The sequence below is a fragment of the Lathyrus oleraceus genome, chromosome 4, assembly GCF_024323335.1.
Source record: "Lathyrus oleraceus cultivar Zhongwan6 chromosome 4, CAAS_Psat_ZW6_1.0, whole genome shotgun sequence".
NCBI lineage: Eukaryota > Viridiplantae > Streptophyta > Magnoliopsida > Fabales > Fabaceae > Lathyrus > Lathyrus oleraceus.
Window position 1 is genome coordinate 149081747 of NC_066582.1, and position 144179 is coordinate 149225925.

The 144179-nt window shown below is 36.4% G+C and overlaps 4 protein-coding genes and 1 long non-coding RNA gene across 5 annotated transcripts; 1 reads left to right on the forward strand and 4 right to left on the reverse strand.

The window, feature by feature from the left end:
- Window positions 1-20966: 20966 nt before the first annotated feature.
- Window positions 20967-22362, reverse strand: LOC127074211 (ethylene-responsive transcription factor 6). Its single transcript, XM_051015520.1, has one exon. The coding sequence runs from the start codon at window positions 22014-22016 to the stop codon at window positions 21153-21155; it is 864 nt and encodes a 287-aa protein (XP_050871477.1). The 5' UTR covers window positions 22017-22362; the 3' UTR covers window positions 20967-21152.
- Window positions 22363-47266: 24904 nt separating this feature from the next.
- LOC127136456 (uncharacterized) lies at window positions 47267-49514 on the reverse strand. The gene is made up of 9 exons (XM_051063010.1): window positions 49278-49514; window positions 48927-49184; window positions 48763-48834; window positions 48387-48682; window positions 48112-48294; window positions 47913-48023; window positions 47757-47838; window positions 47572-47667; window positions 47267-47287 (listed from the first exon to the last, which is right to left on the reverse strand). The coding sequence occupies exons 1-9, from the start codon at window positions 49419-49421 to the stop codon at window positions 47267-47269; spliced, it is 1263 nt and encodes a 420-aa protein (XP_050918967.1). The 5' UTR covers window positions 49422-49514.
- Window positions 49515-49530: 16 nt separating this feature from the next.
- On the reverse strand, window positions 49531-50105 carry LOC127074212 (uncharacterized). Its single transcript, XR_007785946.1, has 3 exons — window positions 49897-50105; window positions 49697-49813; window positions 49531-49595 (listed from the first exon to the last, which is right to left on the reverse strand). It is a non-coding gene; the product is annotated as an uncharacterized LOC127074212 (long non-coding RNA).
- A 5250-nt stretch (window positions 50106-55355) lies between these two features.
- Window positions 55356-107114, reverse strand: LOC127136457 (uncharacterized). The gene is made up of 3 exons (XM_051063011.1): window positions 106665-107114; window positions 55470-55624; window positions 55356-55368 (listed from the first exon to the last, which is right to left on the reverse strand). Exons 1-3 carry the CDS (start codon window positions 107112-107114, stop codon window positions 55356-55358), a joined length of 618 nt encoding a protein of 205 aa, XP_050918968.1.
- A 13956-nt stretch (window positions 107115-121070) lies between these two features.
- Window positions 121071-121451, forward strand: LOC127136458 (secreted RxLR effector protein 161-like). Its single transcript, XM_051063012.1, has one exon. The coding sequence runs from the start codon at window positions 121071-121073 to the stop codon at window positions 121449-121451; it is 381 nt and encodes a 126-aa protein (XP_050918969.1).
- Window positions 121452-144179: the final 22728 nt, after the last annotated feature.

Below are 144179 nucleotides of genomic sequence, written 5' to 3' on the forward strand. Positions count from 1 at the left end.
ATATTGGATTGGGTCGACATCATCTTCATATGAATCTTTCGACAGTTGTAATTTGGTCTCAGCTGGAGTCGAAGTTGGGTTGCAATCTTGCATCTCAAATCTCTTGAGTATTTCACCTGCATACCTTCTTTGATGCATCATCAAACCTCTACCACTCTTGTAGAATTCGATGCCAAGGAAATATGAAATGTCACCCAGAACTGACATTTCGAATTCCTGGTTGAGATCACCTTTGAAGTCTTCGATCTCCTTCTTGCAACTACCTGTTATCAACAGGTCATCGACATAGAGGCATAGTATAAGCAATTCACTATTGCTTCTTCTTACATATACTCTATGTTCAGATTTGCACTTCACAAATTCCTTCTCCTTTAGAAAACCATTTATCTTCTTGTTCCAAGCTATTGGAGTTTATTTAAGTCCATACAGGGCTTTATGCAGCCTGTACAACTTTCTTTCTTCGCCATGTTTCACAAACCCAACTGGTTGTGCAACATAAACTTCTTCTTCTAAGGGGCCATTAAGGAATGCATATTTCACATCCATCTGACACATATGCTAGTTGTTCATGTTTTCTAGACCAACAACTAACCTGATTGTTTCAATTCTAGCAACAGGTGCAATAACCTCATCGAAGTCGATTCCTTCTTTCTGAAGAAATCCTTTCACCACAAGTCCCGCCTTGTGTCGAGTCACTTCTCCTCTGGGATTCAACTTCACCTTGTATACCCACTTCACATCGATTGCCTTCTTGTCTTGGGGAAATTCGACAAGTGACCAAGTGTTATTGACTTCAATTGACTTCAGCTCTTCATCCATTGCTTTCATCCATTTCGAATCTTTCAATGCCTCAGTTGCATTGACAAGTTTGACATCTGCGTAGAAAGCATAATGTACCAGTTCACCTTCTTCATTGACCATATCATCTGATGTAATCATACATTCTTTCAACCTTGTAGGCATGCGTCTTGTTCTTTGGGGTCTGCTTGTGCTTGCTTCACCTCTGACTTCTTCATGTCGAACTTCTCTTTCGACTTCACTAGCTGGTTCGTCACAAAATATTCTCACTGAATCTTTCTTGACATTCTCAGTCAAATCCCACTCCTTAAGCTCATCTATGATTATGTCCCTTCTGATCACTACTTGCTTATTCACTGGGTCGAACAACTTGTATCCTCCATATGAATGATATCCTATCAGGATCATCTGACTCAACTTGTCATCAAGTTTTCTTCTCAACTGATCTGGAACATGTCTATGTGATATAGATCCAAACACCCTCAGATGACTCAAGCTAGGCTTGACACCAGACCAACATTCTTCTGGCGTGATTCCTTCTAGCTTCTTCGTCGGACATCTATTCAGGATAGCAGTCGACACAACTTCTCCCCATAATTCTTTGGGTAGATGCTTGCCTTTCAACATACTTCTAACCATATTCATGATGGTTCTATTCTTCCTTTCTGCGACTCCATTCTGATGTGGAGTGTAGGGTGGCACCACCTCATTCACAATCCCTTCTTTCACACATAATACATCAAAATCTTTCGACACATATTCTCCACCATCATCAGTTCTCAAAATCTTGATCTTTCGACCGCTCTGTCTTTCGATCATAGATTTAAACTTGACAAATACCTCGATCATTTCACTTTTCTTCTGGATCAGGTAAGACCATAATTTTCGACTAAAATCTTTTATGAATGTAACAAAGTATTTGTTACCTCCAATCGAATCCACCTGGAGAGGGCCACATATACCAGAGTATATGACTTCAAGAATTTCCTTCGACCTGCTTCCTGCATCCTTACTGAAGATGTTCTTATGCTGCTTCGCCTACACGCATTCTTCACACACTTCATTTGGAATGTCGATTTCTGGAAATCCTGAAACCATATTTCTTCTCTTCAAATATATGATATCTTTGAAATTTAGATGGCCAAATCTATAATTCCATATCCATTCATCTCTGCTGGCTACTGTTGCAAGGCACTTATGCTCCATGACATTAAGCTCAATCTTGAAGGTTCTATTTTGAGACATTGGGGCCTTCAAGATCAACCTTCCATTTGAGTCGAGAACTCTCATCATCTTGTCTTTGATCGATACTTTGTAGTTCTTTTCGACTAACTTCCCTATGCTGAGCGAATTACTCTTCATGCCTGATATGTACAATACATTTGAAATTACTGATGTAACACCCCGATAAAAATAAGATAATTATTTAATTTAAATTAATATTATATTTATTAATTTAATTAAATAATTGGAATTATTGGATTATTATTATTATTATTATTGGAATAATAATTATTGGAAAATATATATATATAAGTTGGAAATAAGAAAAAAGAGTCCCATTTGGTAAAGAAAGGGTTTCACGTGAAAAGCAGAGAAGCGGCTGAAAAGAGAAAAAGGGCAAAGAGACAGAGCAAGAGGAAGAAGGTTGGAGAAGAGAAAAGCTTGAAGCTTAAAGATTCGCCGAATTAACTCAGGTAAGGGGGGTTTATCGTCGTTTAATGGGTATTATGGGATAGCATGTCGTGGGTAGTGATAAACCATTGATTTGACTCTGATTAGAATGATGCATGATGAAATTGTGAACTTTTGGATGAACGAAATTTGGATTATAATTGAAGGGAATTCGTAGGAATTAGATGTAATAATGTTAGAATTTGTGAAATCGAATAGGGGATAATTCGTGTTAGATGATATGAACGATTACTGTGTAAAATTGGACTGTGGGAGGTTGGATCTGAAGAATCTCGTGGTAGAGAAAACCATAGCAGATCTGGAAATCTGGAAATCTGGTTTCTGGTCATACGCGTATGGCACTAGGCAATACGCGTATGAGATGGTCTGGTACGCGTATGGCACTAGGCAATACGCGTATGGATGAGGAAGATGATGTTGTGAACGTGGTTTGGTCTCTGTTGGTACGTGTATGAGGATGTGGTACGCGTAGCATACGCGTATAAGGCAGGCAATACGCGTATGGGATTGGCTGAGAAATGGGCCATACGCGTATGAGACTAGGCAATACGCGTATGGGCAGAATTGTGATTTTTCTGTGCTGTTGTTGTGCAGTTTTTGGTTGTTCAGCTGAGTAATGTAATTTTAGCTGATGTATGATATAGTAGGGATCGTTTCCCGTTGTTTTGAGCAGTGTAGGTATTAGTAGAGTGTGCTAATACTGTGATTATTAATTGGCATGACATGATATGATTATGTGATAAATATGCTGATGATGTGTGAAAATATGCATAATGTTGTGAATGTATATATTATGTATGTAATTGTGGATGGACTGTTTTATGGCTTAGAGTGTGAGCATATGTCCATTGTGGATTGTTGTTGATGTTGCATGCTAGGTGATTTGGCATAGCATAATGTGACCTTTATGGTGGTAGCTAATTCCCATGGTGAGGAATTAGTGATGTTAGTCATTTTGGATTGTTGTTGATGTTTGCATGCTAGGTGATTAGCGTGCATAGCATAGCCCTTGGGGTGGTAGCTAATTCCCATGGTGAGGAATTGGTGATGTGAGTCACTAGGTCTCAAATGAGTGGGACTAGTGAGCTTGGTAGCCGTACCTGGATTTGGTCGGTGAAGTTGAACTATATGTTCACGAATAGTCGGTACCGCATGCATGGAGTCTCATTGCATAATGTATGTATGGCATATAATATGAATGGATGTATTCCAATATTATACGTGAGTTTTGTGGTTGTGTTGAGTATGTGTATGATTATGAGTTGATGTTGTCGTTGCTGAAGTTGTGATATGATTAGGGTGATGAAATGTGTTATTTACTTAACATTACATGATATTTTATAATGCTTATTATATCGATTGAGGAACTCACCCTTACCACTATTTTTCAGGTAACGAGCAGTGATTGAGTAGGAGCTAGTACTTGGAGTCTAGTGTAGTTCCTTAGTGGGTCATGCTCTGGTAGATGTAACATCGGGACGGGATGTTTTTAATTGTTTTATTGTTGGTTGTTGAACCAGTTTACATGTGATGTGTTACATGTTTTGTATGATTGATTTGATCTCTATCCGCTGCGTATTGTGCAATGCTTTATGTTTTGAACTAAATAAAGAGCATGACAGTTATTTTGGTGAATGGTGTGAAGTGTTTGTGTGACACCCTTAATTGCATATCTACTCTGATATATATTTGTTGTTTTAAATTAAATATTTGGGGTATTTTAGAAGGGTGTTACATTAGTGGTATCAGAGCATAGTCGGTCGAGTCGAGTCGTAATTATTCTGTTTCCCCTGTACGGGATAGGTGTTGTATAACCCTATCAGTACTTATTGTTTTATCTTGTTGGGTTCTTAGAATAGAGATGGCTGGAAGAAGTAGAGACGATGCTACGATTGCTGAGGTCACTTGGGCGGTGTTCAGAGAGAGATTTCTGAGGAAGTACCTTCCAGAGGATGTCAAAGGAAGGAGAGAGATAGAGTTCTTAGAATTGAAGCAAGGCAACCGGTCTGTTACTGAGTATGCTGCTAAGTTCACAGAGCTGTCGAAGTATTACACTCCCTATGATGAGGCTACTGGAGAATTTTCAAAATGCGTGAGGTTTGAGAACGGGTTACGTCCCGAGATCAAGCAGGCTATTGGGTATCAGCGGATTAGAGTGTTTTCTAATTTGGTCGACTGTTGCAGAATGTTTGAACAGGATACCAAGGCCAGAGCGGAAAGCTATCAGCAGAGGGTTGATAGGAAAGGCAAGAATCAGAATGACCATGGAAAACCGTATGCAGTTGGCAAAGGTTTTCAGAGACAGAGTGGGATGAAGAGGCCTAGTGGGGGAGACTCTAGTGCCCCTGCTAAGTGTTACAGATGTGGTCAGGCTGGACATCATGTCCATGAGTGTACCAGTGCTGCGAGGAAGTGTTTCAAATGTGGCAAAGGTGGTCACTTGGCTGCAGAGTGCCGGTTGAAGACTGTGACTTGTTTCAACTGTGGAGAGGTGGGTCATATCAGTCCACAGTGTCCTAAGCCGAAGAAAGAGAATCAGTCGGGAGGCAAGGTCTTTGCTTTACCGGGTTCTGAGACTTCTGCAGATGATCGTTTGATCCGAGGTACGTGTTATATTAATGGCTTTCCTCTTGTAGCTATTATTGACACAGGTGCGACTCATTCCTTTATATCTTTGAATTGTGCTGTGAAACTTGAATTAGAGATATCTGAGATGCATGGTAGTATGGTGATTGATACTCCTGCGAAGGGTTCAGTGACTACTACTTCAGTTTGTTTAAATTATCCTTTGAGTATTTTTGGTAGAGACTTTGGGATGGACCTTGTGTGTCTTCCACTAGTGCAGATTGATGTTATCCTGGGTATGAACTGGTTGGTGTTTAACCGAGTCTATATCAACTGTTTTGATAAGACTGTGATCTTCCTGAGATTGAGGAAGAAAAGAGTTTGTTTCTATCAGCAAGGCAGGTGAATGAGGCAGTAGTAGATGGAGCAGAGTTGTTTATGCTGTTAGCGACTTTGGAGGCTAAAGATAAACTGGCGATTTGTGATCTAACCGTGGTGTGTGATTTTCCTGATGTGTTTCCTGAAGAAGCGAATGAATTACCGCCAGAGCGTGAAGTTGAGTTCTCGATTGATTTGGTACCTGGTACTAGGCCGATATCGATGGCTCCGTACCGTATGTTTGCTGTTGAGTTAACTGAATTGAAGAGTCAGTTGGAAGATCTGTTGGATAAGAAATTTATTTGTCCGAGTGTGTCACCGTGGGGTGCACCAGTGTTATTAGTTAAGAAGAAAGAAGGTACTATGAGGTTGTGTGTGGACTACAGGCAACTGAATAAAGTGACGATCAAGAATCGGTATCCTTTGCCGAGGATTGATGATTTAATGGATCAGTTGGTTGGTGCGAGTGTGTTCAGCAAAATAGATTTGAGATCTGGTTATCATCAGATACGTGTGAAAACTGAGGATATTCAGAAGACTGCTTTCAGAACAAGGTATGGACATTATGAGTATTCTGTAATGCCTTTTGGTGTGACTAATGCGCCTGGGGTATTTATGGAGTATATGAATAGGATTTTCCATCCGTACCTAGACAAGTTTGTTCTGGTGTTTATTGACGATATTTTGGTGTATTCGAAATTTGAAGAAGAGCATGCTGAACATTTGAGAGTGGTTTTAAGGATTCTACGAGAAAAGAAGTTATTTGCTAAACTGTCTAAGTGTGAATTTTGGTTAGAAGAGGTTAGTTTTCTTGGTCATGTGATTTCAAGAGGTGGTGTTGCTGTTGATCCTTCTAAAATAGAAGCGGTTTTGAAGCTATTTGAGTGATTGTTGACAGATTGACAAAATCGGCTCATTTCATTCCGATCAGAATGGATTATCCGTTAGAGAGATTAGCTGAGTTGTATATTGAGAAGATTGTAAGTTTGCATGGTATTCCGTCGAGTATTGTTTCGGATAGAGATCCTAGATTTACATCGAAGTTCTGGGAAGGTTTGCAGAGGGCTTTGGGAACTAAGCTGAGATTGAGTTCTGCATATCATCCGCAGACTGATGGTCAGACTGAGAGGACGATTCAGTCACTAGAGGATCTGTTGAGGGCTTGTGTTTTGGAAAAGGGAGGTGCTTGGGATTGTTATTTACCTTTGATTGAGTTTACCTACAACAATAGTTTTCATTCGAGCATTGGTATGGCACCGTTTGAAGCTTTGTATGGTAGGAGATGTCGGACGCCTTTATGTTGGTATGAGTCCGGTGAGAGTGCTGTGGTTGGACCGGAGATTGTTCAACAAACTACGGAAAAGATTAAAATGATTCAGGAGAAGATGAGGATTGCTCAGAGTCGTCAGAAGAGTTATCACGAAAAGAGGAGGAAGGCACTTGAGTTCCAAGAGGGAGATCATGTGTTTCTTCGTGTTACTCCGATAACTGGGGTTGGTCGAGCTTTGAAGTCGAAGAAGTTGACACCTTGATTTATTGGTCCTTATCAGATTTTGGAGAGGATAGGGGAGGTATCCTATCGTATCGCTTTACCGCCGTCACTTGCGAATTTGCATGAGGTTTTTCATGTGTCTCAGTTGAGGAGGTACATTCCTGATCCGTCGCATGTAGTCCAAATAGATGATGTACAGGTGAGAGATAACCTGACTGTTGAAACATCACCTATGAGGATCGAGGATCGAGAGTTGAAGCAGTTGCGGGGTAAAGAGATTGTTTTGGTAAAGGTAGCTTGGGGAGGACCAGCAGGTGGCAATGTGACTTGGGAACTTGAGAGTCAGATGAAGGAGTCTTATCCGGAGTTATTCGCTTGAGGTATGTTTTCGAGGACGAAAACTCTTTTAGTGGGGGAGAGTTGTAACACCCCGATAAAAATAAGATAATTATTTAATTTAAATTAATATTATATTTATTAATTTAATTAAATAATTGGAATTATTGGATTATTATTATTATTATTATTGGAATAATAATTATTGGAAAATATATATATAAGTTGGAAATAAGAAAAAAGAGTCCCATTTGGTAAAGAAAGGGTTTCACGTGAAAAGCAGAGAAGCGGCTGAAAAGAGAAAAAGGGCAAAGAGACAGAGCAAGAGGAAGAAGGTTGGAGAAGAGAAAAGCTTGAAGCTTAAAGATTCGCCGGATTAACTCAGGTAAGGGGGGTTTATCGTCGTTTAATGGGTATTATGGGATATCATGTCGTGGGTAGTGATAAACCATTGATTTGACTCTGATTAGAATGATGCATGATGAAATTGTGAACTTTTGGATGAACGAAATTTGGATTATAATTGAAGGGAATTCGTAGGAATTAGATGTAATAATGTTAGAATTTGTGAAATCGAATAGGGGATAATTCGTGTTAGATGATATGAACGATTACTGTGTAAAATTGGACTGTGGGAGGTTGGATCTGAAGAATCTCGTGGTAGAGAAAACCATAGCAGATCTGGAAATCTGGAAATCTGGTTTCTGGTCATACGCGTATGGCACTAGGCAATACGCGTATGAGATGGTCTGGTACGCGTATGGCACTAGGCAATACGCGTATGGATGAGGAAGATGATGTTTTGAACGTGGTTTGGTCTCTGTTGGTACGTGTATGAGGATGTGGTACGCGTAGCATACGCGTATGAGGCAGGCAATACGCGTATGGGATTGGCTGAGAAATGGGCCATACGCGTATGGGACTAGGCAATACGCGTATGGGCAGAATTGTGATTTTTCTGTGCTGTTGTTGTGCAGTTTTTGGTTGTTCAGCTGAGTAATGTAATTTTAGCTGATGTATGATATAGTAGGGATCGTTTCCCGTTGTTTTGAGCAGTGTAGGTATTAGTAGAGTGTGCTAATACTGTGATTATTAATTGGCATGACATGATATGATTATGTGATAAATATGCTGATGATGTGTGAAAATATGCATAATGTTGTGAATGTATATATTATGTATGTAATTGTGGATGGACTGTTTTATGGCTTAGAGTGTGAGCATATGTCCATTGTGGATTGTTGTTGATGTTGCATGCTAGGTGATTTGGCATAGCATAATGTGGCCTTTATGGTGGTAGCTAATTCCCATGGTGAGGAATTAGTGATGTTAGTCATTTTGGATTGTTGTTGATGTTTGCATGCTAGGTGATTAGCGTGCATAGCATAGCCCTTGGGGTGGTAGCTAATTCCCATGGTGAGGAATTGGTGATGTGAGTCACTAGGTCTCAAATGAGTGGGACTAGTGAGCTTGGTAGCCGTACCTGGATTTGGTCGGTGAAGTTGAACTATATGTTCACGAATAGTCGGTACCGCATGCATGGAGTCTCATTGCATAATGTATGTATGGCATATAATATGAATGGATGTATTCCAATATTATACGTGAGTTTTGTGGTTGTGTTGAGTATGTGTATGATTATGAGTTGATGTTGTCGTTGCTGAAGTTGTGATATGATTAGGGTGATGAAATGTGTTATTTACTTAACATTACATGATATTTTATAATGCTTATTATATCGATTGAGGAACTCACCCTTACCACTATTTTTCAGGTAACGAGCAGTGATTGAGTAGGAGCTAGTACTTGGAGTCTAGTGTAGTTCCTTAGTGGGTCATGCTCTGGTAGATGTAACATCGGGACGGGATGTTTTTAATTGTTTTATTGTTGGTTGTTGAACCAGTTTACATGTGATGTGTTACATGTTTTGTATGATTGATTTGATCTCTATCCGCTGCGTATTGTGCAATGCTTTATGTTTTGAACTAAATAAAGAGCATGACAGTTATTTTGGTGAATGGTGTGAAGTGTTTGTGTGACACCCTTAATTGCATATCTACTCTGATATATATTTGTTGTTTTAAATTAAATATTTGGGGTATTTTAGAAGGGTGTTACAACTAACCTCTTGCCATCTTTCCTCATAATCAGAACATCACTAACACCTCTAGCTGCTAGAGTGTTGTCATTTGCAAATTTCATCATGTTCTTCTTTGAGGGCTTTATGTTGGCAAACTATCTTTCCTTCCAGACATGTGTGATGAGCATCCTGAGTCCAAGTACCACTAGTCCTTGAATCTCTCTTCTTTCTTGTTGTAACCATCAGCAACATCTCTTCTTCTTCTTCTTCGTGTTTCGCCAGTTTTACATAAGTTTCTTGATTCTTCTGCTTTTTTGGAAAATCACTAGAATAGTGACCATACCTTTGACAATTGTAACACTGAATGTGACTATTGTATGGCTTTTGACCACCACCTCTTCCTCTACCTGCAACACCACCTCTTTGGTTGCCTTGGTTCCAGGGTTTTTTCTGATTCGACCAGTTTCCTTCTTGCTGATTTCGACCAGTCGAATTGTTATAACCTCATCTGCCTTTGTTGCAATTCTAGCTTCCTTTGCATTTTCTTTCTTTTGCTGATTGAGCCTGCAAATCCATATCACTCTTCGACTTTCCTACAACTCTTTCAACAATTCTTTGTTCATGAGATTCAAGTGTCCCTTGAAGTTCTTCCTTTGTCAATTTTGACAAATCTTTCGACTCTTCTATGGCTACTACCACGTGGTCAAACTTTGGAGCCAACAACCTCAAGATCTTTCCAACAACAGATCTTGATGTCAACACTTCTCCACATATCTTGATTTGATTCACCAGTTTCGTAACCTTGGTGAATAAATCAGTTATGCTTTAATTGTCTTCCATCTGAAGAAATTCATACGTCCTTTTGTGAGTTTGTAACCTCACCTCTTTCACCTTCTCTGCGCCTCCAAACGATTTCTCTAGAATTTCTCATGCTTCTTTCGTTGACTCTGCATCACTAACATTTTCAAAGTTATCTGCATCAACACATTGATGGATTATAAAAAGAGCTTTATAATCTTTCTTCTTCAATTCTTTATGTGCAGCATTTTCTTGATCCGTCGTGTTTTCTGCAAGCGTTGTTACTCCTTCCATCACAAGATCCCAAAGATCTTGATAACAAAATATAACCTTTATCTTCTTGCACCAATTCTCATAATTGTTGTTCTTGAGAATCAGAAGATTTGCTGGAAAATGCCCGTTTGGATGATTCGTTACCATGGTGATTTTCTTCCCACGAATTGATTAATCGGAGCTCTTGATACCAGATGTTGGAAATCCCCCAAAATCTATGGAGAATTTCAATCAATCTTGATGAACAAGATTGTTATTACCCACACAATAGCAATGAAAAGAGAAGAACAATGGAGAAAGAGTGTAAAGAACGATGAAGGAGAAAAATAATATCGAATCAGGCCATATCACTCTTCGACTTTCCTGCAACTCTTTCAGCCATTCTTTGTTCATGAGATTCAAGCGTCCCTTGAAGTTCTTCCTTTGTCAATTTTGACAAATCTTTCAACTCTTCTATGGCTACTACCACGTGGTCAAACTTTGGAGCCAACAACCTCAAGATCTTTCCAACAACAGATCTTGATGTCAACACTTCTCCATATATCTTGATTTGATTCACCAGTTTCGTAACCTTGGTGAATAAATCAGTTATGCTTTAATTGTCTTCCATCTGAAGAAATTCATACGTCCTTTTGTGAGTTTGTAACCTCACCTCTTTCACCTTCTCTGCGCCTCCAAACGATTTCTGTAGAATTTCTCATGCTTCTTTCGCTAACTCTGCATCACTAACATTTTCAAAGTTATCTACATCAACAAATTGATGGATTATAAAAAGAGTTTTATAATCTTTCTTCTTCAATTCTTTATGTGCATCATTTTCTTGATCCGTCGCATTTTCTGCAAGCGTTGTTACTCCTTCCATCACAAGATCCCAAAGATCTTGATAACAGAACACAACCTTTATCTTCTTGCACCAATTCTCATAATTGTTGTTCTTGAGAATCAGAAGATTTGCTGGAAAATGCCCGTTTGAATGATTTGTTATCATGGTGATTTTCTTCCCACGAATCGATTAATCGGAGCTCTTGATACCAGATGTTGGAAATCCTCCAAAATCTATGGAGAATTTCAATCAATCTTGATGAACAAGATTGTTATTACCCACACAATAGCAATGAAAAGAGAAGAACAATAGAGAAAGAGTGTAAAGAACGATGAAGGAGAAAAATAATTAAATTCTGCAGAGTTTCTCTCTGCCCACAAACTGTGGAGAACTTCTTATTCACTTTGCAACTGCAAAATACTGTGAATTACAAGTGTTATGAATACTCTATTCACGTCATTACAAAAATAAGGGTTACCCCCTCTATTTATAGATTTAGATTAACTTGGATCTCAAGCCAAAACCCAAAATTATAAAAGCCCAAAATTATAAAAGCCCAAAATAGTTAATACTACTAAAATAGGCCTAAGTCGAAATTCTGTGTGAAGCAACATGCTTCTACACTTCGACACACTAAAACAATTCAGCACACTAGGTGGTTCGATACTTTCTTGTTCTGTCGAGCAACCTGCTTCGACACAAGGAATTATAATTCAACACAATGTACCTTAAAAAGCATGTTTGGGGTTCCAGTTTCTATATGTGCCTTCAGAATTTCAAACAAGAGTTTCTTTGCTTAAAAAACCATTGTTTCTTTTCCCTATATATATTTAATAAAAAAATAATGCTCTTCCAAGCCAAAACACTTCCAGAGGCAAGCAATATAAAACTGGTTCCAAATAAAGATTAGAAGAACAGCCTGCAAAGATTGTGAGTGAGTTTAGGTCATGAATGAGGAAGAGTCGCGAATGGAGAGTAATCATCAAACGAGAGGGTTTCGTCATGATAAATGGTGAAGATTATTTCTCATCTTTGGGTTTACATGGTTTCTCAACTTCTAGGGTTACAAAGGGTTTCTCAACAAGATGATTTTGGTGAGTTGTGGCTTTGGACAAACTGAAATGAGAAACAAGCCTGGCGAGGATTTCTAAAAGGTTACTATTATATTATTATAAAATAAATATTGAAATTGTTTATTCAGTAAGAGAGAAAGTGAAATTTATTTGTGAGATGTGAGAGGAAAAGTAAAATTAATTTGTGAAATGTAAGAGATAAATATTAATTGATTTAGAGCCCGAGCGAGATATGAAAGGAAAATTAAAAAAAAAAAAATAGGATAATCATTTTCTAAATGAATAAACATTATAGGTTCTCTATTCTCTATCAGATTTTATTTTATTTCTAATTTTTTTATATAAAATATAAAATTATATATAACCTTAAATTGATTAGAACATAAATACTAACATTAATTTTAGTAAAAATAAATATTTATTTAATAAAATATTTCTTTAATCTTAAAACATGCTTTACTATAGTTTTTTAAAAAGTATTTAAGCTACCATGTCATAAAAAAACAAGTTTTAGTTTTTTATTTAAAAAATATATTAGAGATTGAATATTTTCCTCATTTGAAAACCGTTAATGTGATTATGAGAGTATTTGTGAAAGAAATATTAGTGAGAAATAAAATTCATCTCAAAATCACTTACTAAAATTACTCTTTATCAAATTTATAAAGGAAGTTGTGAGGGAATTTCAGTGACAATATGGTTCCGTCACAAAAGAATTCTCAGTAATGATCCCTCAGTTTAAATTTTATTATATATATACAGTTTTTCCTCACTAAATTCATGGCAATTAGTGAGGGATTTACTTCTCCACAAATTTCTTCACTAAATTGTTCTATTTTAGTAGCTACCTTCCTGTATTTTGAGCACTTTCTTTTTAATTTTTTAGGTGTCAGTTAATTAATTTCAGACACACTTTTTGAACCTCTTGTCTGATAGGAGTGGTTCTCAATTATGTGATACTGATTCGAAATATCAATTATAGAGTTAGTCTCAGTATGCTATAGCATAGTGAAATGCTTAACTACATGTATTTTGGTTTGGCTAGACTATATCATTTTGCCATTATGAAATTATCATGATTCAATTTCATAGGGTTTCTAATTATTGTTACATTTACTAGTTGTTAATTTGGGATTAACACCAAGTCGATAAATTAATTATTATATTATTAGTAAGAATCAAAGACGGTCTAATACATTAAATTTGTATTTTAATTCGATATTTCTTATGAATGGATGAGCTAACCTTAAATAGTTGCAATAAATTAATCGGGACGATAAAGTTGATCACACTGCAGGATAATAAACAACTCAATGAAATCATAAAAATAGTCAAACTATTATGCAAAAAAGGATAGAAGATAAATAAATCTCCTTCATTACCAAAAATTTGAGTTACAATAACAAAAATTATAAAAAATTATAAATTTATCAAGTGAGACCGCTGATAAAACTAAGAGGCTTGACATATATGAGCGTATGTTTTAAATTAATTATCTTTATTGTTTGACAAAGAGAGCTAATTCTTTGTGGTTTGTAACTAATGACCTATTTAGAACTTACTTTAGATAATGGGTGTCGCTCATTTCCCATGTGAAGGTGGGAGGCACCTCCTCGTTTCTAACTCTTAAAATTATGCAGGGTGGTTGTCAGAAAAAACTATCAAAAAACTCGAATTTTCAATATGAGGACATCAAATACTATGATTAAAAGAAACCATGATGTCACACGAATTAAACAAATCCGGAGTTGAAGAAAAGAAGTCGATTGATCTCGTCGGGACAAATAATATGATACAAAATTTGACACCACCTTCCGAATGTTATGAATTGTTTGTGCTTTTAAACATTTTTATATAATTCATTAGGTACAAAGTTCGGACAGAGACTTATTCTCCAACAAAAGTAGGTGTCGAGAACGAAGGAGACCTCCGCTTAGGGCATTTAATCCAAGACCTCCACAGGGGACACACAGTTAAGTTAACATACCTCTGACCTTAGACTAAAGTCCAAGTAAATAAAAACCTCTAAAAAATCGGTCAAGTAAATAAGAACCTCTGGTCAGATTATGTTAGTTTAAACCACTGACTGAATCAAAAGTCCAAGTAAATAAAAAACCTCTGGCAAATCGGTTAAGTAAATAAGAACCTCTGACCAGGTTATGTTAATTGAAACCTCTGATCGAATCAAAAGACCAAGTTAATATACCTTTGGCATCTCAGCTAACTTAACATACCTTTGGCTCGGTCAAGTTAACATACCTCTGACCTTAAACGAAAGTCCAAAAGTTAATATACATCTAGCATACCGTCCAAATTAACATACTTATGACCTTAAGTGATTTGGTTAACTTATCCCCGACCAAACTCCAGGATCCGCTATGTTCCACCCGGGATTGGCTGTTCTCACTAGGGATTTGATATATATTGTACAAATCTTAGCTAAAGATAAGCTAAGATCCGTTTGGGGCTAGCCATTCTATTTGATTTCCAGTCAAACAAATCAATTATTATCAAAGAGATAAATCCCATTAGGGATGCAAAGCAATTCTAAAAAGACTAACATGGTCACAACTAAAACAATCTCATGAGGGCTTGAATATTATTGTTAAAGATCCAGAAACATTACCAAATGCCTCCGTAAAGGGTGACTAATGACAAAATGATTGTGAACCAATGTTCCGATAAGAATGCTACCCGGTTTAATCACACCAAAGATTCTCGGGCATTGGATAATAACTCACATACGTCATGAAAAGAAAGAAGCAAGATATACTCGGAATTTGCCAACCTCTGATTGTCTGAATCTTTCAGGATTTGGTTACTACTAATATTCAAAAACTCACACAGTTATCACAATTCTAAAAACAAGGCCAAGCCTTGGCTTACTTATAACAGGATTCTCTCCTACTTGTCCATGTATAAAGCCTACTGAGTTCTACGATGAAAAATTGGTCGATATCCCATTGAACTCTCCGACTTCTCTATGTCTAAAACCTATCGAGTTCTACGATGACAAATTGGTCGAGATCCCACTGGGACTCTCCAACTTCTCTATGTCTAGAACCTACCGAATTCTACGATGACAACTAGTCGAGACCCCACTAGGGCTCTCTGACTTCTCTATGTCTATAGACGATTTAGAAACCCTATCGAACTAGAGTCATGATGGAGATTGGATTCCCTATAAAACCAAACCAGATGGAAGTATAACCCATTCAAGAAGAAAGAATTCCAGGATTCTTTGTCTGAACATTTCATCCTGTTGGACCTCATGATCGGATGACTTATGTACACCCCGAAATTCTTAAAGTTGAGTATGCTTCCCGGATTTTAATATGGATGAGATGGCTTACCTAGTTGGGATAAACTCATTCCGAGTTCTATAAGGTGCACCTAAAATCATTTTTTGTTACAACACCTATGGGTCAAACAATAATTACTGATTCGTTAAGGTATTAAATCTGTTGGTAAAAGTAACTGATTAGACCATTAAAACCTATTGAAGTCATAATTAACAGGGGAAATATTTAGAGACTGAGGAATAACAAAAAGGGCATTTGATCGATGAATAAAACAAAAAAGAGGAAAACACATGAAAACCTTGGACCACTAACAATGGCGTCCATTGATCTCTTCCTAACATACCTCCTATAGATAGAACGATTGCGATCCCACCTGACCGACTTCAGGAGGATTTATCCAAATAATATTTATCATGAACAATACCTATGTTGGAGCCCCACTAGATAAAGGAAACATTCATGACTGACTAGGCTAACTACCAACACAATGTCATGCCTTTCAGGTGGAAGAATCGTGGCACAACCTATAAATGAATGTTGAATAAAATCTTTCAAGAAGATATTGGGTAAACTCCATAGGTGTGCATGGATGATATGATTGTAAAATCCAGTCAACAAGAGTTCCACACTCAGTACCTCCAATAGGTGTTCAAGACGGTTCAAAAATATATCATGAGACTCAATCTAAAGAAGTGCACATTTGGGGGTAAGAATAGGTAAGTTCTTAGGCTTCTACCTAACTGAGCGAGGAATCAAAGCAAACCCCGAAAAGTGTGAAGCAGTGATCCAAATGAGTGCGCCAACTTTAAAGAAAGAGGTCCAAATATTGAGTGGAATGTTGACCTCTTTGAACAAGTTCATCTCGAAGTCCGCCCAACATGCATGCCTTTCTATAGGTTATTAAGGAAGAAAGAAAACTTTGAGTGAACATCTGAATGCGAATAGGAATTTGATTCCTTAAAGGAAACCTGGCTACACCCCCGGTGCTTACCCGACCACTTCCGAGGGAAATTTACAGAGGAAGCAGTTAGCGTTATCCTTATTAGAGGAAGCAGTTAGTGTTATCCTTATTAGAGAGTATGACTTTAACCAGAGCCATGTATACTTTGTGTCAAAGGTGGTTGTCGAGGAAGAGACGCGGTACTATAAGATTGAGAAAATGGTCATGGCGTTAATGACGAAATCACGAAATCTCATAAGGTAGTTCCTGATACATTCTATTATAGATCGAACAGATTCGTCGCTAAAATGGGTGTTTATCGACCAGACTTGGTTGGACGTCTGACGAAATGGGTTATAGATTTGTTAGAATTCGAAGTATCTTTTTAATTGAGAAAGGCATTGGAGGCTCAACTGTTCGCGTACTTCTTGGTTAAAATTACCCTTGTACCTCCATAGCCAGATCACACATGGGTGATATTCATGGACGGATCATCTAATAGTAGAGGAAGTGGTGTCGACGTAATTCTGGAAAATGACTCTAGATTAGTGGTGGAAGCTTCCTTGAGGTTTGAGTTCTCAACCACCACTAATCAAGCGGAGTACGAAGCAGTAATTATAGGGATAACGCTACCCAACAAAATGGGAGCCGAGCACATCAAGCTACGAACGTACTCCAAATTGGCAGTCTTTTCAAATTGGAGGGGAAGCCCATGCCAAGGATCCGTTACTACAATGGTACCTCCAGCTAGCCTATAAAATTATGGAAAAATTCAAGACGTTCGAAATTGCTCATGTCTCAAGAGAAGAGAATAATCATGTCGGTGTATTATCCTGACTGGCCAGCAGAAGGAGCCTGGGGATCAATCATTCATTCGTCCAAGAAACCAAAAAAGCACTAAGCATCGAACCCCGAGAGAAGGCGGTGGCAACCGTGCACAATATTGTCTCACTCGTCTGGATGACCCCGATTTAAAGGTACATTGAGATGAAAGGCCTTCCATCAGACTCGTTTGTGGTGGGAAAGTTTACCTTTTTGGGAGCCATGATGATTTTGAAGAACAATCTCACACTAACATATTATATGCAATGCAAAAATATGACAGATGAATACCTATTTATAGTGTTCCATTTGATGATTTGAACGTATATTTTTTGCAAGAAATTAATGGAGATTTTGTTGGTTAAAAATCAAGGCAAAATCTTTCCAAAACATGAGTGTTAATATATTTGCTAATGGCTCCAATCGATTAGTGAATCAAATCTCTCATGATTTTGTACGTTCACCATCAATGATGAGATTTGCTTTTCTTGTAAGTCATGTTTAGCTTGGATATGATCTGAAAATGGATGCATCAAGCTTCTCCAATCGATTTTCGCATTGTCAATCGATTGGGATTTTGTTGCTCAGCCTTCTTAGGGGCATCCTTAAGCCTTGTACTGGATTTTAAATTTCTTTTATGCACCCCACCCCCCTTTTTAATTTTATTGCACCTCCTTTCTAAAAACATTTAGAAACTCATATTTTTAGTTATTAAAAATATTTTATCGAGATGAGGAAAGAATAAAACCAATATTTTAAAGAATTAATCGAATATTTCTAATCATTTCAACCTTAAAATAGTGTATTATCTCTCATATCAAAAGGCTTTGATAAAAACTTTTCTTAAAAGTAAACACTAAGCATATTATGGTGTGTCCTTATCTACACATAGTTGGATGCAAGAGTTGGTACAAACAACGAGATGAAGAAGCCCATTATATATGTCCACTCAACTTATCACTAAGGATCATAAACCTTGAGATATTCTCAATGACATTTTCTTTGATCAATGTAATTGATATTTGCCATCATTGTGCATTCTTAGATCATAGAGTTCATATATACTATATACTTAGAATTATACTCTTCGTTCGCACAACTCCATTAATAATCGTTAGAACTTTGAGCTGCAAATCATACCTACAAAATACTAAGGTTTCACCTTTGGTGCCCATAACTTCTTAGGCCCATGTGCATTAGTTCCAAAATATCTAAGGTTGTTGCCTTTAGATCTTTTCAATTCATTAAAACAAAAAGGTGCTAAATGGTCAACTTTTTTTGCAATATGTGCATTTATAAACTAGACGATTCTTGTGATCTACAACGTTACTAGATTTTCCATCTTTTTAAATCCTAACTCATTCTTGTTTATGAAAGATCTTTGACTTAATAGGATCAAGTCAAGTTTTTGTTTTCCTTAGGTAAACTTCCCTAGGGTTTCGTGTAAATTAATTACATATGAGAGTAACTAGCCTCTTTGGATCATGATTTCAATTTCTCTTTTAAGTTGTGACAATCTTCAGTATGATGGCCTCTCAAATGATGATACACGCACCATGCTTTTTCATCCTTTCCTAGCACCACATTGACCCTCTTGGGACGAGTGGGCTCTGGTATTAGCTTGAGATGATACACTTCTTGTAAAATGTCAACACGGTTTATATTGAGAGGAGTAAAGTTCTCGGTGAAGTTATCATATGGCCTCCGAGAAGGTTTTATAACCGACCTTTCCCTTGACCCGTGCTTGTAGTGTTCCTTTCGGGACCCGGATCCTTCATGTCTAGATTGTGTATTTTATTTAGCATCCCAAGACCTTTTCTCCATATTGCTTTCATCCCCCTTGAGATAACATTCTTCTCTGTTCATGACCTCATTCATGCTAGTGGTCGGCTTCTATGCTAATAATTCGTTGAAATGACCAACCTTTAGGCCATTTTGGAAAGCCACGTGAACATCTCTTGATTTGCGTGGGAAACTTTTATGGTCTCTTCGTTGTATCACGCCATATATTCTCTGAGGGATTCCGAGGGTCCCTGACAGACGTTGAACAAGCTAGTGGTAGTCACCTTTCTACGTTTGTTGGCGGAGAAGTGTTGCACCATCTTTTTTGCCAGACCTTGGTAGCCGATAATTAATAGTCTAGGAAGACTCATATACCCACGCAATGCCACATCTTTGAACGTCCCGACCATGAATTTGCATTTCAGGGAGTCGGAAGCCCCGACTATTGCCATTTGAGTGTTAATTGATATTATGTGCTCTTGAGGACCACTTTTGCCATCGAAGGATGACAAAGCTAGTGGTTTGAAGTTTTCTGGGACTTGATTGCCCCCAATTATCTCTGGCAGAGATTGAGGATCAAAGAGCTCTTCCTCCTCTTCCTTAGTATTTTGTGATTGTTGTAGTGTGTGGACACTTTCCTGTAGAGATTCGTTCTGCTGGCGCAGGTTCTCCATAATTGATTGGAGTTGTGCCATGTCTAGTGGAGTTCGAGGCTCACTCCTGCTAGAAGATGACCTGGACATTGTGATGTATGGTTTTGTGAGGCCTTGGAAAGTTTTACCGAGGCCCTACGGTGGACACCAAATGTTCCTGCTAAATACTATTTGGATAAATCTCCGTGAAGCGAGTCAGGAGAGATCACAATCGTCATGTATGTAGGAGGTATCATTTATCTCCTTCCTCGTTGAAAAGTCTTCTTTTTATACTGGTCCACTCATCAATGACCCTTAAAGGAATGTCCATTCATATCCCATGTTAAAGTGACATTTGGTAACGTCCACCATCTTCCCTAAGTAATGTCTCTTCCGTTAATTTTTGTAACTCCCATGCAATCATGGAGATGTTTCGTAACCGTCATTTGTGATTGTTCATGTTACCTCCTGGCACCCTTCCAAAGACCGGATCCAACTTGTTTATCTACCATAATCACTATGTGACCAGTTCCGACTTGCTTATGTCTTGTAACAATGTTCTCCTTGACTGAGATCCGACCTACTTAGGATTTATGCAATCCGACTTGTTTGCCCTTTTGTACTCAGCCTATAAAAATTCGGTCTTTGAAAATTCTGAAATGTACATGAATGAACAGGGGAGAAGGGAGAAGAAGCTAACAGATAAGGATGTGTTCCAGAAAGAGAAGTCAGAGCAGAAATAATATTCATGAAAATGATCAATTACAATATAAGAGGTTTAGAGGGGTTGGCAAAGAAAAAAGAGGGCCAAAAGTTAATTCAAATGCATTAACTGAAATGTATTATTCAAGAAACAAAGTTAGAAAAAATCGATAGAACCGTGTGTTATTTGATTTGGGGTCCAATGGATTTGATTTTGTATTCAAACCATCATAAGGCAGATCAGGAGGTATCTTGGCAATTTGGACCATTAATATTATTTCAGTTTAGAGAAAGCAAATATTGGATCACGCTTATGGCTGGGGAAGGAGAGTGTGGATGAAAGGATAGTTAATTTAGATATTGTTTACGCTCCCGTCAGCTGTGACAGAAATCATCCGATCACTGTCTCATCATGCTTTACGAATTAAGTCAAGATGAGGAAAACAATGATTTCAATGAAGATGAAGAGAATATCTTAACTAAAAAGTAGTAATTAAAATTTAACTAATAATGATCCATACATAATTCAAGTTCAAATTTAATTCAAACTTAGCGTTTTAAAAGAAACTTTTAGTGAATAAATTTAATACTTCGATGAAATATACATTTCTCATCTCTCAAGTGAGGATGCAATAAGAAAAAAAGCCCTGAAATAGAAAATTCACACAGCCACTAGAGGTGAAAAACAAAAGGAAGATAACGGCGATAACGGTGGAACGCTGAACATCCCCTTCACATCAACGTCCCAAAACCCAGTCCAAGTTGACGGCGTTAACGGCATCTCTTTAATACAGTTTACATCAAATTCCTCCGTTTTCTCCTTTTTCACCACTGGTTTCACTTCCACTACATCATCCTCTTCCTCGTCCCGGCAACGCTTTTTGTTCTCGCCGGAGTTTTCCGCCGCCGCCATGGCGTTGACTTCTAGTGGAAAGTTGAGAATCGCTTTAGATCCACGAAGCCTAAAAGCGGCACGATCGTAGGCTTTCGCGGCTTCGATAGCAGTTTCAAAAGTTCCAAGCCACAGCCTCGAGCCGCGTTTGTTCGGGTCGCGGATCTCGGCGGCGAACTTTCCCCACGGTCTCTGTCTAACTCCTCTGTAGTGCTGTTTCTCAGCGACTTCCGGCTTCTGTACAACCGCTTCCGGTTTCGGATCTGGCTTTCTGAATTGGATCCATTCGGTTTTATTCGGGAGAGCGATTTCCAACGACGGTTTTCGCTTCAGTTGAGGAGTCTTCTCCACCGTTGCCTGAGGATGAGATGTTAGCGCTTTAGGGCTCTCAGGCTCAGTTGTTTGAGGTTTGGAGTCGAATTCAAAGATCGGAATCTGTGTCTCTGTTTGAAGAAGATCAGTGAAGTAATGATCCAAAGAGATTGAAGAATCACAAGTGGTTTGGTTTGTTTGAAATTGAAAATCAAAATCAAAGCTCCAAGGTTGTGAAATAGGAGATGGAAGTGGTGAAAATTCACCAAGAAGATGCAGTTTGATACGTTTAAGAGCTGAAACTTCATCTGCGTTAGCCATAAGGGAATTTATTATGTGTTACTTAAATTGAAGTTGTAGTTGGTTTTATTAGAAGAAAAGAAGATAAGATTGATTGTGTTTGTCTAAGTGGAGTGGAAAAAGGGTATATATAGAGAGAAGAAAGTTGAAAAGAGGAGTGAGTGAAGTGAGTGAGACTTTCTAGTTAGGCGCAAGGATGGTAGAAGGAAGCATCCTATTTCGTTTTCTTAGTAATTCTTTTTTTTAAAATTCTTTCTTTGCGATTTGAATAGTATACGCTAGGGAAGACCTTTGTAAATTTGTGCATCAACTTGTCCATGTGACTATGTCTAATGATTCAACTTGTTAATATTAAACCATTCTTGGCTGTTTTCTTGTCATTTCTCTTGTCGTTACTTAAATGGCGGTCCTTTTGATTTATCCAATGTGAGAAATATATTTCAATTCTCTATGAGAAATATAGGACATCATTCTACTTTCTTCTCTCTTTATTTTTTTAAAGATTGATTCAAATATCTTGTTTTTTTCTTCATATTATCAGCATAATCGTTTTTATCAGAAATTATTAGTACACTAAATATGTCTTTTATATATATATATATATATATATATATATATATATATATATATATATATATATATATATATATATATATTTATATATATCACTTTTTATTATTATTATTATTATTATTATTTGCCTCAATTATAGATAGCAGACAACCCATTAAGTGATTTAATTAGAGTGACTATTATGTTATTATTGTTTTATCCCTAGTTAAAAAAAATTAGGAACTTATCAAGTGCTCTTTAATAAGTGTTATTATTAAATACTCCCTCCGGTCTCATATGTAAGCAAAAAAAAAAAAAGGCTCACCCTTTAAGAAAGTGGCTATATATTCATTTAAGTAATGGAAAATATACATTTTTTCCATATTTATCCTTATTTATTAATTTAGAAATAAATTAATATTTTTATTATAACCATTTAATGGTTAGTCAATTTTTATTAATACCATTTAATGGTTAGTCATTTAGTGGTTATATATTCCACTTACTCTTACTAAAATTTCCTGTAGAAATTTGTCTCGCCTAAAAACAACACTTCTTAGTCCATTTTTAAAGATGGAAACTCATTAGCTAAATGATGTGGGTTTGTCATTTTTAGAGTATAAAAAAAAAGGAAGAACAAGACTCATGGAGTTTTGTACAAGATGATACTGCACCATTTATAATAGGATATGACTTTTCAAAAGCCAATGATAACAAATGCAACGTTTCAGAATAAATGTTCTTTTGGAAGTGTAAAAAGTGGAGTTATTATAGGAATAAACATGAATATTGAAAAACTAAATTTGAGGGTAAAATTGGAATGGTATATTTAATTGTAACCATTGTAATTAATTTTTGCTTATATTTGAGACTCCAATTTTTTTTTTTTTTGCTTACATATGAGACCGGAGGGAGTACATTTTACGTGGAGGTCTATAACCCCGTATATAAATACTAACTTTTATATTTAATGTAACTTTAAAACCTCATATGTAAATACTAATTTTTATATTTAATGGAGGTTTAAAATCCCCAACGTAAATATTAACTTTTATATTTAATGAAGGTTTAAAACTCCATATACAAATATTAACTTTTATATTTAATGGAGGTCCAAAATATCTTATGCATATACTAACTTTTATTCTTAATAGAGATTCAAAATCCGATCTATAAATAATAACTTTCATACTTAATGGATGACTAAGATCCCAATCTTTAATATTGCTTCACTAAAAAAATTATAATTATTTGATGTCATTTAAATTACTAATGTGTTTTATCATATGTATTCATTCACCATATATGTTATCTTATAATAGAATCACCGATAAGGAGGAAGAATCAATCAATAGGGAGAGAGCCAACCGAAATCATATATAATTCAATCATGATCTGCATGCACACAAAAGTGGGAGACAACTCGAGAACAATTTAGTGATTTAACATAAGAATTTTTTTCTTCTTCAATAAACTTATCCTTATAAAATCAAAACAAACACATACCCAAAATTTTGGGAACTCAATAGCGGAAGCAACAATTAGTTCAAGGAGGATCGTATCAAGCTTTGATACCATGTTGAATTTGTGATTATGTGTAAAAGATAAGAGAAAAATACTATTGACTTTATACTTAAGACTCAATACTAATCCCTATTCATAGGATACATAAACTCAATCATATATTAAGAAAAAATCTTGATAATAATAACTATAATTAAATCTGATACTAAGAAATAATCTAAGATACTCTAAATTAATATAAATGATATTATAAAATATTAACTTAAATAGTCTCTTTGTCCCTATACGTTAACATGTTTTTGAATTTGGTCTTTGTATCTTCTTTTTTGTCTGAGTCTCTATACCTCACTTTTCTGTTGGCGTTAGTACCTGAGGTTAAATTTCTGTTAAAAAAAGGTGACTGGGTAAACGGCACACACGTGGAAATGTTTTATAATTTTATGGGGATAATACGTGGAAAACCAAGTGGAGGGGAATTAAAAAGGAGGACTAAATCCAAAAAAAACACAATTTTGCATATCTTCTTCTTCTCTTCAAATCTTCGTCGCTTCTTCCTCTCTTGTCACTCCGTTCAAACCTTCAAACCTAGTGCAGATTCAACCATGATAACATCATTTGCAGGTAATTTCTCTGTGTCTGAAATCCCAGTTTGTGGTTGTAATAATGCAATGAGGATGTTCATTTTAAATTCAACTAAAAACCCTAAAAGAATATTCTGGAAGTGTTCTAATTCGGGATTAAGTTGCTCGCTTTTCATATGGGATGATGAAGTTGAACGTAGCACATCAACGAAACACAAAAACTCAATCAGATGCAATTGCTCAGAGTTTGTTCGGGAGTTGGGGTGCATCATTAAAGATCTTGAAGCTATGAAAAAGGAGAAGACGAAATTTAAGTTGGAAAACGAAAGGAAGAAGACCAAAATATTTAAGCTTTTGTTGACTCTTTCATGGTGTTTGTTCTTTGCTTACCATAAATGGTAGTGATTGTCATGTTCATGGTGTCTGTAATTTATTTTTGGTTTTAGTCCCTAGAAGAAGGGTAGTTGTTAAATTTCGTCCCTGTAAGGATTAGTTATTGAATGAATCAGAACGTTTAAATTTTTTAATTTTTGTCCCTATATGTTTGTAGCTTTTTGTATTATATCCTTGTTTTTTAATGTTATGTTTCTATGTCATCACTGTATTTCATGCGTTTACTTAATATTGTATAACATAAAGACATATAAAGTTGTCTCAAAATAGAACAATGACACACCATACATAAACACAAAGAAGTCTCAGAATTACATAAAGCCAAAAGGTAAATAATTTTGTCTCAAGTACAACAAGGACACACTATAAATAAACCATAATGATGTTATATGTCTCAAAATTACATAAAGCCAAAGGGCAAAGACTTTAGTCTCAAAATACAATAAAGGTGCAAGACACCAACAAGAAACATAAGTTGTGATTGATTACTTCCTTCTCCTTTCAGGTTTTTGCATCTTAGGACCCTTGTCCTGTCACTTCTCCTCAACTCCAATTTTATTGCAACTTTTGGTATATATGTCTTCTTTTTCTGTAAAATATAAAATATTATAGGTGCAAGACATAAACAGAATAATTCCAAATCATTGTGAAATGGTATATTAAACTCAACTGGTTTAAGAACTCTTGGGGTGGTATAAGCAGGTGCAGCAAGTACATCATCAATTGTTGGAAAAGGTGCACTCAAAATATAGTCAGGTACATCAACAGTTTGTGAAGATGTAACAGGCTCACCTTAAGCTGATGTAACTAGTGCACTATGACTTTGTGCAGATGCAACTGGTCCATTAACAACAAGATTTGGTTGAGTTTGAGTTGCCTCAAATGCTGCTGCAAGATTTGCAGCAAGCATTTCAAACTCAGGGTCAAAATCAATTTGAGTTTCATTTGGTTGTGGTTGTTCCTGTGTTGCAGTTTCAGCTTCAGTAGGTTGAGTTTGTTCTTGTGTTGTAGTTTGAGTTGGTCATTGTCTTTTTGTTATTTTCTTTCACTTTCTTTGGACAAACAAGTCAGAACATTAGTAACATATCAATTACATTAATAACATATCAATTACATTAATAACATATCAATTATAGAGAGTTCAATACCTTTCTTTTTTGAGCTTCAAGGTCAACTAATTGACTTGTACAACTTCTTGCATTATGGCCATGTACACCATATCTTGTGTAACAATAAGTTGTTTGTGTTCTTACCTTATTAGGTTCCTCATCAGGTTCCCTCCTTCTCAACTTCTTTGGTCGTCCAAGTCCTCTTTTATATGATGGAGGCAAAATCTCTTCCATGTCAACCTCCGACCATATGTCTTGTCCATTAATATGACTTACATTATAACCATAGCATTTCCCATACATATCTTTGGAATAACAGTCATCAACAAAATCTTTGGGGGATTGGTTCCTAAAACCTAATGCAATGACAGCATGTCTACAAGGAATGCTCACTAGTTCCCAAAAGTTACATGTGTATGTTTTCTTTGACGTATCCACAATGAAACTATTCCTGGTATGGGTATGTTCAACTTTCCATATTGTGTCACCAGAATAATTAGGGATCAAATTCCCTGCATGTTCCACTTCCTTATCCAACCTAAGTCTAGGTCTAGGCATTATCCTGTGATTCCATCTATCAACCCTTTCTCTTAAGTTGGCATTTCTATTCATGAGATAGTTTCTTATCCATTCACACATAGTTAATATTGGTTTATCTCTTTCCACTAATAAAGTGATATTAAATGTATCAGATACATTATTCATAAGAACATCACATCCAGGATAAAAATAAAATGCATACCTACACCATGCTTTGGTAGGTATGCCTAACAGCCACTCCCACGGTTTCACATTGAGCTCCTTCAATTCTTTCATCTTATCATCCCAGACTTGGATATATGTGGCTTTTGCAGCAGCCATCATTAGGCCTTTGATCTGTGTCCCTCCACCAAACTTCTTATTGAAATTGGCATATAAATGCCTAAGACAAAGTCTGTGTTCTACCCTCTCAAACAATTCTTCAAAGACAGGGATCAAACCCTGCAAAATTAGGGATGAAAACCAAAAAAAATTAACATAGTTAAGTATGAAAACCAAAACATATTATATAATTAGGGACAAGATCCAAAAAACATTACAGTTATGAAAGTACCTTTTGTTGGTCAGAGATGAAAACCCACCTCTTTTCTTGACCAATGTCATCCAAAAGCAAGGTAAGAAACCACCTTCATGACTCCTTTGTTTCAGTTTCACATACACCAAAAGCTATGGGATAGTGTTGGTAATTTGGATCTCTACCAACTGCAATAAGAAGAGTCCCTTCAAACTTAGTCTTAAGATGACATCCATCAACTCCAATGAATGGCCTACAAGATGTTGTGATGCCTTTCTTAAGCCCATCTAAGCAAAAATAAAAGCTTCTAAACCTTGGTTGTATTGTTAGTCCAACCCTTGTCAGATTAATTTTACAAGTGTTCCCAGAATTGACTCTCATTAACTCTGTAGAGTATCTCCACAGAAGGTTGTATTATTTTACTGCATCACCTTCAATAAGAGCTTTGGCAATTTCTTTGGCCTTCCATGCCCTGCTCATCCAACAGAGAAGTTACTCCTAAACTTAGAGACTATATCTCGAATCTTAACACCATCTGAAGATGCCATCCTAGTCACCACCATTTTTGTAACCCACTTAGAAGTGGCAGAACTATTATTCAATACCCTACCACACATGTGTGTTCCAATCCATTTCTTCATTCTATACGTGTGCTTATTCCCAACTTTACTTACAAATGCTAAAAACCCACATTTACCCTTGCAAGTTACCCTTACTCTAACTTTGTCATTTTTCACATACTTTATTTATCTCCCATTTAATATCGACCATTCAGTTATTGCTTCTTTAAATTCTTCAAGTGATACAAACTCCAATCCCACTTTGAATTTGTAATTCTTGTCTAAATCATGCATCTTAAACCTTGGATATTTTGGTTCCTTCTCCCCATCAGAAGCATCAGGGTCACTACTATCAGGCTCATCACTAGCATAGTTGATGATCATCTCATTATCCACACCACTACATGACCCCAAATTATCAACACCACTTGGTACCTTCTTTGGAGTATGCTTGTGCTTCCTTGCTGCAACTTTTATCCTACCTCGTTTGCCATTTTCTTCAACTTGATTTTCAATAAATTCAAAGCAATTGTCCAACCCAAGATCCCTCTCATCCTCACTATTATCAAATGATAAACCATCAATTTCAAAGTCAATATCCTTCATGTCCTCAACCTGTTCAACACCACCAACATTAGCTTCTTCAACCTGTTCAACATCACCAACATTAACTTCTTTAACATGTTCAACACCACCAACATTGTCTTCTTTAACTTGTTCAACACCACCAACATCGTCTTCTTTAACCTATTCCACACCACCAACTTTTTCTTCTTGAAAATCATCTACATCAGCTTCTTCAGCATTGTCGTTACCTTTATGTTCAACATATATGTGAACTGCACATTTCATTACCATGTCATATTGATATACCTTATCATCATAACTATCACTAACCATTATACTATACTTATCAGCATCGATGTTATACCACCATAGCCAATACTCTGAATGCTCAAGCTCAGTTAACTCTTTCATGATACCTGTTGCTTCAAATCAGTGCCACCTATTTGGATATATTTCTACATCATGCTCATTTCCCCCCTGTGAAATACACTAAATAATGCCTATCGAATCTACCCCCGTAATGAAAAATCAAATTGAACTCCATAACATGCAAGTTTCAAGAAGACACAATGAATAGAGCTGACTCACCGATAGAAGGAAGAAAAAAGATATTATATATGAGATTGAGTTCCATAGATGCGATTGTGTGTTACTAGGTCATGAAATTTGCATTTCATTGTCTTCGTTGCTTCGTCTCCTCCCTCCCACAACATGAGTTTCTTTTCTTTTCAACAAATAAAACCCTAATTTACAAGGACTAAAATAAAAAGATATTTTCTGAACAACATTGCATTTTTGGTGGTAAATAAAAGAATATCCACGTATGAAATTTGTTGAATATAAAACAGATATAAAACAATTCCACGTGTATGTCGTTTGCCAAGTCACCTTTTTTTTAACAGAAATCAAACCTCATGGACTAATGCAAAAAAAAAAAAGATATAGGGACTCAGACAAAAAAAAAGATACAGGGACCAAATTCAAAAATACGCTAACTTATAGGGACAAAGAGACTATTTAAGCCTAAAATATTTTATAAATTCTAACACTTATAAATAGTATACTAGTCTCTCATTATTCTATAATGCAAATCCTAATTATGGTGAGAGAGGTTATTTGCTACTCTATAACACTTGTAATCTTATTCCCAAGAGAAAGTAAAGAATAGTCGTTTATAACCAATTTCATTGTGTTCTTCTTGCTTCCCTCTTTTCTACCCTTGTGGGTTTCTTGTCCATCAAGGAACCGATTATACTTTGTTATTTTGACATCATTTTTCATCACAAATTGATGTGATGAGCATGGAGAAGATGCCATCAACAAAATATGAGATTGAAAAGTTCACCAGAGTGAACGATTTCAGTCTGTGGCGCTTGAAAATAACAAATCCCTACTGGTTCAGCAGGGTTATTTAGAAGCGTTGAAGGGAGCCAGAGTCATGGACGCTGCATTAACAAACAAAGAAAAAATGACTATGGTAGAGAAAGCCCACAAATTCATCTTATTGAGCCTTGGTAATCAGGTTCTTCGTCATGTTTCGAAGGAGACGAGGGCGTCGGGGTTATGGGTGAAACTCGAAAGTTTGTACATGACCAAATCGTTGGTCAATCGCCTCTACTTGAAGCAAGATTTGTATTCATTCAAGATGAGTGAAGATAATGTTCTGGATGAGCAGTTGGATATATTCAACAATCTAATTCTTGATCTTGAAAATATCGATGTCAAGATTGAGGATGAAGATCAAGCGTTGTTGTTGTTGTTGTTGTGTACTTTGCCCATATCACATGCTCACTTCAAAGAAACTCTCTTGTATGGAAGAGAGTCTCTGAACTTTGAAGAATTTCAATCAGCCTTGTATTCTAAGAATTTGAACAAACGAAAAGAGCACAAGCCATCTTCAACTAGTGAAGGCCTGTCGATTAAGGCGAAATTCATACAGAGAGATGGCGAGTTCGATAAGAAGAAGGGTAAAAGTCAGTAGAAGTCTTATAGTGGTAATGCATGTGGTATTCGATTTTATCACTATAAGAAGGAGGGTCATACTAGAAAAGTGTGTCATGAACGCCTGAAAGATCATGGAGGTAAGGATAATGGAAACACATCCATTGTTCAAGATGATTTCAACTCATCTGATGTTCTTGTGGTTTCAAGCGGCGACTCAAGTAAAGAGTGAATTAGGGATTCAGGTTGCACTTGGAACATTAATCCAAACAAATAGTTGTTCTTGGAGCTATGTGATCAAGATGGTGGATATGTATTGTTTGGAAACAATAAAGCTTGCAAGATTGCAAGTGTTGGATCTATAAGATTCAAGCTCCATGACGAGTCAATAAGGTTGTTGACTGAAGTCAAGTATGTACCTGATTTGAAGAGAAATTTGATTTCTCTTGGTGAATTCGATAAGAAAGGATATATTTTCCAAGGAGAGAAAAGTATTCTAAAAGTCACGAAGGGATCGAAGGAAGCCTTAAGAGGCGTGAAGAAACAATACTTGTATACCCTTGAGGCTGAAGTTGTCAGTGGTTGTGTAAATGTTGCATCCACGAAACCTTTGTCGAAGACAGAAATTTGGCATATGAGTTTGGGCCATGTCAGTGAAAGGGGTCTGGTCGAATTGGAGAAACAAACTCTACTTGGTGGAGACAAAGTCGAAAAGCTAAAGTTTTGTGAACCCTGAGTACTTGGAAAATCTTGCAGAGTGATGTTCAATAAAGGCAAACAAAGAGCACATGGATCCCTTGATTATATTCATGTTTCTCTTTGGGGGCCTGCAAGGTGCCCATCACATTCAGAAGCAAGGTATTTTCTATCCATAGTTTATGATTATTCCAGAAAGTTATGGGTATTCATCCTGAAGACTAAGGATGAAACTTTTGAGAAATTCAAAAGTTGGAAGACTCTGGTCAAAAATCAGACTGGCAGAAAGGTCAAGAGGTTGAGAACCGACAATGACCTTGAATTTTGCAAATATGTGTTTGACATTTTTTGTGTAGTCTCTAGTATTACAAGGCACATAACTACTGTAGGTACTCCCCAACAAAATGGTTTGACTTAATGGTTTAATCGAACCATTTTGGAAAGAGTTAGATGTATGTTGACTAGTGATGGGTTAAATAAGGTGTTTTTGGCAGAGGCTTTTGTGATAGCAACATATCTGATAAACAAATGTCCTTTGACTGTGTTAGATATGAAGACACCTGAAGAAGTTTGGTCGGGACATCCATCAAATCTCGACAAACTTATAGTATTTGGCTGCATAGCCTATGCTCACATTAGGCAAGACAAGGTCGAACTTATACCTCTAAGATGCATGTTCGTGGGATGCCATGAAGAAGTTAAATCTTATTGGTTATGGTTCCTAGAGCCAGGTCACATGAGGTGTATCACCAATCGAGATGTAGTTTTCAATGAAGTTGAGATGGCTTTCAAGAAAATTGATGATGTTGGTCGAAATGCATAGATATTTGAAGAAGAGATAAAACAGGAAAAGATTCCTATTGAGGTGGAGCATGTCAATGCTGAATTGCGTATCCCAGATCAAGTCAAATAAGAAGCACAAGATACTGAAGATACTGAGGAAGTTTAGGAAACTGTCGATGACTACCTGTTGGTAAGAGATAGGCCGAGAAGAGTCATTAAGCCAGCTCAAAGACTTAGGTATGTAGATCTCATAACTTATGTCTTAATCTCTGCAAGTGAGGTTCTAGACGAAGAACCTAGAGACTATAAGGAAGTTATGAGAATTCGAAATAAGACTGAATGGATAAAGGTCATGGATAATGATATGAAGTCTCTTCATGATAACCATACTTGGGAGATGATGAAGAAACCTGCTGGAGCCATATTATTCAGCTGTAAGTGGATTTTCATAGTTAAGGAAGGAACCAAAGGAGTGATGTTAAAGAGATACAAGGCAAGATTGGTTGCAAGGGGTTTCACTCTGAAAGAAGGTGTTGAATTCAATGATGTGTTCTCTCATATTGTGAAGCATAGGTCCATTCGAATATTACTTGCCATGGTGGCATATTTTGACCTAAAATTAGAACCAATGGATGTGAATACTACTTTCTTGTATGAAGATCTAGATGAAACAATCCTGATGAGGCAACCTGAAGGGTATGCAGAAAAGGGAAAGGAAGATTATATGTGCAAGATGAATAGATCTTTATATGGACTTAAACAATCTCCTCGACAGTAGAATAGGAGATTCGACAAGTTCATGACACACATAGGTTTCATTAGAAGTCAGTTCGACCACTATGTTTACTTCAGATTTCGACCTGAAAATTCATTTGTTATTTTATTGCTTTATGTGGATGATATTCTTATACCAAGCAACAATATCGAGGATGTAATGAAGGTCAAGGTTGAACTCAATAAGGAGTTCGATATGAAGGATCTGGGAGATGCATCCAAAACTCTTGGGATTGACATTCAGAGAGATAGAAAGTAGTCAAGATTATGCTTATCTTAAGAGACATACTTGAAGAAGATTCTCGACAAGTTTGGTATGTCAAATTCAAAGTTTGTTTTAACACTGACTAATCCCCAGTACAAGCTGAGTACGACTCAAAGTCCTAGTACTAGAGTCTAAAGAGTCTATATGAATAACATTTCATATACTAGTATAGTAGGGTCTCTGATGTATGTTATGGTTTGTACGAGGCTAGACATAGCGTACGAAGTGAGCCTTGTAAGCATATATATGGTCGATCCTGGGAAGGCACACTGGCAAACACTAAAGTGGATTCTTAGGTACATCAATGAGTCTCTTAGCAGAGTCCCGATTTATGGTGGAGCCTATAATGATGATAGTAAAGTTGAAATTGAAGGATTTTTCGACTATGATTATGCAGGTTGTATGGATTTCAGAAAATCTATTTCTAGATACGTGTTCACTATGTTTGGCATAACAATTAGTTGGAAAGGAACACTTAAGCAGGTTGTTTCCATATCAACCACTGAAACAGAATATATCGCCCTCATAAAAGATGTGAAAGAATCATTTTAGCTTGAAGGTTTTGCTAAGGAACTGAAACTTCAAGGTCGAGTTATCACTGTTAAATGTGATAGTCAAAATGTTATACAATTGTTGAAGAATTCAGTCTATCATGAGCGAACCAAGAACATCGATGTGAGGCTGCATTTTGTCAGAAGGGTAATCGAGCATGGAGAAGTCAAAGTATTAAAGGTTTTGACATATCACAATGTTGCTGATATGATCACCAAAATATTACCAAGTTGTAAGCTTTCCCATTATATGTAGTTGATAAAGCTTAATAAAGAAAGCTAGTATGTTCCCTTGATGTTATGGAGTTTGTTCCAAGATGGAGATTTTTGAGATATTGGATCAAACTCTAGTATGGTCGAAGGGTAGATTATGGGTTCGACAATTCGATAGGACCTTAGAATGTCGTCGAAGTCTGTTCACATGTTGTAGTCAAAATATGCTAAGATTGTTAGCATGTCAAATTGGGTTTGTTTGTTATACCCAATTGTTTAAGTTAACTTGTTATCTAAGTTAGCTTATGTAATGGGTCCATGTGTAAAAACCCATTAGCTTAGTGTGTTAGTTTTCTTATAAATAACATACTAGTTTCTAATCATTGTATAACGCAAATCCTAATTATGGTGAGAGGGGTTATTTGCTACTCTGTAACACTTGTAATCTTTTTCCCAAGAGAAAGTAAAGAATAGCAGTTTATAACCAACTTCATTGTGTTCTTCTTGCTTCCCTCTTTTCTACCCTTGTGGATTTCCTGTTGATCAAGGAACCGATTATACTTTGGTATTCCGACATCATTTTTCACAACATTCATGTTATCAAATGGAACAAAGTTTGTCATTAATAATGCTTTATACTCTCCAAAATTAAAGAGAAATTTGTTGAGTTTTAATGACATATATCGTCAAGGATATAATACCGAAATTGCAACGGAAGGTAACATGAAATACATCAATATTACTACTCATGTTTTAGGAAAGAAGAAAACTTTTGAAGAAATACCAAAACTACCCTCTAGACTACATTATACATATATACATGAAATTAAATGTAATTTAGTAATATCCTAAAACTATGACTTTATGGCATGACTGTTTAGGCCACCCTAGTTCAACAATGATGCATTAAATAGTTTAAAGCACTCATGGTCATCCATTGAAAGGTTTAAAACCTTTAAGATAGACCATGTGAAGCTTGTTCTCTTGGAAAATTAATAACAAAATATTCACCAGGAAAGACTCAGACATAATCACTTACATTTCTTGAAAGAATTTAAAGCGATATATATGGATCTATCCATTCACCGTCAGGACCGTTCCAGAATTTTATGTTATTATTTATGCATTTTGTAGATTGTCATATGTATGTTTACTGTCAAGTTGTGATATGGAATTTGCAAAATTTCTTGAACAAATAATTAAACTAAGGGCTTAATTCCCTGATTATACTATAAAGAAAATTAGACTTGACAATTTCGGTGAATTTACATATGAATCATTTAATAATTATTGCATGTCAATTGGAATTATTGTAGAACATCTTGTTCCTCATGTGCATACACAAAATGGTTTAGCTGAGTCATTAATCAAACGTCTTCAATATATTTCTAGACCATTAATAATGAGAACCAAACTACCAGTTAGCATTTGGGGTCATGCAATTTTACATGCTGCAACACTCATACATCTAAGGCCAAGTATTGATCATAAACATATCCCTTATCAACTTGCAATTAGTAAGGAACCAAATATTTCCCATTTAAATATTTTTGGTTGTGCAATATATGTTCCAATAGCTCTACCACAAAGAACAAAGATGGGACCCTAAAGGAGGTTGGGAATATATGTGGGGTATGAATCATCATCTATTATTAGATATCTTGAATCTTTAACAGGTGATGTTTTCCAAGCAAGATTTACTAATTGTCATTTTGAAGAAATAAAACTTCCAACACTGAGGGGAGAAAATAAATAGTTGCAAAATGAGATAACATTGCATGTACTATATTTAATATATTTGGAACCATATATAAATCATGTGAAGAAAATGTAAAGAAAATAGTACACTTACAAAATTTAGCAAATTAACTCCCAGACACATTTACTGATTTGAAGAGAGTGACAAAGTCACATGTACCAGCTATAAATGTCCCAACTCGAATTAGGATTTTGAAACTAAATGATGTAGAAAGTACATCTAAGACACAATTGAAACATGGTAGACCTATGGGATCCAAAGGAAATAATCCTTAAAAAATGAACATAAATGGTGAATACAATTGAAAGTGATCTCAAAAATATACTAGATAATAATAAATCCATGATGGAAAACATGCTCTCGAAGAAGCACAAGATGATGATAATGAGATCATTGATAATGAAACTGAAAACAAGAATGATCTCGAGATTTCAATTAATTATGTTAATACAGGAAATTTGTTGAACTGAAAAGGTATGAATATTGATGAGATATTTTCATTCTCCATTGAAAGGTACTTCCTTATTTATAATGTCAAAGATTGTTGTATGGGTTAAAATAATTCAGGCGCATGTGTTATAATAGGTGTGAGATATTGGATGAAACTCTAGTATGATCGAAGAGTAGCTTCTTGGTTTGACAATTCGACGGGACCTTGGCATGCCGCCGAAGTCTATTCACATGTTGTAGTTAAAGTATGCTAGGATTGTTAGCATGTCGAATTCATCCTGTTTGTTATGCTCAATCGTTTAAGTTAGTTTGTTCTCTAAGTTAGCGTGTGTAATGGGCATGTGTGTAAAATCCCATTAGGTTAGTGTGTTAGTTTTCTTATAAATAACATACTAGTCTCTCATCATTGCATAATGCAAATTCTAATTAGGATGAGAGAGGTTATTTACTACTCTATAACACTTGTAATCTTGTTCCCGAGAGAAAGTAAAGAATAGCAGTTTATAACCAATTTCATTGTGTTCATATTGTTTTCTTCTTTCTCAACCCTTATGGATTTCTTACCGATCAAGAAACCAATTATACTTTGTAATTTTGACATCATTTTCATAATAATAGGCCAAGTGAATATTTTCTTAAAGAATGTTATAAGAATAATCATATTTTCCCTTGTATTTTTACAAGAAAACAATATCTGATTTTGTAGTAATTGTTGTATATATTGATGATTTAAATATCATTGGAACTAATAAAGAAATTAGAGAAATAAGAGTTTAATTAAAGAAAGAATTTGAAATGAAAGGTTAGGGGAAAATCAAGTTCTGCATTGGTTTACAAATTGAGTATACTAAAAATGGTATATTGGTACAATAATAAAATAATACATAAAGGGTATTGAAAAGGTTTAACATGGACGAGGGAACCCTTTTGAGTGCTCCAATAATGTGTAGAATACTTAATATTGAAAGGGATCCATTTATACCTATGGAAGATAATGAAGAGGATCTCGGCCCTGAAATTCCATACCTCAATGTCATTAGGGTACTAATGTACCTTACTAACTATACAAGACTTGATATAGCTTTTATAGTGAGTTTACTAGCAAGATTCAATTCATGTCCTACAAAGAGACATTGTAAAGGAATATACAACATATATTTGGATATCTACGAGGTACATTCGATCTTGGTTTGTTTTATTCTAACAATACAAAACCAGTTTTACTTGGTTATGCAGATGCATGATATTTGTCAGATCCATATAATGCTACATCACAGGATGGATATGTCTTTACATATGGTGACACTACAATATCATGGAGATCTCAAAAGAAAACACTTGTAACAACTTCTTCAAATCATATTGAAGTAATTTCCCTTCATGAAGTAAGCAAAGAGCATAGATGGTTACGATCAGTAACTTGACATATTCAAGGAGTGTTTAGGTTACCAACTGATAATAATTGTAGTGGTAAAAATTTTGAGATTAAACTATCAAATAACTTAACTCACAAATGAAGATTCGTCACCGCAATTTTATTGTTTCCAAAGAAAAAGGGAAAAAGTACGAACAAAACCCGAAGAAGTTTTAAAACAAAACTAATAAAAAGAGAACAAGGATTCGGGGGTTAGTTATGCAAAGGGAAGGTATTAGCATCCTAAACATCCATGGTACTCCATGGGAACCTCTTTGAAAATGTGCCTTTTGGTTTAAAAAATGAGTGTTGTTTGTAAAAGATTGGAGAGATGGGAAAATAAATATTTGTTATGTTTTTGTGTTTGCCAAGACTTTCGGAGTCTCATGCCTACGTACCAACAAAGTGAAATAGAGGATCAAAACCTCGTAGTTTGTGGTAAAAATAACAAAGGGAGTTTGTTTTTATTCATTTTTAAAGGAAAAGGACATTTTGTCATTTTAAGGAGAATACTCAACTAGTCACCCACAAGTATGAGTATTTGGCATCATCATGAGAAGGGCTCCAAGTTGGATAAAGATTAACAAGTATACCACTTGCTCTCACAAATGGAAAAGAATTGTCATCAATACTATAAGGATAAGAGAGTTATATCTAAATAATGGAAATGACTCATGTCTAATACCTTGAGAAAAGTTTTAAAAGGAAAAGTGCACAAAGGCACAAAATGATTTGAATGAGTTATGCATTTTTTTAGTCTTTTGAAATTGGTCTAAACATGCTTAAAATGGATTAACATTTATTTTAAGAAAAAGGTTTTGAAAATCACTTGACAAAAGTCAAGGTTTATTGAGAAAGTGGTTCAGGTTTAAAAACAAGAAGGTTTTGAAAAAGAGAGAAGATTTTGAAAATTCAAAAGAGGGGGGAGAAGAAGAGATTATCCTTAGGGGTGGCAAACGGGCATGCCCATAGTAAAGCTAGGCGTTATTTTCTGGCAGTAGTTATAATCATCATCCTCTTCATTATTTCTTGAAACTTCGTCATCATCAACTTCTGCTAAATCAAACAAAATATAAGTTTCACTAAACTAAAAGTGAAAATTTAAAATAAGCTACAAAGATCTATTATTACCCTGACTACTTAGATTTTCCATATGGCTATCTGGGACATCCATTTCCCTCTTATAGTCTTCCAGCTTTTGTTCCAATTTGGTTATCTTTTTCTGTATTAGACGTTGTTTGTCTTCCAATTCCTCAATGAGGAGGCTAAAAAAATGATAACAAAAATGATAAACAGAAATTAAAAACAAATACAATGTGAGGAAAGATCATAGTAATGTAAGAACTGTAACATTTAGTAATTCCAAAACACCTAGAAAAATCAGTAAAAATGTAGTAATACAATGGCTAAAAATGTAACTATCAACATGAAAAACCTATCAAGAAAAAATGATTAACAGCGTGAGGAATTTGCAAATTCAAGAAAAGGCAATTAACATAAAGATCTTTAAAATCATCATTATCTAACGCAAGAAAACTATAAAAATGCAAGCATGACAAACTTGCAAATTCAAGAAAAAGAAGATCATATAAATAAGCAGTTTCTAAAATAAGAAAACGAGAAAATGCACAAAAACATGCATGATTATGATTATGGTTATCTGCAGCAAGAAAGTTCTGTATAGGATGATGGTTATTTGCAGCAAGAAAGTTATGTATAGGATCATCATTATCTGCAGCAAGAAGGTTCTCAGTATGAGCAACTTCCTCAGGATGGTTCTGGTTCAGGTTCTTTGAGGGAGCTTCATTCAATGTCAGGTTCAGTGCATGATCATGGTTATCTGCAGCAAGATAAAGGTTATGTACGGGAGCATACTGTTGGTCCAAACCGTTGTGTTCATCGTCTTCCTCATGATGTTGGTACCAAATATTGTAATCACCAGCTTCATCGTGATATTGGTACCAACCGTTGTAATCACCAACTTCATCATGATGTTGGTACCAACCGCTACAATCACCGTCATCATCGTCGTCATCATTCTGGCAGTAGTTATAATCATCATCCTCTTCATTATTTCTAGAAACTTCGTCATCATCAACTTCTTCAAAATCAAACAAAATAAAAGTTTAACTAAACTAAAAGTGAAAATTTAAAATAAGCTACAAAGATATATTATTACCCTAACTACTTAGATTTTCCATATGGCTATCTATGACATCCATTTCCCTCTTATAGTCTTCCAGCTTTTATTCCAATTTGGTTATATTTTTCTGTATTAGACGTTGTTTGTCTTCCAATTCCTCAATGAGGAGGCTACAAAAAAATGATAACAAAAATGATAAACAAAAATTAAAAACAAATACAATGTGAGGAAAGAACATAGTAATGTAAGAACAGTAACATTTAGTAATTCCAAAACACCTAGAAAAATCAGTGAAAATGTAGTAATACATTGGCTAAAAATGTAACTATCAACATGACAAACCTATCAAGAAAAAATGATTAACAGCGTGAGGAATTTGCAAATTCAAGAAAAGGCAATTAACATAAAGATCGTTAAAATCATCATTATCTAACGCAAGAAAACTATAAAAATGCAAGCATGACAAACTTGCAAATTCAAGAAAAAGAAGATCATATAAATAAGCAGTTTCTAAAACAAGAAAATGAGAAAATGCACAAAAACCAACATGATTATGATTATGGTTATTTGCAACAAGAAAGTTCTGTATAAGATGATGGTTATTTACAGCAAGAAAGTTCTGTATAGGATCATCGTTATCTACAGCAAGAAGGTTCTCAGTATGAGCAACTTCCTCAGGCTGGTTCTGGTTCAGGTTCTTTGAGGGAGCTTCATTCAATGTCAGGTTCAGTGCATGATCATGGTTATCTGCAGCAAGATAAAGGTTCTGTACGGGAGCATGCTGTTGGTCCAAACCGTTGTGTTCATCGTCTTCCTCATGATATTGGTATCAACTATTGTAATCACCAGCTTCATCGTGATATTGGTACCAACCGTTGTAATCACCAGCTTCATGATGATGTTGGTACCAACCGCTACAATCACCGTCATCATTCTGGCAGTAGTTATAATCATCATCCTCTTCATTATTTCTAGAAACTTCGTCATCATCAACTTCTGCTAAATCAAACAAAATATAAGTTTCACTAAACTAAAAGTGAAAATTTAAAATAAGCTACAAAGATATATTATTACCCTGACTACTTAGATTCTCCATATGGCTATCTATGACATCCATTTCCCTCTTATAGTCTTCCAGCTTTTGTTCCAATTTGGTTATCTTTTTCTGTATTAGATGTTGTTCATCTTCCAATTCCTCAATGAGGAGGCTAAAAAAATGATAACAAAAATGATAAACAGAAATTAAGAACAAATACAATGTGAGGAAAGATCATAGTAATGTAAGAACGGTAACATTTAGTAATTCCAAAACACCTAGAAAAATCAGTGAAAATGTAGTAATACAATGGCTAAAAATGTAACTATCAACATGAAAAACCTATCAAGAAAAAATGATTAACAGCGTGAGGAATTTGCAAATTCAAGAAAAGGAAATTAACATAAAGATCTTTAAAATTATCATTATCTAACGCAAGAAAACTATAAAAAAGCAAGCATGACAAACTTGCAAATTCAAGAAAAAGAAGATCATATAAATAAGCAGTTTCTAAAACAAGAAAACGAGAAAATGCATAAAAACATGCATGATTATGATTATGGTTATCTGCAGCAAGAAAGTTCTGTTTAGGATGATGGTTATTTGCAGCAAGAAAGTTCTGTATAGGATCATCGTTATCTGCAGCAAGAAGGTTCTCAGTATGAGCAACTTCCTCAGGCTGGTTCTGTTTCAGGTTCTTTGAGGGAGCTTCATTCAATGTCAGGTCCATTGCATGATCATGGTTATCTGCAGCAAGATAAAGGTTCTGTACGGGAGCATACTGTTGGTCCAAACCGTTGTGTTCATCGTCTTCCTCGTGATGTTGGTACCAACTATTGTAATCACCAGCTTCATCGTGATATTGGTACCAACCGTTGTAATCACCAGCTTCATCATGTTGTTGGTACCAACCGCTACAATCACCGTCATCATCGTCGTCATCATTCTGGCAGTAGTTATAATCATCATCCTTTTCATTATTTCTTGAAACTTCGTCATCATCAACTTCTGCTAAATCAAACAAAATATAAGTTTAACTAAACTAAAAGTGAAAATTTAAAATAAGCTACAAAGATCTATTATTACCCTGACTACTTAGATTTTCCATATGGCTATCTATGACATCCATTTCCCTCTTATAGTCTTCCAACTTTTGTTCCAATTTGGTTATCTTTTTCTGTATTAGACGTTGTTTGTCTTCCAATTCCTCAATGAGGAGGCTACAAAAAAATGATAACAAAAATGATAAACAGAAATTAAAAACAAATACAATGTGAGGAAAGATCATAGTAATGTAAGAACAGTAACATTTAGTAATTCCAAAACACCTAGAAAAATCAGTGAAAATGTAGTAATACATTGGCTAAAAATGTAACTATCAACATGAAAAACCTATCCAGAAAAAATGATTAACAGCGTGAGGAATTTGCAAATTCAAGAAAAGGAAATTAACATAAAGATCGTTAAAATCATCATTATCTAACGCAAGGAAACTATAATTATGCAAGCATGACAAACTTGCAAATTCAAGAAAAAGATGATCATATAAATAAGCAGTTTCTAAAACAAGAAAATGAGAAAATGCACAATAACATGCATGATTATGATTATGGTTATCTGCAACAAGAAAGTTCTGTATAGGATGATGGTTATTTGCAGCAAGAAAGTTCTGTATAGGATCATTGTTATCTACAGCAAGAAGGTTCTCAGTATGAGCAACTTCCTCAGGCTGGTTCTGGTTCAGGTTCTTTGAGGGAGCTTCATTCAATGTCAGGTTCAGTGCATGATCATGGTTATCTGCAGCAAGATAAAGGTTCTGTACGAGAGCATACTGTTGGTCCAAACCGTTGTGTTCATCGTCTTCCTCATGATGTTGGTATCAACTATTGTAATCACCAACTTCATCGTGATATTGGTACCAACCGTTGTAATCACCAGCTTCATCATGATGTTGGTATCAACCGCTACAATCACTGTCATCATCGTCGTCATCATTCTGGCAGCAGTTATAATCATCATCCTCTTCATTATTTCTTGAAACTTTGTCATCATCAACTTTTGCAAAATCAAACAAAATATAAGTTTCACTAAACTAAAAGTGAAAATTTAAAATAAGCTACAAAGATCTATTATTACCCTGACTACTTAGATTTTCCATATGGCTATCTATGACATCCATTTCCCTCTTATAGTCTTCCAGCTTTTGTTCCAATTTGGTTATCTTTTTCTGTATTAGACGTTGTTTGTCTTCCAATTCCTCAATGAGGAGGCTACACAAAAATGATAAACAGAAATAAAAAAAAATACAATGTGAGGAAAGATTATAGTAAAGTAAGAACTGTAACATTTAGTAATTCCAAAACACCTAGAAAAATCAGTGAAAATGTAGTAGTACAATGGCTAAAAATGTAACTATCAACATGAAAAACCTATCAAGAAAAAATGATTAACAGCGTGAGGAATTTGCAAATTCAAGAAAAGGCAATTAACATAAAGATCGTTAAAATCATCATTATCTAACGCAAGAAAACTATAAAAATGCAAGGATGACAAACTTGCAAATTCAAGAAAAAGAAGATCATATAAATAAGCAGTTTCTAAAACAAGAAATTGAGAAAATGCACAAAAACATGCATGATTATGATTATGGTTATCTGCAGCAAGAAAGTTCTGTATAGGATGATGATTATTTGCAGTAAGAAAGTTCTGTATAGGATCATTGTTATCTACAGCAAGAAGGTTCTCAGTATGAGCAACTTCCTCAGGCTGGTTCTGGTTCAGGTTCTTTGAGGGAGCTTCATTCAATGTCAGGTTCAGTGCATGATCATGGTTATCTGCAGCAAGATAAATATTCTGTATGGGAGCATACTGTTGGTCCAAATCGTTGTGTTCATCGTCTTCCTCATGATGTTGGTATCACCTATTGTAATCACCAACTTCATCGTGATATTGGTACCAACCGTTGTAATCACCAGTTTCATCATGATGTTGGTATCAACCGCTACAATCACTGTCATCATCGTCGTCATCATTCTGGCAGCAGTTATAATCATCATCCTCTTCATTATTTCTTGAAACTTCGTCATCATCAACTTCTGCAAAATCAAACAAAATATTAGTTTCACTAAACTAAAAGTGAAAATTTAAAATAAGCTACAAAGATCTATTATTACCCTGACTATTTAGATTTTCCATATGGCTATCTATGACATCCATTTCCCTCTTATAGTCTTCCAGCTTTTGTTCCAATTTGGTTATCTTTTTCTGTATTAGACGTTGTTTGTCTTCCAATTCCTCAATGAGGAGGCTACACAAAAATGATAAACAGAAATTAAAAACAAATACAATGTGAGGAAAGATCATAGTAAAGTAAGAACGGTAACATTTAGTAATTCCAAAACACCTAGAAAAATCAGTGAAAATGTAGTAATACAATGGCTAAAAATGTAACTATCAACATGAAAAACCTATCAAGAAAAAATGATTAACAGCGTGAGGAATTTGCAAATTCAAGAAAAGGCAATTAACATAAAGATCGTTAAAATCATCATTATCTAACGCAAGAAAACTATAAAAATGCAAGGATGACAAACTTGCAAATTCAAGAAAAAGAAGATCATATAAATAAGCAGTTTCTAAAACAAGCAAACGAGAAAATGCACAAAAACATGCATGATTATGATTATGGTTATTTGCAGCAAGAAAGTTCTGTATAGGATGATGGTTATTTGCAGCAAGAATGTTCTGTATAGGATCATCGTTATCTACAGCAAGAAGGTTCTCAGTATGAGCAACTTCCTCAGGCTGGTTCTGGTTCAGGTTCTTTGAGGGAGCTTCATTCAATGTCAGGTTCAGTGCATGATCATGGTTATCTGCAGCAAGATAAAGGTTATGTACGGGAGCATACTGTTGGTCCAAATTGTTGTGTTCATCATCTTCCTCATGATGTTGGTATCAACTGTTGTAATCACCAACTTCATCGTGATATTGGTACCAACCGTTGTAATCACCAGCTTCATCATGATGTTGGTATCAACTGCTACAATCACTGTCATCATCGTCGTCATCATTCTGGCAGCAGTTATAATCATCATCCTCTTCATTATTTCTTGAAACTTTGTCATCATCAACTTCTGCAAAATCAAACAAAATATAAGTTTCACTAAACTAAAAGTGAAAATTTAAAATAAGCTACAAAGATCTATTATTACCCTGACTACTTAGATTTTCCATATGGCTATCTATGACATCCATTTCCCTCTTATAGTCTTCCAGCTTTTGTTCCAATTTGGTTATCTTTTTCTGTATTAGACGTTGTTTGTCTTCCAATTCGTCCCACAAAAAAACGGGGGCGGGGCGGGGCGGTCATAGTTGAGGATGCAGGCCTAAAACTTAGACCCGCCCCGCAAAAAAGTGAGGGCGGGGCGGGGAAAGCCCGCGGGCACTGCACTCTTTAAGCCTAAAAATGCAAAAATTTATGTAAATACACGTGCCCGCAAAAGCCCGCGAAAAAAATAGGGTGGGGCGGGGCGGACACATTTGAGGGTGAGGGCCTAAATCATTGGCCCGCCCCACACAAAATTGCGGGCGAAACAGGCATGCCCCGTGGGCTAAGCCCGTTTTGCCACCCCTAATTATCCTAGAGCATAAAGTAAAATCTAGGGAGGAAAGATATAACCAATAAAATAGCAAGTTGTATGACATAAGTCAAGTAAGAATTCTCTCATTTGGATTAAGCCTCAAGCAAGCCGGAATAAGCAAATAATAATTCATGTATCAGATGAAACTAGAGTGACGCAACCACAACTTTAAAAGGAAATCCCAAGTCAAAGGTATCAGATGAATTCTAGGGTCTTAAGTCACAAGTCCCAAAGCAAAGGTCAATATCCTAATTCTAAGTCCATAACTCCACAATGATGCCAATGATAGTCACCACAAGTCCATGAATCTGGATAATAAAGTTTCTTTATAGGTTTTTCTTTATTAATGTATTCTTTACAATGATATAAAAGAAAGGTCCAAATGGACAAAGAACAAAAAAACAAATAATATGATATAGAATACTAAATATAAATTATAAAGTAAATGGCATAAAATAAAGGAGCATAAGGTAAATGACTTTGAAATAAAAGTTAATACAAGTAAGGTGTTAGTAAAGGATGTTAGTAATCAAAGATGAAAGATGGTTTGGTCACTTTTTGGAGAACACTCAACTATCCATTCACAAGCATGAAAATATGAACTTATACATCATTTATAAGAAGGGATCCAACTTAGATAAAATTAATAAGTATGCCACTAGCTCTCACAAAATGGAAAATGAGCAAAATTTTCATACAATATCATGAGGAATAGGAGACTTACAATCTCACTTATAAAAATGCCTTTGTTTTCTTTGGGACAAATTGAGCGCTATGTTAAGCAATCGTAATTGGACTTATGTAGAAGTCACAACTATCTGAGGCCGGTCAATAATAATATTTGTATTAATACATGCTAGAGAAATTATATGTAAATCATTCTCCTAAAGAAATGTCACAAAAAAAAGGGTGATCAAGCACAAAGACTAGGATGATGGTGCATTACTTTAATCCACACTTCATGACACTTAGGATAAACTTATGCTTAAATCTAAAGTCCCTAAAAGGATCTATGATCAATTAGGAGGTAGATTTGAAATGATGAAAAGTTCTTCAAGTACCAATCCATACATCGTGAACAAGATGGACACAAGTCATCCAATTGATCAAAGGGAAAAGAAAGAGATGAAGAAGAGAGACACAAGAGAAGTGACACCAAAATTAGATCAAAAGTTTTATCAAGTCATTGTAGCGGGGTATTCGTTACCATTAGATATATTGACTAAATCCAAGGTAAACCATACAAGTCGAGTCGCCACCGCACTTCTATTTATCCAAAGGAATGGTTAGAAAGCGAACAAAAACCTAAAAGTTTTATCGAATTAAAAACTAGTAAAAATGTCAGAGATCTGGGTAAGGGGGTTGGTTATGCAATGGGAAGGTTTTAAGCACCCAAAACATCCTAGGTACCACTACGCCAAAAAAGACCTATGAGAGCGCTTTTTTTGGCCTTTAAAAGCGCTTAAAAGCGCTGCCGTAGGTGGCGCTGCTATAGGTTTTAGCAGCGCTTTTTGTTTACTAAAAAGCGCTGCTAAAGGTTGTCAATAGAGAGCGCTTTTTAGTAAAAAGCGCTGCTAAAGGTGGTATATAGACAACCTTTAAGAGCGCTTTTTACTAAAAAGCGCTCTCTATTGACAACCTTTAGCAGCGCTTTTGAGTAAAAAGCGCTCTTAAAGGTTGTCTATATACCACCTATAGCAGCGCTTTTTACTAAAAAGCGCTCTCTATTGACAACCTATAGCAGCGCTTTTTAGTAAAAAGCGCTCTCTATTGACAACCTATAGCAGCGCTTTTTACTAAAAAGCGCTCTCTATTGACAACCTTTAGCAGCGCTTTTTAGTAAAAAGCGCTCTCTATTGACAACCTTTAGCAGCGCTTTTTACTAAAAAGCGCTGTCTTTTCCTCTAGTAAAATAACAAAACGCTGCCTTCAGTTTAAGCCTACCATTTCAACCTGTAATATTTTTTGGGAATAATCCCATAAACCTGTAAATCAAGCCTCTCTAATTCAAGCATTTGGAGTCATAATTCAAGCATTTGTAATTTTTTAAACCAACACAAGAATGAACACATTTGGAGTCATAATTCAAGCAAACCAACACAAGGATAGATAGGCACTGAACACATTTGGAGTCATAATTCAAGCATTTGTAATTTTTTAAAGCAAACCAACACAAGAATGAACACATTAATCTATCCATGAAATTAAAGATATCACTAAAATTATAAAGAACTATACACAAGTCAAAACTAATATGTTATACGACCTATTTGGAGTCATAACTAATCTGTTAAAAATATAAAGAACTATACACTTGCCAACCAGAAACCATTCTTCATCAAAGTATTCATGTTATTTTGAAACCATTATATACTAATTAATCTTTTCTCAATAAAATATTGACACAATTCCTCCTTGATTTGTTCCAACTGCAGTCTCGTGTAATGAGCACACTTGTATTCATCAAAGTACTACATAACAAAACATAATATGCATGATTTAGTTAAAAGTAATAAATAATATGAAATATTCGATAAATATTAAAACAAATCCTAAGTTATAAATCCATACCGTGATTGGAATCTCTATTTGATTCATATTAATGATTTCCCTCATAAACCTCATTACAAAGTATCCGCAATCGATACCGTTGCGCTGTAGAGGACACTACATAGAAAAATAAATAAGAATGTATAGTTATCTTTTCTTATCAAGTAGCATCACTATTATAAGCAAAATTGTGAAAATTAAAGTACCTGCACTTTTATCCACGTAATGTTGCTGGATTTAGTACGTGGTACTCGAGCTTGTCTTTGAGATCGGAACACTTTTATTGATCTAACAAAATAAAAACATATATTTAGAACAATCTCACATAAATATACACGAATATTTAGAACAGTCTCACTTACGTATCAACTAATTGCTTCATATCCGGATAATTTGTCCATTCACCATCTATCGAATTCAGAAAATATACCACTTCTTTTAAAGGATCAATAGCAAGCAACAACCAGTGACACCTATAAATTAAAACAAAAGTTTATATGGAAATTTTTTACGTAAAAGAAACAATTAAAGATTAGAATAAACTTAGAATTAAAATCTAACCCTGAATTATACGGCCAAAGATACAAGTTGTTTGTACTGCTGGCCATGAATCTCTTGACTAAGTACTCTCTACATGAATCCGGTTCCCTACAAATTAATGCTTTGTTGACCAGGGAGGAAGACACGAAACGGAATCTGTTTGACAATTGATCATTCCCGCGCATGAAATTGTCATACAAGAACCTTCAATAAAAACATAATAAACATTAGACTATTTTTATTGAAATGTGTAAATAAATTGTTCAAGTAATTAAATAATATATAGATCGGATTACCGGATGTATGTGTGTATAACACCGACGCCTAATTCTTGATGCCGAAAAATATGTTCCAGATCTTCTTTTCCGATTGTTTCAGTGCATGAATAACCAAAGATATCTTCCTCCATATCCAGTAAGCGAATAGCACCAGCTGTTGCCATATCTGATGAGTCAACAAGTGTTTCAAGAGATATCTGGTATCGAGGCACAAAAGCACCTTTTTTTGGCAAAGAAGTCACTGGAAGATCCCTTTTGTTTTTCTGTCGACTACCAATTTTCTGGCTCAGTTGTTGTGACCCTTGAGCAAATACCTATAAATCATATAACATAGGTAAATTATAAAATCATGCATTTTTTGATTCGGATCATATAATTAACACTTTCAATATACCTCTTTTTGTGATGCAACAGACTCGTTGTGCCGCAAAATCCCATTATCCTTAGATGCGGGTTTTGTAGGCGTCTAAAATTACCATGTAAAAAAAATTAACTTAACGATTCAGAATTGACATTTGAATACTAAAAGATTCATAGTGGTTTTTGAATTCAACATACCTCATCATCAATGAAAATGAGATCCAAGGGCCATGCAACAAATGATCCTATTGCATCTCGCAGCAATGTTGTCTCTGAAACAATGTCAGGTATCGGTAGCAACGCATCCTTATCTAATACAACATCAACCGATACTTTAAGGTGTCCATCCGGGAGCGGTCTATGGTGAAGTAAATCTCCCGAAGTGTTGTGCACTTTTCCCTTGCCAACTAGGCGATAAGTCGGTGACGATAAGTATAGCTGACAAGATGAAATGCCCTAAACCAATAATAAATATGTTACTTTTAATGTGTATATATTTCAATTAACATAAATGTGCTATTTTAATTTCAAAATAACATATATAATTACCTCGGGAAATTTATTTTGACAATTGATACTGGCTTTCTCACTAGTTTCTTTCAACTGTGAACTGCACTTTTCCATACACCTATATCTCTCATTATCCTTTTGCAATTGAAGAACTTGCGCTTGTAATGCCTGCAACGTCTCCATCACTTCTTGATTGCTAGGATTTCTTCTCCTTGGATTCTTATACAAGGAAGTTGGAGTACAACCATGCCCTTTACCCCTCACCCGACCGGGATACTCAGGAACATTTAATGCTCTACTAAGTACGCTCCTGTTCTCCTGGTCCTCAGCTGTGCTTATCGATTGAGATAGGGTCTCCTGAAATTCATTTACATATCGGAAATTATTAGTGGAGATAAAAAAATTAATTATATATTATTAAACTTTTGATTTAATTAAAGACACAATGTTCTACTTACACATTCATCATAAATATGTTGAACGTCATCCCTAACAGTTCCATCCTTTCCCACACGAGCTTCTTTCCACAAAACATGTGGCGGAAGTGATGTTGCGTCACTTTTCGTCTCGTCTAACTACGCATTGACACAAATAATAAGATAATCAATTATAACACATTGAGACAATTAATAAGATCGTAGCATTTTTGTATACTTACAATTTTTTCCTCTAAGCGTGCATATCCCAAACGCCCTTTTTTGTATGCATACGTGGGATTTGACGCTCTCTCGCGATTTGTGGCACTCACTTTCTTGAAATTTTCGTCTCTTCTTTGGTCTACAAAAGCAACCCATTCTTCTTCTGTAATGAAGATCGCATACTTCACTGGATATTCCGGATCATATTCAACAAATTTTTTTTCTTTGTCCTTAAGATACTTGTTTGTTAAAAACGTTCTCCACCCTCTGTGTCTTTTTCCGGCCAATTGAAGTATATACTTTTTTTGGATAGTTGTATCTTCAATGTTAAAAGACCTCTACGAAAAAATATTGGAATAGAGTGTGTTAGTATAAGTAATTTAAACACATTATCGTCAATATAAAGAAAATATAAACAATCATATATTGTACCAGTATCTCAGTCCAAATCTTATCTTTAGCGCTACCCAACTCTTTATTACTCCATCTTGTAGCAGTGATTGGAATGTGCATACGAACAAGTGTACCAATGTAGCTTGCCAACTTTGCAGCATTAGACCCAATTAGTTGGTTATCAGCATTCCAATTTACATTATATGTTACTGCTTTATCTCTATCACGAATGATACTCTTCATAATAGTGATGCCTCGTGTAATTTCTTTTTCTGAAGTATCATCAGGAGCATTTGCATCTTGTGAGTTTTCTTGATCACTAGCCATTTAACCTGTAATAAAGAAAAAATATAAAAATGAAATGAAAAATATAAAAATCCATAATCAATAATCCATATATATATTGAATAATATAAAATGACATAGGCTATAATTAAATTTTCTTGAATGACATAGGCTATAATTATACTATTACCTTTTTCAGTAACGTCTCTTTCTTTTCTTGGTAGGAATATGTTCTACTTTTCTTTTAACAACGCGGACGGTTGGATTGATCCAAATACCCTCATTATGATCATTTCTAATACATGATTCATTCTCATTTTGATCATTTATGGTAAAAGATTCAATCTCAACATCAATATCACCTTGATCTCCAATTCTTTCATCAATTACTTTGTTAGATAAAAGCACTATAGACCATTTCGTACTTGTCGGATCAGTGACATAGAATACTTGTTTAGCTTGAGAGGCTAGAATGAAAGGCTCATCTGTGTAACCCACCCTATTAAGATCAACTTGCAAAAATCCTGACTTATCCACTCGTATGCCATTATTATTTTCAACACACTTGCAACCAAATATAGGAATCTGAAACTTCTCATAATCAAACACCAAAATGCGCTCGATAACCCCAAAATATGACAGATTTGCAAATTTCGGGTTTAAGTCCTTCACACTTGATATGTGCATTGCTTCAGCTACCAAGGTGACACCACTATTTTGCATAGTACTTTTATCATCTTGTTCTTTGGTATAAAATGTGTATCCATTAATTGCGTATGCGCTATAAGAAAACACAACCAAACTTGGACCATATGCTAAACATCTCAACCTTTCTGTTATTGAAGCGGGATCTGAACGATACTTTGAATAAATATGTTCCTTAAACCATGGTATGAAACTTCGATTGTGCTCTCGTACTATCCAATTCTCATTTCTATTCGGATTTAAACCTCGAAGAACACCCTTGTGCATTTCAACATACGGCTCAACCTCAATCTCATTGTGCAGAACATACAAATGCACTTGATCTCGTTCGACCCTTGATACTGTCACAACTTTATTTCCAATTAGCTGTTTACCTTCTTTTTTTTCAACAATATGAGATTTGGGGAGTCCAATTGATTGAACATTTGACAAATATTCTGTACAAAACTCAACCGCTTCTTCAACAATGTATCGTTCGGCAATACAACCCTCTGGTCGACTTCGGTTTTTCACATACCCTTTTAATATTTTCATATAACGTTCAGCAGGGTACATCCATCTCATATAAGCTGGTCCACACAATTGTGTCTCTTTCACAAGATGAACGACTAGATGGACCATTATGTCAAAAAACGAGGGAGGAAAATACATTTCAAGATCACACAAAGTAACAACTATTTCTTTTTGCAATGTTGGTAAGATCGCAGGATCGATCATCTTACTGCAAATTGACTTGAAGAAAAAACACAATTTAGTTATTGCGCTTCTTACTTTTTCTGGCAGAATAGAACGTATACTTATCGGTAGAAAATGTTCCATTATAACATGGCAATCATGCGTCTTTAAACTCTTTAACTTGAGGTCTTTCATAGACACAAGTCTTCTAATATCTGATGAGTAGCCTTCTGGAACTTTAACTTCACTTAGGAACTTACACAATATTTTTTTCTCCTTTCTAGATAGAGTGTAAACAGCAGGTGGTAGATATGTTCGTTTTCCTTTCTTCACGGGTCCCAATTCAGTTCTCATTCCCATGTTTACCATGTCCTTCCTTACATTAAGGCCATCCTTAGACTTTCCTTGTATATTGAGTAACGTACCAATAACACTGTCAAATACATTTTTTTCAATATGCATAACATCGAGGAAATGTCTTACATACAAAGACTTCCAATATGGCAGTTCAAAAAAAATTGACCTTTTCTTCCACCCACTCTTGACAAGTGTATGTGCAAAAGGCTTGCCAAACTTAGTACTTACGTCCTTCAACTTTTCAAAAATTTGATCACCTGTCAACATTGTTGGAGCTCTACCTTCTTCTGTATTTCCATTGAATGCTTTTCTCCACCCACGGTAGTGATGATTAGAATTTAAGAATCTACGATGACCGAGAAAGACATTCTTATGACAAAGGTCCAATCGCATCGTATCGGTTCCGTCTTCACAAACAGGACACGCTTTTTCACCTTTAATGTTGTACCCTGATAGATTTCCGTATGCTGGAAAATCATTAATTGTTCCAAACAACATCGCCCTCAAGTTGAAACTTTCTTTCCTATACCCATCATAAACCTCCACACCGTTCTCCCACAAAAACTTTAAATCTTCGATTAAGGGTGTCAAGTATACGTCTATGTCATTCCCTGGTTGTTTAGGCCCAGAAATTAACATAGATAACATCATGTACTTACGCTTCATACATAGCCATGGAGGTAGGTTATAAATCATAAGAATCACAGGCCATGTGCTATGCGAGATACTTTGAATACCATGTGGGTTCATTCCATCAGTAGACAATGCCAAGCGAAGGTTTCTTGCTTCTTTTCCAAATTCAGGATAATCATTATCAATTTTCATCCACTGGGGTGAATCTGCCGGATGTCGAAACTTTCCATCAATAATTCTTTCATCTGCATGCCAAGTCAAGTGTCTTGAATCGGTTTCACTACGATACATGCGTCTAAATATCGGAATTATAGGAAAATACCATAAGACTTTTGCTGGAGACAACTTTTTCTTATATCGAGGGGCACCACATTTAGGACACTCATTTAACGATGCATACTCGTTTCGAAACAAAATGCAATCGTTTGAACAGGCATGTATCTTATCATAGCTCATGCCAATAGAGCACAACATCTTTTTGGCCTCATACGTTCGATTGGGAAGAACATTATCTCTGGTAGTATATCTTTCATAAGAGCTAATAACTCTGTGAAACTTTTATCCGACCATCCATTGCCCGCCTTTAAGTTGTACAACTTTAATAACGCAGACAATCTTGTGAATTTTGTACAACCATTATACAACGGTTTCTCTGCATCGCTTACCAACCTCTCGAACATTTTGGGACAGTCCTTAAGATCTTCTTCAAGCGCTTCTGCAATCTCTTCGACTCGATCATAATCATATGTATCTGTGCAATCGTCGTTTGAAGCATAGGTCGTATTATACCCCGATTCAACATTCTCGTTACTTTTCTCACCATGCAAATTCCAACATGTATAACTTCTATCAATTCCATACCGTAGTAAATGCGATGCCAACTGAACCACGTCAACCTGACTCCCATAACAGCAACTCAAGCAAGGACATGTCATTCGATTGGGGTCTTTGGCGTGCGCAATAGCAAACTTAACAAATTTCGATACCCCATTCTCGTACTCTTTCGACAATCGATTGGAATACATCCATGTCTTATCCATGGTTTTAACGCAAAGTAATTAGGGTACAAAACGGTATAACGCGTTTCTGTCAAAACCCAAAGTATACACGGAATGAATACGGAGCAAGAAAACACAACATATTCACGCAATTTCAGACAAATTCATCACAGTGTACCAGTAATTTGAGGAAGAAATTTACCTCGGATTTACCGAACAGCAACGTCGAGAAGGTCAAACTCACGGAAACACAGGGAATGAGCGCTGTACATATAAAACAACATCAAGGATAAGTCATAACGTATAAAACAATTCAAGAAACTTATATGATGCACATGAACAATTCAAGAACCAAGTAATCGATCATTCAAGAAATTCAATTCACAAGTAAGAACCAAGAAATTCAAGAACCAAGAAATTCAATTCACATTATCAATTTTATTAAATTATCAACTCGATGGGGATATAAGGTTAGTGTGTCAATGGACGAACCGGTATATCAATAGTTAAACTACGTGGACTAATATTAATAAAAGGAGTGCTAACAATACCAACTCTAACACTCTTTTATTGGGTGAAACTCGTCTAAGTCCCACTATTTTGAGTCTTTTGTCTGTCTCCTTTCCAAGAACTCAAGAGCTTGTTGCGACCAAAACACAGTTCCAAATATCATAACTGCTTCCTAATGCTTAACTAGAGCTAAATAATATAAAACTGTCTAATTAGCTCAGACCAATCACTTTGAACCTCTAGGCCACCACTCATGATCTTTACTAGTAAGAGGTCATATAGATTTAAGACGGAATACATCCCACACAGGCAGTTTAATTGGAACAGTACCACATATAACTGGTTGTACATAGTTACTGGTTGTAAACAAAACTATACTAAGTGCACAAGTACCTGAGTTTGTCGCTTTGAGATTAAAAAATATAGGACAGAACCGGACAGCTACAACAGCTTTGCTTGCGCAGGGAATCTGTATAGCAGGCCTGCATATCAAGGTCAAATAATAAAGCAACATACATAACTAACATATTTTGGTAACTTGATTCATTAGCTTAACATGAATAATTGAACATAATGATTCATTCTAGATACTAAATGATTAAACACATGCTTTGGGTTTGTATAATATCTAAGCTGAAAGACATACCGAGAAAGATCTTTTCTAGAAAATATGTAAGCTGCATTAACAGATTCAGACGCAGTACCGATTTTGTAAGAACCTGCAATGGGCAAAGACGTGAAGTTTTCAATTAGACGCAAACCATGTAATAAAAGCTAAGCAAGAATTTATCTATAAAGGAAGAAAATAACATATATGGTTCCCTCAGATCCTCAAGACCTCCTATTTGCTCACCACGATACTCAACAACCTGCAGACAAGCACATGAAAAATGTACATATAGTCCATCAGGGTTCATTTTACACTACAGTGACCATCTTAAAAATTCACATAATATTAAAACATCATTTTACAACATTAAATAGGATTGCCAAAATATGACTGTAGCAGACAAAGTTATGCCAAAATATGAATGTACATTTTGAAGTTTAACTGTTCATTCAAACCAACATGTAATAGGATTGCCAAAATATGAGACATTGCTCTAAGTTCTTGAAACCATATCACATATATCACTGTAGCAGACAAAGTTATTCCATTTGAGTATCCAACATTTAACATCAAAATCACTTTCTGAAATTTCAGTAATAGTTAGAATATGAGGATACAATGGTGCAAACATATCAGTTCATTCCTTCCTACTTTCTCAGCAAATTTAAACAAATGTTGAAAAGGCACTGATTCTATTAGAACTCCCAACATTATTTCTAAGTCAATGGCGATGCAAGTTACAGAATATCATTTATATCAGAACAAGATGAAACTTTCGGTAAGTTACAGAATATTAAGCAAACATAGTCACAAACTCTAATAATCGATACTGACAAATAAATAACCCATAATGTAGCAATGCAAGTCCATTCAAACCAAAATCGACCACCTATTCTTTGACTTCTAGGGCAAAACAGAAAGACACGAAAACCTAACCTTAAAACGCAATGAGATTTCCAGGTATTGAATCCTTCTCTTTCGAATGCAGTCTCTTTCAAATTTGCAGTGTTTATCGTTGAGATTTCCAGGTACTCTGTGGAATTTTTTCCAGGGCAGCGAGAGCTTCGAACGAGAGAGAGTGAAAGAGGGATTTCTGAAAGTCAGGGATTTTGTAATATTAGATTTATTATAATTTTTATAAATGACCTATGAGAGCGCTTTTACCATGAAAGCGCTTTCATAGATGTGAGACTGAGACCTATAAGAGCGCTTTTACCTTAAAAGCGCTTTCATAAGTCTGAAACCCATGAGACCTATAAGAGCGCTTTTACCTCAAAAGCGCTTTCATAAGTGTGAAACCCATGAGACCTATAAGAGCGCTTTTACCTTAAAAGCGCTTTCATAAGTGTGTGAGACTGAGACCTATAAGAGCGCTTTTACCTTAAAAGCGCTTTCATAAGTGTGAAACCCATGAGACCTATAAGAGCGCTTTTACCTTAAAAGCGCTTTCATAAGTGTGAAACTCATAGATGTGAGACTGAGACCTATAAGAGCACTTTTACCTTAAAAGCGCTTTCATAAGTGTGAAACCCATGAGACCTATAAGAGCGCTTTTACCTTAAAAGCGCTTTCATAAGTGTGAAACTCATAGATGTGAGACTGAGACCTATAAGAGCGCTTTTACCTTAAAAGCGCTTTCATAAGTGGAGACCTATAAGAGCGCTTTTACCTTAAAAGCGCTTTACACGCATAGGCGAATTTTTTTTCAAGCTATTACAGCGCTTTTTTTAAAAAGCGCTTTCTTTTTGGTGCTGCCAAAAGCACTTTTTGGCGTAGTGTACTCCTTGTAACACCCTTCTAAATACCCCAAAATTTTTAATTAAAATAATAACATATCAATCAGAGTAATTATGCCCCGAAGGGTGCCACACAATGCATTTCACAACATTCATCAAAATATCCTGTCATGCTCATTTATTTATCAAAATAAAACAGTTGCATAATACGCAGCGGATACAAAACATCAACATTCAAAGCATGTACTACATTACATGTAAAGTTGATCAACAACTAAATTAAAACATAGTCAAACATCCCCTCCCGATGTTACATCTACCAGAGCATGACCCACTAAGGACGACACTAGACTCCATAGCACTAGCTTCTACTCAACTCACTGCTCGTTACCTGAAAAATAGTTGTAAGGGTGAGTTCCTCAATCAATATAATAAGCATTATAGAACAACATGTAATGCTAAGTAAATAACACATCAATTCACCCTAACCAGACTACGCATTCAGCAACGGCAATATCCGTCCAAACATCATATTCAACAATAATATATATCATATGTATAATCCTCAAACCATATTCAACACCAACAACACAACACAACGATTTACTCACTAATTCCTCACAATGGGAATTAGCTACAGCCCCACAGGCTATGCCATGCATTCATTATACAATGAGACTCCATGAAATGCGGTACCGACTCTTCTTGAACATATAGTTCAAGCTCACCGATCAATCCAGATACGGCTACTAAGCTCACTAGTCTCACTCATTTGAGACCTAGTGACTCACTCACTAATTCCTCACTATGAGAATTAGCTACAGCCCCAAAGGCTAGACTATGCACACTAATCACCTAGCATGCAAACATCAACAACAAACCCACAATGGTTCACTCACTAATTCCTCACAATGGGAATTAGCTACAGCCCCGAAGGCTATGCTATGCACGCTAATCATCTAGCAATGCAACATCAACAACAATTCAAGAATAGACACATGCTCACATTATAAGCCACAAAGCAGTCTATTCACAATGCATACATAACTGATACATTCACAGCATCATGCATAGCATCACACATCATTAACACATTTTATCACAACAGCATATCATATCATGCCACATAATCAAACACAGTATTAGCACACTCTACTAATACCTATACTACTCAAGACCCAACAAAACGACAACAACATTACAACGATATCACATCTGGGAGTTTAAAACGCGAAATTTGTCCTTCAAACTGATATGGCGAACGCCATTAGGCTAATGGCGAACGCCATTAGCGTTACACGCTCTCATTCTGGAAAAACTGTCTGTCAAACTGATATGGCGAACGCCATTAGGCTAATGGCGAACGCCATTAGCGTTAAACGCTCTTATTCTGAAAAAAAACCCAAACGGCGAACGCCGAAGGCATAATGGCGAACGTCATTTGGCTGTTATGTGCACAGATGTTAAATTTCTTCGAATTCCTTTCAATTATCATCCAATTTCATTCATCCACTATTTCACAAATTCATCATACATCAATCTAATCAGAGATAAAACAATGGTTATCACTACCCAGTACATATTATCATATAATACCCTTTAACCGATGATAAACCCCCCTTACCTTAACAATCCGGCAGAATCTTTGAGCTTCAAGCTTTCGTTCTCCAACCTTTGCTCTTCCGCTCCTCTTCTCTGCCCTTTTCCCTTTTCTCTCACGATCGTTCTCTGTTCTGTTTTCACGTGAAATGCTTTTCCAAATGAGAACTTTTCCTTATTCCAACATATATATATTTTCCAATAATAATAATCCAAAAATAATAATAATAAAATTGTCAATTATTTAATTAAATTAATAAATAAATTATTAATCTAATTCAAATAATTATTTTATTATTATCGGGGTGTTACAACTCTCCCCCACTAAAAGAGTTTTCGTCCTCGAAAACATACCTCAAGCGAACAACTCTGGATAAGACTCCTTCATCTTACTCTCCAGTTCCCAAGTCACATTGCCACCTGCTGGTCCTCCCCAAGCTACCTTCACCAAGGCAATCTCTTTACCCCGCAACTGCTTCAACTCTCGATCCTCGATCCTCATAGGTGATGCTTCAACAGTCAGGTTATCTCTCACCTGTACATCATCTACCTGGACTACATGCGACGGATCATGAATGTACCTCCTCAACTGAGACACATGAAAAACATCATGCAAATTCGCAAGCGACGGCGGTAAAGCGATACGATAGGCTACTTCCCCTATCCTTTCCAAAATCTGATAAGGACCAATAAATCGAGGTGTCAATTTCTTCGACTTCAAGGCTCGACCAACACCAGTTATCGGAGTAACACGAAGAAACACATGATCTCCCTCTTGGAACTCAAGTGACTTCCTCCTCTTATCATGATAACTCTTCTGACGACTCTGAGCAATTCTCATCTTCTCCTGAATCATCTTAATCTTTTCCGTAGTTTGTTGAACAATCTCCGGTCCAACCACAGCACTCTCACCGGACTCATACCAACATAACGGTGTCCGACATCTCCTACCATACAAGGCTTCAAACGGCGCCATACCAATGCTCGAATGAAAACTATTGTTGTAGGTAAACTCAATCAAAGGTAAATAACAATCCCAAGCACCTCCTTTTTCCAAACACAAGCTCTCAAAAGATCCTCTAATGACTGAATCGTCCTCTCAGTCTGACCATCAGTCTGCGGATGATATGCAGAACTCAATCTCAGCTTAGTTCCCAAAGCCTTCTGCAAACCTTCCCAAAACTTCGATGTAAATCTAGGATCTCTGTCCGAAACAATACTCGACGGAATACCATGCAAGCTTACAATCTTCTCAATATACAACTCGGCTAATCTTTCTAACGGATAATCCATTCTGATCGGAATGAAATGAGCCGATTTTGTCAATCTATCAACAATCACCCAAATAGCCTCAAAATTCTTATTTGTCCTCGGCAAACCAGAAACAAAATCCATACTGATACTATCCCACTTCCACTCTGGAATAGCCAACGGTTGCATTAGCCCATACGGCTTCTGATGCTCAATCTTCGACTTCTGACAAGTCAAACAAGAATAAACAAAACTCGCAATTTCTCTTTTCATTCCCGGCCACCAAAATAACTTTTTCAAATCATGATACATCTTCGTAGCTCCAGGATGAATACTCAGACCACTACGATGTCCTTCCTCAAGAATACTCTTCTTAAGTTCTGTGACATCCGGAACGCACACCCGATTACCAAATCTCAAAACACCATTCTCATCAACTCTGAATTCACCACCTTGACCTTGCTTCACTAGGGTCAACCTATCAACCAAAAGCATATCAGATTTCTGACCCTCTCTAATCTCATTCAGAATACTACTTGTTAACTTCAACATTCCCAATTTAACACTATTGTGGGTACTCTCACACACCAAACTCAAGTCTCTGAACTGCTCAATTAAATCCAATTCCTTAACCATTAACATAGACATATGCAATGATTTCCGACTCAATGCATCAGCTACTACGTTTGCTTTACCCGGATGGTAATTCAAACCAAAATCATAATCCTTCAGAAATTCTAACCATCTCCTTTGTCTCATATTCAGCTCTTTCTGATCAAACAAATACTTTAAACTTTTATGGTCACTGAAAACTTCAAATCTTGATCCATACAAGTAATGTCTCCACAACTTCAGAACAAACACCACAGCTGCCAACTCTAAATCATGCGTCGGATAGTTCCTCTCATGAACCCTTAGTTGTCTCGAAGCATAAGCTATAACCTGCTTATTCTGCATCAACACACCACCTAAACCCAACAATGAAGCATCACAATAAACCTCAAATGGTTCCGACGAACTCGGTAATATCAGAATAGGAGCAGTAGTCAACCTTCTCTTTAACTCTTGGAAACCTTCTTCACATTTTGAGTCCCAAACAAACGCTTGCCCCTTTCTAGTCAACGTCGTCAATGGTAACGCCAACTTAGAAAATCCCTCAATGAATTTCCTATAATAACCTGCAAGTCCAAGAAAACTTCTTATCTCAGAAACTGACTTCGGAGCTTCCCACTTAGATACCGCTTCGATCTTAGAAGGATCAACCGCAACACCACCTCTTGAAATCACATGACCAAGGAAACTAACCTCTTCTAACCAAAATTCACATTTAGAGAGTTTAGCAAGTAACTTCTTTTCTCGCAGAACTCCTAAAACCACTCTCAAATACTCAGCATGCTCTTCTTTAGATTTCGGATACACCAAAATGTCGTCAATAAACACCAACCAGTTCATACCCAGATAACATCAATCTGCACAAGTGGAAGACACACTAGGTCCATCCCAAAGTCTCTACCAAAAATACTTAAAGAACATTTAAACAAACTGAAGTAGTAGTCATTGAACCCTTCGCAGGAGTATCAATCACCATACTTCCATGCATTCAGATATCTCTACTTTAAGTTTCACAGCACAATCCAAAGATATAAAGGAATGAGTCGCACCAGTGTCAACAATAGCTACAAGAGAAATGCCATTAATATAACACGTACCTTGGGTCAAACGATCATCTGCAGAAGTCTCAGAACCCGATAAAGCAAAGACCTTGCCTTCCGACTGATTCTCTTTCTTCGGCTTAGGACAACGTGGACTGATATGACCCACCTCTCCACAGTTGAAACAAATCGCAGTCTTCAACCGGCACTCTGCAGCCAAGTGACCACCTTTTCCACACTTGAAACACTTCTTCTTAGCACTGGTACACTCATGGACACGATGTCCAGCCTGACCACATCTGAAACACTTAACAGGAGCACTAGAGTCTCCCCCACTAGGTCTCTTCATCCCACTCTGTCTCTGGAAACCTCTGCCAGCTGCATACGGTTTCCCACCATCATTCTGATTCTTGCCTTTCCTATCAACCCTCTGCTGATAGCTTTCCGCTCTGGCCTTGGTATCCTGTTCAAACCTTCTGCAACAGTCGACCAAATTAGAAAACACCCTAATCCGCTGATACTCAATAGCCCGCTTGATCTCGGGACGTAACCCGTTCTCAAACCTCACGCATTTTGAAAATTCTCCAGTAGCCTCATCATAGGGAATGTAATACTTCGACAGCTCTGTGAACTTAGCAGTATACTCGGTAACAGACCGATTGCCCTGCTTCAATTCTAAGAACTCTATCTCTCTCCTTCCTCTGACCTCCTCTGGAAGGTACTTCCTCAGAAATCTCTCTCTGAACACCGCCCAAGTGACCTCAGCACTCCCGGCAGCTTCCAACTCAGTGCGGGTAGCAACCCACCAATCATCTGCTTCCTCTGACAGCATATGCGTACCGAGCCTGACCTTCTGGTTATCAGCACACTCGGTCACTCGGAAGATCCTCTCGATCTCCTTCAACCACTTCTGGGCGCCATCTGGATCGTATGCTCCCTTGAACATTGGAGGATTGTTCTTCTGGAACTCACTCAGTTGACGAGCAGCTCCCATTCCCACAACATTCTGATTTCCTCCAAGTACTCCAGCTAGCATACCCAGAGCCTCAGCAATCACAGCATCGTCTCTACTTCTTCCAGCCATCTCTATTCTGAAAACCCAACAAGCTCAAGTAATAAGTACCGATAGGGTTACACAACACCTATCCCGTACAGGGGAAACAGAATAATTACGACTCGACTCGACCGACTATGCTCTGATACCACTAATGTAACACCCTTCTAAATACCCCAAAATTTTTAATTAAAATAATAACATATCAATCAGAGTAATTATGCCCCGAAGGGTGCCACACAATGCATTTCACAACATTCATCAAAATATCCTGTCATGCTCATTTATTTATCAAAATAAAACAGTTGCATAATACGCAGCGGATACAAAACATCAACATTCAAAGCATGTACTACATTACATGTAAAGTTGATCAACAACTAAATTAAAACATAGTCAAACATCCCCTCCCGATGTTACATCTACCAGAGCATGACCCACTAAGGACGACACTAGACTCCATAGCACTAGCTTCTACTCAACTCACTGCTCGTTACCTGAAAAATAGTTGTAAGGGTGAGTTCCTCAATCAATATAATAAGCATTATAGAACAACATGTAATGCTAAGTAAATAACACATCAATTCACCCTAACCAGACTACGCATTCAGCAACGGCAATATCCGTCCAAACATCATATTCAACAATAATATATATCATATGTATAATCCTCAAACCATATTCAACACCAACAACACAACACAACGATTTACTCACTAATTCCTCACAATGGGAATTAGCTACAGCCCCACAGGCTATGCCATGCATTCATTATACAATGAGACTCCATGAAATGCGGTACCGACTCTTCTTGAACATATAGTTCAAGCTCACCGATCAATCCAGATACGGCTACTAAGCTCACTAGTCTCACTCATTTGAGACCTAGTGACTCACTCACTAATTCCTCACTATGAGAATTAGCTACAGCCCCAAAGGCTAGACTATGCACACTAATCACCTAGCATGCAAACATCAACAACAAACCCACAATGGTTCACTCACTAATTCCTCACAATGGGAATTAGCTACAGCCCCGAAGGCTATGCTATGCACGCTAATCATCTAGCAATGCAACATCAACAACAATTCAAGAATAGACACATGCTCACATTATAAGCCACAAAGCAGTCTATTCACAATGCATACATAACTGATACATTCACAGCATCATGCATAGCATCACACATCATTAACACATTTTATCACAACAGCATATCATATCATGCCACATAATCAAACACAGTATTAGCACACTCTACTAATACCTATACTACTCAAGACCCAACAAAACGACAACAACATTACAACGATATCACATCTGGGAGTTTAAAACGCGAAATCTGTCCTTCAAACTGATATGGCGAACGCCATTAGGCTAATGGCGAACGCCATTAGCGTTACACGCTCTCATTCTGGAAAAACTGTCTGTCAAACTGATATGGCGAACGCCATTAGGCTAATGGCGAACGCCATTAGCGTTAAACGCTCTTATTCTGAAAAAAAAACCCAAACGGCGAACGCCGAAGGCATAATGGCGAACGTCATTTGGCTGTTATGTGCACAGATGTTAAATTTCTTCGAATTCCTTTCAATTATCATCCAATTTCATTCATCCACTATTTCACAAATTCATCATACATCAATCTAATCAGAGATAAAACAATGGTTATCACTACCCAGTACATATTATCATATAATACCCTTTAACCGATGATAAACCCCCCTTACCTTAACAATCCGGCAGAATCTTTGAGCTTCAAGCTTTCGTTCTCCAACCTTTGCTCTTCCGCTCCTCTTCTCTGCCCTTTTCCCTTTTCTCTCACGATCGTTCTCTGTTCTGTTTTCACGTGAAATGCTTTTCCAAATGAGAACTTTTCCTTATTCCAACATATATATATTTTCCAATAATAATAATCCAAAAATAATAATAATAAAATTGTCAATTATTTAATTAAATTAATAAATAAATTATTAATCTAATTCAAATAATTATTTTATTATTATCGGGGTGTTACACTCCTAGGGAGCCTTTTTCATAAGTGTTGTTCTAGTCTAAAGGGTGTAGGTATATCTAAAGTACTATTTAATAAAAGGAAGGTTAAAAGAAAATGACTCGCAAGGATATCGCATCCACTGCCTACGTATCTCATCTGAGTATGCGAATCAGAGTCTTCGTAGCTCGGCTACCTATGGGTTAAAGAGAAGTGTGCTCGGTAAGACATCGCGTCTTATGCCTACGTATCTCATATGGAATGAGAATCAGAGCAAAACGTAGTTCGGTTAACTAGGGGTTAAGGATTGCCATCTGAACATGGACTTACAAAAGAGGACACCAGCTGTGTCAAAGGAGGGTGGGCAGTGTGTTCAACGTCCTAGCAGTAGGTGTCACAGCTTGCTGAATTGAGTCTTAGGCAGTTACCTCTTTGCAAAAGAACGGACTGACATGCCACAAGATCGGAGACGCACGGAAGGTCTAAAAGTGGGGAAGCTCTGCTCTAGAGTTGTCATGCAATATGGACCTATGTGTTAGGATTTACAAAGGGGAACATCTACCTAATGTTAGCATGCAAAGAATAAGGGAATTCTACCTATGTTATCATACAAAGGGTTCTACCTAATGGGTGCTACCTAAACGGAACAAGAGTCAACGGATGGAGCGCGGAGAGGAGTTACGGATAAGGGTAGATGGCGATGCCGGAGGCAATTGACTTACAGGTAGATGGCGATGCCTGAGGCAATCGACTTACAAGAGGATGGATGAATGCGTGCTGGTTCTGTTAAGTTTTGAAAATGATTACTCGATGTTGGATCGAGCTTTTGATCTTATTTTGAAATGGTTATCGGATGTTCGTTTTAATTCTTGTATTAACAGGTGACTAAAGAAATAAAGAAATAAATATTATACACTTTATGGGGGAGGGGTGCATTTGTTATGAATGGGGATTGTTCATGGCAAACAAACAATGAGAATATATGCCTCACACATCATACAAGTAGGCAACAGTTATCAATCAGATCGGATAAATAAACAATATATAATCAAACCAAAGAATCAAATAATGGAGCATTTAAACAATGCATGGGAGTATGAACATGTTAAATAATCATGCAATAGAAAGCATGAATGAGAGAAACAAGTATAAAAGATAACAGATGAATCAAACAGATGAAAATATACACACGAAGGGTCCACTGAATAATTTAATCAGGAAATGAGGTAAGGACCAAATAAGATCAAGGTAAAAGGCCTCTAATACATGGCATATGAGATGAACAAGGGAGGATCAAAAGATCTCTTCAATTGCCATAAGCAATCCCTAAGTCAAACATCGATCATAAAGAAGTCAACTGAAAATTCAAGTCAAATTAAAAAATAACAAATAAATATCAAATTAATCAAGAAAATTATGAAAAATTAAACTAAATGAGGTGGGGTCAGGACATCATCATCCCCCAAAACGATTTTAAAAATAACGAAAATTGGTACGTGAATTAATTAAAATAAAACAGAAGTCAAACCAAAAGTTAATTAATGAGACTAGGTTAGAAATAAATCAAGAATAAATAGTAAATTAATCAAGAAAATCATGAAAAATTAAACTAAATGAGGTGGGGTCATGAAATCATCATCCCCCAAAAAGATTTTAAAAATAACGAAAATTGGTACATAAATTAATTAAAATATAAAAGAGGTCAAACCAAAAGTCAATTAATGAGACTAGGTTAGAAATAAATCAAGAATAAATAGTAAATTAATCAAGAAAATTATGAAAAATTAAACTAAATAAGGTGGGGTCAGGACACCATAATCCCTTAAAATGATTTTAAAAATAATGAAAATTGGCATGTGAATTAATTAAAACAAAACATAGATCAAATTAAAAGTCCACCAACCAAACTAGGTCAAAATTAAATCCAAAATAAATTGAAAATGTGAAATAAAATTCCAAGAAAAGGTTAGGTTGACCATGAGACAGTGGTCAACCTTCATCCCAAAAATCAAATGCTAACAATAATTTTAAGTCATAAAAATAAAATCAATAAAAAAAGTGTATTAAAATGGACCAGTTAGAATAAATAATTAAAATAAAATATTAATATTAAAAAAGTAAGAAAATAAAAATTATATAAAATTAAATAAAACATTAAGAAATGTGAAAAATATTTTTGGGTAATTTTATGGACGAAGAAAATATTTTAAATAAGAAAAAGAAATATGAAAATGGAAGGATTAATGGTGATGAACATGGTAAACAAGCGCAGATATATCAAAACTTGACCATGGAAGAGATGATTACCTAATGGAAAATAGAAGTGGAATGGAATCTGATATGTGATGAAGTTTTGCCTCCTTGCCACGAAATTCCAATGCTCCTTTACGGTTAGGGTTTCAGCTTCTTAAATAGGGTGGATTAGGTGTTCTCATGGGCTTTTTAATAAGTGATTTATCCATAAGAATAAAAGTGTGAAATGAGGTGTAAAATATTGTTATTTTGGGCCAAACTTAAGTGAATGGATGTCCAATGCATGGCCAAAAGAGGTAAAAAAAACGTGACTGGTTTGTGCAACATGCTTAGAAAATCTGATTGGGCCAGCCAGGCCCAAAAATCTGCCTAGAAAATCAAGTCATAGTGCCCACTTTAAATGAATGTATCTATCAAACCATGGATCCAAATGAGATGATTCTAAAAGGATGTGAAATAGGATATGGCAAGGTAAAATTGTTGTGAAGAAAGTATTTTCAAATAATGCCTTGAAGTGCAAGAAAATTGGCCAAGAAGTCTTGACAAATTTTGAAGATTTTGGACTTAGAAATTTTTCTAAGTGTCCTAAAAAAATGTCTCACTTTGACTAAGCATAACTTTCTCAATTCTAATCCAAATGGAGCAAACTTTATGTATCTAGAAAGCTTGGAATAAGAGGAACAACTTTCATGTTGGAGAAATTTTCAAATGGAGCTTTTATCTTGATGAAAAATGGGCTTAAAGTAAGTGCAACGATCATGAAAACTTGCCCTAAATGGAAAGTCAACCATTTCCAAATTAAGTAACTTTTCCAATTCCTGATTAAACGATGAATCCATGATCCAACCTTGATCAAATTTCACATGTAGGATCCCCTAGGCATGGATTTTGAGATTCCACTCTTAAAATGTCAGGAGTTGACGTTTCTGGCCCCACAATTGACTTTTCCCAAACTGTCTGATTCCCAATTCCATTGATCAATTGAAGCACTTCTGGCTCAAATAAAGAGCTGATTTTTTGTATGTAGACCCTTGTGGACATATGGAGGGCCATGGAAAAGAGTTTCACCCAAAGAATCATAAATAAATTGATTTTATACCAAACCCTAGTTTTAGGGCAAAATGATCAGGAACTAATTGCACTGATTGCCAATGGATCTTTCTGAGATAATTGTGAATATTCCTAGGCCAAGATGCCTCTCTAATCATGACATGGATGATCTCCTCTACTTCCAACCAAACATGGCTTGTTGCAGCTAGCCATGAAACCCTAATTTCTGATTAAATCCAGATGAACACTCTGATAGCTTTGAATCCTTCACTGATGAACTGAGGACCATAATAAGATACTTGGATCCCCCTGAGACCCTTGAGACTTGTATACTTAGAAAATGAAGTCCAATTCTCAATCTTGCTTTGTGTGGGCTCCTTCTGTTAAGGAGTGATCGATCAAAACCTGATCTCCATGTCACTAATGCAGTATGCAATGAGTATGACCTAATATGATGCTAATGAAGTGTAAAACATAATCCCATGCTTCCAGGAAAAATGAAGGGTAAATTTTAGGGTATTACAGCTGCCCCTATTCAATCTACTGGAAATCTGAAAGGAAGATAGCAACGGCTTTTACACTTTCGAGGTATCAAGTGATTGAATACGATAAAAGCCCAAAAATTTATACTGAAGTGAAAAAATGAAGTAACAATGCCTGTCAGAATCGGCCAAGAGGTGGTCTTGAAAAAGAATCTATCTGGTACGGTGAGAGTCGGTCTGAACACCGAAACAAGGAATGTTAGCCTGAATACCAAAATAAATGGTAACACGGAAATAACCATGGCCTGAATGTCGCTCATCAATCTGAATACTGGAAATGACTTCGATATGAGCATCAGACGATACTTGATTATCAAACATCGGTTTGAACACCAGGAAACTGGCCTGAATGCCACTTCGGTCTGAATACCGGAAAACTGGCCTGAATGCCACAAGTTGCATCGACCTGAATGTCAGAAACTTCTTCGATCTGAACATCGGAAAACTGGCCTGGATGCCACTTCGGTCTGAATACCGGAAACTTGGCCTAAATGCCACAAGTTGCGTCGACCTGAACGTCGGAAACTTCTTCGATTTGAACATCGGAGAACCGGCCTGAATGCCACTTCGGTCTGAATACCGGAAACTTTCATGCCTGTCAGCATCGGTAGAAATAGGGAAAATGATAATTGAGGCGGCGCGTGGGCCAACGACCCCTGCTGGGAATAATAAAGATAAGTCATGAACAATCTTCAGTTTGAGTACTGGAAACAACTTCTGGCTTATCACTTGGGATACCGAGAATGCCTTATGCTTTACATGCGTATGTTTGAATTTTTCAATGGCGTAATGCTCCATGAAAATGGAAATGCTAAGCAATTTGGGAGGATGCAATGCAATATGATTCTACATGCAGGGATACGAAATGCTTGATTAGAGAGAACGCCAAGCTGAGGCAAGGAATTCTGCTGGGGAAATGATCACCATCTTCTGGACCCTGGCAAGGCTGTTGGAGATGCACAGCACAAAGAACTCTGTGGGGAAATGGCCTGCCACACGGTGTTTTGGCAAATAACAAAATACCGAGGCTCTGACTAGGGAGAGAATGGCACTAAAAACTTGCTACTGAGGAAAGCGACAGTGGTTATGGCAACCATAATCTGCGAGAGAGACGACTCAACAGGGGAAGCAAACACCGATACGGTACCGAGATTCTGCTTCAAGGAAAGAGACCATGGGTCTAGCGTCGAGATCATCGATCTGGCATCGAACTCTGAGGAGCAGTCGCTTCTGCTGGGGAGATACGGTCTGGCACTGCCAAATCCGCTGGGGATATACAGTCAGACACTGTCGACTCAACTGGTGAATGTATAATCTGAAACAAATGCTTGGGGAAGTACAACAGTGAGATCCTGCTGGGGATTGAAGAATTCAACGCTCGGACCAACTCTGTAGGTATAAGATACCAAATTCCAACTGTTGAGGAAAAACATCCGCGATCATTTGATGGGGACCTTAAGGAAATGCCCTGAGTGTACATGTTCTGAATAGACGATCCAAAGCACTTAAAATTTACAGCAATTTTCAATGTTTATTATGCACGTACCTGTAAAGCTCTTATGTTTTATGATGCAATGTTTATCAAAAGTTCGGACATCATTTTTGCAAACAAAACAGTAAAATGAAAATGAACACAGAGATGTACTGAATAACATGATTTTATTGATTGAGTGGCCTCTGAATGGGTATTTACATCAGGAAGCAATCCCTGGAAAGAGGTAATTGCACAACAGATAAAAACATAAATTAATCTAATGGAAATGTGAAATGGATTTCTATCGGGTTCCAATTCTGCTATGATTCGCTCGTCTTCAAGATCCTCCAGATGACCAGCTTTCCGAAAAAGGTGATTGGACTGTTTCCTATCCTTCGGAAGTTTTCGGTTATCGACACGAGATGATATTCAGAACTACTCAGAACGCAGTCATTCGCTTAATCCCTAACTTTTTCCTGGATCTCCCTTTCGGGTTTTGGGGATACCCATTTTTGCCTAAGTTGCCCTTTCAGGTTTTCAACTTACCGGGTGTACAATCTTTTCATTTTTTAATCCCTAACTTTTTCCCGAACCTTTTTCATTTTCTTGGTTCGCCGGGATGCCCATTTTTTTGCCTGGACTATTCTTTTTATCGTCCAGCGGGTCTATTTTATGCGAAGTATTTTTTAACAACGTCGGAGTTCACAGGGGAAGTGAAGTTTTCACCATCCATAGTTGCAAGCATTAAGGCTCCACCATCAAAAACCTTGGTGCCAATATACGGTCCATCATAGTTAGGAATCCACTTGCCCCTATGATCTGTCTGAGGAGGAAGGATCCTTTTCAACACCAAATCTCCGACTTGGAAGCATCGAGGACGCACTTTCTGATCAAAGGCTCTCTTCATCCGACTTTGATACAACTACCCATGACAAATGGCTGCCATTCGCTTCTCTTTGATAAGACTCAACTCATTAAACCTTGTCTGAATCCATTCAGCTTCGTCTAACTTGACATCCAACATGACTCTTAAAGAAGGAATCTCCACTTCAACAGGTAGGACTGCTTCCATACCATACACAAGGGAATAAGGGGTTGCCCCGGTCGATGTACGCACTGAAGTACGGTACCCATGTAAGGAGAAGGGTAGCATCTCATGGCAATCTCTGCATGTAACGACCATCTTCTGCACAATTTTCTTTATGTTCTTATTTGATGCCTCAACAACACCGTTCATCTTAGGACGATAAGGGGAAGAATTATGATGTTGAATGTTGAAGTTCTTGCACAACTCTTTCATCATTTTGTTATTGAGATTAGAACCATTATCAGTAATGATTCTTTCGGGAATCCCATAACGACAAATGATTTCTTTCTTGATGAATCGGGCAACCACATGTCTGGTGACCTTCGCAAATGACGCTGCTTCGACCCACTTGGTGAAATAGTCGATGGCAACAAGGATGAAGCGATGCCCATTGGAAGCAGTTGGCTCAATCTTTCCAATCATATCAATGCCCCACATAGCAAACGACCACGACGAAGACATCACATTCAGAGGATTTGGCGGCACATGCACCTTATCAGCATAAATCTGGCATTTATGACACTTCCGAGCATATTTGAAACAATCGGATTCCATGGTCATTCAGTAATAACCCGCTCTCAACAATTTCTTAGCCATTGCATGTCCGCCGGCATGAGTACCGAAGGAGCCTTCATGAACTTCCTGCATTAACATGTTTGCTTCGTGTCTATCCACGCATTTGAGCAAAACCATGTCGAAGTTCCTCTTATACAGCACATCATCTTTGTTCAAGAAGAAACTGCCTGCCAATCTTCTCAAAGTCTTTCTATCATTGTTGGATGTCCCTACAGGGTACTCTTGATTCTTCAGAAAGCACTTAATGTCGTGATACCAGGGTTTGTCATCAACTATCAGTTCAGCAGCAAACACATACGCGGCCCTATCAAGACGCATAACATCGATCCTAGGAGCATAGTTCCACCGAATCACCTTGATCATGGAGGACAGAGTAGCAAGAGCATCCGTCATCTGGTTCTCATCACGAGGTATATGATACAGCCTTACTGTTGTGAAGAAAGTCAACAGTCTTCTCGTGTAATCTCTGTAGGGGACCAGATTAGGCTGGAGAGTATTCCAATCACCATTCACTTGATTGATCACTAGAGCTGAATCTCCGAAGATGTCCAGAGTCTTGATTCTCAAATCAATGGATTGCTCAATACTCAAGATACATGCCTCATACTCAGCTTCATTATTGGTGCACTCAAAAGTCATACGAGCGGTGAAAGGCATGTGGGCACCTTTCGGAGTGGTAATGACAACACCAATTCCACTTCCTTTGGCATTGACGGCCCCATCAAACATTAAAGTCCACTTTTCATCTGGATCAGGTCCCTCCTCAACAACTGGCTCTTCACAGTCTTTCATCTTGAGGAACATGATGTCTTCATCCGGAAAATCAAACTTCATCGACTCATAATCATCAATCGGCTGCTGAGCAAGATAGTCTGACAGAATACTCCCTTTGATGGATTTCTGGGATGTATACTGTATGTCGTACTCTGTCAGTACCATTTGCCAACGAGCAACCCTTCCGGTGAGAGCTGGCTTCTCAAATATATACTTGACTGGATCCATTTTTGAGATCAGTAAGGTCGTGTGAGTCATCATGTATTGTCTTAATCACTTAGCAGCCTATGCAAGTGCACAACATGTCTTTTCAAGCATTGAGTATCTCGACTCACAATCTGTGAATTTTTTACTCAGGTAGTAGACGACATGTTCTTTCCTACCTGTCTCGTCGTGTTGACCGAGAACACAACCCATGGAATTGTCAAGTACTGTCAAATACATAATCAGCGGTCTCCCTTGGACTGGAGGCATAAGGATTGGAGGATTCTGCAAATACTCTTTTATCTTCTCGAAAGCCCTTTGGCAATCCTCATTCCACCTGATGGCCTGATCTTTTCTCAACAATTTGAATATTGGCTCACACGTGGCTGTTAGGTGAGAGATGAACCTTGCAATGTAGTTCAACCTTCCTAAGAAACCACAGACTTGTTTTTCTGTTCTTGGCTCAGGCATCTCTTGTATCACTTTCACTTTGGCCGGATCCACCTCAATCCCTTTTTCACTAACAATAAAACCCAGCAGTTTTCCAGATCTCACCCCGAAAGTACACTTGTTCGGATTAAGCCTCAGCTTGAATTTCCTCAAACGCTCAAACAGTTTCTGCGAATTCACCAAATGTTCTTCTTCCGTCTGAGATTTGGCAATCATATCATCAACATAAACCTCGATTTCATGATGAATCATATCATGGAAAAGAGTTACCATAGCTCGTTGATATGTTGCCCCAACATTTTTCAGACCAAACGGCATCACCTTGTAGCAGAAGGTGCCCCATGGGGTTATGAAAGTTGTCTTCTCCATGTCTTCTGGTGCCATCTTAATTTAATTATAGCCAGAAAATCCATCCATGAAGGAGAATACCGAGAACTGAGCCGTGTTATCCACCAAAACATCATTGTGAGGTAATGGGAAATCATCTTTAGGACTAGCTCTGTTCAGATCCCGGTAGTCAACAGATATCCGTACCTTTCCATCCTTTTTAGGTACTGGAACGATATTTGCAACCCATGGCGGATAATTTGTAACCGCTATGTAGCGGGGTATTCGTTACCATTAGAGATATTGACTAAATCCAAGGTAAACCATACAAGTCGAGTCGCCACCGAACTTCTATTTATCCAAAGGAATGGTTAGAAAGCGAACAAAAACCTAAAAGTTTTATCGAATAAAAAACTAGTAAAAATGTCAGAGATCTGGGTAAGGGGGTTGGTTATGCAATGGGAAGGTTTTAAGCACCCAAAACATCCTAGGTACTCCTAGGGAGCCCTTTTCATAAGTGTTGTTCTAGTCTAAAGGGTGTAGGTATATCTAAAGTACTATTTACTAAAAGGAAGGTTAAAAGAAAATGACTCGCAAGGATATCGCATCCACTGCCTACGTATCTCATATGAGTATGAGAATCAGAGTCTTCGTAGCTCGGCTACCTATGGGTTAAAGAGAAGTGTGCTCGGTAAGACGTCGCGTCTTATGCCTACGTATCTCATCTGGAATGAGAATCAGAGCAAAACGTAGTTCGGCTAACTAGGGGTTAAGGATTTCCATCTGAACATGGACTTACAAAAGAGGACACCAGTTGTGTCAAAGGAGGGTGGGCAGTGTGTTCAACGTCCTAGCAGTAGGTGTCGCAGCTCGCTGAATCGAGTCTTAGGCAGTTACCTCTTTGCAATAGAACGGACTGACATGCCACAAGATCGGAGACGCACGGAAGGTCTAAAAGTGGGGAAGCTCTGCTCTAGAGTTGTCATGCAATATGGACCTATGTGTTAGGCTTTACAAAGGGGAACATCTACCTAATGTTAGCATGCAAAGAATAGGAGAATTCTACCTATGTTATCATACAAAGGGTTTTACTTAATGGGTGCTACCTAAACGGAACAAGAGTCGACGGATGGAGCGCGGAGAGGAGTTACGGATAAGGGTAGATGGCGATGCCGGAGGCAATCGACTTACAGGTAGATGGCGATTCCTGAGGCAATCGACTTACAAGAGGATGGATGAATGCGTGCTGGTTCTGTTAAGTTTTGAAAATGATTACTCGACGTTGGATCGAGCTTTTGATCTTATTTTGAAATGGTTATCGGATGTTCGTTTTAATTCTTGTATTAGCAGGTGACTAAAGACATGAAGAAATAAATATTATACACTTTATGGGAGAGGGGTACATTTGTTATGAATGGGGATTGTTCATGGCAAACAAACAATAAGAATATATGCCTCATACATCATACAAGTAGGCAACAGTTATCAATTAGATCGGATAAATAAACAATATATAATCAAACCAAAGAATCAAATAATGAAGCATTTAAACAATGCATGGGAGTATGAACATGTTAAATAATCAAGCAATAGAAAGCATGAATGAGAGAAACAAGTATAAAAGATAACATATGAAACAAACAGATGAAAATATGCACACGAAGGGTCCACTGAATAATTTAATCAGGAAATGAGGTAAGGACCAAATAAAATCAAGGTTAAAGGCCTCTAATACATGGCATATGAGATGAACAAGGGAGGATCAAAAGATCTCTTCAATTGCCATAAGCAATCCTTAAGTCAAACATCGATCATTAAGAAGTCCACTGAAAATTCAAGTCAACTTAAAAAATAACAAATAAATAGCAAATTAATAAATAAAATTATGAAAAATTAAAATAAATGAGGTGGGGTCAGGACATCATCATCCCACTAAAAGATTTTAAAAATAACGAAAATTGGTATATAAATTAATTAAAATAAAACCGAGGTCAAACCAAAAGTCAATTAATGAGACTAGGTTAGAAATAAATCAAAAATAAATAGTAAATTAATCAAAAAAATTATGAAAAAATAAAATAAATAAGGTGGGGTCCGGACATCATCATCCCCCAAAAAGATTTTAAAAATAATGAAAATTGGTACATAAATTAATTAAAATAAAACAGAGGTCAAACCAAAAGTCAATTAATGAGACTAGGTTAGAAATAAATTAAGAATAAATAGTAAATTAATCAAGAAAATTATGAAAAATTAAACTAAATAATGTGGAGTTAGGATATCATCATCCCTCAAAAATATTATAAAAATAACGAAAATTGGTACATAAATTAATTAAAATAAAACAGAAGTCAAATTAAAAGTCCACCAACCAAACTAGGTCAAAAATAAATCCAAAATAGATTGAAAATGTGAAATAAAATTCCAAGAAAAGGTCAGGTTGACCATGAGATAGTGGCCAACCTTCATCCCAAAAATAAAATGCTAACAATAATTTTAAATCATAAAAATAAAATCAATAAAAAAAATGTGTTAAAATGGACCAGTTAGAATAAATAATTAAAATAAAATATTAATATTAAAAAAATACGAAAATAAAAATTATATAAAATTAAATAAAACGTTAAGAAAAGTGAAAAATATTTTTGGGTAATTTTATGGACGAAGAAAATATTTTAAATAAGAAAAAGAAATATGAAAATGGAAGGATTAATGGTGATGAACATGGTAAGCAAGCGCAGATATATCAAAACATGGCCATGGAAGAGATGATTACCTAATGGGAAATAGAAGTGGAATGGAATCTGATATGTGATGAAGCTTTGCCTCCTTGCCACGAAATTCCAATGCTCCTTTAGGGTTAGGGTTCCAGCTTCTTAAATAGGGTGGATTAAGTGTTCTCATGGGCTTTTTAATAAGTGATTTATCCATAAGAATAAAAGTGTGAAGTGAGGTGTAAAATGTTGTTATTTTGGGTCAAACTTAAGTGAATGGATGTCCAATATATGGCCAAAAGAGGTAAAAAAACGTGACTGGTTTGTGCAGCATGCTTAGAAAATTTGATTGGGTCAGCCAGGCCCAAAATCTGCCTAGAAAATCAAGTCATGGTGCCCACTTTAAATGAATGTATCTCTCAAACCATGGATCCAAATGAGATGATTCCAAAAGGATGTGAAAGAGGACATGGCAAGGTACAATTGCTGTAAAGAAAGTATTTTCAAATAATGCCTTGAAATGCAAGAAAATTGGCCAAGAAGTCTTGACAAATTTTGAAGATTTTGGACTTAGAAATTTTTCTAAGTGTCCTAAACAAATGTCTCACTTTGACTAAGCATAACTTTCTCAATTTTAATCCAAATGGAGCAAACTTTATGTATCTAGAAAGCTTGGAACAAGAGGAACAACTTTTATGTTGGAGAAATTTTCAAATGGAGTTTTTATCTTGATGCAAAATGGGCTTAAAGTGAGTGCAACGATCATGAAAACTTGCCCTAAATGGAAAGTCAACCATTTCCAAATTAAGTAACTTTTCCAATTCCTGATTAAATGATGAATCCATGATCCAACCTTGATCAAATTTCATATGTAGGATCCCCTAGGCATGGATTTTGAGATTCCACTCTGAAAATGTCAGGAGTTGACTTTTCTGGCCCCACAATTGACTTTTCCCAAACTGTCTGATTCCTGATTCCATTGATCAATTAAAGCACTTCTAGCTCAAATAAAGAGCTGATTTTTTGTATGTAGACCCTTGTGGACATATGGAGGGCCATGTAAAAGAGTTTCACCCAAAGAATCAGAAATAAACTGATTTTATACCAAACCCTAGTTTTAGGGCAAAATGATCAGGAACTGATTGCACTGATTGCCAATGGACCTTTCTGAGATAATTGTGAATCTTCCTAGGCCAAGATGCCTCTCTAATCATGACATGGATGAGCTCCTCTACTTTCAACCAAACATTTCCTGTTGCAGGTAGCCATGAAACCATAATTTCTGATTAAATCCAGATGAACACTCTGATAGCTTTGAATCCTTCACTGATGAACTAAGGACCATAATAAGATACTTGGACCCCCCTGAGACCCTTGAGACTTGTATACTTAGAAAATGAAGTCCAATTCTCAATCTTTCTTTGTGTGGGCTCCTTCTGTTAAGGAGTGATCGATCAAAACCTGATCTCCATGTCACTAATGCAGTATGCACTGAGTATGACCTAATATGATGCTAATGAAGTGTAAAAAAAATCCCATGCTTCCAGGAAAAATGAAGGGTAAATTTTGGGGTATTACACGCTAGAAACCCTGCATCCAACTGTTTTTGCACTTCTTCCTTTATCTTGACAGCCATCTCTGGTCTTGTTCTTCTGAGCTTCTGCTTGACTGGAGGACAATCCTCTTTGAGAGGCAAACGGTGTACCACAATGTCTGTGTCAAGCCCTGGCATGTCCTGATAAGACCAAGCGAATATGTCAACATACTCTTGCAGCAATTCAATCAGCCCCTTCTTCACATTATCTTCCAAATCAGTCCCTATCTTGATTTCTCTCTTGGCGTCCTCGGTGCCGAGATTAATCACTTCAACAGACTCTTAATGCGGTTGAATGACCCTTTCCTCCTATTTTAGTAACCTGGCAAGTTCTTCAGGGAGTTCATAGTCTTCATCACCCTCTTCTTCAGCTTGAAAGATTGGATTTTCAAAGTCGAAGCGAGCCATAGCAGAACTGTTATCAATAGGATCTGGTGACGTGCATCTGCATGAGTGATGGTATGTGCTTATGAGTGTGAACAAGAAGTGGAAACTAAACAAAACATTGCCAAATGTATATATTTTTTTATTTATATTTTTGATTTTTGAAAACTGCAAAAATAGAAAGACAGTGAACAAAATATTTGAATGCAAAAAGACGTCCTTTATTTATGATAAAAAATGCAGGTATCCACATAGATGAGCCCTACAATGAGTCACCACGCCCTGGGCAGAACGTAAGACTTGGATATGCATGAATAAACAAAGAAAATTACTCTTTAAGAAGAGTGACTTGGATAATCTCTTCAAAATACCAGTTGCGGAGAACTTCACCCGGGACCCTTGGACGCACCCAGTTGTCAATGTCGCAATCACTATCCCCATCTTCTTTGTTGATTGTAGAGACCTGGCCGTACTGAATGATGCCAACACTGGAGAAAGTAATCGGCCCCTGACGAGTCTGAGGCGTTGAAGTTGTAGAAGTCAATGCCGGCTGATACCCAATCACAAACTTGTCTTCCTTTACAGGTAAATCCACCAGACGTCCCCAACCGGGAGCAACACCTGAATTTACCAAGGCCTGTGCCTGCTTGAAGGACGACAAAGAGGCACCTGCTTCAACCTCTTCCACTGGAGCTGCATCCTTGACTTGAACTGCCTCAAACGCCTGACACAGGGTCTCATGAATCTCACCTTCTACCTCTACATACTTGAATGTAGACAGGTTACTGACCAGAATATCCTCCTCACCATAGACAGTGATAATTCTTCCGTCAACCGGAAACTTGATCTTCTGATGCAATGTCGAGGAGACTGCTCCAGCATTGTGGATCCAAGGACGACCCAACAAGCAACTATACGAAGGACTGATATCCATCACATAGAATACGGTGTTAAAGGTTTGTGATCCAATCTGAATTGGCAATTCTACCTCTCCGAACACCGACCTCTTAGAACCATCGAAGGCTCTTACCACAAGATCGGAAGGCTTCAAGATCAAACCTTCTACATCTAACCTTGACAGGGCTCTCTTGGGTAGCACATTGAGAGAGGAACCTGTATCCACCAGAACATGGGATAGCACAATGTCTTTACACTCCATCGAGATGTGCAAACCTTGTTATGATCGCGTCCAGCTGGCGTCAAGTCAGAATCGGTAAAACCCAACCCATTGCTTGTATGAACATTTGCAACGATCCCTTCTAGTTGGTTCACTGAGATCTCCTGAGGCACATATGCAGCATTAAGGACCTTCAGGAGTGCCTCCCTGTGTGCCTCCGAACACAGCAGGAGTGAGAGAATAAATATCTTGGATGGCGTCTGAATCAACTAATCGACTACCTTGTAATCGCTTTTCTTTATAATTCTCAAAAGTTCGTCCACATCCTTCGCAAAAGCAGGCTCAGAGCCAGCCTGTGGTGCAGAGGTACCCTCATTCACAACTTGCTTGCCTTTGGCCTTCGCCACGGCGTCAGCACTATCAGGTTGGGTAACCGGTGGTGAGAATAGTCTACCACTTCTGGTGAATCGTCTGATTCCACCAACATTGTCCACTGCAGGATCTTTTATCTCAATTCCAGGTTCAGACTTCTGATCCTGCACCTCTTCTACTTTCAGTGGCCGCTCCACTCCATGATTATGCGTGTACACACTCCCCCCGTAATGCAAAGGAATGGCCCTTTCGCTGGTGAAAGGTAAAGGACCAGGGGTCGTAATGGTCATAGTAGATTGATGCAGTCGCACTGGTGGTACCAGTTGTGCTACTGGCGCACTGATCTGAGCGGTCAGGTAGAAAATTGTGATAGTGGCAACGTCACAGTTGTAACACCCCGATAAAAATATGATAATTATTTAGTTTAAGTTAATAGTATATTTATTAATTTAATTAAATAATTGGAATATTATTTGGAATTATTATTATTGGAATAATAAAGTTGGAATATATATAAAGAGTTCCATTTGGTAAAAAGGGTTTTTCACGTGAAAACCAGAGAAGCGACAGAAAGTGGAAAAGGGCAAAGAGGAAGAGCAAGAGAGCAAGGGTTGAAGAAGGGAAAAGCTTGAAGCTAAAGGATTGCCGGCTTAACTCAGGTAAGGGGGGTTTATCATCGTTTAATGGGTATTATGGATTAACATGTAATGGGTAGTGATAAGCCATTGATTTGACCCTAATTGGGATGTTGAATGCTGAAAAATTGAGATGAATAAGTTATGTTAAAGCTGTAATTGAATCTGTAATTGGATGAGTCTTGATTTTCCGAAAGTGTAGCTTTTTACGGAATTGGAATCGGAGGTCCGGAAGTCCTCCAACGGCGGAAATTGCGGAGGATTCTGCATTCTGCTTCGTGTTAGCGCAGGAACAACTTTCTGTCTTGCGTTAACCGGTTAACCCAGGGTGTTAACCGGTTAACACTGTTATGAATTGTGAAATATTGCTGTCTGTCTTGCGTTAACCGGTTAACCCAGGGTGTTAACCGGTTAACACTGTTGTGAATTGCCAGGAAGCGTGTTCTGTGTTGCGTTAACCGGTTAACCCAGGGCGTTAACCGGTTAACACTGTGTGAAAAGTGAAAAATTTATATTTAAATGTGGTGTGCATGTTTGATGTTTGGCCTATATTGGCGTATGATATAATAGGGATCATTTCCCGTTGTTTTGAGCGGTAGGGGTATTAGTAGAGCGTGCTAATACGGTGATTGATTATGTGGCATGATATGGTTATGTGGTAAATATGTGGATGATGTATGATTGTATGCATAATGCTGTGGGTGTATCTATTATGTATGCAATTGTGAATGGACTGTTTATGGCTTAGAGTGTGAGCATATGTCCATTGTGGATGATTGTTGATGTTTGCATGACTAAGTGATTTAGCTTGCATAATATGGCCTTTATGGTGGTAGCTAATTCCCATGGTGAGGAATTAGTGAGTGAATTATTGTGGATTGTTGTTGATGTTTGCATGCTAGGTGATTTAGCGTGCATAGCATGGCCCTTGGGGTGGTAGCTAATTCCCATGGTGAGGAATTAGTGATGTGAGTCACTAGGTCTCAAATGAGTGGGACTAGTGAGCTTGGTAGCCGTATCTGGATTTGATCGGTGAGGTTGAACTATGTGTTCACGAATAGTCGGTACCGCATGCATGGAGTCTCATTGCATAATGTATGTATTGTGTATAATATGAATGGATGTGTTCCAATATTATGCGTGTGTTTTGATGTTTATGTTGAGCATGATTATGAGTATGAGTTGATGTTGCCGTTACTGAATGTGTGATATGATTAGGGTGATGAGATGTGTTCATTTACTTAGCATTACATGATATTTTATAATGCTTATTATATCGATTGAGGAACTCACCCTTACAACTATGTTTCAGGTAACATGCAGTGATTGAGTAGAAGCTAGTGCTTGGAGTCTAGTGTAGTTCCTTAGTGGGTCATGCTCTGGTAGATGTAACATTCGGGACGGGATGTTTTACCTTGTTTTCTTTGGTTGTTGAACCGTTTTACATGTAATGTGATTACATGTTTTGCATGTTGTTGTTAATTTCTATCCGCTGCGAATTATGCAAATGTTTATTTTGATGAATAAATGAGCATGACGAGTTAAATTGGAACATGGTGTGAAGTGTCAAGTGTGACACCCTTAAATTGCATATCTACTCTGATTTATATTTTGTTGAATTATTTAATTATTGGGGTATTTTAGAAGGGTGTTACATTAGTGGTATCAGAGCATAGTCGGTCGAGTCGAGTCGTAATTATTCTGTTTCCCTGTATGTGATAGGTGTTGTGTAACCCTATCAGTACTTGTTGTTTTAGCTTGTTGGGTTCTCAGAATAGAGATGGCTGGAAGAGGTAGAGATGATGCTGCGATTGCTGAGGCTCTGGGTATGCTAGCTGGAGTACTTGGAGGAAATCCGAATGTTGTGGGGCTAGGAGCTTCTCGTCAACTGAGTGAGTTCCAGAAGAACAATCCTCCAATGTTCAAGGGAGCATACGATCCAGATGGTGCTCAGAAGTGGTTGAAGGAGATCGAGAGGATCTTCCGAGTGACTGAGTGTGCCGATAACCAGAAGGTCAGGTTCGGTACGCATATGCTATCAGAGGAAGCAGATGATTTGTGGGTTGCTGCCCGCGCTGAGTTGGAAGCGGCTGGGAGTGCTGAGATCACTTGGGCGGTGTTCAGAGAGAGATTCCTGAGGAAGTACTTTTCGGAGGATGTCAGAGGAAAGAAAGAGATAGAGTTCTTAGAATTGAAGCAGGGCAACCGGTCTGTTACTGAGTATGCTGCTAAGTTCACAGAGCTGTCGAAGTATTACACTCCCTATGAATGAGGCAGTAGCAGATGGGGCAAAGTTGTTTATGCTGTTAGCGACTTTGGAGGCTAAAGATAAACTGGTGATTTGCGATCTAGCCGTGGTGTGTGATTTTCCTGATGTGTTTCCTGAAGAAGTGAATGAATTACCGCCAGAGCGTGAAGTTGAGTTCTCGATTGATTTAGTACCTGGTACTAGGCCAATGTCGATGGCTCCGTACCGTATGTCTGTTGTTGAGTTGACTGAATTGAAGAGTCAGCTGGAAGATCTGTTGGATAAGAAATTTATTCGTCCGAGTGTGTCACCGTGGGGTGCACCAGTGTTATTGGTTAAGAAGAAAGAAGGTACTATGAGGTTGTGTGTGGACTACAGGCAACTGAATAAAGTGACGATCAAGAATCGGTATCCTTTGCTGAGGATTGATGATTTGATGGATCAGTTGGTTGGTGCGAGTGTGTTCAGCAAAATAGATTTGAGATCGGGGTATCATCAGATACGTGTGAAAACTGAGGATATTCAGAAGACTGCTTTCAGAACAAGGTATGGACATTATGAGTATTCTGTAATGCCTTTTGGTGTGACTAATGCGCCTGGAGTATTTATGGAGTACATGAATAGGATTTTCCATCCGTATCTAGACAAGTTTGTTGTGGTGTTTATTGACGATATTTTGGTGTATTCGAAATCTGAAGAAGAGCATGCTGAACATTTGAGAGTGGTTTTAGAAGTTCTACGAGAAAAGAAGTTATTTGCTAAACTGTCCAAGTGTGAATTTTGGTTAGAAGAGGTTAGTTTTCTTGGTCATGTGATTTCAAGAGGTGGTGTTGCTGTTGATCCTTCTAAGATAGAAGCGGTATCTAAGTGGGAAGCTCCGAAGTCAGTTTCTGAGATAAGGAGTTTTCTTGGACTTGCAGGCTATTATAGGAAATTCATTGAGGGATTTTCTAAGTTGGCGTTACCGTTGACGATGTTGACTAGAAAGGGGCAAGCGTTTGTTTGGGACTCAAAATGTGAAGAAGGTTTCCAAAAGTTAAAGAGAAGGTTAACTACTGCTCCTATTCTGACATTACCAAGTCCGTCGGAACCATTTGAGGTTTACTGTGATGCTTCATTGTTGGGTTTGGGTGGTGTTTTGATGCAGAATAAGCAGGTTGTAGCTTATGCTTCGAGACAACTGAAGGTTCATGAGAAGAACTATCCGACACACGATTTAGAGTTGGCAGCTGTGGTATTTGTTCTGAAGTTATGGAGGCATTACTTGTACAGGTCAAGATTTGAGGTTTTCAGTGACCATGAAAGTTTAAAGTATTTGTTTGATCAGAAAGAGTTGAATATGAGACAGAGGAGATGGTTAGAGTTTCTGAAGGATTATGACTTTGGTTTGAATTACCATCCGGGTAAAGCAAACGTAGTGGCTGATGCATTGAGTCGGAAATCATTGCATATGTCTATGTTAATGGTTAAGGAATTGGATTTAATTGAGCAATTTAGAGACTTGAGTTTGGTGTGTGAGAGTACTCACAATAGTGTTAAATTGGGAATGTTGAAGTTAACGAGTGGTATTCTGGATGAGATTAGAGAGGGTCAGAAATCCGATGTGCTTTTGGTTGATAAGTTGACTCTAGTGAATCAAGGTCAAGGTGGTGAATTCAGAGTTGATGAGAATGGTGTTTTGAAATTTGGTAATCGGGTGTGTATTCCGGATGTTACCGAACTTAAGAAGAGTATTCTTGAGGAAGGACATCGTAGTGGCCTGAGTATTCATCCTGGGGCTACGAAGGTGTATCATGATTTGAAAAAGTTATTTTGGTGGCCGGGAATGAAAAGAGAAATTGCAAGTTTTGTTTATTCTTGTTTGACTTGTCAGAAGTCGAAGATTGAGCATCAGAAGCCGTCTGGGCTAATGCAACCGTTGGCTATTCCAGAGTGGAAGTGGGATAGTATCAGTATGGATTTTGTTTCTGGTTTACCGAGGACAATTAAGAATTTTGAAGCTATTTGGGTGATTGTTGACAGATTGACAAAATCGGCTCATTTCATTCCGATCAGAATGGATTATCCGTTAGAGAGATTAGCTGAGTTGTATATTGAGAAAATTGTAAGTTTGCATGGTATTCCGTCGAGTATTGTTTCGGACAGAGATCCTAGATTTACATCGAAGTTCTGGGAAGGTTTGCAGAGGGCTTTGGGAACTAAGCTGAGATTGAGTTCTGCATATCATCCGCAGACTGATGGTCAGACTGAGAGGAGGATTCAGTCACTGGAGGATCTTTTGAGGGCTTGTGTTTTGGAAAAGGGAGGTGCTTGGGATTGTTATTTACCTTTGATTGAGTTTACCTACAACAACAGTTTTCATTCGAGCATTGGTATGGCACCGTTTGAAGCTTTGTATGGTAGGAGATGTCGGACACCTTTATGTTGGTATGAGTCCGGTGAGAGTGTTGTGGTTGGACCGGAGATTGTTCAACAAACTACGGAAAAGATTAAGATGATTCAGGAAAAGATGAGGATTGCTCAGAGTCGTCAGAAGAGTTATCACGACAAGAGGAGGATGTCACTTGAGTTTCAAGAGGGAGATCATGTGTTTCTTCGTGTTACTCCGATAACTGGGGTTGGTCGAGCTTTGAAGTCGAAGAAGTTGACACCTCGATTTATTGGTCCTTATCAGATTTTGGAGAGGATAGGGGAGGTAGCCTATCGTATCGCTTTACCGCCGTCACTTGCGAATTTGCATGAGGTTTTTCATGTGTCTCAGTTGAGGAGGTACATTCCTGATCCGTCGCATGTGGTCCAAGTAGATGATGTACAGGTGAGAGATAACCTGACTGTTGAAACATCACCTATGAGGATCGAGGATCGAGAGTTGAAGCAGTTGCGGGGTAAAGAGATTGCTTTGGTAAAGGTAGCTTGGGGAGGACCAGCAGGTGGCAATGTGACTTGGGAACTTGAGAGTCAGATGAAGGAGTCTTATCCAGAGTTATTCGCTTGAGGTATGTTTTCGAGGACGAAAACTCTTTTAGTGGGGGAGAGTTGTAACACCCCGATAAAAATATGATAATTATTTAATTTAAGTTAATAGTATATTTATTAATTTAATTAAATAATTGGAATATTATTTGGAATTATTATTATTGGAATAATAAAGTTGGAATATATATAAAGAGTTCCATTTGGTAAAAAGGGTTTTTCACGTGAAAACCAGAGAAGCGACAGAAAGTGGAAAAGGGCAAAGAGGAAGAGCAAGAGAGCAAGGGTTGAAGAAGGGAAAAGCTTGAAGCTAAAGGATTGCCGGATTAACTCAGGTAAGGGGGGTTTATCATCGTTTAATGGGTATTATGGATTAACATGTAATGGGTAGTGATAAGCCATTGATTTGACCCTAATTGGGATGTTGAATGCTGAAAAATTGAGATGAATAAGTTATGTTAAAGCTGTAATTGAATCTGTAATTGGATGAGTCTTGATTTTCCGAAAGTGTAGCTTTTTACGGAATTGGAATCGGAGGTCCGGAAGTCCTCCAACGGCGGAAATTGCGGAGGATTCTGCATTCTGCTTCGTGTTAGCGCAGGAACAACTTTCTGTCTTGCGTTAACCGGTTAACCCAGGGTGTTAACCGGTTAACACTGTTATGAATTGTGAAATATTGCTGTCTGTCTTGCGTTAACCGGTTAACCCAGGGTGTTAACCGGTTAACACTGTTGTGAATTGCCAGGAAGCGTGTTCTGTGTTGCGTTAACCGGTTAACCCAGGGCGTTAACCGGTTAACACTGTGTGAAAAGTGAAAAATTTATATTTAAATGTGGTGTGCATGTTTGATGTTTGGCCTATATTGGCGTATGATATAATAGGGATCATTTCCCGTTGTTTTGAGCGGTAGGGGTATTAGTAGAGCGTGCTAATACGGTGATTGATTATGTGGCATGATATGGTTATGTGGTAAATATGTGGATGATGTATGATTGTATGCATAATGCTGTGGGTGTATCTATTATGTATGCAATTGTGAATGGACTGTTTATGGCTTAGAGTGTGAGCATATGTCCATTGTGGATGATTGTTGATGTTTGCATGACTAAGTGATTTAGCTTGCATAATATGGCCTTTATGGTGGTAGCTAATTCCCATGGTGAGGAATTAGTGAGTGAATTATTGTGGATTGTTGTTGATGTTTGCATGCTAGGTGATTTAGCGTGCATAGCATGGCCCTTGGGGTGGTAGCTAATTCCCATGGTGAGGAATTAGTGATGTGAGTCACTAGGTCTCAAATGAGTGGGACTAGTGAGCTTGGTAGCCGTATCTGGATTTGATCGGTGAGGTTGAACTATGTGTTCACGAATAGTCGGTACCGCATGCATGGAGTCTCATTGCATAATGTATGTATTGTGTATAATATGAATGGATGTGTTCCAATATTATGCGTGTGTTTTGATGTTTATGTTGAGCATGATTATGAGTATGAGTTGATGTTGCCGTTACTGAATGTGTGATATGATTAGGGTGATGAGATGTGTTCATTTACTTAGCATTACATGATATTTTATAATGCTTATTATATCGATTGAGGAACTCACCCTTACAACTATGTTTCAGGTAACATGCAGTGATTGAGTAGAAGCTAGTGCTTGGAGTCTAGTGTAGTTCCTTAGTGGGTCATGCTCTGGTAGATGTAACATTCGGGACGGGATGTTTTACCTTGTTTTCTTTGGTTGTTGAACCGTTTTACATGTAATGTGATTACATGTTTTGCATGTTGTTGTTAATTTCTATCCGCTGCGAATTATGCAAATGTTTATTTTGATGAATAAATGAGCATGACGAGTTAAATTGGAACATGGTGTGAAGTGTCAAGTGTGACACCCTTAAATTGCATATCTACTCTGATTTATATTTTGTTGAATTATTTAATTATTGGGGTATTTTAGAAGGGTGTTACATTAGTGGTATCAGAGCATAGTCGGTCGAGTCGAGTCGTAATTATTCTGTTTCCCTGTATGTGATAGGTGTTGTGTAACCCTATCAGTACTTGTTGTTTTAGCTTGTTGGGTTCTCAGAATAGAGATGGCTGGAAGAGGTAGAGATGATGCTGCGATTGCTGAGGCTCTGGGTATGCTAGCTGGAGTACTTGGAGGAAATCCGAATGTTGTGGGGCTAGGAGCTGCTCGTCAACTGAGTGAGTTCCAGAAGAACAATCCTCCAATGTTCAAGGGAGCATACGATCCAGATGGTGCTCAGAAGTGGTTGAAGGAGATCGAGAGGATCTTCCGAGTGACTGAGTGTGCCGATAACCAGAAGGTCAGGTTCGGTACGCATATGCTATCAGAGGAAGCAGATGATTGGTGGGTTGCTGCCCGCGCTGAGTTGGAAGCGGCTGGGAGTGCTGAGATCACTTGGGCGGTGTTCAGAGAGAGATTCCTGAGGAAGTACTTTCCGGAGGATGTCAGAGGAAAGAAAGAGATAGAGTTCTTAGAATTGAAGCAGGGCAACCGGTCTGTTACTGAGTATGCTGCTAAGTTCACAGAGCTGTCGAAGTATTACACTCCCTATGAATGAGGCAGTAGCAGATGGGGCAAAGTTGTTTATGCTGTTAGCGACTTTGGAGGCTAAAGATAAACTGGTGATTTGCGATCTAGCCGTGGTGTGTGATTTTCCTGATGTGTTTCCTGAAGAAGTGAATGAATTACCGCCAGAGCGTGAAGTTGAGTTCTCGATTGATTTAGTACCTGGTACTAGGCCAATGTCGATGGCTCCGTACCGTATGTCTGTTGTTGAGTTGACTGAATTGAAGAGTCAGCTGGAAGATCTGTTGGATAAGAAATTTATTCGTCCGAGTGTGTCACCGTGGGGTGCACCAGTGTTATTGGTTAAGAAGAAAGAAGGTACTATGAGGTTGTGTGTGGACTACAGGCAACTGAATAAAGTGACGATCAAGAATCGGTATCCTTTGCTGAGGATTGATGATTTGATGGATCAGTTGGTTGGTGCGAGTGTGTTCAGCAAAATAGATTTGAGATCGGGGTATCATCAGATACGTGTGAAAACTGAGGATATTCAGAAGACTGCTTTCAGAACAAGGTATGGACATTATGAGTATTCTGTAATGCCTTTTGGTGTGACTAATGCGCCTGGAGTATTTATGGAGTACATGAATAGGATTTTCCATCCGTATCTAGACAAGTTTGTTGTGGTGTTTATTGACGATATTTTGGTGTATTCGAAATCTGAAGAAGAGCATGCTGAACATTTGAGAGTGGTTTTAGAAGTTCTACGAGAAAAGAAGTTATTTTCTAAACTGTCCAAGTGTGAATTTTGGTTAGAAGAGGTTAGTTTTCTTGGTCATGTGATTTCAAGAGGTGGTGTTGCTGTTGATCCTTCTAAGATAGAAGCGGTATCTAAGTGGGAAGCTCCGAAGTCAGTTTCTGAGATAAGGAGTTTTCTTGGACTTGCAGGCTATTATAGGAAATTCATTGAGGGATTTTCTAAGTTGGCGTTACCGTTGACGATGTTGACTAGAAAGGGGCAAGCGTTTGTTTGGGACTCAAAATGTGAAGAAGGTTTCCAAAAGTTAAAGAGAAGGTTAACTACTGCTCCTATTCTGACATTACCAAGTCCGTCGGAACCATTTGAGGTTTACTGTGATGCTTCATTGTTGGGTTTGGGTGGTGTTTTGATGCAGAATAAGCAGGTTGTAGCTTATGCTTCGAGACAACTGAAGGTTCATGAGAAGAACTATCCGACACACGATTTAGAGTTGGCAGCTGTGGTATTTGTTCTGAAGTTATGGAGGCATTACTTGTACGGGTCAAGATTTGAGGTTTTCAGTGACCATGAAAGTTTAAAGTATTTGTTTGATCAGAAAGAGTTGAATATGAGACAGAGGAGATGGTTAGAGTTTCTGAAGGATTATGACTTTGGTTTGAATTACCATCCGGGTAAAGCAAACGTAGTGGCTGATGCATTGAGTCGGAAATCATTGCATATGTCTATGTTAATGGTTAAGGAATTGGATTTAATTGAGCAATTTAGAGACTTGAGTTTGGTGTGTGAGAGTACTCACAATAGTGTTAAATTGGGAATGTTGAAGTTAACGAGTGGTATTCTGGATGAGATTAGAGAGGGTCAGAAATCCGATGTGCTTTTGGTTGATAAGTTGACTCTAGTGAATCAAGGTCAAGGTGGTGAATTCAGAGTTGATGAGAATGGTGTTTTGAAATTTGATAATCGGGTGTGTATTCCGGATGTTACCGAACTTAAGAAGAGTATTCTTGAGGAAGGACATCGTAGTGGCCTGAGTATTCATCCTGGGGCTACGAAGATGTATCATGATTTGAAAAAGTTATTTTGGTGGCCGGGAATGAAAAGAGAAATTGCAAGTTTTGTTTATTCTTGTTTGACTTGTCAGAAGTCGAAGATTGAGCATCAGAAGCCGTCTGGGCTAATGCAACCGTTGGCTATTCCAGAATGGAAGTGGGATAGTATCAGTATGGATTTTGTTTCTGGTTTACCGAGGACAATTAAGAATTTTGAAGCTATTTGGGTGATTGTTGATAGATTGACAAAATCGGCTCATTTCATTCCGATCAGAATGGATTATCCGTTAGAGAGATTAGCTGAGTTGTATATTGAGAAAATTGTAAGTTTGCATGGTATTCCGTCGAGTATTGTTTCGGACAGAGATCCTAGATTTACATCGAAGTTCTGGGAAGGTTTGCAGAGGGCTTTGGGAACTAAGCTGAGATTGAGTTCTGCATATCATCCGCAGACTGATGGTCAGACTGAGAGGACGATTCAGTCACTGGAGGATCTTTTGAGGGCTTGTGTTTTGGAAAAGGGAGGTGCTTGGGATTGTTATTTACCTTTGATTGAGTTTACCTACAACAACAGTTTTCATTCGAGCATTGGTATGGCACCGTTTGAAGCTTTGTATGGTAGGAGATGTCGGACACCTTTATGTTGGTATGAGTCCGGTGAGAGTGCTGTGGTTGGACCGGAGATTGTTCAACAAACTACGGAAAAGATTAAGATGATTCAGGAAAAGATGAGGATTGCTCAGAGTCGTCAGAAGAGTTATCACGACAAGAGGAGGATGTCACTTGAGTTTCAAGAGGGAGATCATGTGTTTCTTCGTGTTACTCCGATAACTGGGGTTGGTCGAGCTTTGAAGTCGAAGAAGTTGACACCTCGATTTATTGGTCCTTATCAGATTTTGGAGAGGATAGGGGAGGTAGCCTATCGTATCGCTTTACCGCCGTCACTTGCGAATTTGCATGAGGTTTTTCATGTGTCTCAGTTGAGGAGGTACATTCCTGATCCGTCGCATGTGGTCCAAGTAGATGATGTACAGGTGAGAGATAACCTGACTGTTGAAACATCACCTATGAGGATCGAGGATCGAGAGTTGAAGCAGTTGCGGGGTAAAGAGATTGCTTTGGTAAAGGTAGCTTGGGGAGGACCAGCAGGTGGCAATGTGACTTGGGAACTTGAGAGTCAGATGAAGGAGTCTTATCCAGAGTTATTCGCTTGAGGTATGTTTTCGAGGACGAAAACTCTTTTAGTGGGGGAGAGTTGTAACACCCCGATAAAAATATGATAATTATTTAATTTAAGTTAATAGTATATTTATTAATTTAATTAAATAATTGGAATATTATTTGGAATTATTATTATTGGAATAATAAAGTTGGAATATATATAAAGAGTTCCATTTGGTAAAAAGGGTTTTTCACGTGAAAACCAGAGAAGCGACAGAAAGTGGAAAAGGGCAAAGAGGAAGAGCAAGAGAGCAAGGGTTGAAGAAGGGAAAAGCTTGAAGCTAAAGGATTGCCGGATTAACTCAGGTAAGGGGGGTTTATCATCGTTTAATGGGTATTATGGATTAACATGTAATGGGTAGTGATAAGCCATTGATTTGACCCTAATTGGGATGTTGAATGCTGAAAAATTGAGATGAATAAGTTATGTTAAAGCTGTAATTGAATCTGTAATTGGATGAGTCTTGATTTTCCAAAAGTGTAGCTTTTTACGGAATTGGAATCGGAGGTCCGGAAGTCCTCCAACGGCGGAAATTGCGGAGGATTCTGCATTCTGCTTCGTGTTAGCGCAGGAACAACTTTCTGTCTTGCGTTAACCGGTTAGCCCAGGGTGTTAACCGGTTAACACTGTTATGAATTGTGAAATATTGCTGTCTGTCTTGTGTTAACCGGTTAACCCAGGGTGTTAACCGGTTAACACTGTTGTGAATTGCCAGGAAGCGTGTTCTGTGTTGCGTTAACCGGTTAACCCAGGGCGTTAACCGGTTAACACTGTGTGAAAAGTGAAAAATTTATATTTAAATGTGGTGTGCATGTTTGATGTTTGGCCTATATTGGCGTATGATATAATAGGGATCATTTCCCGTTGTTTTGAGCGGTAGGGGTATTAGTAGAGCGTGCTAATACGGTGATTGATTATGTGGCATGATATGGTTATGTGGTAAATATGTGGATGATGTATGATTGTATGCATAATGCTATGGATGTATCTATTATATATGCAATTGTGAATGGACTGTTTATGGCTTAAAGTGTGAGCATATGTCCATTGTGGATGATTGTTGATGTTTGCATGACTAAGTGATTTAGCTTGCATAATATGGCCTTTATGGTGGTAGCTAATTCCCATGGTGAGGAATTAGTGAGTGAATTATTGTGGATTGTTGTTGATGTTTGCATGCTAGGTGATTTAGCGTGCATAGCATGGCCCTTGGGGTGGTAGCTAATTCCCATGGTGAGGAATTAGTGATGTGAGTCACTAGGTCTCAAATGAGTGGGACTAGTGAGCTTGGTAGCCGTATCTGGATTTGATCGGTGAGGTTGAACTATGTGTTCACGAATAGTCGGTACCGCATGCATGGAGTCTCATTGCATAATGTATGTATTGTGTATAATATGAATGGATGTGTTCCAATATTATGCATGTGTTTTGATGTTTATGTTGAGCATGATTATGAGTATGAGTTGATGTTGCCGTTACTGAATGTGTGATATGATTAGGGTGATGAGATGTGTTCATTTACTTAGCATTACATGATATTTTATAATGCTTATTATATCGATTGAGGAACTCACCCTTACAACTATGTTTCAGGTAACGTGCAGTGATTGAGTAGAAGCTAGTGCTTGGAGTCTAGTGTAGTTCCTTAGTGGGTCATGCTCTGGTAGATGTAACATTCGGGACAGGATGTTTTACCTTGTTTTCTTTGGTTGTTGAACCGTTTTACATGTAATGTGATTACATGTTTTGCATGTTGTTGTTAACTTCTATCCGCTGCGAATTATGCAAATGTTTATTTTGATGAATAAATGAGCATGACGAGTTAAATTGGAACATGGTGTGAAGTGTCAAGTGTGACACCCTTAAATTGCATATCTACTCTGATTTATATTTTGTTGAATTATTTAATTATTGGGGTATTTTAGAAGGGTGTTACAACAGTCATACTCAGAAATCTCATTTATTGAGGTACAAACATCCAAAACATCGGAATCAAGTTTAGCAAGTACATCAGAATCAAACACCATGTTTGGAATATCAACAACAACATCAGAAAAATTAATTACATCATTGGGAATTACAAAATCAGTAGGAACAACATTTGTAAATTCTTCGACATCTTCAGAAAAAAGAGGATCAACATCTGCATTCTCAACAACCCCTTCCACAGACCTTTGGGAAGATAAGTCTTCAGCTTGGAGGATACCATCGTCAAGAAAGGCCTGGATACCCTGCTACAACTTCACACAACCCCCACTCTGTGCAACACAACCCAAACAACCGCTCTCACAGTCGGGGAAAACATCTGCCTTTAGCAAGTATTCTTTGATTTCTAACAACGGAGTCTTCAGCTTCAACACCTCCTTGACTAATTTGACTTCTCCTTCAACCATGTTAACATTTGCTCTACCATGTTGCGGCATAGGATTGTTGACAACATTAGGAGCCGACGCAAAGTTAATGGCCTTTGAGTCAATAAGGTCCTGAACTACGTGCTTAAAAGCTTTGCAGTTCTCAATAGAGTGGCCAGGTGCCCCAGAGTGGAAATTACACCTAGCATTGGCGTCATAACCCACTGGAAGCCTGCCAACGGGAGGAGCCAAAGTGTGTAACTGCACAAGTTGCAAATGTTGAAGGTTGGGAAGCAACTGGGCATACGACATCGAAAGAGTGTCGAAACGCCTATCCATCATCCTCTGTCTCTGTTGATAAGCAGGTTTGTTACCCTGTTGTTGTTGGTATTGATTTTGTTGACGTTGAGGTTGTTGTTGTTGCACTGGTGCTGCAGCCGGAATGGTCACTGCTGCAACATAAGATTGTTGATGGTGACTCTGAAAGTTATTCCTCCGGTTACCCCTGTTCTGATAAGAAGATATGGCATTTGCATCCCCTTCTCTCCTCTTTTGTCCTCCTAAGAACGGCTTCTTTGACCCCGAAGATGATCCAACCCCATTTTGGATCTTACATGTCTTCAAGTAGTTCTCCACCCTCTCACCGGTAGAGACCGCATCAGCAAAATTCGAGGCGTTGCAACCCACCAGACGCTCCAAATAAGATCCAGGCAGTGTGTTCATAAACATGTTGGCCATCTCTTTTTCCAACATCGGAGGCTGAACACGGGAAGCCAACTCTCTCAAGTGTTGAGCATACTCTTTGAAGCACTCGTTGCTCTTGAGAGACAGATTCTGGAGCTGAGTCCTGTCAGGTGCCATATCCGTATTGTACTGATATTGCTTCACAAAGGCCTCATCCAAGTCTCTCCAGCAGCGAATATGGGCTCTGTCCAGCCTCATATACCACTCCAAGGATGCCCCAGCTAGGTTGTCCTGGAAGAAGTACATGAGCAGCTTCTCATCATCAGAATACGCGATCATCTTGCGGAAGTAAGCTTGTACATGAGTCTTCGGGCACAAGTTGCCATTCTACTTATCAAACACGGGGACTTTGAATTTTGGAGGAACTCTCACGCCTGGGACCAGCCCCAAGTCAGCAACATCCACACCAAGAGCTTTCTGCCCTTCCACAGCTTTCAACCTCTCTTCCAGTCTCTGAAACATAGGGTCCATACCATGGCCCATGCCAAAGTCCTCCTAAAGCAGGGGTAATTGATCCTCCTGATCATCATGGATGGGTTGTTGACCAAGGTTGCCATGTGGGATTGTGATACGCCCCGGTCCATTGGGTCCATTAGCCTCTCCAGCGGGAGGATCAGCAATAACCTCCGGTTGAGTAGTAGGGGGATTCCCCTGTACCAAAAATCTAATCTCCTGTTGTCCCTAAGCCACTCCTTGGACCACTTCCATGAACTGATTCATGCGAATCCTCATCTCAGCGAGCTCTGCTTGTAAACCTTCCATTGCTCTCTGTTGATTCCTTCGGGTACCGTATCGGTGAATGCCTGAGTCAGCTGTCCTAATAATGGAATACCAAACAAGATGAGAACACTGTGGCGGTACCTGTTATGCAAGACATGCTAATGAATATGCAAATGCAATGACATGTTTATCAATTTCAAAGGGTATTCTACCCCTTGATTCCAGTCTCACATTAGATAAACAGTGTAAGAAAACCCCGACTAGAATCAAGAAGAAGATATAAACCCCTAGGAATAGATAAACATGATGCATGCAATGCTTATGATTTAATTTTTATATCAGAGGAACTTTAGAGTCTTATTTGCAAATTTTGGAAATATTAAACGTTTATCACATATGGAAATATCACGTCAATTAATATTTGGAAATGTTTTTACGCCAAAGAAGTACAGTCTTGGTAACCAAATACAATACAAGAGAGAAGGAAAATGAACATCCTATGGATCCCTAGAAGCAATCGTCCAAAGCCCTCGAGACCGGAAGATAAGTTGCACGAAGCCTCTTCACCTCCCTCTCATAGGCTGCCTCCATATCTGCCTTCTCTTTGGCGAGTCGATCATACTTCCTCTTCCAAAACTTGGAAGACTGAGGAAGTAGAGAAGTCAATGCGTCATCAGGATCATCAATAACCTGGTGCTCAAGGAACTCTATCAAAGCATCCTTCTCTCTGATCTGCTGAAGCAACTCCTCTCATTCACGGATCCAAGCACGCGAATGGTTTTCGTCTCTCAACTCCTCTACTCCTTGGCTAGGGAGGGTTGAAGGCCCAACCACAACCAAAGGTGTGGGTCTTGGATACTCATAAGGCATGAGGTACTCAGAAGCTCTCCTCCTAACCCAAGAGGTATAGGGTTCCAAAGCGATACAGTTCTTCGATCCTAGCTCCTTCCTTCCTTTCTTATGGATCTTGCGCCAAGCGCGGACCATCCTGCCCTTAAAGCCTTGGGGATCTTTACCCTCCTGAAAGAACACACCCTCTAACAGAACGTTATTGGGTTTATCCTTTAGGGGGAACCCAAGCCGACGACGTGCCAAAATAGGGTTGTAGTTAATTCCACCGCATGTACCAAGAAGAGGTACATTGGAGAATTCACCACAAGAGTCGATAATATGCACACCATCATATACATGGTTGTACCAAAAGATATCATCATTAGTGAGAGACATAAGTCACGTGGACCACCGTAGACATCCTTTGTTCTCCTTGAAGGCGAGCGTCTGAGGCAAGTGCGAAATAAACCACTTGTACAACAGAGGCAAACAACACACAATGGTGCCACCGCCCTTTGCATTCCTCATATGCAAAGAGAAATAAGTGTCACCCAACAGAGTAGGAACGGGATTAAGAGTAGAGAAAATCCTAATGGCGTTCACATCCACAAACTTGTCGATGTTGGGGAATAACACTAGCCCATAGATGAGAAGTACAAATATGGCCTCAAAGGCACTCATGGCCTTCTCAAACATAGTAGCTTGATCAATGAGGAAATCAGACGGGAGACCTTGAATTCCACCTTTGGTAGTCATATGAGCACCAATAATAGATTCATCTATACGCAACAGATCAGCAATCTCTTGAGAAGAAGGAACTCTCTCCAAGCCACTGAACGGCAACTGGTCTAGGATAGTTATGCCCACAAGATAGGCATACTCGTCAAGCATGGGCAAAAGATGGAAATCTGGAAAAGTGAAACAACGGTACAAGGGATCATAGAACTGCACCAACACACTCATTAGACCTTCATCCACTTGAGTAGCCAGAATAGACAGAAGCTTCCCATGACGAGCCTTGAATTCCAAGGGATCTAATACATAGGATGTCAAACTCCTTAACTCTTTCAAGTCGGGTTGTCTGAAACTGTACTTCTTCGTATTCCTTCTTTGCTTATCCATGTCGGAAAATTTGCAAATAGACCTCTTAAGTTCCTTGAAAATTTTCTCATTGTTGATGATATGGATGTGTATGAATCCATGAATGCATGGATGCAACAATCACACTCAAGGATCAAGCAAATCACACCACACAAAGGTCATGGGATGGATCAAGTCATCCTTAATATCAATCATCAATTTTGGTGGATTATGGTTTACACCTTATCAACACCCAAGTTCCATTGATATTAAGGATACACAAGAACGGATCAACCACGAATCAAGGGTTTGTTGCGAGTCGCGAGCATGGAGTCTTGGTTAAGAACCACCCAAAGGGAGTGTACTATGGTTAAACCTGACAATCATGTTCTACAAGAGGTTCCGATAGTCATCATCCCATCTTTCGGATATTATCGGATAAACGACTACTCGTATTCCAAAAATATTCTCAAGAGAGACTCTTATGAGTGTAGTATCGCGTAACAATCGTATCAAATCTTACACTTGGACGATCTTCACACTACGTCCTAAAAATAGGCAAAGATGGGCGTGGTAAACTAAGGTCCTTGGCTTCTAAGGCATATATTGGAAAGAGTAATGCCTAACCACGACTACTCGTATGACGTTATTGATCCCAACATAACCTCCACCAAGTGAATAGGCTTGCAAGTCAACTTGCTAAGGAATAACTCCACACAAGTCAACAAGACTATGCCATTCTCTTATCCTAAGTGCACTCTAGTTCGGGTATAGAACTCATCTCATGAAGATCACCAAGCATACAAGGAATTAATATTCAAACAATTCAATAATTACATACAATACAGTAATCCCAAATTGCACAAAAATATGTCACAAAAATAATATACAATACAATACAACAAACATGAAAAGTAGGCAAAACTCACTAGGCAAATGTCCCCAGTAGAGTCGCCACTTTCCTGTAGCGGGGTATTCGTTACCATTAGAGATATTGACTAAATCCAAGGTAAACCATACAAGTCGAGTCGCCACCGCACTTCTATTTATCCAAAGGAATGGTTAGAAAGCGAACAAAAACCTAAAAGTTTTATCAAATCAAAAACTAGTAAAAATATCAGAGATCTGGGTAAGGGGGTTGGTTATGCAATGGGAAGATTTTAAGCACCCAAAACATCCTAGGTACTCCTAGGGAGCCCTTTTCATAAGTATTGTTCTAGTCTAAAGGATGTAGGTATATCTAAAGTACTATTTACTAAAAGGAAGGTTAAAAGAAAATGACTCGCAAGGATGTCGCATCCACTGCCTACGTATCTCATATGAGTATGAGAATCAGAGTCTTCGTAGCTCGGTTACCTATGCGTTAAAGAGAAGTGTGCTCGGTAAGACGTCGCGTCTTATGCCTACGTATCTCATCTGGAATGAGAATCAAAGCAAAACGTAGTTCGGCTAACAAGGGCTTAAGGATTGCCATCTGAACATGGACTTACAAAAGAGGACACCAGTTGTGTCAAAGGAGGGTGGGCAGTGTGTTCAACATCCTAGCAGTAGGTGTCACAGCTCGCTGAATCGAGTCTTAGGCAGATACCTCTTTGCAATAGAACGGACTGACATGCCACAAGATCAGAGACGTACGGAAGGTCTAAAAGTGGGGAAGCTCTGCTCTAGAGTTGTCATGCAATATGGACCTATGTGTTAGGATTTACAAAGGGGAAAAAGTGTGTTAAAATGGACCAGTTAGAATAAATAATTAAAATAAAATATTAATATTAAAAAAGTACGAAAATAAAAATTATATAAAATTAAATAAGACGTTAAGAAAAGTTTTTGGGTAATTTTATGGACGAAGAAAATATTTTAAATAAGAAAAAGAAATATGATAATGGAAGGATTAATGGTGATGAACATGGTAAGCAAGCACAGATATATCAAAACATGGCCATGGAAGAGATGATTACCTAATGGAAAATAGAAGTGGAATGGAATCTTATATGTGATGAAGCTTTGCCTCCTTACCACGAAATTCCAATGCTCCTTTAGGGTTAGGGTTTCAGCTTCTTAAATAGGGTGGATTAGGTGTTCTCATGGGCTTTTTAATAAGTGATTTATCCATAAGAATAAAAGTGTGAAGTGAGGTGTAAAATGTTGTTATTTTGGGCCAAACTTAAGTGAATGGATGTCCAATTCATGGCCAAAAGAGGTAAAAAAAACAAGATTGGTTTGTGCAGCATGCTTAGAAAATCTGATTGGGCCAGCCAGGCCCAAAATCTGCCTAGAAAATCAAGTCATGGTGCCCACTTTAAATGAATGTATCTCTCAAACCATGGATCCAAATGAGATTATTCCAAAAGGATGTGAAAGAGGACATGGCAAGGTACAATTGTTATGAAGAAAGTATTTTCAAATAATGCCTTGAAGTGCAAGAAAACTGGCCAAGAAGTCTTGATAAATTTCGAAGATTTTGTACTTAGAAATTTTTCTAAGTGTCCTAAAAAAATGTCTCACTTTGACTAAGCATAACTTTCTCAATTCTAATCCAAATGGAGTAAACTTTATGTATCTAGAAAGCTTGGAACAAGAGAAACAACTTTCATGTTGGAGAAATTTTCAAATGGAGATTTTATCGTGATGCAAAATGGGCTTAAAGTGAGTGCAACGATCATTAAAACTTGCCCTAAATGGAAAGTCAACCATTTCCAAATTAAGTAACTTTTCCAATTCCTGATTAAATGATGAATCCATGATCCAACCTTGATCAAATTTCACATGTAGGATCCCCTAGGCATGGATTTTGAGATTCCACTCTCAAAATGTCAGGAGTTGACTTTTCTGTCCCCACAGTTGACTTTTCCCAAACTGTCTGATTCCCGATTCCATTGATCAATTGAAGCACTTCTAGCTCAAATAAAGAGCTGATTTTTTGTATGTAGACCCTTGTGTACATATGGAGGGCCATGGAAAAGAGTTTCACCCAAAGAATCAGAAATAAACTGATTTTATACCAAACCCTAGTTTTAGGGCAAAATGATCAGGAACTGATTGCACTGATTGCCAATGGATCTTTCTGAGATAATTGTGAATCTTCCTAGGCCAAGATGCCTCTCTAATAATGACATGGATGAGCTCCTCTACTTCCAACCAAACATTTCCTGTTGCAGGTAGCCATGAAACCCTAATTTCTGATTAAATCCAGATGAACACTCTGATAGCTTTGAATCCTTCATGATGAACTGAGGACCATAATAAGATACTTGGACCCCCCTGAGACCCTTGAGACTTGTATACTTAGAAAATGAAGTCCAATTCTCAATATTTCTTTGTGTGGGCTCCTTCTGTTAAGGAGTGATCGATCAAAACCTGATCTCCATGTCACTAATGCAGTATGCAATGAGTATGACCTAATATGATGCTAATGAAGTGTAAAACATAATCCCATGTTTCCAGGAAAAATGAAGGGTAAATTTTGGGGTATTACAATCATCATCAAAATAAATCATCCATTTTGGTGGATTAGGGTTTTCACCCCATCAACACCCAAGATCCATTGAGTTTGATGAGACTTGAAGCCCAAACCATCATGATCCAAGGCTAACAGAAGTTCACAAAAGTCATACAAAAATAAAATGAAATTAAATGAAATAAAAATGCATCAAAGGTATTTTTAAATGAATTTTAAAATAGGAATAAAATGGAAAATCCATAAAGTCCTTCAAAACACCAAATAAATGGCCAAGAAAATTATGGAAGGTTGGAAATAAAATACGAAGTATATAATAATTTTTCCAGAATAAGAAATGGAATTACTATGAATTTTTTAAGAAAACGAAATTTAAAATTATAAAAATCAGAAGAAAAAAAAACGCAGAGCATTGGATCACGCCTCATTAATTGACATGGCAAATCGAACACTTCAAATGTTAGAGAACACGATGGAATGCGTTGGAAACCAAACACAGGATCCAATTCAAATCTAACCAATCAGAACATTTTGTTTTAACAACGTGTCTTTTCAAACTCAGACAACCTAAAAAAACTTTGATCGTCTTCTCTGATGAGCTCTCACTGGAGTTTGATTGTTTAGTAAATTCAAGACACGAGACCACCACCATTGTGATCCTCTTCTCATTCTGAATTCAACCTTATGCTTCAAATTCATTTATGTAAATTGAGCAAAGGGAATTTCAAAGAAGTTTCAAAAACGAGTAAGCCACGAAAAATAAAATTAAATGATGAACACGATCAATCAACACCAGATAATTTAGGGGAAAGCATTAGAGAGTGAAGGGCTACATTATGGTAGCTTATTTGAGTTTAAATAATCCTCAGAACTACCTTGTCCAAATGGTGATCAGAAGTTGATGAAGTTTGATCTGGTTAGAGCACTTCAGAAGGTCTCAGGGCTTGGGAATTGTTATAAACATTTCAGAGGATGCCGAAGGTGCTAATGAAATTAAGAAATTGGATTAAAACTAGCTGAAACTTAAAAAACGATAGTTGAATTTTTTGGAAAAATTTCAAGTTGCAGTAGGGATTTCTTGGCTCTTAAAAGCTTGGAAATGAATGCAATAGCTTCCTTTATTTATAGGGAATGTGATTGGATCCAAATACGTGCGAAATGATGTAGAATTCATGCAAAACAAGTTTAATCTCAGCGTGTGAAAAGTGTGACTTGAAACTCACCAAAACTCAACCAAATGATGCATTTTAAGGGTTAATCAACAAAGTTATGTCATGTAGAATTTGGCATGAAAAATTGATCATATTCCATGGCCTTCCAAGCATATTCTGACCTTGATCCTTGAAGAAACTTTGTAGAGGGAATCACAAATGACATTATGCAAAAATAATCAGCCTCATATGTAAAAAATTGAAGACGTTATGATCTTTGAAAGTTGAGAAAAAGTCACTTAAAAATAGGTCAAATTTCACTAAGTCCACAAATGACATATAATGTTTCCAAACTTTTAATGATCCTCCAAGCATAATTGGCTTTTGTTATATAAAGAGAAGTTTTATAGGATGTTGAGAAGAGTCATATTAAAAAATAAGCATTCAAAAATGTTGAGAATTGAAGTAGTTGTGATCCTTGGAACTTTGATTTCAAAATGTTGACTTTTGGTTAAACCTCTTGGAACAAGCTTGTGCATTTGGACTTTCCTTGTATTTCAAAGCACATGGGTGATCATATGAACTCAAAATAAGGTGTCCTTGATTTCCTTTTGATTAAACTTCTCAAAGCTTGAAGTTGCTTGTTAAAGAAGGCATGGAAATAAACACATGAACCATTGACTTTCTTTTAGAAGTAAGCCACAAAACTATGAGATGTTTTTGATTGAAAAGCCCTTACCTTGCATAATAAACTTAAGGGAAACAAGACATTTTTTTTATATTTTGATTAGTGGTTAGATAAGCAATTAATCATATAAACACAAAGGTAAAACAAAACAAAAAAAGAGGTGCTTGGTGATCCCTACAAGAAGCAAACCCAAAGATGGATAGGGGAAGGACCAATATGTGACCTTGTTTGTGTGCAATGATGAAAATGATATGTGGGATCTTAGGGTTAAAAATTAGGTATGAAAGATGCCCATATTTAAGTTTCTTCAATATGGAGATATGAAGGTTGAAATCTTCGTCTCAACAAGATTGGAGAGACTTAAATATCAAAGACCCAACGGGGAAGACTTATAAAAGCAAGTCCTCATCGGGGAAAAGAAATTGTCAAAAAGGGGAAAACCCTGACTCCAAATAGGAGATGAATATTACCTAACTATCATCCAAGTGATAGCTTAACAAAGGTAATAAACTAAAGGGAATGATTACCAACTACCAACCAAGTGATAGCTTAACAAAGGTAACCAACCAGAGGTAAGAGAAATATTACCTATTATCAGCCAAGTGATAACTTAATAAAGGTAATAAGGTTAAAAGGAATGATTACCAACTACCATCCGAGTGGTAACTTAACAAAGGTAACCAACCAAAGGTAAGAGAAATATTACCTATTATCAGCCAAGTCAAAGCTTAGCAAAGGTAATAAGCTCAAAAGGAATGATTACCAACTACTAGCCGAGTGGTAAATTAACAAAGGTAACCAGCCAAAGGTAAGAGAAATATTACCTTCTATCAACAAAGTGATAGCTTAACAAAGGTAATAAAGTCAAAAGGAACGATTACCAACTACCAGCCGAGTGGTAACTTAACAAAGGTAGCAAACCAAAGGTAAGAGAAATATTACCTACTATCAGCCAAGTGATAGCTTAATAAAGGTAATAAGCTCAAAAGGAATGATTACCAACTACCAGCCGAGTGGTAACTTAACAAAGGTAACCAGCCAAAGGTAAGAGAAATATTACATACTATCAGCCAAGTGATAGCTTAACAAAGGTAATAAGCTCAAAAGTAGTGATTACCAACTATTAGCCGAGTGGTAATTTAACGAAGGTAACCATCCAAAGGGGACAAAATTTCAACCCATGAATGAACTCGAGAGAAGTGTTCAAAGAGAACTTCACTCAATGAGATAATAAACTCAATTGAGGATTGATTCCATCCAGATAATAAATTGGAAGGGAAAGTTGAAACATAAATCTTCCACGGTGGGGAATTAGAAAGGATAAACTCTTTCTACTTAAGATCAATACTCTATTGGAGAGAGGACACACACAATCTATGGGGAGAAAAGTTCCAGAGAGCGGAGGGAGCATCGAGAAAAATGAAAAATCCGCAAATAAGCATGATGATATGCACATGTGTATGCTTATACTGACAAAACAAGTGCAAAGAGTGTGAGATTGATAACACAGTACAACTAGATACTCGGCTAATCTCAATAAGATGGAGTTATCGACAAAGATTCTTTAGGGATTCTACCATTCTCACAATCTGATGTTGGGGAAATTGCCATAAGCAGCAACAAGAAAAATCCGGCCTGGGGAAGTCACTACCATACTTCAGGATCTTACCATCCCTAGGATTGTCATTAACATTCCTCTCTTGTATTCACAGGTCGAGGAAAATACATATCTTTTTTGTAAATTTTCAAAAACATTATTGTTTCGATATTTTTGTTTCAAAAATCATCATCACAAATAAATGAAATTTCGTAAACTTAAACAAAATAAGAATAGCGAACAAATGAGCAAAGGGCCCAAATTTTATTGATAGAATGGTAGTCTGCAAATGACATGACTCCATGGATCATTACAAAGTTGGAAAAATGGTAAATACATGGAAAGGACTACATTGAAATACAATGACCATTATTCTCCCTAAAAACTTTGAGTTCCAGTATGCTCTAAACTTCGGTCGAGGATGACTGAATAGGAACCTGTGATAGGCACTGCTGCTTTGAATGATCAAGTCTGGCGTGATGTAGTTACTTGCCAAAATCCTTAACTTTTGCCTAGATTGCCTTTTCGGATTCAATCAACCAGGATGATTACTTTCTGTTTATATCTCTAATTTTTGCCTGGACCTTCCTCTCGGATTTTCAATCCACCGAGATGCTCATTTTTTCCTAAGTCGTCCCTTCGGGTTTTCAACTTAGCGAGTTGTTCTTTTATTTTTCTAGGCGAAGTATTTCTTGACTACATCATCATTTACAGGACGAGGGAGCTCCTCACCATCCATAATTGTAAGAACTAATGCACCATCGGAGAAATCTCTCTTAACTGTTGGTGTAAGCCCTAGAGGCCAATACTTTTGGTACTTGTATCAAATTATTTAAAGGCATTTTCTTTATTATGGTTGATTAATAAAGTCCCTGGAATAGATAGTCCATTTAATGTATTAAGTGTGACTTAATCATGAGAACACATTGAACATAAGGACACTATTCTTAAAGTATCCGTAGTCGAGCTTTAATGTGAAGTGGGATAACATTAAAGCATTAAGACTATTATGTTTGTAGACTGATGATCACATCTCATGGATCATGGATAAAGAGTTATCAAGTCTTAAACATAGGTATGAATATTAGGAGTAATATTTATACCGGATTGACCCGCTATGAGAATACTATATAGAAAGTTATGCAAAGTGTCATAAGTTATTCTCATGGTGATAATAGTGTATACCACTCTTCGACCTGAAACCACTATGGATCCTAGATGTAGAGTCGAGTGCTTTATTGCTGATCCAACGTTGTCCGTAACTGGATAACCATAAAGACAGTTGATGGGTACTCCACGAAACATGCTGAGGGACATGAGTGTCCTAGATGGAATTTGCCAATCCTGCGTAACAGGATAAATGTCTATGGGCCCAATATTGAACTGGACAAGGGTGACACGGTCTATACCTTATGTTCAATATAGACATAAGGGCAAAGGGGTAATTATACACATAATTATTATCATAGGAGATTTTGTCAGATCACATGACATTTTCGTGACTTGGGTAGCAGTGATGTGTTGCTAGATACCGCTCACTGTTTATTATGTTAAATGCATGATTTAATATAATTGCCAACACCGCGAAAACCTATAGGGTCACACACAAAGGACGGATTGATGAGAGATAGAATAATTAAGGAACATCGTAAGGTACGGTGTACTTAAGTAGAATACGAAATATGGTAAGGTACCAAATACTTAAGTGATTTTGGCATATTATGAGATATGGGCCAAAATGCACTTAAGTGGGCTTTTTGGCTTGAAGCCTACACAAGTGGTTCTATAAATAGAACCCCTTGGGTAGAAGCATTAGGACTCACTGAGACAGAAAACACAACTGAAGAGTTGGAATTTCGTATCTCTCTCTCACTCAAAGCCTTCATTCATAACAGCTAGCACAGCGATTGAAGGAATCCGTTCGTGTGGACTGAGTAGAGACGTTGTCATCGTTCAACGTTCGTGATCGCCCTGTGGATCTGTATCAAAGGTTTTTGATCATTATCAGAGATCTGCACCAAAGGTTTGAATCGCCACAAGAGGTAACGATTCTATCATTGATCATGCCCATTCGTAAGGATCACTAAATGGAGAAATTTTTAAATTCCGCTGCGCCTTGGATGGCAATTCTCCTTCATTAACAACATATAAGCCTTCATAATTAGGAGTCCACTTGCCCCTATAATCAGTGTTGAAAGACAAGATCTTCTTGAGCACAAGGTCAACTTCTCTGAATACACGAGTTCGAACCTTCTTGTCAAACACTTTCTTCATTCTCTTTTGATATAATTTTCCATGAAACAAAGTTGTCTTCCTTTTCTCTTCAATCAAATTCAACTGATCATACTTTCTCTGACACCATTCATCCTCAGACAAATTTGCTTCCATCAAGACTCACATTTATGGGTTCTCAAACTCTACAGGGAGCATTGCTTCCATGCCATACACAAGAGACAAAGGGGTTACCCCTGTTGAAGTGCAGACAAATGCACAATATCCATGCAAAGCAAACAGGAGCATCACATGCCAATCCTTATACGTCACAACCATTTTCTGGATGACCTTCTTAATGTTTTTATTTGCAGCTTCAACAACCCCATTCATCTTAGATCTGAAAGGAGAAGATTTATGATGTTCAATCTTGAAGTCGTCACAAAGCTCTTTCATCATCTTATTATTCAAGTTCGACCAAATATCAGTAATGATCTTACTAGGAACACCATATCAGTAAATAATCTGATTTTTGATAAATCGGACCACAACCTGCTTTGTCATATTAGCATAAGATATTGCTTCAACCCACTTGGTGAAGTAATCAATAGCTACTAGGATGAAACGATGTCCATTCGAAGCTTTGGGTTCAATCATACCAATCATATCGATTCCCTACATAGAGAAAGGCTATGGAGATGAAATAACATTGAGAAGTTTCGAAGGCACATGGATCTTATCAACATAAATTTGAAATTTATGACATTTCTTCACATATTTACAGCAATTAGATTCCATCGTCAGCCAATAGTAACCTTCCATTAACATCTTTTTAGCCATTGCATGTCCATTGGCATGAGTACCAAAGGATCTTTCATGAACTTTTTGCATTAACATGTTTGCTTCGTGTCTATCCATGCATCTGAGCAAGACCATGTCAAAGTTTCTCTTGTATAACACATCTTCATTCAGAAAAAAAATTCCAACCAGTCTTCTCAAAGTCTTCGTATCTTTGTTGGATGCCCCAAGTGGGTACTCCTGACTATAGTGGAAACATTTAATGTCATAATACCAAGGCTTATCATCTGTGACTTCTTCTATTGCAAACATATGAGCAGGTCTATCAAGGTGTATAATCGTGATACTAGGCGTGTCATTCCAACAATTTACTTGGTACATAGAAGACAAAGTAGCCAGAGCGTCCTCCATTTGATTCTCTTCACAAGGTATATGACGAAACTCTATTTTATTGAAGAAAGTCAATAACCTCTTTGCATAATATTTATAAGGAATTAATCCAGGATGATAAGTCTCCCATTCTCCTTTAATGTGATTAACCACCAAGGTCGAATCTCCATATACATCAAGGATTTTAATTCTCAAATCAATGGCATCTTCAAGACCCATCATACAAGGTTCATATTCTGCCATATTATTCGTACAATCAGACACTAATCTTGCAGTGAAAGGGATATGAAAACCCTTATGAGTAATAGTGATTGCCCTAATTTTGTTACCATAAGCATTAACAACTCCATTAAACACTAAACCCCACCGGGATGCAGGATCTGGTCCTTCTTCAGGCAACAGTTCATCATAATCTTTAGCTTTTAAGTACATGACATCCTCATCAGGGAAGTCAAACCTGATGGATTGATAATCATCGATTGGCTGGTGAGCCAAATGATCTGCACAAATATTTCCTCTTACACCGCTGAAGCATGATAGTCATACTAGATCTATGAGTATTAGTTGTATACATGATCTTCTTGAGTGATAGTGGGAGATTGTTTATTTTAGCCCTAGAGGCCAATAGTTTTATTAGAATTTGGTACTTGTATCAAATTATATAATAATAACAATAATAATGATAAGGCATTTCTTTATTATGTTTATTTTTCCAAAATAATAAAGTCTATAGAATATTTAGTCCATTTAATGAAACATTAAGTTTGAATTAATCATGAGATTTCATTAAACATAAGGACACTATTATTAAAGTACCCATAGTCAATATTTATTATGAAATTGGATAACGTTAAAGTATTTAGACTATTATGTGGATATATTGATAATCACATCTCATAGATCATGGATAAAGAGTTATCAAGTCTTCACCTAGGCATGTATATTAGGAGTAATATTTATATTTGATTGTCCCTCTATGAGAATACTACATAGAATGTTGTGAAAGTGTTATATTTTATTATCTTGGTCATAATGGTGTATATTACCCTTCGACTTGAAACCATTATGGACCTTATATGTGGAGTATACTACTTTATTTCTGATCAAACATTGTATGTAACAGGATTACCATAAAAATGGTTGATCAGTACTCCATAAATCATGTTGAGGGACATGAGTGTCTTAGGGGCCAAAATTGAACTGGACAAGGGTGACATAGTTTATGCCTTGTGCATAATATAAACATGAGGTCAAAAGGGTAACTATACACATTAACATTATCATAGAAAAGTTTTGTCAAATCATATGACATTTTTGTGACTTGGGTAAAAGTGATATGTTGTTAGATACTACTCACACTTTATTATATTAAATGTGTTATTTGATATAATTTCCAACATCACGATAATCTACAGGGTCACACACATAAGAACAGATTGATGGGATAAAATATATAATTTAAATTTATTAAATTATGTTGTCTTTCAATGCTCTAGCGTTGATTAAATAAATGTGGTACATTTTAAGATACAATATACTTAAGTGAAATCTGGAACATCGTAAGATCATTTACTTAAATGAAATAAGGAACACTGTAAGTTACAATATACTTAAGTAAAATATGAGACACAGTAGAATATGATGCACTTAAGTAAAATACAATATATCGTAAGGTACAATGTGTTTAGTGGGTTTATTTTGCTTGCAATCCACAAAATAGATCTATAAATAGAACCATCATGTTAAAGTTTTACTTTCTTGATCAAATTTGGTTTTTGAAACCCTAGCCTCTCTCTCTCTCTCTCTCTCTCTCTCTCTCTCTCTTCATTTATAGCAACTAGTGCTAAAATTGAAGGCACTCTATTCATATGAACTGATTAGAGGCGATGTTCCTTGTTCAATGCCCGTGCTCCTTCCTTGGATTATGTACGAACGGTTAATCGTCACAAGAGATAAACATTCTATCACTAGTAATGTCAATTCGTAAGGATCAACTTAAGAAAAAATATTTATTTTCTACTATTTATATCGCAATTTCTGTTCAGAGAATTCTTTAAATCTTAACTTTTCCGCGCAAGATTTATATAAATATTATAAATGCTTATCTTTTTCACAAAATTTATGTAGATGTGCTTCTTGCACAAATAACAATGCTTCGACATCATAAAGAGATCATAAAGAGAAGGAGATAAAGAGATGCATCACAAAAAGGATTATAGTCCTCTGGTATGCGTTCAAAAATTACATTGATTTGATCTTGTTCAATTTTTGTGTCTTTAAGAGAAAGCAACAAATCAATAAGAGTCTTGACACTAAACGCATATTCAATAATCACTACGCCAAAAACTGGAATAGACAGCGCATCTTAGAGGGCGCTTTATTACAAAAGCGCACTCTAAAGTGAAGCGAAAAAATAAGGAGCGAACAACTGGAATAGACAACGCACTTTAGAGGGCACTTTTGTAATAAAGCGCCCTCTAAGGTGAAGCGAAAAAATAAGGAGGAGATAGAGGGACAACAATACAGGGCGCTTTTTAGAAAGCGCCCTCTAAGGTTACCCTTAGAGGGCGCTTTTAAAAAAGCGCTCTATAAGTCCATGTGCATTTCCAGTTTATAAAGCGCTTTTGGAAAGCCTTAGAGAGCGCTTTCATAAGCGCCCTCTTAGGCCCCCTTTAGAGGGCGCTTTTTTTCCACAAGCGCCCTCTAAGGTCCCCTTTAGTAAACATTAAAATTATAACATACTGCGCATTTTGTTATTTCACTCTCTGTTATTTTCGTTCTTTTTCACGTTAGGGTTCTCACTACTACGATTTTCGCTACTTCTAAGGCGTTCTCCTTCCACCTCTGTTAGATCTACGACGTTTCCTCCTTCTATTAATTCGTTGTTAGCTGTTCGATTTTGACACCATAGGTATTTTTTTAATCTTCATATTACTTGGTTTCTCTTCTGACGTTCGCTATTGTTCATTTTTGGTGCTGTTCAGGTTCGACCGAAAGGAAACTAAATTTGTAACGTTCCAAATTTATCAGACCATAATCTGAACAATATTTACATGTCATTTAGGTTCTTGCTACGATTTTAACTTTGTGGTTAGCAGACAAATTTGGTCGCCGACTTTTACTTATTGTGAGTCTGAGCTTTTTCGATAATTTTTGCATTCACATTACTATTTGTTTGGAGGGTAATAAGAGATTAATCAAAATCTCCTATTGCAGGTTTCTTCATCTGCAATGGCTTTGAGTCTTTTGGTTGTTTCAATATCATTCTACTTGAAGGTAATAATAATTTTTTTGTTTGTTATATTTTTTGAACATTTTTTTTGTTTATTTTTATATATACATAATACATTAATTAGATATTACACATGCATTCATGCATAAATGTTCAGAAATTTGTAACACAGATTCACAGGATTATATATCAGTAAATTCTTCTTTATATTTTTGGTTTTTTATATGGATAATATATTTTATGTTGAATTTGCTCTCAAGAATATATATCACCAGATTCTGATTTATATGCGACATTGAGTCTCGTATCGGTGGTTGGAGTTGTGGTGTGTAAATACAACTTTATTACACAAATGATGGTTTCTATTGTTTGTTTCCCTAACTTCATTATTATAAACTTTCAATTTCTTTCAGGTCATGGTTATTGCATTCTCTCTGGGATTAGGAGCAATGCCATGGATTATAATGTCTGAGGTACAATTTTCTTCAATAATAATATGCATGACAACCCTATATGAACAAACCTTTGTTGTAATATAATGTTATAGTTGATGTGTTGAATATATTTTACATAATAGATTCTTCCGATTAACATCAAAGGCCTAGCTGGAAGTTTTGCAACACTTGTCAATTGGTTCTTTTCCTGGTTGGTTACATTAACAGCAAATTTGCTCTTGGATTGGAGTTCGGGAGGTTTGTGTGCATTACCTATGTTAATTTTCTATAAATATCTATTGTTTCTAACCAGAAGTTTCCTATGTTTTTATCAGGAACCTTCACAATATATACTGCAGTGTGTGTTTTCACAGCAGGATTTGTTGCCATTTGGGTCCCCGAGACAAAGGGAAAAACTCTTGAAGAAATACAACAGTTTTTCAGATGAAGTTTCCTTTCGAGTAGCACTTCAGCTAGTGTTCACTCATGTATTCACATTCATATTTTTTTTTCTGAATCAACTCAATTCATTTTTGTGCTCTTTGGTCTTGTTAAATATGAAAAATACCAAAACAGTGTGATTTTCTAATCTAGCAGCATACTTGCATTTTTGTTGTAATTGATTGATTATAAACAAATAAATGAAAGAGAGTGGTTATTATACATTTCAATTAGAATAGCAGTGGTTTCGGTTCATGACATTTCAAATAGCAAGAGGATCATATAAACAATAAGCATATATCAGTATTTGTATTTTAATATTATAAAAGCATAAAAAGAACCTTTAGTTGCTCTTGTGAATTATAACAAGCAGCTGTATGTCATTTTCTTCTGGTTACCTCTTGTGGCTGCAACATAACCTGAAATGAGAATATGGTCACAGAGACATGTGATGCATGTAAATGTTAAATAACCACCCACTTTAGAGGGCGCTTTCCAAAATAAGCGCCCTCTAAACCCTTTAAATTTCCACTTTAAAGGGCGCTTTCCAGTAAAAGCGCCCTCTAAACCCTTAAAGGTTTCCACTTTAGAGGGCGCTTTCCACTAAAAGCGCCCTCTAAACCCTTAAAAGTTTCCACTTTAGAGGGCGCTTTCTTTAAAAAGCGCCCTCTAAAGTGGCCCTTAAAGGGCTTAAAGAGTCACTTTAGAGAGCGCTTTCACCAGAAAAAAAAAGCGCTGTCTTTACCTATGCCAGCGCCAGATTAGAGGGCGCTTTAAAGCACTGTTATAGGCCAAAAAAAGCGCCCTCTTTTCCCTTATTTGGCATAGTGAATGATATGATTTGTTTTCTTCATGGATTAGAGTTCAAATCAAAGTTTACTAACAAGGGCTTTCATCATCATGTTGAAATACTTGTAAATTCGATCTCAAATTTCACAAGCATGTTTACATGCAAGAACGACATGTAGTACTGAATCAGAAACCTTAACTAATAGCTAAATGAATGCAGTTTGATTTGAACTACCCATATTTCATAATCAAATATGATCAAATTGCTTAAACGATCAAAATCTAATTTGAACATTGGAGGAATTTGTGGAACTTTACTAATGTTTTATAATCTTCCCTAAATAACTTTTTTTTAAACTGTTTTATAATCTTCCCTAAATAACTTTTTTTTAAACTAAAGAAAAATGATTTTAGAATCGAAATCATTCCAAAGGAATTAGTGTTTCTAAACACACTATTTATTCAAAGAAAAATGGAACCATGACTTTGACCAACCACGCTTGAAATCAATAATTCACCTTGTGTACGTGGAGAAAGTGAAACTTGACAAAATCATGTGCTGAGTATATCATATGTTTTCAACACTTGACTAGAGCTAGGTATAGAATATTATATATGTGTTTTTTCTTTAGTATCTTTAAAAATAATTAATATTAATTTTAAGGTGGCAATTAATTGAAAGTATAAATTATCTTAAATGAGATATTATAATAATATCAACAAAAATATTGCGCATAATTGTTGAGATTAATCACTAGAGTCCACGATGAATACCCGTTTATAGAGATTAAAAAACAAATATAATATAATAATTTAAGAGTGTGATGCTGTGAGTTTATTAGAAGGCAGCATATGTTTAAGATATGCACGTGAATTCAGTCTGCCCTATTGACCATGTTGGTTCTGAGAGCTGGAAGCATAGTAAGATAATGATGAGTTGATCGCTTTGAAATGAGAAGTACTGATCTTAATTACGTACAAGGGGTGCATGGCATGAGATGAATGGTCAAACATAGAATAGTCAACTTCAAAGCACGTGCTACAAAATCAAATACGTAAAGAAAAACAAGGCGTTTACGTTTCTGTAGTTTGATTTTATTTTTCTTCTTTCTTTGATAAATTCCTCATTTGAATTTTGAACAAAGGTATAACTAAGAAAGTGATAGTAACATCTGATTTGACAGTATTGAAAGGATGTGACACATACTTTTTCCATGCCACTTACTCATTAAATAAAATAGATGATTTATTTCAATTTCTAAATTATCAACTGAATTATTCGTTATACGATGAATGTAGTATTTAATAAAATTATACAAAAAATATTATTTAGACACCAAAAATTACACATACATGGTGATATTGAAATATAATAATAATAAATTATTATTATTATCATTATTTTTACTTGACAATTTTTTTTACATTAGTGACATTAAAATATTCATGCATGTGTTTATATACTTGATAATATTCATGTTCTATTGACGTTTATCGTATTTATGAATATTACATGTTGTAGAGTATAGAAAATGGTATCAAGATAACATTCATCATCGTATTTATGAATAGAGAAATATTATATTGACATTGTAATTATGACATCTTAACCATACATCATAGTTTTTATCCTTTACTTTCCATTGGCACAATTTTCAATTCCTACAAAAATAATATATAAAATTAAAAAAAGTATATATTACCGTATGAATATACGGTGTAAATGTCAAACTCAGTGTAAAACTATCATTTCTCTTATGAATAATACATGCAGTATAGTATAGAAAATGGTGTCATGATAGCAATTCTCCTAAATAAATGAGGGGGCGATAAATAATATATATTTTTTTTTATAATTGTATCTTTGTGTAGTTTGAAAATTAACACATTTTTGGAGAAAAAAAACTAATAAAAATTATACCAAGGAATTGAACCTTTGACACACGCGGAAAACAAAAATTTCTTACGAGTGGACCAACTTTCTTTATTTGTCGAGTATTCACAATAACTTCCTATCAACAAAACATAGTACTTAAAACTTACATATAAAACCTATTATTTTTTTTTAGAAACAATAATATCTTGGAGTGGCCACCGCTATCCCAACTTAGTGCTAAAGCTCCAGGATAAACTTAAAGATGTTAAGAATGTATCAAGTGTAAGTAATATGAGTAATAGTCCCACATTGATTAAAAATATGGAGACTTGAGCATTTATAAGTGAGAGAACTCATTCATCTATAACCTTGAGATTTTTGGTGAATATGTCGTGTGTCTCTCACAAAGAGATTGTTAAAGAAGAAGCCCCACAATGTTTAATGCTCCATAGTGAAAACTCCCTCAACAAATGGTATCCGAGCCTTTGGTTCGAGAAAGGGACCAACTTACTTGTATCGAAAGTCAACGAAACTAGTGTGGTGAATAAGAAACGTTCCATTGAAGAGTGTCAACGACGCCATTATGGTGAATAAGAAACGTTCTGTGCGGTACAAGAGTTTGTGGAAAGTAAGAAGAGCTTTCACTTGAGGGGGAACATTGTGGACTCACACTTGAGGGGGAGTGTTGAGAATGTATCAAGTGTGAGTAGTATGAGTAATACTCCCACGTTGATTGGAAATATGGAGACTTGAGCATTTATAAGTGAGAGAACTCATCCACATGCAACCTTAAAGTTTTTGGTGAATATGTGGCATGTCTCTCACAAAGAGGTTGCTCTAAAGAAGAAGTCCCACAATGTTCAATGCTCTCTAGTGAAAGACTCCCCCAACAAAAGAAACAATTACAAAAATAAGCCAACGCATCTAACGAATTACTCCAACAGAAGCTCCTTGCTGTAACGCCATTTGTAAAATGCAATGATGTATATGATAAAAACTATAGGCCACCATACTAGACAACCATAGGAACAATGTTCACTAAAAGGAAAAAGATAGCACCTCAAGACTAACCACTACAAGAAAAATTATCTTCAGCCACGTGATATAATGAAGTAAAAATCATGTGGCAAAAAAAAAGGAATTGCGACGTGAATATCATGTGGCTACATGTTTTTATTATTAAAAAATTGACACTGTTGCATGCATATGGGAAAGACATAAAAAAAGTTTTAAATAAAATGTTGTGACATGTTAATCACATCGCAACTTTAAAAAAAAAAAAAAAAGTCAGACGTGTACATATTAACACATGAGAAAGACAAAAAAATTTAAACAAAATGATGTGACGTGGTAATCACGTCACAACTTTAAAAGTAAAATAAAAAAAGTGAAAGAAGTCACGCGTGTTGGAATTAAATCAATAATAATTAATCACATATACATGTTCTACATATCATATCATATACTTTAGTGCGGAATATAATAGATAATACAAACATGTATATAATTACATGATCTACGACATGTTAGTATATGAGAGAAGAGTAGGATGAACAAGAACTTCTTGCAAAATTCAAGAAGTTGGAAGCAAGCAGTTGGAAACCAAAACAATTCTCAAAGAGTCTTTATTTTAAACATGATAAAAGGTTTCTTTTTAGTGAACACCATCCATTTGAGTGAAACATTCGACGACAAGTCTAGATTTATATCTTTCAACATTGCCTTTCTAGTCTCGTTTGGTCTTAAAGACTCATTACCAACCAACCCGCTTTGAACCTTTAGGAAACTCTACTAGATCCTATAAATTATTGTCATCCATTGATTTTAACTCTTCTTTCATAGAATTGATCCAATTTTCAGAATTGTCACTTTCCATGGATTGTGTGAATGAGACTGGATCCTCGTCAATGCTCAAGTCACATTCATGTTCAAGTGAATAACCAACATAATCTTTCGAAATAGTCGGTCCTCTTTTCCTTTCATACCTTCTTATGGTTATTTCTTATGTTTCTTCATTCACTTGTTCTTGCTCATTTGTGACTTGTATATTTTCAACCGGTTCATTAACTATATGTTCATTTTGTGGATTTTGAATATTAATTTGTTGTCCATGTTTGTTGTATGACAGTACCACAACCAGAGGGACAACAACCTGAGAAGACTCTTTAGGTGAAGAAGATTCTCCACGAGTCTCCATAATATCCAGTTTATGTGATTTCTCACTCCCACTGAACTAGCCATTTTCAATAAATCAAGTATCAACAGACTCAATTATTCTCGTATTATGACCAGGACAATAAAATTTATACCATTTTGATTTTAAGGATACCCAACGAAAAAACCACTAATGGTTCTTGCATCAAGCTTCTTTTTCATATGGATTATACGCCCTTACTTCAGCTTGACATCCCCAAATATAAAGATTCCTTAAACTAGGTTTCCTTCATGTCCATTGTGAAGACAGGCTTCTCAGAGTATTTTGATGAAGACATACTCAGCATATATGCATTGCAAAAAGAATGACTCGAGACTCAAGCTCAAGCGTTTCTTTTCAAAGCATTTCAAATTATTGAAGATTCCTATTGATTCGATCAAAGTGTTAAGGTATTAAGATCTCATTCTCTCTATGATAAGTCAAGTGCTCTAGTTTTTATCATCCATTCTTATGTTGGCTGCTTAAGTCTCTTAAACATTTCTCATTTGTCAGTCACCTTTATTTCAAAATGCATTATGCCATTTTGCTCTGTGGTAATCGGTTACCAGCATTAAGGTAATCGATTACCAGCTATGTGTGCTGCTGCGCAAGGCAATTTTTACAGCAAGTAATCGATTACACCCTTTTGGTAATCGATTACACAATGCATTTTTTCCAATATTGTAACGTTGGCTCAGGTGTAACCGATTACACCATATTAGGTAATCGATTACCACTGAACCAGTGGCAGAAAACATTTCACTTTTTCATGAAAATTTTCTATGGAGTGTGTTCTTGAACCATGGCATCCTTTAATGTATCATAACCATTTAGAGAGGTGTCTAAGGGTTATATATAACACATTTTTTCAGAATTTGAACACACCTCCTTTCTCACAAAATATTTTCAAACAATCTTCTTTATTTATCTTTTCAAATTTATTTCAAGTGTTCTTGATCAAATTTTCTAGTGAAACTATTTACAGAATTTTCATACACATTCATATAGTTTCATCCATATCATCATTAGAGCAGTTGTTTGTCATAAAGAAGTTTGATTACTTTAAAGGAGAAGATCAATCAATAGATTGATAGATTATTTCCACTTGTCAAAAACTTGGAAAAAAAACTCATACTGTTGCTTTGTCCTTGTTGTCCGAGATTGTTGGAAACAAGAGGTTCATTAAAAGGGAGGATTTTTCTCTTTCTGGACTTAGTGAAAAATCCAAGAGGATTTTTCTTTGTGTGATTGTTATTGTCTTCATAGAAATACTAGTAAGAGTCTTGTAAAAGTCCTAACAATAGTAAAATCTCTTTCATGTTGAAAGGGGACTAGAGTACTCTCGATCTGTGAGGGGAACCAGGATATCTCTTCGTGTTCTTTACCTTTCCGCACTTTACCGTTCATTGCTTAACCTAACCAGTAAAGAAACAACAAAGTGTTTCATAAAACTGGAAAAAGTTTCAAAGAACCTAATTCACTCCGCAGAAGATGGCTTCCGCAAGTGTAAACCCAGTTTTCAAAGATGGCGGTAGTAGCAAAAAACCACCTCTATTTTCTAGAGAATATTTTGATTTCTGGAAAATCCGCATGAAAGCACATTTAGAAGCACAAGGAGATGGTATATGGGAAACCGTTGAAAATGATCCGCATAATCCTATGAGTGTGGTCAATGGTGTTGGCACTCCGAAGGTTAAAAGTTCATATGATGAAGACGATAAGAAAATAATACTTAATGAAAAGAAAGCTATCAATATTCTTCAAAGTGCATTAAGTATGGATGATTTCTTCCGCATATCTCAATGTAAATCGGAAAAAGAAATATGGGACACTTTGGTGGAGACTCACGAAGGAACCGCTGAAGATAAAAGATCCATATTAAACACATTGAGTCAAGAATATGAAATGTTCAGAATGCAGCCCGGAGAATCTATTATTGCATTACATAAAGATTTGTCCACTTGACAAATCATTTAATTTCTCTTGGAAAAACATTTACAAATGATTATCTCAACCTTAAAGTGCTAAGATCCTTGACTAGAGAATGGCAACCAAAAGTAACGGCCATATCGGAGAAGAAAAGTCTTTCCACTATGACGTTCGCATCATTATTCGGAAAACTCCAAGAACATGAACTTGAACTTGGAAGACTTGAAAAGCATGAAATTCAAGAGAAGAAATCCAAAGTAATTGCTTTAAAGGTAGATTCAAAGGAAGATAAAAATGATGGCGCACCGGAGGAAGATGAAAATTTTATGCTCCTTGTTAAAAGGCTTGGTAAGTTTTTTTGGTGAAAATGACAAACCCTTTAATGCAAAAAGAAATAAACATTTTAGGAAAGGGAGGATTCCACATCTACGCAAGATGTCACATGCTATGAATGTGGAAAGCAAGGTCATATAAAGCCGGGTTGTCCAAAACTCTCAAAGAAAGGTGGCTTTAAAGACAAAAAGGAATTCAAGAATAAAAAGGCGTATGTTGCATGGGAAGATAATGAGATAAGTTCTTCATCTGGATTAGAAAGTGACGAATATGCAAATTTAGCATTAATCGCTTCACACCATTCCGACGATGAAGAAAATGAGGTTAGTAGCAATTTTTCTCTTTTTGATAGTGATGCACAAGGGGCTATAAATGAACTTCTTAAGGAATGCGAAATTCTGTATAAAACAATATCATCTTAAAAGAAAATAATTTCATCACTAGAAGAAAAAGTCGTGACAATTGAAAAAGATGTCAATGATGAAAAACAAAAGATGATTAGTGAAAAACAGAATTTTGTATGTAAAAATTGTGAATCACTTTCTTTTCAAATTGTCCAATTAAAAAGGGTTCTTGAAAGATATGAGAAAGGAAAAATTGGGTTGAAAGGTGTCCTTAGCCAACAAAGATATTCCAATGACAAAAGTGGACTTGGTTATTCAAAGTTTTCTAAACCAAGTTCTAGTAAAACTATCTTTGTTGAAGCTAATGACCAACCAATCAAAGAGAAAGTGAACAAGCCAAAATATGTTCATCACTATCCTAAAATAAAAATATTTTCTAAAAACAAAACTTATGTTCTTAGATATAGAAGCAACATTGAACCTACTTGTTTTTATTGTGGAATAATTTATCATACCCCTAATGCATGCTATGTTAGAAATTTTAGCATAGCAAGTGGGCATTACGTATGGGTAAAGAAAGGCACTAATTATGAAGAACCCAAAGCAATTTGGGTACCTAACAAAATGTAATTTTTCTTTAGTAGGTATGCTTGAAAACCACATCAAAACTTTGGTATCTTGATAGTGGGTGTTCCAAGCATATGACGGAAGACATTAACAAATTTTCAAGTCTAGCATTAAAGGCCAAGGGTTATGTCATATATGGTGATAACAACAAAGGGAGAATTCTTGATATAAGCAAAGTTGGAGCACCACCTTTCACATCCATTGAAGACGTCCTTTATGTCGAAGGACTAAAGCACAATCTTCTAAGTATTAGCCAACTTTGTGACAAAGGTTTCAAAATCAAATTCACCAAGGATGAATGCTTGATTGAGGATGAAGTCTCTCATGAGGTAAAACTTAAAGGTACGAGAATTAATAATATTTTTATGATTTCCCTTGATGATTTGTCTTTAAAGGTAAAATGTATTATGGTGAACAATAATGAGTCATGGATTTGGCATAAAAGATTCACACATATTCATATGGAACATTTGAATAAGCTTATAAAGCATGATCTTGTTATTGGATTGCCTAAGATAAAATTCGTCAAAGATAGATTATGTGATGCTTGTCAAAAGAGAAAACAAACAAAATCAACTTTCACATCAAAGAATATGGTGTCCACTACAAGGCCACTACAATTGTTGCATATGGACTTATTTGGTCCATCAAGAACAAGAAGCTTCAGAGGTAATGTATATGATTTAGTTATTGTTGATGATTTCTCTAGATACACTTGGACTTTCTTCTTAGTGCAGAAAAGTGATGCATTCAAGGCGTTCAAGAAATATGCAAAGCAAATTCAAAACGAGAAATCTCTATCTATTGCCTCCATAAGAAGCGACCATGGTGGAGAATTCCAAAATGCCTCCTTCGAAGAGTTTTGCGAAGAACATGGAATATTTCATAATTTCTCGACACCAAGGACTCCTCAACAAAATGGAGTGGTAGAGATAAAGAATAGGTCACTTGTGGAACTTGCTAGAACAATGCTTAACGACTCAAATCTTCCAAAGTATTTTTGGGCGGATGCGGTAAGCACGACATGATATGTAAGTAATAGAATTATTATTAGACCTATGTTGAAAAAGACCCCTTATGAACTCTTCAAAGTAAGGAAACCAAACATCTCTTACTTTCACATTTTTGGATGCAAATGCTTTGTCCTTAACAATGACAAAGACAATCTAGGTAAGTTCGACGAGAAGTCCGACGAAGGTATATTTCTTGGATATTCTCTTACTAGTAAAGCTTATAGAATATATAATAAAATAACTTTAACAATTGAAGAATCTATGCATGTTACATTTGATGAAACTAACCCCTCCAAGGAATATATTTTTTGTGTGATGATGATGATGATATTGTAGAAGTTCTTCAAAAAGATACTTCAAGTGGAAACAATGATAATAAACCAAAACATCAAGATGAGCAAGATCAACAAAAGACAAATGACAATGATCTACCTAAGGAATGGAGAACTCATCGGGATCATCCAATTGATAAAGTCATTGGTGATATTAATCAAGGTGTTGCAACAAGATTAAATCTTAAAGATGCATGCTTGAATATGGATTTTGTTTCACAAATTGAACCTTCCAAAGTTGATGAAGCTTTAGGTGACGACCAATGGATAATTGCTATGCAAGAAGAGTTAAACCAATTCGAAAGGAATAAAGTTTGGGAATCTATGTAAGGTTAGAAGCTATCCGTTTATTACTTGTTTATGCATGTTCATTAAATTTTCAGTTATTCCAAATGGATGTCAAGAGCGCATTCTTGAATGGCTACATCAATGAAGAAGTCTATGTCAAACAAGCCCCGGGCTTTGAAGATTTCAAGAATACTTCACATGTTTTCAAGTTGAGGAAAGCTCTTTATGGCTAAAGAAAGCACCTAGAGCATGGTATGATCGTCTCAACAACTTTCTTTGTGAAAAGGGATTTTAATAAGGTAAAATTGACAAGACCTTGTTTATTAAGAAAATAAAAGATAACACTTTATTGGTTCAAGTCTACGTTGACGACATCATATTTGGCTTAACAAATAAAGAAATGTGTGAAGAATTTTCATTAACGATGCAAGGAGAATTCAAGATGTCCATGATGGGTAAGATGAACTATTTTCTTGGACTCCAAATTAAGAAACTAAAGGATGGAATCTTCATCAACCAATCAAAATATTGCAAAGAGTTGCTGAAAAGATTCGACATGGATAGTTGCACGGCAATGTCTACTCCAATGGGATCCGGATCTTATGTTGATCAAGATGAATCAGGTGTTTCGATTGAAATCACAAAGTATCGAGGTATGATTGGTTCCTTACTCTATTTGACGACAAGTCGTCCTGATATAATGTTCAATGTGTGTCTTTGTGCGTGTTTTCAAGCCAATCCAAAGGAATCGCATCTCGCAACTATTAAAAGGATCATGAAGTATCTCAAAGGAACAAAAAATGTCGGCTTATGGTATCCTAAAGGTAGTATTTGCAATTTAGTTGGTTATCCTGACGCTGATTATGCAGGAAGTAAAATTGATCGAAAAAGCACTAGTGATATATGTCAATTTCTTGGAAATGCATTAGTATCATGAGCTTGCAAGAAACAAGCATGTGTTTCTCTTAGCACTGCCAAAGCGGAATACATAACAGCAGGTAGCTGTTGTGCTCAAATACTTTGGCTTAAGAAACAACTTCATGACTACGGACTCGATCTTGGATGCATTCCTCTTTGTTATGACAACACAAGTGCGATAAACATTACAAAGAATCCGGTCATGCACTCAAGAACCAAACATATTGACATTCGACATCACTTTCTTTGTGATAACATGCTTCAAGGAGATGTCAAAGTCACATTTGTGGATACTCACAATCAACTCGCCGACATCTTCACAAAACCATTGGCACGAGAACCGTTTTACAAAATTCGAAGGGAACATGGAATTCTAGATGATTGTGACATTTGATTCTTCAAAAACCCATCAGTTCAAATACAAAGGTACACTCTTTTTACCCAATATCTTTTATTTTGAAATATATATGTGTTCTCTTACATGAGTTTGAAGAAAAATTCAATTCTGTGTGTCTTTACAATATTTTGTATTACGTGTTTGCCTCACATAAAGTTGCCAAAGGATATGTTAGAACATGTATAATTATTGATTTGTTAAATTTCATTGCATGGTGATCTTGGTAAAGCTACTGTTTTTTTTCTTCTGGAGGTAATCGATTACCACCGTCGGTGTAATCGGTTACATCCTTGTTGTGTGACTTATTTCTACTTCTGTTTGTGAGGTAATTAATTACCACTTTGGGTGTAACCGATTACACCCCTGTTTCATGACTTCTTTTTGCCTCTGTTTTATGGTGTAACTGATTACACCTCCCTGGATAATCGATTACACCTAAGCGTTCCAGAATTTTTATTTTAATTAAATGGGTGACTTTTGGATAAGTGTTTACTTTTAAATTTTTATACTCAAATTTTGTATACTCTTTATCTATAACTTTCCTTTATCACTTTCCTATATCACTCTTCTTCTAACATAAACCTTCAAAGTTCTTCTCTCCCATATATCTCCATAACCTAAACTCCATTAAAACCCCACTTACAAAACTCTCTATTTTTCCACTCTCTCTTCCCCAAACTCCCTTCCAAACTCCTTCCAAACCCCAAAAACCCTAACTTTTCAACTCCCATGGCTCCATCAAGGAAAGATAAAGGAAAACCCAAATCTGACGAAGGTAGCTCAGAACATCAAGAATTTGCTCAACATGCTCCATCCCTTAAAACCAGGAGACTTACGTTTGACTTTTGGAATCGGTCCCTTATGCCGGTGAAATATGGTAACCTCTCCTCTTTTCCTTCTCATAGTTTTGATTTTCCGGAACTTTTGAGACGTCAAGGAGTGTACTCTATAGTCTCCGATTGTGGAATTTTTTACCAGGATTTGGTTAAAGATTTTTATGCAAATTTGGTTATTATTCCCGGTGTTAAGGATGTCCTAACTTCTTAGGTTAAAAATACTGATATTATTTTGGATTTAGAAGCTTTTGGGAATTGTTTGGAAATACCGTATAAGGGTCAAGCTTTTCATCATGGGTTAGTCCCGGAATGGGAAGGTTATAGTAAAATTGACTATTTTTTTCACATCTGTCGTGTCTCACAACAAGCTATCCTTGGTAAGAAGAATCCTGCCTCTTCCCGGGTACGTTTGTTTTCAAAGAACTAAGTGATAAGATGCTTCATTATCTGATTTCCTATGTTTTGATGCCTAAACACTCAAATCACTCTCAAATTGGTGATCTGGAATTGCAACTTATGTATGCCATCAAAAACAAGATTCAGGTTAATTGGGCATATACCATAATGTACCACATGAAGCATCAACAATCCCTAACTGGAGGATTACCTTATGCTAGGCTAATCTCCAAAATCTTGGAAGGATGTGGTATTGATCTAAAAAGGGAACCAAAGAAGAAGATGACTGCAAGAGAATGTGAAATCAACGCTTCAACATCGGTTCAGAATACTGGTATCTTTTTAGACATGGATGGTATGTATAAATACAAGGATGAATCCTCAACCTATTCAAATGATCCTCCAAATCCCCCACTAGCTCCAGAAGGCGGATATTAAAATGAATCCCTCTACAACAAAATCTGCCCAGTTGAGACTACTATGATGAAAAATTATTGTGAGCAAAAATTTGAGATGGCTTATATCAAAAGACTTTTGGAGAATCTTACCAAATCCAAAAACCCAGAGATAAGTGGTGAAGAAGAAAGTGATGAAGATCAAGAAGAAGACGATGATGATATGGGAATGTCGGAAAGTGACTAAAGCGTTTGTTAAAAAAAATCATGTTTTGTTTCATGTTTTCCGTTGTTATGCTGGGTTTTCTTTCTTTAAAATTATGTCTTTATGAACAATTTGGTGTTGTATTGAATTATGTGTGTTATGGTTATTTTGTTATCTATGTATGCGTTCATGTTATTTACCTTATCATCCTACAACATATATGTGTGTTTTTATTGTTTTCGTATTTCCCATCCCTTTTGCTAATGACAAAGAGGGAGAAGATATATTTTTGGTTGTTGTATATTTTGTCTCTAACAATGCAGCTAGCAAATCACTTTAAAAATCTCAATCTTGGATCAAGGAGGAGCTTCGATCAAGGGGGAGTTTTCATTTGTTAGAGAAATCAAAATTGGATCAAATTGTCAAATATAGAGTATCAAAAAGGGGGAGAATGTGAAGACAAGTTTCTCAAAGTGTTTTGATGAATACATGCTCAACATATATGCATTGCAAAAAGAATGACTCAAGACTCAAGCTCAAGCGTTTCTTTTCAAAGCATTTCAAAGTCTTGAAGATTGATATTGATTCGATCAAAGTGTTAAGGTATTAAGATCTCATTCTCTCTATGATAAGTCAAATGCTCTAGTTTTTATCATCCATTCTTGTGTTGGATTCTTAGGTCTCTTAAACCTTTCTCATTTGGAAGTCACCTTTATTTCAAAATGCATTCTGTCATTTTGCTGTGTGATAATCAGTTATCAGCATTAAGGTAATCAATTACAAACTATGCGTGCTGCTGCACAAGATAATTTTTACAACAAGTAATCAATTAAACCCTTTTGGTAATCGATTACACAATGCATTTTTCAAATATTGTAACATTGGCTCAGGTGTAACCGATTACACCATATTGGATAATCGATTACAACTGAACCAGTGGCAGAAAACATTGCATTTTTTCATGAATTTTTTTTATGAAGTGTGTTCTTGAACCATGTATCATAACCATTTAGAGAGGTGTCTAAGGATTATATATAACACATTTATGTAGGATTTGAACACACCTCCTTTCTCACAAAATATTTTCAAACAATCTTCTTCATTCATCTTTTTAAATTTATTTCAAGTGTTCTTGATCAAATTTTCTGGTGAAACTATTTACAGAATTTTCATACACATTCATATAGTTTCATCCATATCATCATTAGAGCACTTGCTTGTCATAAAAAAGTTTGATTACTTTTAAAAAAGAAGATTAATCAATAGATTGATAGATTATTTCCACTTGTCAAAAACTTGGAAAAAAAACTCATACTGTTGCTTTGTCCTTGTTGTCCAGGATTGTTGGAAACATGAGGTTCATTAAAAGGGAGGATTATACTCTTTTTGAACTTAGTGAAAAATCCAAGAGGATTGTTCTTGGTGCGATTGTTAGTGTCTTCATAGAAAGACTAGGAAGAGTCTTGTAAAAGTCCTAACAATAGTAAAATCTCTTTCATGTTGAAAGGGGACTGGAGTACTCTCGATCTATGAGGGGAACCAAGATATCTCTTCGTGTTCTTTACCTTTCCACACTTTACCATTCATTGCTTAACCTAACCAGAAAAGAAAGAACAAAGTTTTTCATAACACCATACTAGTAACCGCAATTATTTAAAACATGCTCATACGTTAATGTTTTGAATAACCTTCATGGATTCAAACTAATTATCTTTAAACATGTATCAAAGTTTACCTTTGGGTAAAAACTTAAATACATTTCAATAAATTTTAATGATACTAAATAAACATACTTTAATAAACAATAAAATCACTTAAAATATACATATGTATCTTTGAATATACAAGCAACAAGTATGTCAACGAATATTTTAATTTTATTAATTATAATGAATGATCTATACATATCTTATAATAATAAATTTATTGAACACAAATATATTATTAACATAGAATCCAAATCAAAATTTATTCGCATAATTTGGAATAAAATTTATTTGACCATTTTGGTGATTAATAAATTTATAACTCAAATAATTCCAAATTAAAGTATATTTTTCACTTCAAAATTAAATAATAGATTGAATTCCATAATTAAAATTCAACTATAATTTTTTTTTATGAATTTGACCACCTTAGTGATTAATAAATTTCATATCCATTAAATATTATAATTATGATAATAAATTACACAATTGAATTGGTATAATTTGAAATTACAAACTTTAATAGATTTGACTACGAGGCATAAACTTACTAAAGTTTATACCATTCATTTAAACACTAGAACGAATAAAAAATGATCAGCAATTTTTTTTTGTTGTATACACAAATTATACATAACGTTTCAATTTTACTCTTCAACTATTATATTGGCCAAAAAGATTTATGAAGATTCGAAGCCCTATATATTATACCATACCAACATAACAATTATTGGAACCAGTTTACACATCATAATAAAATAGAATTTAATGATAATCTACTGTCAGTGTAAAAAATATTACACATACATCCAATTAAAATATTTTAAAGTGTTAAATTATATAAATAATTTAAAATTTAAATGCTGACTTGACGTGATACATGGTTGACAGTATAAAAATAATTTAGACCATTAGTGTACCATGCTTTTTCTCAATAAAATAATATACAAAATAGAATAAATTCTTTAACACTGTTTTGACATTTTTATGGTTTATCATAACAATGCAATTCAAAATATGTAAGTTTTCAAAAGAAATGTACATTCACAATTAATATATTTTCAAATTAAACACACATCCCATAGAAATATATATTATTGCAGCCTTATCTTTTAACAAACCAAAACAAAATTCATGCATCCTGAAAATAATTTCAATTTCAGATATAGAATTATATCGATAACATATCAAAGTGACATCTACTGCTCGATCGCATGGTTTCTTAAAAAAATAGCATTATAATATTGGCGTTGGTTATCAAATTATAGGAACCAGTCCTGTATGAACAAGTACTAGAGACTGTTGGAACATATGTAAAGATAAAAATATCAATAAATTATATTTCTATCATATATAGGATATATTTATCATTATAAAATATGATATATGACTAATGGCTTTACTGTATATTATATACCATATTGTCACGCACTAACATATGTGATCAAATTATTTCTAATTAAATTTCGACTTTTACACAGTATCAGTACGTACCATTACACACAATATGTATCATATCATTAACAGTCACATGTTCATATTGATTTAATTTTTATACACATTTCAATTAATATAAAGTACTTTTACAGAAGTTAACTATTACCAAAAAAATCATAATGTTTGATAAATCTCGCTTTGATCCCAACCCTTTAATAATTTCATATTTAAGATTTTTTAAAATATTCTAATTTTTATGAAAAATAATAAAATATATTCGGATTCATGATATCAATTCTTTTCTAATTCTCGATTTTGTTTTTAATTGTCCGGTCCTCTCTTCCTTTTTCCTATCTTTGATAATGGAAATACTTTTGTATATTTATAAAAAAATTAAAAGGAATTGAGCTTTTTCTTGTTTTTCTAAATATATCTTTTTATTAGTATTTTATTCCAACAGTCACATTTCATACTAACAATCAAATCCCAAACTCCATGAAGAAATAGAAGAGGAATTTAAATTTTATTTTAAATTTTAAAATAAAAATTCTATTGACTTAATTATCCATTATTGATCTAAAGAATTATTATATTAAGATATCTTTTATTTAAGTCAATCTTTAAATCAGATGAGTCAATATTAAATAGGTTAATAAATTAATCCAACATATGGTCGTGGAGCACGGTTTGGTTGGTCGTCGTTTGGTTTTGCTGTTGAAAGTTTTGTTGTTGTTTGTGTTAAATTTTGAACTGAAGGTGATGATGGGTTTTATGGAGTTTGGTGGTTTTGTGGAGGTTATGTCAAGGGTCCGATGATGGTTTGTTCATATGTTGTTGCATTTAAGGTGAATTTGTCGCCGAAAGTAGGTGGAGAGGCGGTTGAAGGTGAAAAAGGTGGCGAGAAGAGTTTGGGATGGAGGTAGAGGTTTAACAGTGGTGACTTATGTTGGTTGTGTGAGAGGAAATAATATGTTAACAAATATTAGTTTGTTATGAAATGTTATAGTTTTCATTGATTCTTGATCTTTTATATATATATATATATATATATATATATATATATATATATATATATATATATATATATATATATATATATATATATATATATATATAAAAGTACAAGATTGAATACAATATCTAATCATTCTAAATATAGTTGCCTAATATTAAATCATTTCCATATAAACTGATGCTATGAATAGTAAAATGAAGATATGTACCACTAATATCATAATGTGCTGTTATGAAATTATCTTCCCATAATGTGTTGTTATGACAACATCTTCGTGATATTATTTTGGCAAGATATTAGTAGCCTAAGATCCCCCTCAAGTTGGAGCATGCAAATTGTGGATGCCCAACTTGTTTAGAAAGTAATCAAATTGTTGTCTTCTCAATGTTTTAGTAAATATATCAGCGAGTTGAATATTTGTGGACACATGGTGAGTTGAAATGTTGCCTTTGAGGAGTTCATCGCGTAAAAAATGACAGTCAATTTCGATGTGTTTTATGCGCTCATGGAAAACTGGATTGGCAGTTATATGCAATGCCGACTGACTATCACAATATATCTTCATGGGGCGAGATTGGGAGACGCCAAGGGAGAGTAAAAGTTCTTTCAACCATTTGAACTCACATGTCGTAGTAGCCATGGAACGATATTCTGCCTCAACAGACGAACGTGAGACAGCCTGTTGCTTTTTGGTTTTCCAAGAGATGGGCGAGTTCCCAAGAAAAACAATTCATCCAGTAAGAGAGCGCCTTGTCAAAGGGTAGCCTGCCCAATCCGAGTCACACCAGGCGTTAATTTGAAGATCACAATCAGCTTGGAGAAGAATACCTTGGTCAGGATTTCCCTTGAGATATCGAACAACACGAAGGACCGCATTCTAGTGTTCTTCTAAAGGTTTTTGCATGAATTGAGCCAACATATGAATTGAGTAAGAAAGTTCAGGTCTACTGACAGTTAAGTAGACCAAACGGCTTACTAGTCTTCGATAACGATCCGGATTGGAAAGTGGAGTTCCAATGGCCAAGGGAAGATGGTGATTCTGATCTAAGGGAAAACCAACAGGCTTAGCACCTAACAATCCAGCTTCAGTGATGATGTCAAGTGTGTATTTTCGTTAGCACAAGAAAAATCCTTTGGAATTGCGAGCCACCTCAATGCCAAGAAAATATTTTAAAGGGCCAACATCTTTCATATGAAAGCATGTGCTAAAGTAGGATTTGAATGACTCAATTGCTTTGTTGTTGTTTCCCAAAATGATAAAGTCATCCACGTAAACTAACACATACAACTCTACGCAGTCGCGATGTAGAGTAAAAAGAGAGTAATCAGAGTAGGACTGTGTGAAACCATACCGTTGAAGAGCGCTTTTTAGTTTGGCAAACCAACACCGAGGTGCCTGTTTTAAGTCGTATAGAGATTTCCGCAAGCGACACACCTGATTTGGAATAGATGTCTTGAAACCAGGAGGTAATTTCATATACACTTCTTCATCAAGCTCACCATGTAAAAAGGATTTATGAACGCCCATTTGATGAAGCTCCCAATGTTTTGCAGCAGCAACAGCAAGAAACGTTCTTACCGTTACCATTTTCACAACTGGAGCAAAGGTTTCATGATAATCCAACCCCTCAACTTGGTTGTTCCCCATAATAATGAGCCTTGACTTATAGCGTTCAATAGTTCCATCTGAGTGATATTTAATTCGATACACCCATTTGCTGTCTATAGCCTTTTTGTTTGGAGGAAGTGTTTCTATTGTCCAAGTCCTATTATTTTCAAGAGCCTCAAGTTCCAGTTGCATGGCATTTCGCCATCAGATATCTTTGACAGCTTCAGCAAAGCTTTGCGGTTCTATGGCTACAGAAACAACGACTAAAAAATGCCTATGTTGTGGTGAAAAGTTAGCATAATTCACATATTCGGATAAGGGATAGGGTGTCCCTGAAGGACGTGACGGAGCGATGGAACAGTTTAAGGGGCACATCTTAGAGATGGTATTGGTCACAAAGTCTTGCAGCTTGGTAGAAGGAATCTTGACACGATGGCCACGTCCCAAATTTTTTACGGTATCAGTAGTAGGTGGTTCTTCATTGATTTCAACAGCTGGTGACGTGTCATGAGACTCAGGTGAAGAGGATTTAATATGAGATACAGTTGGAACAGCTGGTAGCATGCCATTTAATCTATCATGATCATGTAACCTTGTGTTTTCAACTACTGGAGCTGAAGGGACAGCGGGTATAGTAACAACATGCTGAAAGGGATCATCTTCAACAATATTGTTATTGAAAGAGACATTGGGAAAGGTGTGGTCATCTTTACATGCAAGCTGTTGCGGTATAATTTCTGTAGCAAACGGAAACTTATCTTCATAGAAAACAACATCTCTCGAGTTAAAGAAAACACTGAGCTCCAAGCCATACATACGCCACCTCTTGGTGCCATAAGGATATCCAACAAATGCACACTTGTGACTTCGACTAGCGAATTTGTCACCCTTATGATGTTGATTATGTGCATAAGCTAGGCAACCAATGACACGAAGGTGCTCAAGAGAAGGAGGCTTACCATACAAGAGTTCAAATGGAGTTTTACCATCTAAATTTCGTGTAGGAGTTCGATTAATCAAGTAACATGCAGCAAGAGTACATTCCCCCCAAAATTCAATTGGAAATTGGGCTTGAAAGCGCAAAGCACGAGCAACATTAAGAATGTGTCTATGCTTCCGCTCTACTCTTCCATTTTGTTGTGGTGTTCCAACGCATCATGTTTCATGAATAATACCACGATCACGAAAAGTTGGTTTCATACAAGTGAATTCAGTTCCATTATTGCTTCAAATTATCTTTACATGTGTACTAAATTATCGTTCAACCATTGCTAAAAATTGATAAAGATATCTAGAGACTTCAGTTTTATCAACGAGAAGATAAATCCACATTGCTCCCGAGAAATCGTCAACAATAGTTAAAAAAATATCTAGCACCGCAAAAAGTATCATTTCGATAAGGCCCCCATAAATCACAATGAATTAAATAAAAACGAGTGGCTGCTTTATTTTCACTAATGGGAAAATTGGCTCGTGACTGTTTTGCTCTAAGGCATATCTCACAAGTCTGAGTATATAAATTACTTTTGCTACCGGGGCTAACATTTGGAAGTGTTTGCAGAACTTTCAAAGATGCATGTCCTAGTCTTTGATGCAACAAATCCAAAGAAACCTCTTTATTAGTCTTCATTGCAGCCGCCTTGACAAACCCTCTAAGATAGTATAGCCCCTATCTTTGTTCACCCGCTCCAATCGGCGTCCTCAAAGTGAGGTCCTGTACAAGACATAACTTGTTAGTAAATTGGACAGTGTAATTAGAATTTTTCAGTAGTTGTGACACTGAAATAAGTTTGCATTGCAAACTAGGCACATATAGGACATTTTTTAGTTGCAGCCTTTCATTGAGCACCACATTTCCTTCTTTGGTGGCCACTGTATCTTCACCATTTGGGAGTCCAATAGAGCACTAAAAAATGTTGTGTATATTGGTTAGGCAGTCCAATTGACCAGTCATATGGTGTGAAGCACCTGTATCAATAATCCATGGCAAAAAGGAACACTTACCATTGAGCTTCTCGATTGAACCTAGTTTGACATTGTTTAAAAGGCTAGCTAGTGTTTGCAATTGATCACTAGTAAGACCGAAATCAGCCTCTGGAACTTCAGTAGTGATCTTTTTTGTTGCCCCCTTTGCTTGTGCTATGTAAGCCTTAGCAGTACCACCTCGACTTCTGTTATTGGATCGTTCTGGTTTCCCGCGTCCAGGCCCCTTCATTGGTCCACGTGGTCGATCTCCTCACCATTCAGGATATCCTATGAGTTGAAAATAACCTTTTGAATCATGCCCAGTTTGATTGCAGTGACTGCATAATCTTCCTTTCTCTTTGTGTTTGAAGTTTGAGTGTATTGCAAATGTCATTGCTTCACCACGTTCTTCTGTCACACAAGTTATTTCGCGTAGTCGTTCCTCTTGCACCAGTGTTGCGTACACTTTGTTTAGTGTAGGTAGAGGATCCTGGGCAAGAAGATTAGACCTGACTGTCCCGTAGAGAGTATTATCCAATCCCATGAGAAACTGGTGAACTTTCTCCTCCTCACGTTTCTTTGTAATTTTGTTGCTGATATTGCACGTACACGGTCCGCACCTGCATGTCAGAATCTGATCATAGTTCACCAATTCTTCCCACAATTTTTTCAGTTTTTCATAGTATGTCATAATGGTCAAACCTTTCTGCTTGCACTCAACTAGTTCGGCTTTGAGCTGTAAAATACGTGGTCCATTCACAATGGAAAACTGCTTTTGGATGTCGTTCCAAAGACCCATAGCTACCTCCATGTGCGACATAGTCGATCGCAGCGAAGGTTCAATGGTATTCATGATCCAAGACACCAATAATGAGTTGTTTGTCCATCAATCTTCAAGATCTGAAGATCCGTCGTCGGGTTTGCTAATTATTCCATCGACAAAACCGAATTTCTTTCGTGCTCGAAGAGCTGTTCTAAGTGAACGAGCCCATTCATCATAGTTTTCTCCCTTTAATTGCACATGAGTTATCAAACTTCCAGGATTGTCGTTGGAAGTGATATCATAAGGGGAGATGGTTGAAGGTGCAGAGTCTTCATTATCTGACATGATTCAAACGTTGGCTTTGTTTCTATTATGTATCGTAGCTCTGATACCATAACAAATATTAGTTTGTTATGAAATGTCATAATTTTCATTGATTCTTGATCTGATATATATACAAGTACAAGATTGAATACAATATCTAATCATTCTAAATATAATTGCCTAATATTAAATCATTTCCATATAAACTGATGTTATGAATAATAAAATGAAGATATTTAAAGCTAGCTAATGTCATAATGTGTTGTTATGACATTATCTTCATATATATTATTTTGGCAAGATATTAGTAGCCTAAGATATGTTGTTGGCGTAGAGAAAAAATGAGTGGAAAAGTGTGATACTGTGTTTCATAGGGAAATTGTGGTGGTTTTATGAAGTTGAGATAAACATTTTTCTTTTTCTTTTTTTCATTTGAAATACCAAGCGAGAGGAGTTGAGAACGTACAGTGTGCCGCTATGCTAGTGTCTCTTTTTGATGAGTTTAAGATGAGTGAAACTAAAATGAAAATGAAAGCTAATTTGAATAATTAAAAAAGAAAAAAAACTATGTACCGGTAATGTAAAATATTTTTATACTGTCAATCAATTAGAAACGTGTATCCAACCAAATCACATATTTAATTTTAAAATATTGATATGACATGACAGAATTTTATAATTTTATTGGATGATGGTATAAAAAAAATTTACATAATAGAAAATACAGTGCCTTTAATCTCTAATTAAAATGGTTTGTGATGCCATATGATTTAAGTTACTACTCTATGTTGCAGCTAACGCCTCTATCCGTAAAGGGCGAGGGAGGATCTTGCTTTATGCATGTGAGCCTAAAAAGCCGCCTGAAATCATTCATTAAGATATTATTGCATTAAGATATAAGGGGTCAATTAAATCCCTCAACAATGGATCAAGATTTCGTGTGAGGACAAGTTCACTGAACTCAAAATGTATTATGCATAAAGATAAAGAATTTAGTTATGATAGATTATAAATTTAAAAATAATTATACAAATTACAATTAATCATATTATAAAATAATATATATATATATATATATATATATATATATATATATATTACTTTTTAAATAAGAAAAAATATTTTAAAATAATGCTAATCTGATCACGAGATGTAATTTAGTAACTAATCCAAAAGTTACAACTTGCAAGGCCACCGTAATAGCAGGATGCGATAAAAGCCAAAACCACTACAATTATGTTAAGGTTTTAATAGTATTATTATTGCCCACCTCGATAGAGTTGATTTGGTGGATTAGGTTTGTCCTTTAGCTATTTCTTTAATTTTATTATCGTACAAACAACATCAATGATGGACCACATCTTCCAAATTAAAAAGAAATAAATATTTAATCATACTACTCCAAAATTTTACCTAACAACCATAAGATCTCTATCATTTTTGTTAAAATTTTGTCAAAAAGTTCAGACAAAATATTCCATAGAACAATTGAAATGTTTGGTACAAAATCAAAAAATAGGGTAGTTCACTTAAGCAATTCGATAAGTAATTATACCGGTTTATCTTTTAATTTGTTTAAAAACCACATTATTGCACTGAATTATTTGCAAAACAATACTAGGTTTTTAAAAGAATCATTTAAAAGTATCAATTCTTTTAAAATTCTCTTGCACATACCAGATTTTTAAAGGATGTGAAAAAAAATCTGGTAGGGTAATTTTATAGGTTGAGATTTTATTATATAAATGATTGCACAAACCATTTTGTGCGGTTCAGAATAAATTTAAATTTGTATAAATAAGAATAATTTGTTGTTAAGAAAATCATCTTACATTGTTTCATTTACGGTAGAAGTATGCTTCAACAGGGCAATAATATGGCTCGCTCTTCTAAGTTATAAATTAAATAATATATTTTTCGACATCGAGAACATAAAGGTGAGTAAGGTCGAGTTTCTTGTGTTGGAACAAAATTAGTTAATACCATATCTCATGGGCTTTGATGATAACAAAGTATTTAAAGAATAATTTGGTATTCTAACATTTGTTCAAGTATTTAGGATTATATCATTAAGAACATATGAAGAAATGCTTGAGGAATCTGAAGATCAGACTCTGCCTCTGAACATCACTGATGACATCCCGTCATTGCATGATTTCGGCCAAAGAAACAAATCAAAACAAGTTAAAAAAGAGTGAAAATAAAGAAGAAATACCAAAGAATGAGGAAAAAATAGCTAAGTATGAAGAAATAGGACTTAGTGAAAAGGGGAGCAAAAGCGTGCAGCTACTAGAATAATCGCGTGCAGCATCGCGCACGCGATAGAGATGTATCAGCTGCACTGTGCGCGATGTAGGTCATTACGCGCACAATGACCTTTTTTATGGGCTTTTCTGACGCGTTATGGTCCATTCTAAATGCTTTTTAAAGGGGATTTTGTCACTTTTCAACGGTTACGAAATTGGGCATTACAAGTTTGAGTTTTATAGCATCAGATGTGATTTTTAGAGCATTTGAAGCAATTGCGGGCCAATCCTTCAAGGAATCTCATGTGCAATTCTTCTTATTTGCTTTTGGTATTGTATTTTGAATTATGAGTAGCTAAATCTCTCTAGGTTAGGTTGTGTTTGATGAACATGTTTCAATATTGTTGGTACACATGTTGATTTGACTTTGCATGAATACTTTGATTTATAATTCTATTTAATTGCTTATTGTTCATAATATTTTTTATGTGAGATACTCTTTTAATATGATTTTGGACACATAGGAAATACTGACCATTAACCTATGAGTTAAACCTAGAGCAATTGTCATGCTTACGCTGGTTGACTAGTGATAGAAAATCCCGAGTAGTGGCTAGTGAATTAACGCTCTATTGCATCATCTAATCCTTCTTACGCTAGTGGACTATGGATAAGAAACTCCGAGTAGTGGTTAGTGAGCTCTATCGCAAGGGATTAGTTATAACAGTTTTGTTAATTCATAGTGAGGTTATAGTGATAAGACTATTCATGTAAGATAAAATGTTCATACAAAATTTTCTATGCATTGCACATTTTTTGTCTTGTTAAAAAGTAATCCCTGTGGATTCGATATTGTATTACTACGACACTATTGATACACTTGTCAATAAGTTATCAAGTTTTTGGCACCATTGTTGGGGACTGTTGATATTTCAACAAGGTAACGCTTGTCCAACATTTTTTTTAGTTTCTGATTTTTGTTTTATTTTCTTTTTAATCATAGTGCCACTAAGGTATTTCCTATTTGTGTATGTGCAGCTCAGGATCGACGTTGACACCGTTTGATGTAGAAATTAAAAGAATTGCATGTGCTATCAGGAAAGCAATTAGAGAGGTAACTCTAGCTCAAAGGACCTTAGTAGAAGATCAACTACTGATTTCTTCGGACACTGAACATGATATCACCATGGCATTTGTACCATCTCAAACTATGGGGGACTATTGCTAAAGGACTGACGAAGGACGATTTTCGAGAGAGTTTTATCGACAAACCCCGTTAACTTTGTGTTACGGCTGGAAAAATGGCAGAGTCGCCACCATCCTTTATTCGTTCCTAAGGAACAGAAAAATAATGAGAAAACCTAATAACTAAGAGTGAGATTCTAAGTTCGGGAGTCAATTAAGTAAGGGGAAGGTACCAGACACCCCTTTCTTCCATTGTATTCAGTGGGATCCTCCTACAATTCTAGGGCTCGTGTATTTTTGTAAGGTGTTTGCTTGATTTCTAATTAACTACTGATTATTTATTTATTTATTGAAGGTATTATATTTAAATGAAAGAGAGACCCAAAAAAGTTTTTTATGATTGTACTCGCTAGAGTTTACAACTATATGCCTACGTACCTCCGCCTTAGGCGAGGGATCAGAGTTTCGTAATTCGTCTTGAAAATGTTGATTGGTTGATTGTTTTTATCCCTTAAAAATTCTCACGCATCGGAGGCGGAGAAATGATTTTAGAAAATGCCTCAATACACTAGGGTAGAGGTCTTATGATTTGAAGTGAATTTGAATTGATTTTTATCCCTTTATCCCTTACAAAAAATCTTATTTTAATTTATTTAAGAAAATAAATTAGGAGTCATAGTTTATGTGATAACCCTTATCCCGATTTTAATCCCGATTTAACCTTTGACAATCCCTTTATCCCAAATTATACCATATGTCTTTATCCCGTTTTAATTTGAACATGTCATTTAATTTAATAATAATATAATAAATATAATATAATAGCAAATAATTTAACTAGGATGTCCTAAGATATATCCCTTTTCCCGATTTCTTCCCATTTTATATCTCTTAAACCGTAATAATTATCCCTGATCCTATTCCCTAATTCATGATTTAATTAACCTTAATATAAATAATAAAAATCTCTAATCAATTAAAATATTATTATCATAATCAATTAATTAGATAAACATGTCATCAATAAAAAATTAAAATAACAAAAAAATAATTTTTATTTTATTTGAATTAATATTAAATGGATAAATTATAGTTAATAACTAATTAAGTAATTAATTAATTAAAAATAAAAAATAAACATGGGATGGGGGTATTTTGCAATGGGTTAGTAATGGGCCCTTAGGAGGGGGTTGTAAATAACAAAAGGAAGAGTCCACAAAAACTATGAGGCCCACTTACGAAACAGAGTCCACGATGAGGGAGAGTCAACCATTGACTCTCTATGTGTCGTTCGATCGTGATTTGAGGGGGATGGTGATACGCATCCCCTGCCTTTGATCAGGTTTACTGATCAAAGTATGGAGATTGAGAGGTCCAGATTTAAGGTCAACAGGGGAGCACGGTGCACGCGTCTATACTAGATCCTTGGTTGACCAAGATGGCCAACCAATCTAGCTCCCCTTGGAGTGCCACTTGGAGGTATAAGAACGAACTCCCTTCGTAAACTCTCATTCTCTCTTCTTCGTCCTCTCTCTTCACTCTGAACTCTCGCTACCTTCTCTCTAGAATCCTCCCCTGAGCCCCATTCTCCCACCGTGGTCCACCAACCGGACCACCACCTTCAACCGGGATCTTCATGTTAATCATGAACACCCAACCCAAAAGTCGATTCCCCGCCGTCCCCCTCCCTGAAACCGCCGTGAGCCCTAGATCTATGGTTGAAGCTCAACCGAGATCTTCAATCGATGTTCATTTGGGTGATAAACATCAACCCAGAAACCCTTAGATCTTTGGAACCCTAACATGGGTTCGTGATAAACTGTAACCCTAAAGAACCATATGGTTCATGTGATGAACCCTAACCCTAATTTTTCAGAAAACCCCAAATTTCCCCAATTCAAACCCTAGACCTTGGGCCGATTCGTAAATCGGCCTTCTTCAAACCCTAATCCAACTCTAAATTATCCAAAATCAACCAAGAATCCCCAAATTAAACACAATTTAAATCCATAACATATCAACGCAAACATCAATTCAAAGTAAAAGTGGGAGATTATGAAGGACAACCTTCGGAATTTAGGCTTATTTCAACGACGAGGTAAGTTCTGTGTTCTTGTCTTTGCTCGGTCTGATTGCTTCTTCTTCCCCTTTTAATTTCCTATTTTCTTCTTTTGATGCGACGTGTCACTGGATCATGGCTTATCTCAAGAGGGTTAGGGTTTATATGATAAACCTTAACCTCTGTTTAATGGGAGCTCTGGTGAGGGTTTGGTGGATCGTCGGAGCAAGAATTTTGGGGATTCCTGTTTTAGGGTTTTATTTCCCCCCTAATTCTGTTTAATATTTAGATTTATATAGATTAATTTTTAGGTTAGGATTTTAATTCGATTGATTCATTTAGGAAAATTAGAATTTGATTCTGATTGTAATATGATTTCGATTGATTTTTGTGTTAGAAATAGAAATTAGGTTTGAATTGTAACTAAAATTTGTGATGTACTTGGTCCGCTTTTTGTAATTCTGAATGTTTTTGAATGAAAATGGAAGTTTTTGATTGAATTGATTGAAGTTTACTCTGCGCAAAATTAGGGTTTGATTGGGGAAGAAGATGAACAGGGACCCGGGTAATGGACTCGGGTATGGATGCCCATGGGTCCTTCTTGACCAGTCAGATTTTGGGTCATTCACTTGACCCAATTGATTAGGGCCATGGGTTGCCCACTTGACCCACTTGAAATGGGCCTGGACCGATTTCAAATAAGTGGACATAAATCAACCCCATTTCTAATATTAACTTAATTAATTAATCACTTAATTAATCTAATTAACATCCAATCAGCTTAAGTAATATAAACTAAAATAGTCGTATTAATCTAATTTAAATAAATTAATTATAATTCAATTAAAATCTAATTAATTTAATAACCCAAATTAATCAATCTTTTATTGATTTAATTACATAAAAACAATTAATTTTATCCCTAATATTTAATTAACCTAATTATTAATCTAAATAATTTAATTATTAACATCAATATTTTATTTGATCTAAAAATCTGAGTAACTGAATTAATTTGATAAAATAATTATATATTAAAAAACTGATAAATCTAATTAAACTAACTATACCAATCATTCAAATATATGTTTAAAAACCCAATTAATTTAATTAATACCATGAATTAGTTTAATCCAAACTTAATTAATCAATATTTAATTCATTATCCCAATTAATTTAAATTACTAATATTAACCCATGCTTAATTAATCTAATTTAATTTTAATAACACCATTTTAATCTAACAAACTAATTTAATATTCTAAAAACCCAATAAAATTTGGATCATTTTATTAATCTACTCATAAATTAATGAAATTTGATTTAACCCTGATAATACCAAATTAAACTAAGCAAATAGAAACTTCAACTAATAGAATAATTCGACTACTGTTAATCAAAGCCCAATTAACCCTAATACGATCTCTAAAAGAAATTTTAAAAACCTAATGCACCCTAAACAAAAAATTAAGAAATCAAATAACACTTATGGAAATATTAATTTACTAGTTATCTGAAAATGGGATCATTGATTTAGAAAAGTCAAAATGGTCCTCCTTTGACTTTTCGGTCATTGGAGTTGACCAAATGCCCTGTAAGGGAATCTGAATACGTTAGTGACTTACATCCTAAGTTAGTAGTAAGGACCAATAGGGTGGTCAAAATTTGAGGTATGACACTTTGATATTAAGAATTTTGTACTTTCAAGTCTAAGAGATAATCCGTTCGACGAGAACGCAATTAGAGATATGTGGGAGTATCTTGCTCGCTTCAACAAAACAACTTCGATGTGCAGACCAGTTGACGTCACAGAAGACCAAGTCAAGCTAAGGTTATTTAGGTTATCACTAATTGGAAGGGCTAAAAATTGGTTACTTCTCCTTCCAAATGGAACTATTTAGACATGGAAAGAGCTGGAGGATAAATTCTTAGAGAGGTTTTTCACCACCACTGTGTTTTCTGAGCGAAAAGCATAAATAACCAATTTCGAACTGTGGGAAACTGAATCGTTGTATGAATAATGGGAAATGTTCAAACTTTTAATACGCAGGTGCCCAAATCAAAATATGAATAATATGGAGCAAATGCAAAATTTCATCAAAGGCCTCAAGAGTCAGACACACATGTTGTTAGGTGCCTCTGCGGGAGGTGTGATCAAATCAATAACCGAACCACAAGTGAAATACCTGATTAAAAAGATGTGCTTGAATGAATATAGTTCAAAGAGCAAAAGGTCAGTAAAACTTGAAACTTTTGGCACACCCAAAGGTATGTTAGTCGTTGATACTCATACTGCATTTTTAGCTCAAATTGAATTATTAAATAGAAAGCTAGCCGAATGCAGCTTTGGTAAGGCTAACGTGAGTCAGGTACAAGCACTTAGGTGTGATTTCTATGGGGAAGGACATGAAAATAGGAGATGCTCTTTGGAAGGATCCACTAAAGAGGCTAAATCTTCTAACTTCAACAAGAATAACCCTTATTCCAACACCTACAGTTCGAGATGGAAGGATCATCCAAATTGCCAATGGAGCAATAGCCAAAATTCAAGTGAAAGTCAAGGTATGCAACAAGGCCAACAAGCTCCAATCCAAAGGAAGTATTCACAACTGGAAGGTACCTTACAAAATTTCATTAAGGCCACTAAGAGTAGTTTCAATCAAGTGAATAAGAACCATGAGGTAACGAGTAGGAACCATGATGTGTCTATAACAAATTTGGAGATGCAGATTGATCAGTTATCTAGATAAGTAGCATTTTTAACTAGCTCGAGTGAAGGATTTATAGGTAATATTTTAGATAATCTTAAGAATGAATCATGTAAGGATGTAGAAACAAGTTTTGAGGTGGCCAAACAAGGGGGAAGATGAAATAGTTGAAGAGGTTTTGATTGAAAAGGAAGAAGTGAGAATTGAAAAAGAGAAGAGTAACAATCAGGGTGACCAAGAGGAGAGAGGAGTTACCATTGAACAATTAATATATAAAAACTCCCATTGGAGAAGAACCAAGAAGCATATCCTAAATGATCCCAATCGATAACTACCTGATTACATCAAACTTCCTTATCCTATAATTAAGAAGAAAACCTTAAAGAAAGATGAGGCATGATTGTTTGCAAAGTTTAAAGAGATGCTGACTAGACTTCAGGTAAGTATTTCATTTCATGAGGTTTTAGAACTAATTCCCAAGTTTGAGAAATTTATGTAGGCATTGCTAAAGGGTACAAAGTAGAAGTTGGTAAAAAACAGGTGAACATGATAGAGAAAGATAAGATGGCGGCGCCTCAAGCATTGCCACCAAAGATCAAGGATCCATGAAAGTTCACCATCACTTGTGCCATTGGTGGAGTGATGATCCCACATGCTTTATGTGATTTAGGGTCTAGTATCAATGTCATGACACTGAATAACTTTAAAGAATTGAAAATAGGAGAGATCATACCAAGTAATATGACTCTCACTTTAGCCGATTCATCTGTTACTTATCCGCTTGGTATTGTACAAGACGTGCTAGTGCATGTCGATGGTTTAGCCTTCCCTACATATTTTTTGGTAATTGACATGAAAGGAGATTCAAGAGGGTTAGTTATTCTCGGACGCCCATTCTTGGCAATAGGGAAAGCGTTAATAGATGTGGAGACAAGTGAACTTATTTTGAAGTTCAACGAGGAAAATGTGGTGTTTAATGTGTATGAATGGACACCATATATGAATGATCTAGATACATGCTACCAACTGGAAGAAAAAGGTAGTAAGGTTGAAAAGGGAATGAAAACAAGTGAATTGACCGGTGTGAGGGTATCCCTTGCGCTTGATATGCCTTAGGCATGGACCATCAAGCTAATGACAGAAAAGAAGCGTTGGATGGGAGGCAAGCCATTGGTTATAACCAAATTTTTTGTTTTTAAGAACTTACATTATGTTGTTTGAGACCGTCCATAAGAAGATATAACCACTCGAGCATGCCATTCAATTACTATCTATGTTGCCCATAATGAATGAGTTTTAGTTGTTGTTTCTCTCGGATTTACAAATTTGCACCTTTAGCATTCAACAAATGAACCAAGAGAAACTTGATCATCAGGAAATAAAATTACAACTTGAAGGCAAAGGATGAGAAAAGAATCAAAGGACATGTACTCAACCTTCAGATACCTCAATTAGTATGATTTGAGCCAAATGAATTCCCCATTATTCACTATTCTTTCTTATTGAGTGTATATGCATTTGTTTTCTCTAGTTTGACCTATTTCCGAGTAAATTTGTCTTGATTGATTAACACTCACTGAGGAAGTTGTTTGTTTATAACTTCGAGCCTTTTTAGCCATCCTGTAGTAATAGGTATATCTGTTGCTAACCACTTTGAGCTTAGTCTTTCGTTTGGTAACTTAACCTTAATTTTTAGCCGTATGACTTAAAAGATCTTATCTTTTCACCCTCTCTTTGGAGTTAGGTAGAATTGTAGTTCTTAAGTTGTATGAAAAAGTTTAAGTTTGGGGTTGCTCTTGGAAGTGAGCAAAGTTTTAAGTTTGAGTTTGGGGTACTTGAGAAAATTGGTATAAAATTCAAAAAATTGTGAGAGAATAAGAAGTGGAAAAAGATATTTCTTCAAAAAAAAAGTAAAAGAATGTCAAACATAATAAGGACCACAATAGAAAAAAAGTCTAGTACCATCAAGAAGGAACAAAGGGTTATGATAATAGAAGGAGAACTAGGCACCTACCTCCAAAGGTTTAAACCTACTTTCCCAAAAATATCCTACTCGAACATAAGCCAAAATAAAACTTAAAAAGTCCTCAAATGTGTGTGTTTTGATTTCTTTGATGAATTACATTAGAACATGATCAAGCTAAGAATAATGATTTTGAATGTTGATTGAGAGATTACCTTATCCATTGAGAGAGTCAAGGTGAGATGATTGACAGGTTGAGTACTTGTCAAAGTTTGAAGACGTTTTTTGAATTTGCTGGATAGAAGTTGGAAGCTAGAATGATGGTCAGGTTAAGAAAAAAAATTATATGATGATGTTTAATTGTTATTGTGCAACTTGTTTTATGTTGAAATATGCAATTGCAGGCGAGTTACTTGAGAACAAACAACAATTCAAGTTTGGGGTTGTGATGACATCCCGTCATTGCATGATTTCGGCCGAAGAAACGGAGCAAAACAAGTTAAAGAGGAGAAAAAATGAAGAAATGCCAAAGAATGAGGAAAATAGCTAAGTGTGAAGAAATAGGACTTAGTGAAAAATCAGGTGAAAAAGGAAGCAAAAGCGTGCATCTACTGGAATAATCATGTGCAGCATCGAACACGTGATATGGACGTATCAGTAACATCGTGCACACGATTTAGCTCTTCATGCGCATGATGACCCTTTTTTTCTGGGCTTTTCTGATGCGTTCTGGTTCATTCTGAAGGCTTTTTAAAGGGGGGTTTTGTCCCTTTTTCAGGGGTTATAAAATGGGGTATAACATGTACGAGTTTTACAGAGTCATGGGTGATTTTGAGAGCATTTAAAGCCATTGGAGGAAAATCCTTCAAGGAATCTCATATGCAATTCTTCTTAATTGTTTTCGGTATTGTATTTTGAACTATGAGTAGCTAAATCTCTCTAGGTTAGGTTTTGTTTGATGGAACTGTTTCAATATTGTTGGTACACATGTTAATTTGACTTTGTATGAATACTTTGATCTATAATTCTATTCAATTGCTTCTTGTTTGTAATAATTTTTATGTCAAATACTCTTTTAATATGATTTTGTGAACATAGGGAATATTGACCATTAGCCTATGTGTGAGACCTAGGGAATTGTCATGTTTACGCTGGTTGACTAGGGATAGAAAACTCAGAGTAGTTGCAAGTGAATTAACGCTATGTTGCATCGCCTAATTCTTCTTAAGCTAGTGGACTAGGGATAAGAAACTCCGAGTAGTGATTAGTGATCTATATCGCAAGGGATTTGTTATAGCGTTTTTGTTAATTCATCGTTGGATTATAATGATAAGATTATTCATGTAAGGCATCAAACATCAATAATAGAGAAATAAGGGATTCTATACACAATCTGACCGCTTTCATAATTCTGTATGAATACTTTATCTTATTTTCACTTTCAAACCTGACCCCCCCCCCCCCCCATTTACTATTTTCTACGCATTACACACTTTTTGTCTTGTTAAAAAGCAGTCCACGTGGATTTGATATTTTAT

Coding starts and splice junctions, on each gene's coding strand:
- LOC127074211 (XM_051015520.1), bottom strand. CDS start 22,016: ATGGCTAACGCAGATGAAGTTTCAGCTCTTAAACGTATCAAACTGCAT.
- LOC127136456 (XM_051063010.1), bottom strand. CDS start 49,421: ATGGAGACGTTGCAGGCATTACAAGCGCAAGTTCTTCAATTGCAAAAG. Junction 48,683..48,762: donor CTGTTGCATCACAAAAAGAG/GTATATTGAAAG, acceptor TATGATTTATAG/GTATTTGCTCAAGGGTCACA. Junction 47,288..47,571: donor AAATAGAGATTCCAATCACG/GTATGGATTTAT, acceptor TATTTTTAACAG/ATTAGTTATGACTCCAAATA.
- LOC127136457 (XM_051063011.1), bottom strand. CDS start 107,114: ATGTACTTAAAAGCTAAAGATTATGATGAACTGTTGCCTGAAGAAGGA. Junction 55,625..106,664: donor CTTTGTCTTCTATGTACCAA/GTAAATTGTTGG, acceptor CTGAAATTTCAG/AAAGTGATTTTGATGTTAAA.
- LOC127136458 (XM_051063012.1), top strand. CDS start 121,071: ATGGATAGTTGCACGGCAATGTCTACTCCAATGGGATCCGGATCTTAT.